General features: G+C 38.9%; 1 protein-coding gene across 4 annotated transcripts; it reads right to left on the reverse strand.

Annotated features, from left to right (window-relative positions):
- Positions 1-55,215: 55,215 nt before the first annotated feature.
- Positions 55,216-108,715, reverse strand: LOC136874704 (zinc finger protein 543). 4 transcript variants are annotated; one of them, XM_067148352.2, is made up of 5 exons: positions 108,471-108,715; positions 106,334-106,421; positions 99,252-99,347; positions 66,445-66,527; positions 55,216-56,802 (listed from the first exon to the last, which is right to left on the reverse strand). In XM_067148352.2, the coding sequence occupies exons 2-5, from the start codon at positions 106,400-106,402 to the stop codon at positions 56,277-56,279; spliced, it is 774 nt and encodes a 257-aa protein (XP_067004453.2). In that variant the 5' UTR covers positions 106,403-106,421; positions 108,471-108,715; the 3' UTR covers positions 55,216-56,276. The 4 variants fall into 4 exon arrangements, 3 of the variants coding, with proteins under 3 accessions (XP_067004453.2, XP_067004454.2, XP_067004455.2); XM_067148353.2 differs by having other exon boundaries at positions 108,484-108,525; XM_067148354.2 differs by lacking the exon at positions 108,471-108,715 and adding an exon at positions 108,323-108,390.
- Positions 108,716-144,179: the final 35,464 nt, after the last annotated feature.

Genomic DNA, 144,179 nt, shown 5'->3' on the forward strand with positions numbered 1-144,179 from the left:
ACCGTGGGTGTTATTCTACCGCCCCCACCCACAGGGGGTGGATACTGGTGAACGGAGTCTTGGAAACACTCCTGACGAACAGAGGCATCCATGTTCACTTTGGGCATATGGAGTAGATCTAGCCGTATATCCAATCGTGGAAATGACCACGGAGGTTCCTCACTAGAAGTCCGCCGAAGGCAACCACCGAAACCCGGGTCTAATTCACGAAACAAGCTGTCAATTCGAATCCCAACCGGTCGTGTGTCATTCGGCTGGTCTTGGTACCTCTCGTGGTATTGGGTACTAAAGATGCATTGATAGCTCCGATGTAGCGGTATTTCACGAATTATGGCAACGTACGTGAAGAGTAACTGCTGCCTACTTATTCGTAAACATAGAACTCCTGCTTCAGCGTGTAGGCTGGGAATGGGGCTAGTACAAATAACTCCCGTTGTCAGCCTAACTCCAATATGGTGAACACTGTCTCAGTGGCTCAGCGTAGATATTGATGCTGAAACATAGCCACACTACCATAGTCCATTCGGGAGAGGACTGTTACTGTGTAGAAACGTAGCAGCACCGCACGGTCAGCCCCACACGGAGTGCTGCTGAGAAACTTCATGCAGGCACCTTCAACTGACGGATGTGGGGCTGCCATGCGAGTCTCTTATCAAAATCGACAACTGAGAATCTGCAGGTGCCTACCACTAGTAAGACACAAGCGAAGCTGTGGTTCAGGATGCTCAAGCCGACGTCGAAAAAAGTGTACAGATGTCTCTCAGCAATCATCAACCTTTCGGAGCTGTAATTTCGAGCTAAATCGTCTACATACAGCGATGACATGACTTCGGGCTCAGCAGCGGCAACTATGCTGTTGATGGTGATTGCAAACAGCGTGACACTCAGTACAGATCCCTGTGGTACTCTCTAAAACGTAACATTGAGAAAATATGTTCCTTACTCGGACTCAAAGAGCCGGAGGGACATGAAATTCTCAAGAAACTTTGGCAAATTCTCCCGAAATCACCACTGGTAGGCTTATAGTGTGGACAGAATCCCGTATAGCCAGGTAGTATCGTAAGCTTTTTCCAGAACAAAAATACTGCAACTAGATGTTACTTCCGGAGAACGGCCTCCTGAATGGCGCTCTCCAGTTTGACCAGATCATCGGTGGCAGAACTATGAGGGCGAAAACCAAACTGGTAGGTAGTCAAGAGACCTCACAAGACGCCGGATAACTTAAGTTAAAAGGACGCAACGGGAGTTCTAAACACCCCGCCCACCATGAAAATCGCGAGGAAGGTGGTTTCTACGCAACGTCATCGACACTGCCGCGATTACAATGAAAGCCATGTCCTAGCAACCGAACGCCGCATTTTGCAGCCCCTCAAAGAGTCGAAAAATTTCGTTTTATATTCTTTCAGGTAAGTAGCTTTTAAAATTACGACACGGTGCAGCATAAGTTACAAGTTTGCTGTTCGCTGGCGTCTCTCCTAGGCTTCCTTACGAAAGGTAGGGTACAAGTGCAGTAAAGTGGCCTACATACAGCCTTCGAAGTGTGTGTGTTCCGATGTAACGTAGTTTTGAAGCTTAGGAACTTGTAAAGCTCTTTCATTTCTACCAAAGATGAGATGGCTTGCAAATAAGACTGGAGAAGTAACAGTTTAGACGACAAGGGCTAGTTCAAAGTGTCGTGACGTTTTAGGTTAGGTAAAGTGAGGTAAGTACTCGATTTTATTGCTTCTGCGTCAGCTGACTGACCTTTTGGCGAGTGATAAATTCAATAGAACGAATGAGAACTCTCTATAGATACTGTTACTGCCCTAGAATTAATATTAGACCATTCTGAGCCCAACATGACAGGTTCGACCCCAGATCACTCCCGTGATATTTCGATGCTCGTTTACGTCATTCTCATGTCTGTAGATACGGCCACGTGAAAAAAACTCCTTCGGGACAACCTTCCAGCATCATCCTTTCAACTAGCTTATGAAGGCCATTTGTAAGGCCTATTGGCCTACAACTACCCAAACGTTCTGAATCGCTACTTGGCTTGGGAACTGTTATCACATTTCCTTCACTCCATTGAGATGTAAACACTCCCTCACTCCATATTGTGTTGAATACTGTTAGAATATCCTTGAGATGTCAGTCACTCAAATATTTAATAATTTGATTGTGTATTTTGTCCGGTCCAGGAGAAAACATCCTCTATATAACAAAGAGGAAATGGAACTGAATCTGACACTTCGAAAAGTGAAGGTATCGGTCAAAGCAATGGATGGGTCACGAAGGGCATAACAATGAAATACTCCCTTGCCCTCGAATACTCTAATACCGTCTGGGTCTGGTACCGGAGGTACACCCGCTCCGTACATTTAAAACGAGCGCCTTTTAAAAGGCCATCTGTGATATGAACTGTGAAACTTCGAGTGAAAGAAGTTTGGACGTTTGTTATCAGATGTCTATACCGTCGACTTATGTGCGCTCTCTGGTACGAGGATGAACAATCTATTCTCAAAGTAATTGTGTGTGTCAAGGTTTCCTAAACTGAATTGTTTGTAGATTGTTCTTGGTGTTCTAAGTTTTCTAGTACTTCTATTCCTTCCCACCCGTTTAAACCTGTGGCCAATCAGGGAATTTTGATATATATTTAATTTACCAATAAGAATTTCGAGTATGTTAAAGTCTTCGCCCCAGAGAATTCTGGAACCTTCTCCTCTGCTATAAAAGCTGCTACCTTTTGAGCCATGTTGCCTTTCAATCGCTCCAGTCCAACAGGTTTAGAGTGTGTTCATAGAGGAGGCAGAAGAGGCTTGCCTCGTCCATCTCCGGAAGGCCCACCAGGGTGAAACATACTCATTTAGCATGTTCATTACATGTAGGTTTATCTGTGATTGCTAAGAGCTTGCACTAGCTCTCGTTTGACTTCACTAAACTGCCTGTTAACTATTTCCCAAACTGTACCGCAGAGGGCAGCGCCCCTGCTTTGTAAACGGATGGTCCTTCCTTCCGCGAGTCTTTTATCTCCTTGACATGACGTCTTTGTTGTTGTTATGACCTGAAGGAAAGAAAGAAAGATGGAGTCGCCTCTATTCGGAGTAGCATTTTTGAATTATCGATGGGTTTTTATCAGGTTTAAACTCTGCCTGTATTCATATTCTGATTTTTAATTGATCAGCTTCAACCTCAGGTAATGTGAGCTGTGTTTTCACTTTTTATTTTATATTTATCTTGTGGCTGTTTCAAGTGCCTTGTAATCGCGACTGACTGATATACGTCTTTGCCCCGCGATATGAATGGGTGTGTGTTTGCGGGCATTATTGTGGTGGTGGTGACGAGGTAACTGGGTCTCTACGAGAATTGTCATTATGTGCACGACATTATACTTCTTTATTGCCACCAAATGTTAGTAGGCTCTGGGTGTCGACACGGAGATAGGTCGTACCCAGTGCCTGTGTTGGTGGGCTTGTACGTGGGCCGTGGGTCCATATCGTCCTGCTTATAACATATTTGTAGTGTGCACGTTTCTACGTCGTGTGTGGGAACTTACTTATGGCCAGGTGAGTCATACTACATGTGTTTGCGATCTGTTTTGAAAAGAGGTTATTGACCCTATTGTTGCCCGATATCGACAATGCCTGAATGTTTGTGTGTATGTGTGAGAGCGAGCGAGGGGCTAAAAGGATATCGTATCGGTCAGTTAATTTATGTTCCTTTTTATTTATTCCTCGTACACTTGTTTTTTTCACTTCGAGTGCGGTGTTTATTATTTTCATCTTGGTCTATTTTATGACCGTTTTGCTCGTTCTTATGGCCGCCATTTTTGTTTCATTTTAATTCGGGTGATGCGCACACCCGCTTTATTTTCTTTGCCTTTTGCGTGCTCTTTGGTACTGAGATGCTGCACTTCTGGCCATCTCGATACCTACATTGCCTTCATGTAACTATTGTTCGCTCTACTCCGAGAGGCTGTGTGATATTTTGTGACGGTCATTGTTGATGCTGTAATAATGATGGAGGCTTGAGTAATGTTTGGTAAATATAATGTGAACTACTTCGCGGAAAGAAATGACCGAAATAAGATGTTTCAATATGTTGTGAATATATCAATCAAGCAGTGAGCACGTCGTAATGTATTGTTTATCCATATGTTTATATGTTGTGCTCGAACAGTTATGATGCTAGCTTCTACTAACCTGAAGGACAAAAGCACGTATGTAATAATGTTTCATTTACTGTGGTGGCTTCTTTTCTTGCATTTACAATTTTATTTTAATAAACCCGCATTTAATTTTATTTGATTTTTATTGCTGGTAGTTAGTTTCTTTTTCCTTGTCATGAATTATTATTATTAATCAACGTTTTCAGTTCGAGGCTGTTATCTGCCTCTCCTGATCGGAGTCCACGTCCTCGAATCTCCCGTCGTGTTATATATGTGTTTTTACGTATTGGGTTCGGTGCAAGGTCAAGGTAACGGCAGAGAATTTTTAATCATGTAATAGTCTCAAAAAGCTAGTTTGAGGGGAAGGTTTCAAAATCATTTCTTGATGTAATTCTGTAAATCTTCAAACCAGGTCTAGGACCTTAGCAAACTTCGGGAATAAAGGGGGTGTACGCTCATTTATTCCCCTTCTACTTGGTATTGAGGTGACTATGATTTTGTAATCTTTAAAATCTATCTCTTAATTTTATAATCTACACCTTTCTCTTCACGTAGTCACATCCGTAGTGTAGGCTTAGCCTCTATAACGTCCGGCCGTAAGCCCACATAGGGTTTTTATGATGTGCTAGTGAATTCCAATGGAGCACAAGTGTTCGCCTCCTAACATTTTGATTTTCGGCCAATAACTTTAACCTCTTCTTTTTCATTAAGGCCATATAGAATGGGTACTTATTACCCCCTGGTACTCTACAACTATTATTCATTTCCTTTTTAAATGTAAATCAGACTGTTGAGAGATCAGACAGTGAATACTGTTTGTTTTGTGCTTTGAAAAGGCTTGAAACTTGTAATTTTTGGAAAATAGTCCCATATTAAGTATGTGAAGCAAATACGCTCCGTGTGAATGTATTAAATTTTGGAGCTCAGTCTTCTGGAGGATTTACTGGAGGGAGCAGTGGTGCGCTTGTAAAATTTGTAACTTGGAATCTTCAAGCTCATTTTTAAATCGTTGTTGTTCTAAACTATTCTAATATTGTTTCTCGAGCTCAGAAGCTAACATTTTCCTATTGTTATTTGTTACGTTTAACAAAGTTTCTAATCTGAAAAGAAACAAAAATCCAGGAAAGGAGTAAAATTTCCAATTTAAATTTTAAATTAAAATTTGATCTCTTCTCTATCCAAGCATTCATGCCCGCACCTTCTTTCACCTCTGTACACCACGGCATCCCCGTAACAAGTGGTAACAAAGCGTGATTGAATGGGTATGGATAAAGCCCCTTTTGATGGTTGTTCATAAAAATTGAAACTGAAATCTAAATTTTTTTGTTTCTTGAATTTTCTAAATTTGGTCAGTTTCTCCTTCACTGTGTCTGGTCCTAGAGAAATCCTTGCACCGTGATATCTGCGAAAGGAGGAATTAATTTACGAAATTTTACTTAGAAAGGTCCAGTCTTGGTAGCACGGTTGCTACAGACGCTGCTAGACTTAGAGAATAGTTAGACTTTCCCATATGTGTTCCAGTGTATGCGGAAAAGGAAATTGATGAGGCTCTGTCCACCATTACCGCCAATGTCACCCATCAAGCCTCTGTTGTAAGTTTCTTTGAAGTAGGCACATCTTTAGGAAATCAACTTAAGCGTGTTCAAGCCAGGTTGTTCCATTTTTACAATAGGGCTAGAGTCCTATTATCTCTGAAATTGGACGACGATCAAGCTAGTATAGCTATTACTCTCATTGAATACATTTCTGAGTTGTCAAATAAGGTCAATCAGTTGTTGTCTGGAACTGCTAGTGCTAAGGGTGACTATCCTCCTGCAGTAAATGTACAAACGGAAGAGTCTTCTGAAAGTAGGGAAACTGCTGACGCCAGAAACCAAACTTTTACTCCATCTGAAGAAGGAAATAGTCATCCACAACCACTTCCACCCTTCATCATCAGTAATGCCACTTTTGAACTCAACCTCGAACGCCATCTCCTACTATTTCACCAGGTTTCAGTAGCTTGCCCCACACCGTATCCATGTTGCTGAAGGGCATCTTAAAATTTTGTGTAAATTTAACAAATGATGTAATCACCTTCCTAAAGTTTCTGGTAGAATTTCAGGATCACGCGTTAGTGTTTTTTCCGTCTCATTATCAAATTCTCCTAATCACTTACCCATACTCTGCTGGCGTCCTCTCTGATAAAATTGTTAACGTAATAGCTGATAGAAGCTCTATAGAAGACTTCCATGCCCATCTCTTAGCCAATTTCATTCCATCAAGAAGTACGTCTTCGTTGATACGAAAGTACTGTTTCCGAGTCCAAAGGCAGGAAGAGAATTTAGCTGACTATTCAAGACATGAAATTTTATACGAGGGTGTTCGCCATTCATTACTCGGAAGGTTAAATGGTACAGACCGTCGTCGAAAGGATTTCTCCATCCCAGAGGTCTTATTAATTTTTCACTTCTCGACCTCAGATATTCTCTGAACTTGAGGCTGTGGCAGTGTCAGCGGAGGGAGTTAGGTATGTGGACACCTTACGTATCGCTAGGGAGCCTCTTTCATCAGCTTATAGTTCTCGGCCACCAACTCGCCGAGCGTTCTATACCCGCAAGTATTACGCGTGTGGGTCATTCGACCACCTCTAAAATAAGTGTCCCTTGGTGAAAACTAGTGGAAATAGGAATTGAGCAGAGCCATCCCAGGGATGTTTTAAATGCGGAGCATTCTCATATCTTGCCAAAAATTGTACGTCACCTAATAACACATCCTCTTGTTCTACTTATGGTGTTGCCTTCACTAACATAGGCGATAGGAAGTGACTAGCGCGCCGGCTGAGTTATAAATTTCAATTTTTCGGGGCCCAGCCCGGGTCAAGTCGTGCATCGAACAATTAGGGAATGAAACACCTTCTAATCTAGCTTTTGAGGGCCCGAGGGATTGTCTTAAAATCGCCTCTATGACCTCAGGATTTGTGCCCTTTCTCAAAACTGAGATAAGCAACCAACCAGTCACAGCTCTATTAGACTCAGGAAGTGTTAGCTCTAGTATTTCTGAGGAGTGGTATGCTAAATTTAAAGGTTGCTGTAAATTCCCGGTTTATGTTTTACCTTCCGTCAAATGTGTTTCGGCAAATTCTTCACCCTTAGAAATTATAGGATTCATTCCTGATTAAGTTCGCATGTCAAAATTTACCTGGAAAACTAAGTTTTATGTTGCCAATACTGGGGGCAGATTTTATGTCACAATCTGGTCTTGTGCTCGATCTTCACAACAAGTCTTGCACATTCAAGTTTGAAAGTAATTTACATATTTCTCTTTTAAAAAGTAATTCTGCTTCATCTTCAGTAATTGCGCCTAACCAGGGTGAGATGTCGTTAGACCTCGGGCATATACCTGAGGACCACTCTGAGAGTATTCGAAAGATATGTCAGTCCTTTGCCGCTTTTATTTCCGGAAACCCTCGGTGTTACTGACCTAATTGAGGTTAGTGATTCGACTCCATTAAGGTTTCCTCCACATAGGCTGTCTCCACCTAAGGTGAAGGGCATAATGAGATTGATCAAATGTTGAAGAATGGCATTATTTGACCTCCAAAGTCGGCGTATTCATCGCCCATTTCCCTTGTATAGAAACCCCAAGGTGGTTTCAGGCCTGTCATTGATTACAGGGCTTTAAACCGTAAGATCGTATTGCAGTCAGTGCGCCTTCCTGATCTTCATTCATGCTTCTCGTGGATTCGTAAGGCTGAGTTCTTCACCATCCTAGAACTTAACCAAGCGAGTAGAGGAGCTGTGACAGGTCAAAATCACTGGCTTCAGCATTTTTATGCTGAGTCAGCACCCGAGGCCTAACCTCATTGTTGCCACCTTTAAGTACGTGGTGGCGCGAAATATAAATCCATGTGCTTTTGACAGCTGTCAATCTGACAGGTTCAAATCACGTGGGGGCACCTTATGCACGCAGTGGCGCGCAATTTAAAGTCCATGTTCTCTTGACAGCTGTCATATTGACACGTGGCGCGCATTTTCAACAAATGAACGTGGCTAACCTCAGTGCTGCCATATTAACAGTTCCTAACCTCACTGCTACCATCTTAACCACGTGGAGGGAGCGGAATTTAAAATCCACATGCTTTTTGGCAACTGACATGATGTCAGGTTCTAACCACGTGCACTTGTTTTGAACGTGGCTAACTTGACTGCTGCCATCTTGATAGGACCTATCCTCACTGCTGCTACATAGTAGCGCGGAATTTAAATTTATCTTGAGGGGCCTTAGCCGCGCCGCGGAATTTTTTGAACGAGGACATAGCCAATGGGCCTAACTAAAGTGGATTAAGTCAAGCTGCCCTTCTAGACATGCCCCTTCCCGTTACCATCTTGGAGGGGGCCTACGAACTATAGTTTAAGGCGATCTGCCCTTTTCGACTTGCCCCTTACCGTTACCATCTTGGAGGGGTCTAACCTCAGAGGTTTAAGGTAAGCAGCCCTTCTCAACATGACCCTTCCCGACATAGTTTTCATGCAAGCTCCCTTCTCGACAAGACCCTTCCCGTTATAGTTTTAATGCAAGCTGGCCTTCTCGGCATGACACTTCCCCGACATTATTTTGGAAAGAGGATTGTATTTTTAAAGCATTCTGCCCTTCTCGACAAGACCCTCCCCGACATAGTTTTAAAGCAAGCTGCCCTTCTCGACATGGTTCCTTCCCGACACCCTTTTAGAGAGAGGATTATATGTTTAAAGCAAGCTGCCCTTCTCGACACGATCCCTTCCCGAGATTATGGTTTGGAGAGAGGATTATAGTTTTAAAGCAAGCTGCCCTTCTCGACATTATAAATTATAATTTGGTTAATAAAGAGCTACAGTAACTTATTGCGATCTCCTAGTCTAGTTTGCAAAAGGATAACGGATAAGAGTATTAGTCAAATATTACCGTTTGCCAGATATACTTACGTTATGATATTAAACTGGAAGTGATAAAAATCATTGTTATCCGCATTGAAGATACTGAATGTAGAATGCTAAAAGGTTTGTTTTATCACCTATTCAATACATAAAAATTTTACAAATTAGGAATTTATTATTGATTCCACTTGAGACACGTTTCGCCCTTCATTGAGGGCATCATCAGTCAAATTATCACCTCAAGGCAAAAAATCAGGCACCTGGTTAGTAGTTGACATGCACAAATTAATAAATATTATTAATACACATTACAAAATTAAGTATGAGAAACAGTTGTACAATAGTGATGGTTGAACATATAGGTTTATAGAATAAGAAGTCAGCACCAATGCGTAAAATTAAAATAGTAGAGTTCGGCAGTGGTGCTCTGGAGAACAGTTGACGCAATCATAGGAAAATATAAAGTTTTAAAAATATTTACATTATAACAATCAAGGGAGAAAAGGTGTAGTGTTCGGCGTCAATGTTTGTAATAAAAAATAATGTCAATGGTTGGTAACTATATAGTAATTACATTGTCTAATTGAACAGTTGAGAATTTTACAATTATATACATATTTACACAAGAGCAGCTTGGTGAGCAAGGATTTAAAAAAAATTCTGGTACCAAGTGCGTCCTGATGTTTTAAGGCTGGAAGAAGAAATTAGCATTGACATTTCAGAAATATGTAGAGAGGTTTATCTTAGTTAAAATCACCGGGGGTAGGGAAAATATTTCATAGCCAAATGAGGTTTTATAGCCATCAAGCTGAAAGTTGTCTGGTTGCAGCACCGAGATCGGTACGGAGACTGGTCAGTGTGGATGGAGATTCATGGGTATTCCGTGCGTTTGAATGGCAACAATGGTGACAGTTATTTGTGGGTAATTGCTAATTAGGAATATGTTGCGGGTTGAAACTTCCGCTTATTCTTTTAGTTGACTTCTGTAGCTTCGAATGTTATGTGAAGACATCGGTGTGAGATGCCGGTGAGACAAATTGATATTATTCCGTGGAATAAAGTATGGCGGACTTCGGGATGAAGTTATTGTTTTTTACTGGTCTGGTGGGATAGAATAGAGTTGCTTGAGTTGTGAACTGCGCTGGAGAGTTTAGAATGTATACGGCAACTGCAGAGTCAGAGCGTTGTAGCTGGGGTGAGGCAACTTCTCATTCTGACTGCGAAGAGGAGCCGTAGTGGCACGCCATATTCGTGCCGATGTGCGCTGGGTTCTGGTGTGTTGTAGAAAGTTTTATTGTATGAAGTGAAAGTTATCTGATGTGTCGCTGAGAGGTAATTGTTGATGACTATTGGTGGACTATGAAGGAGGCCCAGTCGGTAATACGCGAAACATGTCTCAAGTGGAATCAATAATAAATTCCTAATTTGTAAAATTTTTATGTATTGAATAGGTGATAAAACAAACCTTTTAGCATCCTACATTAAACTGGAAAGCATGGTGTAGCGTTGTCCTCGTCGCATAAGTTATTACTTATCCGTTTTTACTCTCTTCGATTGAGGGGGAGCGGTAGGAGAAGGAGGATGCGGTAAGGAGAAGGTAATACTTTCTTACCTTCTTCAATTTTTCCTTTTCGGTTGCAACCAGCACTCACGTAAAAATATAAAATTGAATGTAGGATAAGCAAATGCTGTATGTCTCTATCCGACAAGACAAAACATGTTGACAGGTTTAATCCTATAACAGAAGACAGTTGTTATCTTAAGTAAAGAATAGGATAGGAACTCTGTTCCCTTTCTATTATAAACAAATCTCTAATACACTGACTGACAGAGCAAATGCAACACCAAGAAGGAGTGGTCAGAACTTTATGCCAATTGCAGGGTAGACTGACGTCACTGAGGTATGCTCATGATGTGAAATGCGCCGCTGTGCTGCGCACGTAGCGAACGATAAATTGGACACGGCGTTGGCGAATGGCCCACTTCGTACCGTGATTTCTCAGCCGACAGTCATTGTAGAACGTGTTGTCGTGTGCCACAGGACACGTGTATAGCTAAGAATGCCAGGCCGCCGTCAACGGAGGCATTTCCAGCAGACACACGACTTTACGAGGGGTATGGTGATCGGGCTGAGAAGGGCAGGTTGGTCGCTTCGTCAAATCGCAGCCGATACCCATAGGGATGTGTCCACGGTGCAGCGCCTGTGGCGAAGATGGTTGGCTCAGGGACATGTGGCACGTGCGAGGGGTCCAGGCGCAGCCCGAGTGACGTCAGCACGCGAGGATCGGCGCATCAGCCGCCAAGCGGTGGCAGCCCCGCACGCCACGTCAACCGCCATTCTTCAGCATGTGCAAGACACCCTGACTGTTCCAATATCGACCAGAACAATTTCCCGTCGATTGGTTGAAGGAGGCCTGCACTCCCGGCGTCCGCTCAGAAGACTACCATTGACTCCACAGCATAGACGTGCACGCCTGGCATGGTGCCGGGCTAGAGCGACTTGGATGAGGGAATGGCGGAACGTCGTGTTCTCCGATGAGTCACGCTTCTGTTCTGTCAGTGATAGTCACCGCAGACAAGTGTGGCGTCGGCGTGGAGAAAGGTCAAATCCGGCAGTAACTGTGGAGCGCCCTACCGCTAGACAACGCGGCATCATGGTTTGGGGCGCTATTGCGTATGATTCCACGTCACCTCTAGTGCGTATTCAAGGCACGTTAAATGCCCACCGCTACGTGCAGCATGTGCTGCGGCCGGTGGCACTCCCGTACCTTCAGGGGCTGCCCATTGCTCTGTTTCAGCAGGATAATGCCCGCCCACACACTGCTCGCATCTCCCAACAGGCTCTACGAGGTGTACAGATGCTTCCGTGGCCAGCGTACTCTCCGGATCTCTCACCAATCGAACACGTGTGGGATCTCATTGGACGCCGTTTGCAAACTCTGCCCCAGCCTCGTACGGACGACCAACTGTTGCAAATGGTTGACAGAAAATGGAGAACCATCCCTCAGGACACCATCCGCACTCTTATTGACTCTGTACCTCGACGTGTTTCTGCGTGCATCGCCGCTCGCGGTGGTCCTACATCCTACTGAGTCGATGCCGTGCGCATTGTGTAACCTGCATATCGGTTTGAAATAAACATCAATTATTCGCCCGTGCCGTCTCTGTTTTTTCTCCAACTTTCATCCCTTTCGAACCACTCCTTCTTGGTGTTGCATTTGCTCTGTCAGTCAGTGTAAATGTGGACTGACTTATTTAACAACTACTTGGATATCACTTTGCATGTGGATAACTCCATGGTCAGCATGCCATAGTAGGCTGAAGCTTGCATGCAATATCTTTAAATATGGCTTGCCTGGCTGCACCACGCATAAATAACTCCAAGCAAAATAAGAAACATTCGTATTACTATTATTATTAAATTAATTAATTAATTAATCTCTACCACCACTCCAGAGAAACAATCAATATAATTATCAATGGTTATGTTTAATTGATATTGTACCGGTTACGCGCGGTACATGCCGTATTTTTTAAAGATCAATATGTTTAATCATCGCGCAAAACACTTGATCTGAATACGCTCGGTGGAGAGAGCCCGCCAGAAGCAGCTACAGCTGTACGAGTGACGTGGACTCATTAGCAAGATAGGCTACCCGCCTGTCATTCCACGTGTTGCCCGAGATGGACTGGCGTGTTCTAGAAACCACGTCGCGCCTTCCCGAATGCTGTACTTGAAAATTTTCTAAATTCCTATAATAATGATCGTATCAACTTGGGAGATACGTCATTTTGTAGAGGATCATGTAAACGTCTCTAATTCTAAGTTTCAAGGAAATCCGTCAAGGATTCTCGAGTTGTTCAACTTTATAGAAATCATGACATCTGATGACATAGTAACAGAAATCGTATATAAGACGAGTTTAACCCAACCAAATCAGTGCAGTCATAGCTGGGAATCCAGTCTGGCTCACCACGCTGCATCATTACTATGTTCGTCGTATCAAAGTGCTGACCAATTTATCTGCGAATATGTGACATGTCTTACAGTGGACTTCGATTCTGTGAGTTGAGTGGAACTTATAATTTGTGCGCGTGTTGAAACTCCAACACGTGACAAGTCTTTATAATTGTGGAACTTAGTGTTTTACCATTTTACAATTGTGGAACTTAGTCTCAACAAGTGTTGTGCATTGCAAAGTGACACAGCACGGCATTGTTATTAACTGTGGAATTTTCTTAAAACTCAATCAGCTTATTTTCCTTATTTTCGTAGAAGTGTTCATGAAAGTGATTAAGCTTTTTCACTACCATAAATGCAAGTGATTGTCTATTGCGTAACTTATACTCGTGTGATTAATTCTGAACGATATTCAATTCAAACTGTGTTAATGTACAACTGTGCCTAGTACTTAGTTTCTCAATTTCCGGATAGGAGTGAATGATATTCCATTTTAACCGAACTGCATTTTGAACTGTGCATAATAATTGCTTAAAGTGTTTAATAATTAGTACAGCAGTGTCCGTAGAAGAAACTCTTGAGCAATCACATATTTTTTGTGTCAAGTGCACCCATATTTTAGTGGAAAGCAGCCACGAACTGTGCATAATTTACTAACAGTCTTCAGTCTAGCTTAAGCCAGTGAGGAGGACGGACGTGTCGTGTGGCGTGCGCCTGCTGAGTGGAGTGGATTAGGAGTGAGGAAGCGGTAAGGTCAAGCGGTCGGCAAGGAGATAGATACGATGAATTGGGTAGACGTAGAGGTTATGAGGAAAGTAGTAAGAGAAGTAATACAGGAGGTATGTCCGTTTGAACAATTAAAGAAAATGCTTCAAGAACAAGTCCAGGAGCAAGAAAAGACGAGACAGTGGATCCAGGATTATATGAAAAATACGAAGGCGATGATAGAAGGCAGCGAGAAAGAACTGGTGTCACTAAGAGAGAAAATAAAAAATATGGAAGAAGAGATGGTAAACCTGAAGAAAGAAATTGAAGTCTGCAGACAGGAGCGCAAGAAGAAATCCATATTTATTTATGGGGTGGAGGAAGAAAAGGCAGAATCTAAAGTGGACATTATTTACAAAGTGGTAGATGTTATACAAAAAAAATGAAAATAAATTTCAGTGAGGTACATATAGACAATGTGGAGAGAGTTGGTAAGGTGGGAGGGCACAGGCCCATAAAAGTGTCGCTGCTATCTTCATTGATGGCAGATATAGTGATAAGGAACGCTGGTAATCTACAGTGTGAGAACATTAGAATTAAGAGAGATTTCGGAAGAGAAGAGAGTAGAAATTTTAAAATTCTTAAGAAACATTTTGTGAAAGCAAAAATTCAGGGATTGAAAGCGTATATTAGTGGTCAGATACTTGTGGTGAGCGACAGGAATTGGACCCGAAAGTGGACAATATCGAAACTGAAATTAATGGATGAGAGTTTGAGGCAAGAAGAAACTAGCAGGGCTGAGAGTTCGAGGCAAAAGAGTTTGAGGCAAGAAGAAATAAGCAGGGCTGAGAGATTGAGACATGAAGAAACTACCGGGAATTATGTGAGGCAAGAAGAAAAAAGTAGGGCTGACAGTTCGAGGCAAGAAGAAACTACCAGGGCTGATGTACATACTGTAAATGAAGGAACACTGAGTAGATGGGGTTCCTGGGAAGAGATCATGAAAAGAGCTGAAGAAAAAGGAAATGCAAGGAGGATGGAAGTAGCCAGGAAATTAATGGACGAACTAGTGTGGGAGGTCTGCGCGAGGGAAGAAAAAGAATCACAGGGGAAGACAAGTGGACAGAATCGGAGCGAGAATAATGGTTTGAGGGAGGAAGAAGAAGTAAGAAGTGCCGTGATCAAAGGGAGAAGCTTGAGTTTGAAGGACCTATGGGACAAAAAAGGAAAAATGGAAGGAATAATTACGAGAAGTAAAAAGTCAAGTAACAGTAGTAAGTAACATAGTTTGCCTATGATGGAGGACAAGAGAGGAAGTGTAGTTTATGGTGGTGTCTGTATGTGTGTACTTATTCAAGTGATGGTGCCTGTATGTGTAGTATAATTAGAATTGAAGTGATGGTGTCTTTAGGTAAAAGATGGATGGATTAATTATATGGTATTCATTCAAGTGATGATATGACGACTGGATTTGAAGTGTTAAGAATGGAAGGTGATGATGAGGGATGGATGATAAGAGAGGTAGCGAAGCTTAAATGGTATTGATGTTAAGAAAGGTAGCGTAGTTTAGATGGTATTTATTCAAATGATGGTGCCTGTATATATGGATGAAAGATAAGAGAGGTAACGAGGTGATAAGGTGTTTAAGTGTATTGTAATTGTATGGTATTTATTTAAGGTCTTTAGGTACAAAATGGATGAATTGTGGAGTCGATAGATGGATGATAAGAGAGGTAGCGAAGTTTAGATGAGGGATGGAAATGAGGAGAGGTAAAGAAGTTTAGATGGTATTATTCAAGTGATGGTGTCAGTATGTGTATTTAATTGTTGAAGTAATTGTGGCCTGGAAAATGATGGATGGCTGTGGAGTTCGATAGATGGATGATGTGTAGTATAATTGTTATTGAAGTGATGGTGTTTTTAGGTAAAAGATGGATGGATTAATTGTACGGTATTTATCCAAGTGATGGTATGACGACTGGATTGGATGATAAGAGAGGTAGCGGAGTTTAAATGGTATATATGATAAGAGAGGTAGTGAAGTTTAGATGGTATTTATCCAAGTGATGGTGTCTGTATATATGGACGAAGGATAAGAAAGGTTACGAGGTGATACGGTGTTTTTAAGTGTATTGTAATGGTATGGTATTTATTCAAGTGTTTTTAGGTATAAGATGGATGAATTGTAGAGTTCGATAGATGAATGATAAGAGAGGTAGTGAATGTTTAGATGATGGATGGAACGAAGTTTAGATGGTAATTATGCAAGCGATGGTGTCTGTATGTGTATGGTTTGTGGAGTTCGATAGATGGATGATAAGAAAGGTAGTGAAGTTTAGATGGAGGAGTCTAATTGAAGTGTCAAATATGAAAGGTGATGATGGATGGATGATAAGAGAGACAGCACAGTTTAAATGGTATTGATAAGTGATGCATTAATTAATGGTAGATCGGTAAGCAAAGTTGGTTGTATATGATTATTTAAATTAGATTAAGAATGGCTGTATAAGACGAGCAGGAACAGATAAGTAGTGCAGTGATAAATTTGCAACGTGTGCAGAGTACGTTGTAGCAGAATGTGTGTGCAACGGAAGTATGGAATCAGCAACGCAGAGGGAGTCAAGTAGAGGAAATGTAGGAGGAATGGAATGTGCAAAGGTTCGCGTGTTTACTCAGCAGGGGCACGAAGGTCTGTGACATACATAATACAGCTTAAATTGCATATCCTGGGAAAACAATAGAAATATTGTTCTACTCATTTTTGTTCATTCCGTACATTATTTTCTTTTCTTTTCTGTACAACACATAGAGTGTGATATGTATTTTTTTTACAGTTCATAGAGTGTGAATTTTGGCTTAGGTTGGACATTGTTATTTTTTCTTTAACGGATCAAATAGGTATTCTTACTGTAGATCTGAGAAAATAACAATAAATAAATAAATAAATAAATAAATAAATAAATAAATAAAATACTAACAGTCTTCAGTTCCGTTATTTCTATAAACTTATGTTCATGAACTGTGATTTCTTTTCTAAATTCGATGCTATCCGCATTTCATCTTCAAAGAACATTTAAATTCTACCTACAAGTGACTAGTAGAGTGCGACTGCATATCACGACAATATTAAATTAAACAAGTGTCGAATAAATATGTCGGGAAACTGTGTTATTGTGGACACTCGTGTGAGAACGTCGGAGACCGTCTAGAACTTCAGAAGTACGAACTCGATCCATGTCAGACCGACCTGGGTGTTCCAGCTCCATTTCATCGCAACGAGATGGGTCAGCAGAATGAGTTCCGGTCCAGTTGAGCATGGTGACCGAGGAGTACCCGTTACCTGATAGGCGATGTCGAAGACGACACATCTCTACACTAAGGCGATATGCAACTCAACATGCATGTTTTTAAATAAACTTCATACTTAAACAAAATTTCAAGTTTTCTTGTAGATAGGACCCTTCCTGATGTGCCAAGCCCTAGCTATAATTTACCTGAAACTGCCCTGGGACATAACTCGTGCAATCTTAAAGAAAATGATAAAGTCGGGCTACATCTTACTGATAAAGTTATTGAAATGATTACATTTTATTAAAATTATTTAGTTATTGTTAATAATTGTTACCTCTGTCATCTACAACATGGCTATCTATCCAAAGTACTGTCAGGTTTTGGCCCACAAGATTCAATATCATAACCTGGTCACAGCTGCAATGAAGTCACCAATATTTATGACTATTATAACCCTGGTACCAGCATACCACCTTACCAGTCACTTGGATATGAAATAACAACCATTAATGAGAAGTAACATCATCTCAGAATACACTAAACTGAAATACACAGCTATTATTATGGTTATATATTTACATGTACCGGTACTCAAGTAAAAATAAACTACCGCATTGAAATCAAGTCAATGTAATTGAATAACACAGCCATTAACATACGAAAGCACGTTTTAACAATACTTAGTTCAACATGAAGAGTTATTAACCCTGCGTTGCTACTGTATGAAAATGTAACTCTATTGCTACTCTGGGTCTGACAGACCCAGTTGGCATACTACCCATTTGATATGGGAAAAACAAGAAACTACGATTCAGGATATTAAATTAACATATTTATATAGAGTTAAGAAATATTCTGTTTTGGTTTATGATTACTATATTTTTCATTTACAGAATAAAATTGCTAATTTACGCTACTAAATGTTTCGTATACTTGTTTAAATATTTAGTGGCATACTGCGTATGCAATTTAGTCTCTCACACTCATAAGTTCTATGGACATCAGAAAATATTGTAAATATCACTCAGGAGAATCTAAAGAATGAAAACCTCTCACAATTGTTACTGCAGGCACTCTCTACAAATGAACTTCGCATGTTTCCTGAGACACATGAACTTTTTGCATTTAACGCATGAAAACTGAGACTTACTGTCCGTACACAAGTAGCACCTTCCTTTTTTTGGATGATCATTGCTTACCACTTTCTCCTTTTCACGTTCTTCTTCGCCCGTCAGTGATCTGGCTCGTTTTCTTGTTGTTGAAGCAATGTGTTTGTTGTCACTTCTCTTCTGCAAATGGTTTCTCAGAAGTTCCTTTCCAAGAGACTTCAGAAAGCTTCTTCTGTTTATGTCTTTCTGACTGTTAGATTTATATATTATCAGGCTATTGATGGCGGCAATGTTCAGTATGCAGAAGAATAGAGCAAGTGGCCAACGATTTGTTGTCCTCGCTACGTCATATAAGGCACTCACTTGGTCGACTACGTCCACTCTACCTTTTGTAGCACTGTAGAGGGTAATCATCTCAGGCTTCTTAGTGTCGCCTGTGCTCTCGTCAATTTTGGGATCGTGGTGCATGATATTCGGCACATAGCTGACAATTGTGCAGTCTTTTTGGAATCCAAAAGTACTACTAAAGCATTGCTGCCCTCTAGTGTTGCTGAACTCGGGTGGGATTTCTTTCTTGTTCTTTCTTACAGTTCCCAAAATTGTCAGTTTTTAGTCGGTCAACAATGTGTTTCCTAATTTGTAGCTCGTAAACAAGTTGCCCATTGTAACGTTCCTTGAAGTTCCATGTATAGGACTGGTTAGTCATATTACTAAGTCATCTGCTTCATTGCTGGTAGGAAATGGTCCGTCTGGTTGTTCACCCACGTACACTTCTAAATTGCAGCTATACCCTGTCCTCGCATCCGTTAAATTGTAAACCTTAATGCCATATTTGGTTGGTTTTGAGGGCATGAACATCCGGAAGAAGCATCGGCCTCTGAATGCAACAAGCATTTCGTCCACGGTTACATACTCTCCCAAACAGTAATGGTATTTACAGTTGGAGTTAAATAGCTCAAAAATATGGCGTATTGGGGCTATTTTAACGAGCTTCTTTCTTTCTTCTCTTGTTCCCCTTTCATCGAACCGCAGCGATTGCAGGAGAAAGCGGAATCTCTGTAATGTCATTCTCACCAGAAATATTTCTAAGCCTGTACCATCATTGTCCCAAAATTCTTCCGCATTCACTCGCCCTGCCTTGAAAACCCCACCTAAATATAATAGTCCCAATAAAGCTCTAATTTCATCAATGTCCGTCTCTCGGACGAAAGAATGAGCACACGAACATCTCCGAATAGTGTACTTGATGTAAATGTTGGTACACCTGGTAATTTCAGTCAACATGTCATCCGTAATAAAAAGGTGCAAGATATCATAAGGGGAATTCATTGTCTTAGTAATTCCTTTCATGCCAGGAATATGTGAGATAATATTATATGATCTGGTTCTAACGCAAGGATTGGGCATCTCTTTCTTCCACTTCGTCACTCTGTCTTTTCCAAGAAATAAAGTACCACTACTTTCTGCTGCGTTATCTTCACTCCCACTTTCCTCACTCTCTGCCTCATGTTCACTGCATATCTGAAAATTGGGATCAGCGTCAGAATCTTCATTTGATTCCATAAGGTCGGTACCCGAAGCGTCATTCAGCCCATCCAGCATCTCAAGAATATGTAAACGTTCCGTTTCATACATGTTTCCTGTAATATACATAGAGACTGAGGTTATGGGCCATGATTTGTGTTCATACTCTGGTAAAGAAAAACACAAGCACATACAATATTACTACCCTGGGTCTAGCGAACCCGTGGTTTACTTACCTGCTTGCTACCGTTGGGTCTGTGGAGCCCTAAACAATTAAAACAAAGCTGGAGGGTAACGTCACGACTGGCGCGCACTACCAAACTAGTAACAACAGTAACATAAGAAGCTAGAAGACAGATGAACATTGTCCACTGTTGCCAACATGATCAAAAACAAGACTTAATAACGCCATGGGTCTCTCAGACCCAATAGTAGCAATGGAGGGTTAAGCTCATCTAGCCTCCTGACCATACTAACAGTACTCACTTCATTTGAAAAATACGTATGAAATGCCTATATTGAAATATATTTCCCTTGAATGTTAAATGTTGGAGATTATTTCACATATTTAACTCCAAATGTCGCTCAGCATAGTCTTACGTTAACAGATAAATGTGCTAGCAACCTCCTGTTACATGCTACAAGAAAATTCAACCGTTTAAAGTCATTAAAAAAATTGTAACAACCTAGTTTTGATAATCACCCATGAATAACTAATCTGTAATAATGCACACTGTGGCAGTATAATTCAAAAGCGATTGGTATAACTACTCCCATCTATGACTGTTAGTATATATGTAATTTAAAATGTACTTATCACTTAACAATGCTCCATGAACTGTTAGCAATTGTCTGCAATTTGTTAATTGTGGTAGCCTACATCTAATATTTTGATTGGACCACGTTGAGTAATTTATACGGCTTTTATTTCTTGAATCCACTGGGAGTTGATCAACTGTCGACGTCCACTGACTTGTGGTCCAGTCTCGCTTACTCCGTTGAGTAGTGAGATTGCTTAGTGAGTGCGGGTGAGTGGTCTAGTGTTTATTCTCGAACCTACTACAGAGTTCTTATTTATTCGTAGTGTTCATCGGTTTGTGACAGTATGAATAGTGAAAGTGGTGGAGGCAAGGAGCCTGATCCTTCATCTAATTCAAATGTGGGAAGAGAAGAAATTGTGAACATGGATGGACTTTCGTCTAATAGCCTACTGAATACCTCTGTGTTGAATAATGCAACCCCTAGTAATTCTAATGCTTCACCTTATAATACCACTAAGTTTGAATCCTATACCTTCCCAATTAATCATCCAGGTCCGTATATAGTATTCGTCTCAGCCAAAAGCCCTAATAAAATTGGTAATTTACGTCCAGTGGCACTCGGTAGACTCATGCATGAAAGTAAATTTCCTGTAAAATCTATTCAGCCCAAAGGTAGAAACAGAATACAGCTAACTTTTCAATCTGCCATGCATGCTAATATATATTTGCAAAGAACTTTTCTTGCATCACATAAGCTCCAGTCATTCATACCGCATTGAAAGATATTTCGTATTGGCATCATTAGAGGTGTAGAGAAAGATCTTCTGACATATTGGCCTTCTTCAAAAGAGACATCAAGGTACACTCTGTACAGCGATTAAACCGGAAGACCCTTCAAAATGATAAGGTAGTTTCTGTGTCCACAAGATCAGTTAAAAGCGTTTTTGTGCGAAAAACCTCCCAAAATATGTCTCCATCTACCAAGTAGTATTAGAGGTTACTCCCTTCATTTTGTATTCGATTATTTGTTTTAAATGGCAAAGATACGGCCACACTCTTAGCAAATGCCAATCCTCCATATTTGGATGTCGAAACTGTGTATTGATTCATGCCACATCTGACTGTATGTCTAATGTACAATAATGTTTACATTGCAACCAAAATTATATCACGGGTTCTGCAGCGTGCGAAGTAGGTAAGAGACAGGCAAACATTAAGAAATTAATGTGTATAGAGAATATCTCCTTTTCTGAAGCTGCTTCCCGGTTATATCCACCACAGCTTCCTCCAAATGACACTCTTCAGAATTTTCCTCCTCTGCCTGCACATTCTTCTCCAACTACTGTTGAAGCTCCGTGTAAACGGAAATTTACTCAAGTTATTGTTAAGGATTTGCCTCCTAAACCAACCCCAGGATATGATAAAATTGGACATTTGCACCTTCTTTGGCCCTATCATCTACCACGGCGAGTGCCGATTCAGAGTCAGCCTCTCCATTCTACGTCTAGTCAACTCATACTCCTGCAACCTGCACAACATCCCGTCTTGCCAGTCCCCCCACTACACACAAGGAACAGGTTCTGCATTGCATTCATACGCTCATGATGCAACTCACACACTTACTTAAGGATCAACCCAGTATCATATCTGTGACAGGCCGATTTCGTGAAAGCCTCCAGCTAATTTTCGCTCAAGAGAATGAGAATTTGACAATGGAATGCTAGGAGTATACGAAATAAATATCATGAATGGAAAATCTTACTAAAAGAAACGTCACCGTCCATAGTGGTACTGCAAGAAACTTGGCTTGCAACCGACAACTTTTCTATACCTTCCTTCCATATTGAACGTAAAGATGGCAATGGGTATGACGGAGTACCCTTTCTCGTTCATCAATCGTTATCCTACCAAGGATTTCATCCACAATATCAAATACCACATACATATGTCCTTGGTATCTTATCCCACAATATATATGTAAAAAATATATATTGTCCACCAGATCTCTATATCTTGTACATGCAATGGCATCAATTTCTTCAAAAATTCCCAGCTACCAGCCAGCTATTTATTCTAGGAGACCTGAATATTCACAATACACAATGGGGATCTAGTGATGATACCCCTAGGGGAACTCAATTCCTGAACGTCGTTCACCAATGTAACTTAATCATTTTTAATGATGGATCCCCATCTAGACTCACTCCAACCGGTGCGCCTCTAAGTGCAGTTGATATCTCCCTCTGCAATTATACTATAGCCTCAACAAGCACATGGCGTACTTTAAGTGACACCCACAACACTATTCACTTTCCTATTTTAATCACATATGGTTACGGATCATTCCTTCAACCCCCTATGTCTCATCCAGCAACTAGTTTAACACGCTCCTTACATAATTTTGATGTATCAGTGTTCAAGACATTCATGCTCCATCAATTAGAGTTACACCATGACACAGAAATTAACTTTAATACCATTTAACAAATGATATATTACTATCTGGATTGTCATCACCCAGTTAAAAGAACATCTAACACATCGTCACCACATATCGCTGGTATCCGATGGTGGGATGCTGAGTGCCATACCTTAAGTATTAAGAGGAAGAGACTATTTCAAAAATACCGCAAAACATTAACTCGTACGAATTATGTTCGTCTGAAAAATCATATCGCTGCACTCCGTCGCACATATTACCAAAAAGGACGTCAAGCCTGGAAAACGTTCATCACTTCGTTTATTAAACATCTATCCGTATCACGTTTGTGGAACGCAGTCAGAGTTCTGACGCGCGTCTCCACACAAATCCCTCGTCCTTTCATTTAGCCCAACATATTAGAAAACTTCCTCAACTCATTAACTCCGGATTCGGTGGTTCCACCGTTGATCCCAAAATGCAACTCTTCTGCACATCCATCTACGGTCTTAATACGGCTCATCACACAGAGTGAGCTGAGAGTTACCTTACGACGCTGTACGACATCCACAACGGACCCAGACTACATTAATTACAACATGCTCAAAGCCCTACCACATCCGGCCTTACAAGAAGTTGTTAAACTATACAACTATTTCCTACGAACCTCCACCCTGCCAGACGAATGGAATATCGTTTTCTTAGTACCTGTTCTAAAACCTCGTCCACCGTTGACCAACGCCAACTACATTCGAGGAATCGTATTAGCATCTTGAATACGCAAAATATTCCTAAAAATAATTATTCAAAGTTTTTCTTGGTACTTGGAATATCATGCATTAGTCCCCAACCATCAATATGCGTATGTTAAAGGTCAGAGTTCATACGATGCCATTAATGTGCTTATAACTGATATATTACTTGCGAAAACACGCAAATACCATACTGTTGCCATTTTCTTTGATATTCGTGGGGCGTTTGATTCAGTATCTTTAAATATGTTATGGGCCTCCTTATCCCGAAAAGGAATCCCAACTCCATTCGTCACTTTACTCCGCAATCTACTTACATATCGAAACGTACTAATCAAACACCTATGTTCCACCCTAGTTTCACGTCAGTCTACTGATGGACCACAGGGCGACATTTTTACTGGCATACTTTTAGCACTAATCTCTCATAACTAGAACAACTAGTAGTACAACATGCACGAATCCTCCTCTATGCTGATGATATAGTCATTTACGTATCCAAGAGCGATATAGATAGTGCTCGTAATTCCATTACTCAACTCATGATCGAAATGCGGAATTGGCTGTGCGCCATGGCTTATCCATAACTCCATCCAAGTGCTCCGCACTCATTTTTACTCATAAACGTATCTTCAACTCAGCACCTCTAACATTTGCCTTGTATGAAATTCCGATAAGTACCCAACATAAATATCTTGGTATTATACTAGACAACAAATTAAATTTCTCCCACCATGTGAACTACCTCAGACATACGGCTGCTACATATATGAAACTGCTCAAAGATATTACTCGACGTTCGTGGGGGTGCAGATCCTACCACGACCAAGTTAGTTTACTGCTCTACAATACGTGCTCGCTATATTATTGCGCTTATATTGACCTTGATAACCACTCGGCACTTCAATCACTAAACACTACTCAACATCAAGCTCTTTGTATTTGTTTTGGAGCATTGCCATCTACCCTAACGAATGCTCTGCAAGTTGAAACGGAGGAAACCCCCTCCAAATTCGCAGACAATACCTTGCTTCAAAGTACCTCCTCAAACGCTTTATAAAAGTATCTAATAATCTTGTCCCGAAACTGCAACTACTGACTAGGAGACTCACCTCTCCTAACATGCAAGATGAAAGAACCCCTGCTTTAATCGGTGCATTTAAACATGTCTTCTCACTAAAAACAGCATTCATACGTAGTCAAGTCCTTCCCCACTATACTCTATCGTATGAGGTAACACAATACTCTCCACTAAGTATAATAGCTAAATCTGCTAGTCTTGATATGCTGCCGTATCGGATCTTTACTTTTCCATCAACCTCTAAAAATTTAGTATCTCCTACTCAAATATTGGTCATGATTTTTGTACAGATGGCTCTAAGAATGCCTCTAACTTCTCAGCGGAACTACTGGCAATAAGACAAACACTGTTAGCCTTTACTGCATACTGTTGCCCTCAGGCAACATGTAACTTTTCACCTGTATAAATGGATACAGATTGTGGACAGAGGTAGGTTTACGGCACGCCTTCAACTGTACAGTCAATTAAACACATATACCAGTGTTGCCTTGTTTTTTTTACATAACATAAGACAAAACAGCCCTACAACCAAAGGTACTCCTTCCACCCCGTCAACATCCACGCGTACCAACAACCGTTTTTTTACGTGGGCCCTCCCCATCACATTACCTCAGGCTTCAGTAGTACCTCTGGCTCAACCCCAAAGACATTACCGACCTACGGTCGTGCAAGTTGTATTTGCGCCCTGCAATACGTATCCATGGCCAGTAGGCAGCCATGTTCGGTTTTTGAATGACAAAAGCTTAGCGTGAAATCGTGAAAAATCGTGTATGTATCCCGTTATGGAAGTCCACATCACATACGAGTGTTAAGCTATTAGCCCCAGTTAAGTATTGCTGGTAAATCTAAAACACTGAACGTAAGTTGAACAATGAAGCTTGAAATTTTCTTCACCAAATGAAAACGAAAAATAATTCATGCAGTAAAGGGTTAAAACGCACCTCCTCCAACTGCCAATATCTTCACAGACTCCCTATCTGCATTACAATCACTAACGTCCTCTAAATTCACCCTTAATTGGTATGTCTACAATGTCAAGCAGCTATTATATGACTTACATACATCCGGAGTACATATTATTACGCTTATATGGATTCCGGTACATAAAAACATTCCTTGTAACGAAAAAGCAGATAAATCAGCCAAAGAAGCTTCGATGCTATCCACCCCTCCCTTGATATTTACGGCTCCAGCAACTGATTTAAGTCCTGCGATACAGAGAAATCAAACATCATCCTGGCAACAATTCTGGAATGAATCTGCCCGTATAAAAGGGAAATTCTATCACAGACCACAACCTTCACTTCCTACCTTACACTGGTATCGAAAAACAACATACACAAGGCGACATATAATTAATATCGACTTCGTTTCAACCACGCCCTCACAAGTCTCTATAAATTCCGCTTCAACTTTGCCAACCAGCCCCTATGTGCATGCGGTTCAACTGATGCTGACTCCAATCATATAATTTTACAATGCACGATATACAACTTCTCACGAAATCGGTTGTACACAAGCCTATTAAATTTAAAACTCCCTGTCCCAACGAGTGTATTGTTTTCAGTCCCACCCATCGTGTATTGTGGTTAATAGTGTCGTATAGTGTTTCATACTTGTAATTATTGGAACTGGATGAAAAACTGACAAGCCCATTCAAATTTCAAGAAGGAGGAGAAGAAGAAGATTTGTTGTCCTACTCTGTGAACGGGGAGTCGGCAGCTTTTCGTCTCGAAGATGGCTGTATTTGAAAAGACTCTGTCTAGCCATTATGGCCAAGGTAAATGATTACCGTCCACCCTACTTAAGGGACTGAAGTGGCTTTGGAGTAGTGATGGGCTAGCGAATCGAGTAGAATCGAGTAATGTACTCTTAGAATCGGTATACTCGACTCCAGACTCGAGTCCAATCATACTAGTGTCGCTATCTGTGGACATGTGTTAGGTTTGTCGTATCTGTATCCCTTATACGTTAGAGTCATGCCTATTTCCAGATTTTAAGAAAATTTGGAATTTTACATGCATAATTCATACTTTCAATCATTTCCAGGAAAGATAGAATCAGCAAACTCTACACGAACATTGGCCCACCCAGTACCCATATATGAGCCAAATGCTATGTCACATAATTATCCGAAAAATAATGTAATGTAAGATAACCTTACACAAATTTCACCCTATTCATCGTTTCTAACTCAATCTGACCCATGAATAGATGAGATACGATAAAATATCATAGGGTCATCCATTTATGCCATTGAATACTGCGTCTTATGGTACAATCCTTTGTCGATATGACGTACCGATTAGCAGCAGTTAATCTGTAAATGAAAGTCTGCAATATTTGAATCATGCATATACTTTCGTATGTCGATCTATATATATATATTCACTGATGTCGATTTTGTAGCGATCGAGAAAGTGTGTGTCTGCTATTGTAATCAGTACTCCCCACACCGACTTTGACTGGCAGTAGGAATGGGGTCCTTCTTCAATTCTTGTGTAACTGGCATTAATAAGGCAGGCCTACCATTGTAATGAATAATTCACTTCTCGATTTGACTTGCAGAAGGCAAGGGAGCATGCAGTTTTGTTCAAAACTCCCCTTACCCGATTGTGTTTGGCTGTAGGCAAGCGTTCCCGCAGTTATAAACAGATGTACCCATCTAAAATGTGACTGGCATTAGCCATACTGGCCTGCTATTTTGATGGAAACACACCAACTTGGTGTGACTGGCAGTAAGCTGGCTGGCAGTTGGAAAAGGGGCCTGTCATTATAATGATAACTGCACAACTCAATTTGACTGGTTGTAGGGAAGTTTTCTGCCATTATAATAAAAACTCTTCAATTTGTAATATGTCTGGAAGTAGGAAAGAGGGCTGCTATTGTAACGGAAAGTCGCCAAATCGATTGTGACCGCGAAGTAGGCAATGGCGCCTGCAATTATAATGTAAACTTCCCAACTCGATTGTGAATGGCAGTAGGCAAGTGAGCCTGTCGTTATCATCACAAATCCGTAACAAGCACTTTACATTGGAAACAACGTATGGGGATCGCTATGCTGTTTCTCGGATAACGCTAAGAGACATGCTATTTTAAAACAATCTTATTTACTGCATGTGCAGTATTTACTTCGATATTCATATACAATGCAGAATACCGTAGCGAAGCACGGGTACATTTGCTAGTAGGAAATAAAAAGGTTAGGGAAATAGTAGAAAGTTTCGATGTTGTGGTACTCTTGGAGACGTGGTTTGAAGAAGAGAAAGAGATTTCATGGAGGGTGTTTGGGATTAAACAAAAATATAGAAGAGGAGAAGAATAAGGGACGTGCCCCAGGAGGAATGGTAGTATTAATTAAAGAAGAGATTAGTGAACTAGTAGAATATATTGAGACAAATATGCAGGAAGTTATATGGATGAGGTTAAATATGGGATGGGTAGAGGGAAGGATGAAGAGAATAATCCTAGCGTTCGTATATTGCCATCATAGTAATTCCGTATACATGAATAAGTATCTTTTTGAAGAACTATTGATGGAGATTAGTATAAAGGAGAAGTTTTCAGAAGAAGAGGACATGCTGCTATTTGGAGATTGGAACGCGAGAATAGGGGAACAGAGCCCACTATATAGTAGGGAAGACGGGAGTTGCTTGTTGAGGAGTAGAAGAAGTGAGGATAAAACTATAAACAGTTATGGGGAGAAGCTCTTAGAGTTGTGCGCAGCGGGGAACTTATATATTCTGAACGGGTGGAAGGAGGGTGACAGTACGGGGAAATTGACTTATGTTCCAGAGCAGGGGGATAGTGTGATAGATATAGTTTTAAGCTCGGAGGGAGTGTTAGAGGATGTTTTAAGGATGAAAGTAGGAGACTGGATTGAATCACACCATTTCCCAGTGTGGGTTCTGTTAAAAAGGGGCGAGGAGAAGAATATAAGAAAATAAGTTAAGATGAAGGACGAACTAGGGAGAGGGTATAATATGTACAAATGGACAGAGAAAGTGAAAAGGGATTGGGACAGGGTAGCAAAGGAAGAAGTACACTTACTGAAATGTGGATGAGAAAGTGCGTTATAGGAGAATAATATCGATAAAACCTTGGAATTGCTGCTACATCCAATGAAGATGATAGCTCAGATAGATAATGGTAGAAGAAGAAAAAAGAAAGGGGGAGAAGAATGGTTTAATATAGAGTGTGAAAGTATGCAAAAGAGGGTGCTGGGAGCGTTAGGGGAGTACAGGAAAAAGGGTGGGAGCTTAGAAAGAGAGGTTTTTGTGAATTAAGGAACGATTACGAAAAGAAAATTTGTGAGGTAAAAAAAAGGCGTGGATAGAGGAACAGACGGAAGCCATAAATAAACAATGTAAGTTGAACAATACTGAGAAAGTTTGGGGAAGGATAAATTGAATAATTATGGGTGGTAGGAGTCTTGTGAAACCGAGTATTGATGATGTACAGTGGGTTAGCTACTTTAGAGTATTACTTGGGGGGAAGGGAGAGGAATGGTGGAGTATGACGAGGGACGAAGTCATTTGGAGGAATAGAAGAGTGGAAATTTACGAACTAGACAAGGAAATCACACGGGAAGAAACTTTGGGAGTGATAAGAAGAATTAGAGGCAGGGCGGCGGGGGTTGCAATGGTATCAATAATAAGTTTTGGAAAGAAATTAGCAAAAATGGGACAATGATAGAGGGCATAGTTAAACTATTCAATAAGATTTTTGATGGGGGGTAATACCCTAGGGAGTGGGAGACAGGAATTGTATGTCCAATATACAAGGGAAAGGGTAGCAAAGACAGTATGAACAGTTATAGGGGAATTTCTCTGTTGGATTCCTTAAGTAAAATTTATACAGAGGTATTAGCTAACAGATTAAGTGCATGGGCGGAAAGAAACGAAGTTTTATCAGACTTCCAAGGGGAATTTAGAAAAAAGAAAAGAACAGTGGACAATATAATGATTGTGAAGACGGTTTTGGAGAAGTATATGAGCTCGTCAAGAGGTAAGGTGTATGTAGGCGGCAATCGACTTTGAAAAGGCGTTCTATAAGGTCAATAGAGGGACTCTATTGGAGAAATTGGGTAGGTTGGGGGTGTCGGAAAAGATGCTAAGGGCAGTGGAGGCGATATATAAAGTGGTTAGGTTTTGTGTAAAATTGGGTGACGATAGGTTGAGCAGACCACTAGAGTCCAGGGTGGGTTTAAAGCAAGGGTGTAAATTATCACCAATATTGTTTATTTTATTTATTAACGATATCATGTATGGACATGGGGGCGACAGTTGGGCCGTACCGGTGATTAATAGGATGGGGATACCGGGTTTGACTTTTGCAGATGATGTGATATTGATGACTCTAACTTCAACAGGGATGCAGAGGAGCTTAAATACAGTGTCGGTTTTCGCAAAGAAATGGGCCTTGAAAATTAACGGGAATAAATCGAAAGTGCTAGTAGCCCAGGTACACAAAGGAAGGAAGGAGGAGGAGAAATGGGTCGTGTAGGGAGAAAGGATGGAAGAAGTAAGATGGAATATTTAGGAAACATTATTAACAGAAAAGGGACTTGGGAAGATCAGATAAGGCGTGCGAGAAATAAAGAGATGGCCGCCCTTGTCTCAGCCAAAAACTTGCTGGCTAAATTTCCGGGTATCAGTTATAAAATTTTGAGGTTGGTCCTAAGATCGGTGGTTTTTGGTAGGGTAATGTATGGGGGTGAAATTTGGGGGGTGGATGAGAAAATAGTAAAATGAAGACGAATTATTAGTAATTTCGGTAAGTCGGCGATGCGGTTCCCGCAGTGCACAGCCAATGCAGGGGTAGAATTACTATGTGGGGATGACTTGGAATATGAGTGTGTGAAACGAATAGTGAAATATTGGATGATTTTGAAAAGACAAGATGGCGGGAGGGTGCTACAAGCAGCGTACGAACAACAACTGAAGATTATGTATAAGGGTTGCTGGCTAGTCAAAATTAAAATATATTTGGAGATGATAGGATTAGGGCACATGTGCGGGGAGGTCTGGACGCAGACAGAAGCCAGAGGGCTGAGGGTACTTTCGAGGAGGGTTAGAGACATTCATAGGCAGAAATTATTGGGGGGAAGTAGACTATGAAGTTCGCTGAATGTTTTTATTACAGTAGAGGAAGTATTAGGGATAAATATTAGATACGTTGACAGGTTAAATAGGGGTGGGTTGGTGTGGTGGCTGATGGCACTGCATAAGAACTAGGGTTGGTTGAAAGGAAGGGACAAGGCAGTTTGTATACTATGTGGGGCAGTAAATGATGATTTTCACTTATTAGGTGTCTGTGAAGAAACAAGTAATATAAGAAATAGATTATTGAGTGCCAAACATCGTAAACTATTGGGAAAAGGGGATGAACAGTCTATTTAAGGTGGATCATCAAGCAGTGGGAAGGCAGAGGTGAGTTGAACAGGTATCTATGTGCGGTAAAAACGTCATATGAGAGCAAGATGAAAGAGGGAGAGTAATAGAGTGGATACGGGGGTAGGTGTTTGGAATGAAGATGTGTATTTGTGGGAAGCTTGTTTAATAATTAGACGATATGAACTGGATGGAGATTGTATGATAAATTTGATGGTGAGTGGAGTACTGGTGTTGGGTACATAGTTGAGTTAGTGGAGTTGGGTAAATGATGTGTTATTTTGCAACGGTAGTGGACTTATTGTTTGTGATATGGCAGGATTGAATGTAATTGCTGACTATCGTTGTTTTGGAATTGTACAGGAGTAGGCCAGGGAACAATGAATGTGACACAAGTTGCTGACTGCATAAGGACACGTGATGAGTGCGCTGAAACGAGGAGTCGGTGACTCCTGCAGCAAAAAGGATCTTGTATCGGATATATCTAGTAGGTTATGAGTATTTAGTTCAGGTAACCAATTAGTATATAGAGCTCCAGTTTAGTGTTATTAGTAGATTTTTATTATTATTATTATTATTATTATTATTATTATTATTATTATTATTATTATTATTATTATTATTATTATTATTATTATTATTTTAGATTTGGACAGGTGCAGTTTTCTCACGATGTATGTACAGTAAGGGATAGTAAGGGGTAGTTGGTCAGAGAGAGCAGGACATTCCCGGAAGAGGAGGGGTAGGACGGTCCTACCCCTTGGAAATAAAAGAGATTTACCGTATATGCGGAACGAGGAGGAGAGAGGCAGGGTACAGTAGGAGAGCGGTTACAGCCTCATAGGGTCGACCGCTAATGGAATGGTGAGAAAGCTGCACTGTCATCTGGTAGGGATGGTTGGGGGCGTCTTACGGGCCCAACGGATAGGGCCGGTCGTGTCATCATGGGAGGGCGGTCTTTTCCTCACCAGGGATGATGACATGGCCGGACAGATGTAGTTTATTTATTTAACTTATATTTTATCCAGCGGGGTCGATGGGCGTAGCATGTAGGGACTGAGGATGACTGCTGTGGTGATCCTCCCTAGGAGTGTCACGTTACCGGAGTATCTGATGGACCTCATGGCATGCTCTATGAGTCTCGTGTTGTTGTTTTTCTTTGTTCGTTTTTCCTGTTTTTAAGTTGTTTTTTTATTTTTATTGTGAACATGTATTTGGAGCTGAACGCCTGTTATGTTCAAGATTAAATAAAATACAATACAATACTACCGAGTCCGAGCCTGGACTCGAAAGTGTCGAGTACCGCGATTTCAGGCATCACTCACGCACATCACCACTTTGGAGCCTTTTACTTATCAGAACCTAACATGATAAGTCATTTGGTTGTTTTAATTTACTCTCAAAGTGGCTGATTAGTGCTGTGTAATATCAATTCTTTCTGTAAACTAACAGTGTGTGGTAATACTATTTTACAATATGTGCCGAAAAGGATTATTACGGACCTCTTCTTCGGTAAGTTTGTAAACTTCATACTTTGGACAAGGTAGCTCGTCCACCATGACTGTGCTTGCACAAGGAGTTTCGACGAATTTAAACATGTCTGACTGAAAAATTTTGTATACAGCGCAAAGGCTATGCGTTAATATTTCCGGTGGTATTGTGTGAAAGTGCCTCAAATTTGGTATTCACTGGTCGCTAGTTGCTTTACGTCGCACCGACGCAGATAGGTCTTATGGCGACGATGGGACAGGGAAGGGCTAGGAGTGGGAAGGAAGCGGCCGTGGCCTTAATTAAGGTACAGCCCGAGCATTTGCCTGGTGTGAAAATGGGAAACAACGGAAAACCATTTTCAGGGCTGCCGACAGTGGGGTTCGAACCTACTATCTCCCGAATACTGGATACTTGGCCGCAATTCACTGGTCGAAATAATATTTTAAGCAGTTTAAAATTGTTCCTCCACTAAATTTCAAGGTGATATCCGGTGTGCACTTTGACAGCCTTAAAACCAAAATAACCAGGTGTCTCCGTAACTGTTCCTTCAGTATTATATTTAAAGACTATTCTAGGCTCTGCTAAGGCCGAGTAGCATATTATTATTATTGTTAATATTTAAATTTATCGTTCTCAGATGTGTTCTCCTTAACTTAATTTTCTTGGTTTATTATTAATAGGTTTCCTTCGTAGATAACTCATTTATTTTCTATATAATATTGAAGGTGTTATTATCCTTTTGCAGCCTTATTTGATTTAACGTTACGGATTTATTCTGTTTCGTGCAGCCTTAATTCTTGCTATTGTTGTTGTTGCTCCAACTTACAAGATATGTCAAGATAATGCGTATTGATAAGATATGATATAATTTCATAAGCATTGGGTCACCGTTACGAGTTGATTATCTTTCGGGAAGCGTTGTGGATCACACGCTTGTGTGGTGTAGAGGTCAAGACCTGATTGATGATGACTGTGGTTTATATTAAGTAACATTGGCGATGTGATTTAAGGAATGTGATCACTACGATGTTCCTTCGGTTTAATGTGTGATGTGGTTTTTGTGACATTAATAATTTTTGTTGTGAATATGTCGCGTTTTGTCATGTCGCCGACTTGTAGATTTTCTAGTTTGCTACTTCACCTTTTACTGCTTGTGGTATTTTGAATTGTTTGGGATGTGTCCTTCTGGTTTATCTTCTTAATTTTCTTTTCTTGTGTGACATTTAAATGTTGTTATTTTCAATGTTCTTCAACATTATAGTCCAAAAAATTTGTCTACTAAAAGGGGTACGCCGTTCTTTGAAGAAAGGTTAATTGAGAACTCACAACTCAGTATAGGCCTATGACAGTTGATTTAAATGTTTTCGTCTTACAAAGAAGGAACTGCATTTCGCATGAAAAATACTTCAAATAAATCGTTTGTGGTCTAATATTGTTCCAGTGAATGAATTGATTTATTCTTATTCTTTATTTTATTTATTCAGTTAAATTTTGTTGTTTCTAAAATTTCATGAATTTTGTAATGGCGCTACTCTCTGTTTTTAAAATATACTGATTTATTAAACTTTTATGTGGTTAAAATTATTTAGTGTTTCATGGTATTTCACATGAATTGTTCCATCCGATTCTGTTGAAGTTCTGTTTTGACCTGTATTTCTTCCCAGATTCCATCGCTTCCCAGTACTGTCTGTGTTTTTTTCCAGGCCTATCCTAAGTAGTTGGTGTGATTTCGTGCTGGGATGGTCTGTTGTCCCTTTAGTGGTAGTGCTGGCAATCGAAACCGAGTTTCGCGGTCTTGTGCAGTCAGTTGTTTTGTCGCCTTTGTGTTTGATTTTTGGTACGTCACAAAACATAAGTTCTGAGATAAAATATCACTCCTAACCTCTAGATATTACACTGGGAATGCTTGCTTGGACAGTAATGATGAATACCAACCTGGTTACAGGGACACAATATTCATCAGAACACTCACTTGTAATAACCTCCGGTATTGCCTCATGGAAATCCTAATAACTCTGACCTAACGTGGTCAGGCTATAGCACAATTCTAAAACTCACAAGGTCATATCATTGTCATTACCATCAATTAGCTACATTATCTCTTCAAGGACATCACTGTCAATACTCCAAGCAAGCTAGAGAAAATATATCGTCATAGCATAACACTTTCTAGCACAAATAAGAAACATTGACCTACAGTGGCCACAAAAAGTATTCGTACACCAATGGAATGTGATGGAACGTCATTACGGCATACGAGCTGAAGTCAGATTTATAAACGGCATAACGACAGACATCAGATATACACGCTGAACATACAGATCGTTTAAAAATGTAACATGATCGGCACGATACTGTATACAGACTGCAGATCATACCGCCAAGAAAGTATTCGTACAGAGCGGATGCACTGCCTTTGTGATTCGTTAAATCAATTGTCGCACAGGTTTTCGCCGCTGTGTCTGCAGAATGGGTTGTTATCTCTTCAGTCATCACTATTCTATCGTTGCCGTAAGATTATTCAGTATGGAGCAAAAGAAAACGGAACTTTCATTGAGTCAACTAGAGAATATGGTGTTAATTGTATAAACAAGGTAAAAGTTATCGTCAGATTGGAAAACAGCTGGACATTAGCTTTACTACGGTGAGTTCAATAGTTAATAAATACAAACACAGCGGACAAACAGAAAAAAAAAACCAGATCTGGTCGTCCAAAAGTGCTGACAGTACGGGAGCGACGCAATATTGTGCATTCGGCACGAAAGGAACCGTTTCGAATTGCTGCATCCATCGTGGAGGCCTCGCTTCAAGGTCCAACAAAATGGTGAGTGTGCAAACCATAAGGAATGTATTGCACAGTGCGAACCTGCATAGTAGATGCCCACGAAAGAAAGTAGTATAATGGGAGAGTTCTGCGGCCTCCTCCCGCGGGAAAATTGAATTCTGGCAGGCAATTTGAATTTTTATCGGGAAATTTGAATTTTGGCGGGAGATTTGAATTTGTAAACAAAGCCACGTGCTTTATGACAGCTGTCATCGACAACAACGCATCGTTAACCTCACTGCTGCCATCTTGACGGGCCTAAACCTCAGTAGCGCCAACTTAACCTAACTAGCGCGAGGTAAACAAAGCCACGTGTATTTTGACAGCCACGTGCTTTTTGACAGACAACAACGCATCGCTAACCTCAGTACTGCCATCTTGACGGGCCTAAACCTCAGTGGTACCAACTTAACCTAACTAGCGTGAGGTAAACAAAGCCACGTGTTTTTTGACAGCCACGTGCTTTTTGACAGACAACAACGCATCGCTAACCTCAGTACTGCCATCTTGACGGGCCTAAACCTCAGTAGTACCAACTTAACCTAACTAGCGCGTGGTAAACAAAGCCACGTGCTCTTTGACAGCCACGTGCTTTTGACAGCTGTCATCCGCCATCTTTAAACTACAGAGCACTGTGCTGCCCTCTGTATCGTAGTAGATGTAAAATTCGTCACCTGTCATCGGCAGTGCTGCCATCTTAGCGGGCCTAAACCTTAGTGCTACCAACCTAACCTCACTAGTGTGAGATAAACAAATCCACGTGCTTTTTGACAGCTGTCACCAGCAATCTTTTAATCTATAGAGCACAGTGCTGCCCTCTTTAGCTACTTACCTTTGAAATGTGGTGGCGGATAATTTGAAAAATGCTTTTTGACAGCAGCCATCTTTGAGCACAGTGCTGCCCTCTTTGTGGTGGCGGGAAATTCCACCTGCTCTTGTTTGGAAACAAACTCACGTGCTTTTTTCTGACAGCTGTCATCCGCCATCTTGCATCACAAACCTCAGTACTGCACTCTTTAGCTAGATGCCTTTGAAATGTGGTGGTGGCAATTTGAAAAATTCTATGTGCTCTTGTTTGGAAACAAAGCCACGTGCTTTTTTGACAGCTGACATCTGCCATCTTTAATCAATAGAGCACTGTGCTGCTATCATGCGGGCAATTTTGTCAGCTGTCATCCGCCATCTTTAATCCACAGAGCACCGTGCTGCCCTCTTTACGACATGTAGTAGTGGGCAATTTGAAAAGTTCTGTTAGCTATCATCCGCCATCTTTAACCAAGAGAGCACCGTGCTGCCATATTTAGCTAGATACCTTTGAAATGTGGTGGCGGCAATTTGAAAAATTCTATGTGCTCTTGTTTAGTAAACAAAGCCACGTGCTTTTTTGACAGCTGTCATCCACCATCTTTAATCAATAGAGCACAGCGCTGCTATCATGCGGACAATTTCGTCAGCTGTCATCCGCCATCTTTAATCTACAGTGCACCGTGCTGCCCTCTTTATGACATGTAGTAGCGGGCAATTTGAAAAGTTCTGTTAGCTGTCATCCGCCATCTTTAATCAAGAGAGCACCGTGCTGCCATCTTTAGCTAGATACCTTTGAAATGTGGTGGCGGCAAATTGAAAAATTCCACGTGCTCTTGTTTAGTAAACAAACTCACGCGCTTTTTTGTCAGCTGTCATCCGCCATCTTACATCGCAAACCTCAGTGCTACACTCTTTAGGTACATACCTTTGAAATATGGTGGCGGATAATTTAAAAAGAAAAATTCTACAGCAGCCATCTCTCGGCGCTAATTGCACAAGATGGTGGCTATACATGACTCTTTAAAGGTGCTTATGCAAGATGGCCGCTATACATAGGTTCTTATGAGACTCCCTTGGGATGCTTGCGCAAGATGGCGGTTATACATGGCTCCTTATGAGATGCCCTAGGGGTGCTTGCGCAAGATAGCGGTTGCTGTTATGAGGCGGCTTAAGGGTCCTTGCACAAGATGGCTAGAGACTCCCTAAGGATGCTTGCGCAAGATGGCGGACGCAAGATGGTGGCTATACACGACTCCTTATGAGACGCCTTAAGGGTGCTTGCGCAAGATGGCTGCTGCTCTTATGAAGAAAGCTAGCTTAGAGGCTAACGCGTCGTGCTAGTTCGATTCATTAAATTTGGGGCTTAAATGCAAAATGTTAAATATCTCGAAAGCGGTGCATCGTAGAGCAAAACGGACAAAAAAAATTCTGCTCAGTACCTCGGTTCGCAGTACGAGGAACAAGAAAAACATAGTCTAATGATGAGATCGACGGTTCGATCCCTACTTAGGCCCTTTGGCATTCGCTCCGTTTTAGCTTGTATTGAAGCAAGTCTTCGTAACATGATCAGGTTTAGCTATGGTAGAGAGTATAACGTGCCGTGCAGGTTCGATTCATTAAATTTAGGGCTTAAATGCAAAATGTTAAATATCTCGAAAACGGTGCATCGTAGAGCAAAACCTGATACCTAGGTTTGCAGTATCAGGAACATGATAGCATAAGAAAAACATAGTCTAATGATGAGATCGACGGTTCGATCCCTACTTAGGCCCTTTGGCATTTGCAGCTATCTAATTCTACAAGATGGCGGCTATACATAGCTTCTTATGTGACAGCTTAAGAGCGCTTGCACAAGGTGGCTGCTGCTCTTATGAGACGCCCTAGGGGTGCTTGCGCAAGGTAGCAGCGACAAGACGGTGACTATACACAGCTCCATATGATACGGCCTAGAGGTGCTCACACAAGATGGTAGCTGCTCTGATGAAGAAAGCTAGCTTAGCATCGTGCAGGTATCTTTACAGCACTAAACCTCATACCTCTGAAATGTGGTGGCGGGTAATTTGAAAAATTCTACGTGCTTTTTCTTAACAGCAGCTATCTTTAAACAATAGCGGCTATACAAAAGCTGTTAAGGCCTCCTCTTATGTCAAGGCATAGCTCTATCGAACAAGTTTAAACCTGCATCGGGATAGCTAGAGTAAGCACGTGCTGCAGTGATGACGTCATTATGCATGTTTAGATTTGCAAATCACTAAAGAAACATAACAAGACTAGAATCGAACACTGCACTCTATGCCGTTAACTTTATCATGTGATCGGAACATTGATTGAAGTGTTTAGAACGGTAAATAAGTAGAACCGAACACTGTACTCGATACAACATGTGTTTAGAACATGTCAGGGGATACCTTTGTTCTAAGAAGATTAGGTTACTGCACATTCCTTGTAGGGCTAATAGGCTAAAGGGCTAATGGGCAAAAGGGCTAAAGGGCTAATGGGCTAAAGTGCTAGGGTGCCTCTCCTCTCTTTATCCGGGCTTGAGACCGGCTCTACAACTAGAGGCGGAGTTAACACCCTAAGGAAGGAAGAATGTTGGGAAATAATCTATACGAATATAGCTACTCGATCGACTATATACTACAGATGGATGACTTAGGTGAGGGTAAGCGCTTACTTAATAATACCTCCACGACGTAATTCATGCTCTATTTCAAAAATATCTTCTTTGTACTGTGTGTAACCAGCATCATGATAGGCTCTTAGCAGTTGTAAACGTTTTACGAGTACGTTGAGGTCTTTACAGTACCTTATATCTACATAGGGTAACAGAGGCTTGTTGTGAACTTGGAGTCTATATGCAGACAGTTGATGTGTAGGGACTTGTTTTGATGTAATACGTGCTTCAGCAGTAGCGTTTCTAGGTACAAACTTAACTTGTTTCGATAGCGATGAAGCGTTGAAATTTCCTTCTTCTTTACCTTGCATCTCTTCTTGAGATGTTTGCACTGCGACAGAACGTGTAGTAGGCTTAGGAAATGAAGTAAAATCATCAAGCTGTAATAGCAATTAATTTTCTTCTTCTTCTTCTACTTTCCCATTACTACTGTTTTGATCAACATCATTATCCTTATTATCACAATCATGATCTTGCCTCTCTTTATCTTGAAGTTTGTGCTTAGTAACAGAACTCGCAGCAGGTCTAGACAACAAGGGAAAATTAAAAATCTCTCGCAGAGGTGTACTTTTTAAACATAAATCAGTGTTCCCTTGAATATGGTTGAGCTCTTTGTATTTTGTTCCCGATGAAGCTACATTACACGCGGCTTCATGACGTTGAGCGTTGTATGCGTTCTTGAACTCTCTTCTACAATGTTTGCATTGAAAAATTGTCCTACATGATATCTCATGACGTCTCCTGTGATAGCTTCGGGAAAATGCTTTTCCACACTCTTCGCTAATATACCTAGAAGTGGGTTTTTCCATGACGGACTTTTATCTTCTACTAACAGATTCTTCTTTAAATCTACTTGACATTTTGTTACTCTCTACTTCGATGATGCGAACAGCTTAGCGATTAACAGTAAACTAACACAAAAGCGTATAACCAAGGTAGCAACAGTAAGGTTTAAGCCCATCAAGATGGCAAGAGTGAGGTTAGCGACGTTCTGCTGTTGGATTTTAAATTCCGCGCTATAACATGCATAAGGTGGCAGCCTTGAGGTTTACCGCCGTAAAGATGGCAGCAGTGAGGTTAGCGACGCTCTATTGTCCATCAAAGTGAGGTTAGGTTTCGTCAAGAAGACAGCTGTCAAAAAAGCACGTGGCTATGTTTACCAAACAAGAGCACGTGGTCGTGACGTCACGGTCACGTAATCAATCCTTAGCTCTACGTCGTTAAGAGCAACATTAGGATTAGCTATTTTTAAAAATCTTATGAACAGAGCAGCGGTATGAATTGCCATGTTTTAAAGCATGTAGACAACACCTATCGATTTTACATGCATCAAATATCGCACTAATCTTCTTCCGCTAGATCGTGCTGCTATCTTAGCATAACCTATACGTATGAACTTAAAGTATAAAGAATAGCCATGTTTCAAAGCGTGTACACATTACCTATCGATTTTGCATGCATCGACTCTCGTACTAAACTTCTTCCGCTAGATTGTGCTGCTATCTTAGCATAACCTATACGCATGACCTTAAAGTACAAAGAATAGCTATGTTTCAAAGCGTATACACATCACCTACCGATTTTGCATGCATCGACTATCATACTAAATTTCTTCCACTAGATTGTGCTGCTATCTTAGCATAATTTATACACATGAACTTAAGGTACAGAGAATAGCCATGTTTCAAAGCGTGCACACATTACCTATTGATTTTACATGAATCGACTATCATAATAAAGTTCTTCCGCTAGATTGTGCTGCTATCTTAGCATAACCTATACGCATGAACTTAAAGTACGAAGAATAGTCATGTTTCACAGCGTGTACACATCACCTATCGATTTTGCATACATCAACTATCACACTAAACTTCTTCTACTAGATTGTGATGCTGTCTTAGCATAACCTATACGCATGAACTTACAGTACAAAGAATAGCCACGTTTCACAGCGTGTACACATTACCTATCGATTTGCATTCATCAGCTATCGTACTAAACTTCTTCCGCTAGATTATACTGCTATCTTAGCATAACCTATACGCACGAACTTAAAGTACAAAGAATAGCCATGTTTCAAAGCGTGTACACATTACCTATCGATTTTGCATGCATCGACTCTCGTACTAAACTTCTTCCTCTAGATTGTGCTGCTATCTTAGCATAACCTATGTGCATGAACTTAAAGTACAAAGAATAACCATGTTTCAAAGCGTGTACACATCACCCTGAACTTCTTCCGCTAGATTGTACTCCTATCTTAGCATAGCCTATACGCACGAACTTAAAGCACAAAAAATAACGATGTTTAACAGCGTGTACACATCACCTATTGATTTTGCATGCATCGACTATTTTTTACCGCCAGAGTGTACAACGATCGCATATGTGTATTGCTAACGTATGTGTATAAAGTTAAAGCACAAAGAATAGCCAAGTTCAAAGCGTGTACACATCACCTATCGATTTTGCATGCATCGACTATCGTACTAAACTTCTACCGCTAGAGTGTACAACGTTCGCAATTGTGTGCTGCTACCTATGTGCGTGAACTTAAAGCACAAAGAATAGCGTGTACACAACACCTGTCAATTTTGCACGCATTAACTCTTGTACTAATCTTCTTCTACTAGAGCGTGCGATCATTGCTTGTGCATGCCGCAATCCTAACATAACCTATGTGCACGAACATAAAGCACAAAGAATAGCCAGGTTCAAAGCGTGTACACATCACCTATCGATTTTGCGTGCATCGTCTTTCTTACTAAACTTTTTCCACTAGAGCCTACAACAACCTTATAAGTATGCTGCTAACTTAGTATAACTTATACGCATGAACTTAAAGCATAAAGAATAGCGATGTATAAAAATCTTGTGAACATAGCGGCAGCAGTAAGAATAGCAATGTTTTAAAAGCGTGTACGCATTGCCTGTCGATTGTACATGCAACAACTAGAGTACAAAACTTCTCCCGCTAGGGTTTGCTGCTATCTTAGCATAACCTATGTGCACGGATTTAAAGCACGAAGAATAGTTAAGTTTCAAAGTGTGTACACAACACCTATCGATTTTGCATGCATCAACTATTATACTAAACACATCCCGCTAGAATGTACAACGTTCACATGTGTTTGCGCTGCTACTTTAGCATGACCTAAGCGAACGAACTTAAAGCACAAAGAATAGCGATGTTTGAAAATCTTGCGAACATAGTAGCACGAACGAACATAAAGCACAAAGAATAGCGATGTTCGAAAATCTTGCGAACATAGTAGCAGTAAGAAGAGTAAGGTTTACAAGCGTGTACATATCACCTTTTGATAATGCATACATCAACTATCGTACTAAACAACCTCTACGCGAGCGTGTGAACATCGCTTGTACTTGTGCTGCTATCTTAATATAACCTATGTGCAGGAACTTAAAGCATAAAGAATTGCTATGTGTAAAAATCTTGTGAACATAGCAGAGTGTTAACTACGTAGGTGTAGACATTTAACTTTGCATGCTGAAGCAGCATACTACGTGACTGTGAAGTCGCGACCACGTGCTCTTGTTTGGTAAACATAGCCACGTGCTTTTTTGACAGCTCTCTTCTTGACGAACCCTAACCTCAATTTGAAGGACAATAGAGCGTCGCTAACCTCACTGCTGCCATCTTTACGGCGGTAAACCTCAAGGCTGCCACCTTATGCATGTTATAGCGCGGAATTTAAAATCCAACAACAGAACGTCGCTAACCTCACTCTTGCCATCTTGATGGGCTTAAACCTTACTGTTGCTACCTCGGTTATACGCTTTTGTGTTAGTTTACTGTTAATCGCTAAGTTGTTCGCATCATCGAAGTAGAGAGTAACAAATGTCAAGTAGATTTAAAGAAGAATCTGTTAGTAGAAGATAAAAGTCCGTCATGGAAAAACCCACTTCTAGGTATATTAGCGAAGAGTGTGGAAAAGCATTTTCCCGAAGCTATCACAGGAGACGTCATGAGATATCATGTAGGACAATTTTTCAATGCAAACATTGTAGAAGAGAGTTCAAGAACGCATACAACGCTCAACGTCATGAAGCCGCGTGTAATGTAGCTTCATCGGGAACAAAATACAAAGAGCTCAACCATATTCAAGGGAACACTGATTTATGTTTAAAAAGTACACCTCTGCGAGAGATTTTTAATTCTCCCTTGTTGTCTAGACCTGCTGCGAGTTCTGTTACTAAGCACAAACTTCAAGATAAAGAGAGGCAAGATCATGATTGTGATAATAAGGATAATGATGTTGATCAAAACAGTAGTAATGGGAAAGTAGAAGAAGAAGAAGAAAATTAATTGCTATTACAGCTTGATGATTTTACTTCATTTCCTAAGCCTACTACACGTTCTGTCGCAGTGCAAACATCTCAAGAAGAGATGCAAGGTAAAGAAGAAGGAAATTTCAACGCTTCATCGCTATCGAAACAAGTTAATTTGTACCTAGAAACGCTACTGCTGAAGCACGTATTACATCAAAACAAGTCCCTACACATCAACTGTCTGCATATAGACTCCAAGTTCACAACAAGCCTCTGTTACCCTATGTAGATATAAGGTACTGTAAAGACCCCAACGTACTCGTAAAACGTTTACAACTGCTAAGAGCCTATCATGATGCTGGTTACACACAGTACAAAGAAGATATTTTTGAAATAGAGCATGAATTACGTCGTGGAGGTATTATTAAGTAAGCGCTTACCCTCACCTAAGTCATCCATCTGTAGTATATAGTCGATCGAGTAGCTATATTCGTATAGATTATTTCCCAACATTCTTCCTTCCTTAGGGTGTTAACTCCGCCTCTAGTTGTAGAGCCGGTCTCAAGCCCGGATAAAGAGAGGAGAGGCACCCTAGCCCTTTAGCCCATTAGCCCTTTAGCCCTTTAGCCTATTAGCCCTACAAGGAATGTGCAGTAACCTAATCTTCTTAGAACAAAGGTATCCCCTGACATGTTCTAAACACATGTTGTATCGAGTACAGTGTTCGGTTCTACTTATTTACCGTTCTAAACACTTCAATCAATGTTCCGATCACATGATAAAGTTAACGGCATAGAGTGCAGTGTTCGATTCTAGTCTTGTTATGTTTCTTTAGTGATTTGCAAATCTAAATATGCATAATGACGTCATCACTGCAGCACGTGCTTACTCTAGCTATCCCGATGCAGGTTTAAACTTGTTCGATAGAGCTATGCCTTGACATAAGAGGAGGCCTTAACAGCTTATGTATAGCCGCTATTGTTTAATGATAGCTGCTGTTAAGAAAAAGCACGTAGAATTTTTCAAATTACCCGCCACCACATTTAAAAGGTATGAGTTTTAGTGCTGTAAAGATACCTGCACGATGCAAAGCTAGCTTTCTTCATCAGAGCAGCTACCATCTTGTGTGAGCACCTCTAGGCCGTATCATATGGAGCTGTGTATAGTCACCGTCTTGTCGCTGCTACCTTGCGCAAGCACCCCTAGGGCGTCTCATAAGAGCAGCAGCCACCTTGTGCAAGCGCTCTTAAGCTGTCACATAAGAAGCTATGTATAGCCGCCATCTTGTAGAATAAGATAGCTGCAAATGCCAAAGGGCCTAAGTAGGGATCGAACCGTCGATCTCATCATTAGACTATGTTTTTCTTATGCTATCATGTTCCTGATACTGCAAACCTAGGTATCAGGTTTTGCTCTACGATGCACCGTTTTCGAGATATTTAACATTTTGCATTTAAGCCCTGAATTTAATGAATCGAACCTGCACGGCAATTTATACTCTCTACCATAGCTAAACCTGATCATGTTACGAAGACTTGCTTCAATACAAGCTAAAACAGAGCGAATGCCAAAGGGCCTAAGTAGGGATCGAACCGTCGATCTCATCATTAGACTATGTTTTTCTTGTTCCTCGTACTGCGAACCGAGGTACTGAGCAGAATTTTTTTGTCCGTTTTGCTCTACGATGCACCGCTTTCGAGATATTTAACATTTTGCATTTAAGCCCCAAACTAATGAATCGAACTAGCACGACGCGTTAGCCTCTAAGCTAGCTTTCTTCATAAGAGCAGCAGCCATCTTACGCAAGCACCCTTAAGGCGTCTCATAAGGAGTCGTGTATAGCCACCATCTTGCGTCCGCCATCTTGCGCAAGCATCCTTAGGGAGTCTCTAGCCATCTTGTGCAAGGACCCTTAAGCCGCCTCATAACAGCAACCGCTATCTTGCGCAAGCATCCCTAGGGAATCTCATAAGGAGCCATGTATAACCGCCATCTTGCGCAAGCATCCCAAGGGAGTCTCATAAGAACCTATGTATAGCGGCCATCTTGCATAAGTACCTTTAAAGAGTCATGTATAGCCACCATCTTGTGCAATTAGCGCCGAGAGATGGCTGCTGTAGAATTTTTCTTTTTAAATTATCCGCCACCATATTTCAAAGGTATGTACCTAAAGAGTGTAGCACTGAAGTTTGCGATGTAAGATGGCGGATGACAGCTGACAAAAAAGCGCGTGAGTTTGTTTACTAAACAAGAGCACGTGGAATTTTTCAATTTGCCGCCACCACATTTCAAAGGTATCTAGCTAAAGATGGCAGCACGGTGCTCTCTTGATTAAAGATGGCGGATGACAGCTAACAGAACTTTTCAAATTGCCCACTACTACATGTCATAAAGAGGGCAGCACGGTGCACTGTAGATTAAAGATGGCGGATGACAGCTGACGAAATTGTCCGCATGATAGCAGCACAGTGCTCTATTGATTAAAGATGGTGGATGACAGCTGTCAAAAAAGCACGTGGCTTTGTTTATAAACAAGAGCACATAGAAATTTTCAAATTGCCGCCACCACATTTCAAAGGTATCTAGCTAAATATGGCAGCACGGTGCTCTCTTGATTAAAGATGGCGGATGATAGCTAACAGAACTTTTCAAATTGCCCGCTACTACATGTCATAAAGAGGGCAGCACGGTGCTCTGTGGATTAAAGATGGCGGATGACAGCTGACGAAATTGCCCGCATGATAGCAGCACAGTGCTCTATTGATTAAAGATGGCAGATGTCAGCTGTCAAAAAAGCACGTGGCTTTGTTTCCAAACAAGAGCACATAGAATTTTTCAAATTGCCACCACCACATTTCAAAGGCATCTAGCTAAAGAGTGCAGTACTGAGGTTTGTGATGCAAGATGGCGGATGACAGCTGTCAGAAAAAAGCACGTGAGTTTGTTTCCAAACAAGAGCAGGTGGAATTTCCCGCCACCACAAAGAGGGCAGCACTGTGTTCAAAGATGGCTGCTGTCAAAAAGCATTTTTCAAATTATCCGCCACCACATTTGAAAGGTAAGTAGCTAAAGAGGGCAGCACTGTGCTCTATGGATTAAAGATTGCTGGTGACAGCTATCAAAAAGCACGTGGATTTGTTTATCTCACACTAGTGAGGTTAAGTTGGTAGCACTAACTTTTAGGCCCGCCAAGAGGGCAGCACTGCCGATGACAGGTGACGAATTTTACATCTACTACGATAAAGAGGGCAGCACAGTGCTCTGTAGTTTAAGGATGGCGGATGACAGCTGTCAAAAAAGCACGTGGCTGTCAAAGAGCACGTGGCTTTGTTTACCACGCGCTAGTTAGGTTAAGTTGGTACTACTGAGGTTTAGGCCCGTCAAGATGGCAGTACTGAGGTTAGCGATGCGTTGTTGTCTGTCAAAAAGCACGTGGCTGTCAAAAAACACGTGGCTTTGTTTACCTCACGCTAGTTAGGTTAAGTTGGTACCACTGAGGTTTAGGCCCGTCAAGATGGCAGTACTGAGGTTAGCGATGCGTTGTTGTCTGTCAAAAAGCACGTGGCTGTCAAAAACACGTGGCTTTGTTTACCTCGCGCTAGTTAGGTTAAGTTGGCGCTACTGAGGTTTAGGCCCGTCAAGATGGCAACAGTGAGGTTAGCGATGCGTTGTTGTCGATGACAGCTGTCAAAAAGAACGTGGCTTTGTTTACAAATTCAAATCTCCCGCCAAAATTCAAATATCCCGATAAAAATTCAAATTTCCCGCCAGAATTCAATTTTCCCGCGGGAGGAGGCCGCAGAACTCTCCCATTATACTACTAAAGAAGTCACTTATAAGTGAAAGAAAAAGGCAGAAGCTCCTACAGTTCGCAAAGGAGTATTGTGAAATTAAATGGACATTTGGAACACCTTTTTTTATTTTCCAGTGAAGCGAAATTTACACAGTTTGGAACTGGTAGGAGCAGCAAGGTTTTGGCGGAAGGCAAACACCCAACTTGAACATCGACACGTAGGTAAAACACGGAGGAACGTGTGTGATGGTTTGGGGCTGCATGATTGCAAATGGAGTGGGGAACCTGGCATTTATTGATGGTATTATGGATGCCAGGAAGTACATAGATGTGTTGCGCCATAATTTTTAGCAGCAGTGCACACAAGCCTCATCTGGAAGGAGTCTTCCACTTCCAACAGTGCAATGATCCTAAGCATTGTGCCATGATAACCCGTGAATGGTTGTTGTACAGTGCCCCAAGAAGACTTCTCACTCCACCGCAGAGTCCAGATCTCAATCCCATAGAGAACCTGTGTGATCATCTAGGCAAAGAAGTGCAAGTGCGCCATCCTACTAGTAACGAACATCTTAAAGAAATGTTCTCGGAAACAAAGTCCAACATACCTGAAGAGTACATCAAACGTTTAGTTAGCTCAATACCAAGACGTCTGAAACAAGTCATCAAAGCTAAAGTCATGGATACAAAATATTAAGACCGTGTTTGAACAAAAACTTCGGCAAGTTTCGAATCATCTATTAGTGTACGAATACTTTTTTGTCAAAAGGCGGGTTTATTTGTTTATTATGTTGAGCGCTGTAAATCTCATAGCAATTGTACTGCAAGGTGTTTTCTTTTCTTTATACATATGTCTCACGGGGTGTGTTTATATTAGTTCATGGTGCTTAATATACAAGATATACGTTAACATGTTGGTGTACGAATACTTTCTTTGGCCACTGTACATCATGACATGTATAACGTCATATAAAATACAATGTCGCGTGTGTGTTACTGAGCACCAGCTTTATTCATAAGTATTGAGGACACCTATACTGCATTACGACTATCGTAGAGCAGTTATTCATTTCAAGAACATTATAAGGCTACTTTACCAGGTGATATGATTATTACTTTCAATAACAACACTTCAAAACTTAGCATTCCAATTCTCCGTTTAATTAACATGTTTAAGACTTGCACAACCTCCCAGACAACAGTCTCAGCTCTCTCACAGTGGACTCAAACATTTGCCTGAAGATGGCAACACATTGCTAGCTTTTGTTTACAAATTTAAAAGTAAGGTTATTAACCTGTTGACGAGTGCAGCGAAGGACAGTCAATAGAGTGCGAACGGCAGTTGCCGTTTGGTCCCACATGAGGGAGCACGGCATTTGTTGTTTTAGGCTTGTACTAAGAAGTTAATATCTTACTGATGTAATATGACATGCGGCATGCTTTTTGGACCTTTTTCAGTTATTCACATAGTGTCACTGAACAAATCCAAGTTCAGTATAGTGGTGGTCTTTGACGGAAATGAGTATACTCCCTACAGTGTAAGAGTTCGGCGCGCATTAGCCCACAGGTTATAATTGGCGCCGATCTGGATAGTTGTTTGTTCTCTTCGTAGCTATAAATATGTTTGGTTTTCGTAAATATAACTGTGAATATTTCTTGTTTTGTAAATTACAAGTGATGATATGGAGTTTCTGGTCCCAAGGCATGATACCATGATGAATCAAATAGAGATATTCTTGATGGTGATATATTTAAAAAGTCTTGAAATGGTAGTGTTTTCTCGATCCAAAATGTCTCTTCATGTGTCTCAAACGCTCAAAGTTGTTTTATGGTAATTTTTAAGAAAAAAATTCTTACGCCCCAGAGGTTGTTTAGCTGTAAGATACGTACTTGGATGCGGCTGGCATTATTGCATGGCATATGCCATGTGTACTCGTCAAAAGGTAACGCTCCTGGGTGAAATTTTAGTTTAATGTTTATCATTTATAGATTTCTAAAGTACAACTTAACTTTCTCCTGAGTACTGTAGAATAATTTAAAATTGATTTTACACGTTAAATATATTATTTACATAATTAGGTCTGATTCATGTCCACAATAACAAAACTACATCCTACATCCCAATATGTGGATTTTCTACTAAACACACGAGAAAAAATATCTTTCACAAAGATAGGTTAAAATACCAGGTTACTTAAATGTGGGATGAGTCACCTCATGACGGAACATCTCACCAACTTACGGTTCATCTAGCTCATTTATCTAACGAGATATGATGGTACCATATTCAGGTGGTATAGACATGTCTTATTTTCCTTACATACCAGATCTATCCTGGATTGTGGACAACTTATTTCTATATCACACAATTTACACACAAATTTGTAACACGATTTTATTCACACGATGCCATAAATGACAAACTGTCCACTGTCCGTTCACTTTCCAGTTCTACGAACCCCTCACTGTCCAGTTCTACGAGCCCCCTCCAGACTGGGATACTGATAAGAAGTAACTGTAGACATCCAGTTACCCTCATAGAAAACTCCTAATGCGGATACTAATTATTACCCCTGGGCATTACATTAAACTGTTCATAACTCAATATATCTCCCTTGATCTCTCAGCACAGTCTTCTCTGCATTAATTTTACCTAATGCAAAAATTATGTTTAGACAATGTAATACGAACTTTCTTTGTGAACGTGCATGCTAACAAATTCTATGATACATCTTTTCATGCAAATATTTACCAATAATTTACTGGAAAATATAGTCCTAGATAGTTTTGCTTCCACGGTCTGGACAACTTAGAAAATGACTAACTTCCCAGGCTGTCTGTTAAGACAGTCCATCTATGCTGGGTGCACAGTCACTTATTTTGATACCAATCTCTGCATAAATTCATAGTTTATCAGCATACTAAATCAAACCCCATGGCACTACAGCCCTTGAAGGGCCTTGCCTACCAAGCGACCGCTGCTCAGCCCGAAGGCCTGCAGATTACGAGGTGTCCTGAGGTCAGCACGACGAATACTCTCGGCCGTTATCCTTGGCTTTCTAGACCGCGGCCGTCATCTCACCATCAGATAGCTCCTCAATTCTAATCACGTAAGCTGAGTGGACCCCGAACCAGCCCTCACGTCCAGGCAAAAATCCCTGACCTGGCCAGGAATAGAACCTGGGGCCTCCGGTAAGAGGCAGGCACAGTACCTCTACACCAGAGGGCCGGCTTATCAGCACACCAGTAGCCTCACATATGATGGTCTAAAAAATTCTTTGCCTTACCCTGAGAAAAATGTTCAATAGTTATTATCCAAAACATTTATCACAAGTTCATCAGCATATGTTATCTCCATCATGCAAACCGACAGAGGTTCCACTGTTGAAAATTGTGAGCTCCTCGAGGTAAATTTCCCAACTCATATAATTTCTTAATGCATTGGACAAAACACAGTTGGCGGTTCATTTCCTACTACTTGGGTGTTTGAGGGAAATTTCAGGATACTGTCCTTCAAAATAAAACATGTAAATATACACCACCTTACATTAGCAAATAACCTTCAATATATTTGAGAAAATTGCATATTGATGTTACACTGGTTTAACCCTTTTACCCTTTTCGACAATTTTACACAATGTTTTTTGCACATTCACTTAAAACTAGCTTTGGTCGCCACCCCACCCACATCTACTAATGTCTGCTTGAAGGCGGGACTTTTGGTAAAGTCACTTATTTAATAAAGGGATATATTTTCTAGTTGTCCATAAAATACGCCACAATTTTACATGATTTTTAATATCAATAGCATATAAAGAAATTCAACTGATCAGTTATTGCGCCTAAATGTGACGAGATGACTCGGCACGTGCACACTCACTGGTTGGGCTGAATATTGCTTCATAATAGATTATAAAATTGGAGTGGCTATTGCGGTATGAGTTGGAACGACTCTTCAGAGAAGAAATATCACCTTTAGTCAGGGGGCACAATACCTTTCTATTTAAAATGTCATTTAGCTTGTGTGCTAACTCATGAATAATTGGAAATAATTTTAAGCCATAACAATGTGTGTGCAGATCAGAACTTAGGTGCTATTTCCTCACTGTTATATAGTATGTGAATACGGCTATGTGCAAGCGAGGATCTATTTGTTGTAACAATTTCGACAATTAGCCGATCTTCAGTCACTATTAGCTCTCAGCATGCGTAGGATTTGTGCAACGCATTGAGTTTCCTAGTACAATGGAAGTTTGGTGGGAGTATCGTGGGTTGTACTTTTAACCCTTATATGTGGGTCAACAGGAGGAGTAAGGTAACCCATCATCACAGGTGATTCTTGGATACCACTCAGAAATGTGTTACCACATAATGTATTCAAACATTTTAAGTCTGCCCATGTTTATATTAACTGAGGCTTTCTACGTGAGTTTCCTCAAAATAACAGAAATGACCGTTTCTGATACAACTCAGCACTACATTATTTAATCACCTTTCAGAAGGATTTGATATGTTAACCCATTATTTCAGGCCAAATATTATGTATTACTGCAATAAATTTTTTAAGTTGGCTTCGACAATACACTACCTAAATCATATAAATATATTGTATGCATTGTAATAACACTGGATGGTGAAAAATTCACATCTATAGTTTACTAAGTTCTGCTGATATCTTAATGCCCATTCATTTGCCTTTATTTATTTCCTGCTGGCATTTCAATTTATCATTCTATTTTACCTCTTATTCACAGTTTTACATTGGCCATCGACACCAACTGAAGTTAACAATTCCACCTGAATAACTGTAATATTCACATTCTCTTATTTATCTACAACATGAATGTTGTTCTCTCTTACCATAAGTATGGTTCAAGACCTCCTCATTAATTTGATTTACATAATTTATAATAATAGTAACTGTACCGGGCGGTACACCTCCACGCCGCTAATTTAAAATTTGCGCCAGTTGAAACTCCTCTGCTGGAGGAAGTCTGAACTTTATCTACGGTATTAATTTTCAAGTTTCTCAGAAGATGTCACTACTTGGAAATTTTGGAGTTTTTGAACTGTGTCACTTTTGATGTATTTTTGTTTTACCTGTAGTAAGAAGTGTGAACTTTCTCTTCTAGAGGACACTACTGAAAAACTACAATGGTGCACCCTAGTGCGATGTGAAAGAACTGTTTTTTGGAGAAATTTTTATTTCAAAAGTTTGTTTCTTGTTAAATTTCTTTCTGTTATGGTTTAAGTTGGCTGTATACCCCTCTCTTTCCCCTTGTTTTGTATTTAGCCAATCCCGAATTTCTTTAATTAATTTCTGACCAATCTGATGTATCTTCCCACAACTTGAATATGCTGCTTATCCCTAACCAATAAAGTTTTGGTGGGAGGGTGTTCTCATTCCAAAAACGCCTCGAACTTTCCGCGAGAGTATATAAACTGCTGATTTTTGGGTCTCTGCGCCACTTCTGTTCCATCTTTTAGTGTGTAAAGTACATAGCAGGGGGCGGGAAGCGCCTCTTTCTTCGGCAGCAGTCAACAAGGTAATGGCCGATTAATAACTTCTTTCGTTGCTAGCTCAGCAGTTTAACTCTCGGGGCGGGTCCGAAGTTTTTCCATAATGTAACCTTCCTTAAAATGTAAAGACACTTAGTATCTATTCTATCTTTTAAACTGCATATCGGGATAGAGAGTGCTTAACCCTCTCGAGCTCCCACTCATAGTATTTTGAGGTGAACTTATTTTTTTTCAACCTATTCTTCTTTAACGTAATGTAAATTGTTCCTTTCTAAAGTCACCTCTTTAGTATGGGATTAGCCCTTGCTTTAATGGCCTAGTGCCAAGTAGGTTTTAAACAAATGTATTAGGAGTGCAGGTCGCCTCCTCTCAATTGGTTATTTTTGAGGTCATGTAATTAACCTTTTTCTCACTTAATAGGCCTCAGTAGGTTGGGTATTTTGCCCCTGTGTCTATGTCCTTAGAGGACAACTTGAAGGTGGAGTTTGGTGTGGCCTTTGATAGGCTTAAATTTGAGAGCGGGTGGCTCTTTCCTTGAAAATTGATGGTTGTATGCCTCATGGAGGCTTTATGGTGTAATTTTGGAGCAAGTGCTCCTGGGCATGAATGGGGTTTTCTGCCCCTCTGTGAAAAACTTATTTTGGAGTAAAGTTGGGCTAATTGCCCTAGAAGTGTGAATTCGGGGCTCGAAGCCCAAATCCTGTAAATTCTGTAATCGCACCTTTGTTGCCTTGCTACTCTGTACCTGCCATGCTTGTTATTTCTTAATTTTGAAAAGAAAATATAACCTTGTTAAATTTTAAATTCACTTTAATTTCGTAGCCTGAGACCTGTTCACCCCCCGCACCTTCTTTCATCTCTACCTACCACAAAAACACGGTAACAGTAACAATGATAATGGCACGTGGCTTCAGAAAAGGTCTGATGCAATTCTTTCGAATTGACAATATATGGGCAACCTGCGAGGGTGTATGTGAGAATGCAATCCTATCTGCAATGAATTCTAATGCTGAAGGTGGCACACACACATACTGTACATACACACATATCTAGTCCAAACCATCGGAAATAACCAATTAAGTTTGAAATCTTAGACTGTGGAGGAATCCCACTGAACCAAAGGCATGCTTGCTAACTGTTGCTTCACAGAGCTGGATACCTAATTTATTATGTTAATTTAACTTAATTTATTTAACTATGCGATATTCTGCTATGTAATTTGAAGTGTTTTTCCCTAAATTGTTCTCTCGATTTGATGTACAATTTCAAATATCATTTATTATTATAATAATATGCCCTATTAATAATGCAACCTACGTGTCCTTGGTGTTGACTTTCGGGTTAACACTTAACTCTGTTCTGTTTGTACTGATTCTTACTTCTTGCTACATGCATCTGTTTTAAGGTATGTCTTTCGTGATATTTACTATTTTGCCATGAATTTGTCTATTGGGGATACATTGACAGTTTTCAAGGTGCTGGATGAGAGATAAAATGATCTTGATGTCCTGACTTTGTCCTCTACCTAATACAACTACTGAACTTGTTGAATTATTTGAAGTTTTTTGCCACTTGTGTAACATCGCACTAGCATGCCAAAGATCTTCAGTGACAGAGGGATGAGACAAGGATTAGCAAGGCAGAGGCCATAGCTTTATTTAAGGTACAGGTACAGCTTTAGCCTGGTGTGCAAATCATAAACCAATGAAAATAATTTTCAGAGCTACCAAAATGCAAGCTCACAATGGTACAACCATAACTGCTTGCCAAATCACTTGGTCAAGGTTATTTGGTACAGTGAACTTCAGATTGGTTTTATTTATTTCAGTCAGCTATTTATTTCTGATTTTATATAGGAAATTTGGTGGATTTTAAGTGGTCTGATTGGTATTCTCCTCTACAATAATTCCTGTTTTGTAAATATGTCCAACCATTGTCCTGTTCCTCTATGGTGTTGGGTATGTAGTAGCGAGTATTTAGGCTAGGATGTCCTTCCAGACATGAAGTTCATCACAGGTGTTAGTGAGATGAAAATATGATTTTATGAAATGGTAGTAATAATAATAATTTCGTGTGGCTATTTCTAGCCGACTGCAGCCCTTGTAAGGCAGACCCTCCGATGAGGGTGGGTGGCATCTGCCAGATCTAGGTAACTGCATGTTATTGTGGTGGAGGGCAGGCTTATGTGTGGTGTGATTTGCAGGGTTGTTGGGGACAGCACAAACACCCAGCCCCCGAGCCATCGGAATTAACCAATGGAGGTTAAAATCCCCGAACCGACCCCCTCTGAACTGAAGGCCAGTACGCTGATGTATGGTAATAGAAAGGGAGAGCATGAAACCCAGAACCGGCACATGGCCTACTCCTGTCGAAGAGCATCAAGGGGTCCGCTAGACGTTTAGAAACCATCTGATGGACGAATGACCATCAACGGCATCATAGGACCTGTCTCCGTATGAATTCTGCAGAGAGATTTGGAAAGGAATACAGACCATTAGCACACAACCTTATCACTAGAAACGGCATACAACCAGCTCTATTACCCCACCGGCTAATATTCAGATGGTAAAAATATTTTCAACCAATGGGATTGCAAACGGCTAACCTAGGTTTCAGAACATATAGACTTCATGCCTTATCATTCATGGCCACCAGGCAGGCTTTCAATCACCACTGATCTGCATTTGGGGCAATCCCCCTAATGACATATTCCCTATCAGCTGTTTAGCTGATGAAATAATTTCAAGGAATTTGGAATTTTATGTAGTAGTGCTGCCAAACTAATTGTTCTATTAATTGATAGTTAAATTCTCTGGAAATATTAATTTATTTTATCCAGATATTTTACCTTGAAATACGGAGTAGTGTTTTCTATGTAAAGACACAAACGAATTAAACTACTATGTACGTTTTATTTACGTAATGTCATTTTGCAATACAATAAGAAGGAAGAAAACTATAACATGTTAACCTGTCATGGCTGGGTCTGGAATGGAAAGAATGAATGAATCCCAACCTTGCGGTGAGAACTGCACGACGAAGCCTGTCGCACTACTCTCCGGCAATAATTAATGACTGACAGATGAAATAAAATAAAATTGGAGAGTGTAGCTGCAATGAAAAATGACAGGGAAAACTAGAGTACCCGGAGAAAGACTGTCCCGCCTCTGGTTTTCCAGCACAAATCCCACATGGAGCGACCGAGATGTGAACCATGGAACCCAAAGGTGAGAGGCCGATGAGTTGCTGCCTGAGCCACGGAGGCTACAGCTTCCAATGCAATAAACCACATTTAATTTGTTAATTAATTTAGTTTTTCCTGAGATGCAGATGTTCACACAGATGTGTGTATGTTTGTTTAATAATTAATGTAGAGTTTGAGAGCAAAAGATTGCTTTTTCACGTTTCCCTAGCAGCATCCTTAAAATAATGGAGAATTATTACTTGCTATCACGGTAAGTGATTGTGCTTTTGATCGGTATGATTTTGTTGTTTCTTGAATTGTTTTTCTAATACCTGATGATGCGACCTTGAATTAAGAATTAACTGCAACTCGCTTTATGATTTATTACAAATGTCGTCCCAGTGAGTGGTAGATGAATGTGGCTATATATATATGCTATAAGTTACAATTCTATGGTTCATTACATATTGTTTTAACTGTACTCCCGATGTATGATAATGAAGTTTGCCTTGGAACTCAATCTTCGTTCCATTGCAATTTTCAAAGTGATACGACATTCGTTACATATGAACTAGCTTGAGAATTTGTAAATTACTACGCAGGATAATAGTAACACGTCATTCCTATTTGTATAATTGTTCTTTTTTTCCTGGTGTCTACTAGCATGGGTCTTTGGGTATAACATCGCTGACAAATACATTACTGCATAATCTACATTCGCACTTTCTCTCTCTAGTGTGACTTATTATGTGTTGCCGGAGACCACGCGGTCGAGCGAACGCCTTATCGCATTTCACACATTTATGCGGCTTTACTCCAATATGACGAATCCTGTGTGCTCGGAGAATACTCCTAGCATTGAACGACTTATTGCATTCATTACATTTGTAAGGTCTTTCACCCGTATGAATTACAATGTGGTTGCGGAGACTAGTTCTATCATAAAACATCTTATTGCATTTATCACATGAGAAGGGTCTTGTGCCAGTGTGGCCAAGAGTATGACGTTGAAGAGTACTTTTAGCAGTAAAAGTCTTATTGCATTCACTGCACTTATAGCGCCTTTCACCAGTATGCAGTAGTAGGTGACGTCGGAGAGCGTCACGACGAGTAAAGGTACTATTGCAGTCATCACACCGGTACGGCTTTTCTCCATTGTGCCTGGTTGATACAACATTCTTCACACTGAAATACACAAAAATAAAACCCATTTGAATGCCACAGAACACATTTCTAGACGGAATACATTTATCATATGTTTCAATGTATTTCAATTTCATGCTTAAGCACTCCCATCAAGGCTTGTTATTTGCAGTTCAGAAGTAACAAACATAGGCAATTACTCAGCTTTGTAGGTGAACTCGATATGTGATGATATCACCTTTGTAAAAATGTGATATAAATATCACGTTGCAACCTATTATCGCTAATCAGTTGGCGTAAGGTGAGCAGATTAAACAGTGAATGAAAATTTAGTATTAAATGTGTATCTCATTCATTAGCATGATATTCACTTCTGGATTATAGTATGTATGTATGTATGTAATTCCAAACCTTTGTGTACACAACATTAATAGAATGAGCCTTAATTAACTTAAAGAATACTTTGTTGACCACCACATATCCGTCTGAAATAATAAATTGGCTGTTTACAAGTTCAAAATTTTCCAGCAACATTTGAGAATTTCCATAGAGACAAATAGTACATACGGAGATGCAGTTAATTACCAGATACAAAATCATATATTTCAAAATTGATTTTTCCACAGTATGGGTGAAATGATTAAAAATTTTAAGCATGTTCCCAAATAAATTCATAGAATCTCTCAGTACCAATATCATAAGTCTTCATGAAAAGCATAAATCGATTACAAAGAGTTCAGTGATGACCCCTCAGGTAGCTGTCATTGTGCCAAATACTGTTTTTGATTCAGAGGTGAGTGTTATTCAGACAAATCGGCAGTTGCTCGTATATGTTACTTTGAGCAGCGTCAGCACGCTCAGGCTGGCCTCTAATTGTCTACAACTTGAATGTATATCAGTGATACGACTGTTGTTAGAACATGAAAGCCCTTTGACATCTCCGTAGACGACGAATCCGGTCTCCTTGAACACATTGCCAATGACTGCCGTTTCATACGCATGTTTTTAGACTCACTTACATGCAAATGAATGAACGCTGAGTAGACTCGCAATACCTTACTGATGTTATAAGTAACAAATATGAAATCTATTTAAATAAGGTTGTAGGTTGTCCGCTATCAGTAATTTCGTTTGTTCTGGCAATTTTTCAGTTATTTATGCGTTTTAGGTCAACTCAAGACCATATCAATGGTTTTTATTCTTCGTGTCTATTCCACGATCACGGCAAAACGGCTGGATAGATCTCAGTTAAACTTCATATTTAGGGTACACTCATCCCGAGGAAGGTTTCGGCATGCGTGTGACTCAAAAATTATCTGAAGAGACGGGGGGTTTATAGGAAAACCAGAACAGTTTTTTTCCACTTCTTCTTACACTAATGATTTTCTTTAAAATGCTCGGATGATATGTGAAAAATCTCTTCATTATAAACAATTTTATGTATATAATTTCAGTTACTCTTCCAATGACGGAGAAAAACGCTAATTTTTGCGAGTCTCATGCTCTGCATTGAGTGCCCGATAGACCGTCAGGAACCTACGGGTTACCACGGCAACGTTCCTGACTGACTGCTTGCCAGCAGGAAAGTAACATATTGCCATTTTCATCATCATTACTTAAAATACCTGGTTGTTCCCTGGGTAGAAAACAAGAGAGAAGTTAATCCACCATTTTTCGAGATATGGTGGAATACCGTTGAAGGTTACAACTGTCCCCGGATAGCACTAAGCGGCGTTGTTAATATTTGAACAGTACTGCGGAGTGTAGCCCTCTATTTCATACCATACGGTGTTTTCTGGTATTTGCTATCATTTTTACTGTATTTGTATTCTACTTCTGTTTTCCGCTTAATTTCTTGCCTCTGCCTTGCCTCTTTAGACTTAAGTCATCCTCTTATCTGTTTATCTAAGAATCCATGCGCCTAAAGTTCTCCTCTGTTACCGCATTCTCATATCCGTAACTCATAGCATGACAATTTATTGAGGGGTATTTTGTTGTCCAATACATCCACTTGGTATTTACATATTTGTCCTATTTGACTGTCCTCAGTTATAATCCCATTTCCTATTAATTTCAACTTTCTTAACTGTAATACTTTTTCTTTATTAGTTATTTACCGGGCGAGTTGGCCGTACGGTTAGGGGCGCGCAGCTGTGAGCTCGCATCCGGGAGATCGTGGGTTCGAACCCCACTGTCGGCAGCCCTGAAGATGGATTTCCGTGGTTTCACATTTTCTCACCAGGCAAATGCTGGGGCTGTACCTTAATTAAGGCCACGGCCATTTCCTTCCCATTCCTAGGCCTTTCTTGTCCCGTCGTCGCCACAAAACATATCTGTGTCGCTGCGACGGAAAGCAACTAGCAAAAAAATATCTATATAAATAAAGTTGTAGGGGGTCAGCTGTCTGTAATTTCGTGTATTTTGACACTCTTTCAGATATTTATCCGTTTCAGGTCAACACAAGACCGTATCGGTGGTTTTTATTTTTCGTGTCTGTTTGTTCCACCATCACGGCGGAACGGTTGGATAGATCTCAGCCAAACTTCATCTTTAGAGTATACTCATCCCAGGGAAGGCTTCGATATGCATATGACTTATATGTCTGAATAGACGAGGGGTTTATAGGAAAACCACAACAGTTTTCTTCCATTTTCTCTTACACTGTCGATTTTCTGTAAAAATCCGTGGGCTATGTGTGAAACGCCCCTTCATTATTAATAAATTTTGTTATGTTCATAATTTCGATTACTCTTCAAATGACGGAGAAACATACTATTTTCTGCGGGTCTCATGTTCTGCACTGAGTATCCGATAGAGCGACAACGAACCTACAGGTTACCATGGCAACATCTCTGACTGCTTGCCAGCAGGGAAGAGACATATTCCATTTTCGTCATCATTCCTGCAAACTCGTGGTTGTTCCTTGGGTAGAAAGCAAGAGACACGTTAACCTACCATTCTGCGGGATATTGGCGGAATACCGTTGGAGGTTAGAATTTCAAATAGCACCAAGGGGCGTTGTTAATATTTAAACTGCACTGCGGAGTGTAGCCGATTGTTTCACACCATAAGGTGTTTCCTGGTATTTGCTACAATTTTTACTGTGTTTCTATTCTACTTCTGTTTTCCTCTCTAGGCTTAGGTCATCCTGTTTTCTGTTTATCTAAGAACCCATGCGACTAAATTTCTCCTCTGTTGCCGCCTTCTTATAACCGTAACTCATGCCATCACAATTTATTGAGGGGTATTTTATTTTCCATTAAATCCACTTGGTATTTCCGCATTTGTCCTATCCAACTGTCCTCAGTTACAATCCCATTTCCTATTAATTTCTAATTTTTTAACTGTATGACTTTCTTCATTAATGTATCCGTATGACTGCAATTGGTAATCCTAAAACCTGGACACTGTTCTTTGAGGAAAAAATCCAAGCTGTTCAAGTGTATAACTTTTGGCCCCGGAAAATATCGAAATATGGATGCATTTTAATGACGGTGCAGACCTTTGATTCGGGGCAGTTTTTTCTAAACGGTAAGTCGTATTACAAAACTGATAGCACAATTGCAGTTCAATTTGGAGAGATATACAGCTGAAGTCCTACGATTTATTGCCTTGTTTAGATTGTAAATACGTTAGATAGCGCTGCATTTCTTGATTATAGTCAATCATCTTAAACTCGGTTGTGACTGGCATTAGGAAATGGCGCCTGTCTTTATAATGAAAACTCCATGTCTACTGTGAGTGGCGGTTGCGAAGTGAGCCTCCCGTTATAGTATAAACTCCCCAACTCGACTGAGATGGCAGTTAGGAATGTGGCCTGCCATTATTATCAAAACTTCCCCAATGCCTACCATACATCGGAAACAATGCATGGCGACCTCCCTGTTTGGTTTCTTTTGCTAGGTGATTTACGTCGCAGATAGGTCTTATGGCGACGATGGGATAGGAAAGGCCTAGGAATTGGAAGGAAGCGGCCGTGGCCTTAATTAAGGTACAGCCCCAGCATTTGCCTGGTGTGAAAATGGGAAACCACGGAAAACCATTTTCAGGGCTGCCGATAGTGGGATTCGAACCTACTATCTCCCGGATGCAAGCTCACAGCCGCGCGCCTCTACACGCACGGCCAACTCGCCCGGTGTTTGGTTTTCGGATAGCGCTAAGAGGTATGCAATTTAATATAATCTTACTGTCTTTACAGTAATTCACGGAGAAATCCGTATACAATGTAAAATATCGTAGCGAAGCACGGGTAAATTTGCTGGTAAGGAAATATAATTGGTGTGGCAAACAGGCAGGAATAGAGGTGGGAAAGAACTTAAATTAAGAGACAAACGCTAAGTTAAGCGCAAACTCCACGGACAATGGTCTCTGTCACGTAGCTGTCAGATTGCACTCACGAGATATTGATGAATGAGCGAGTAGTATTTTTGTTTTTATATCTAAGATTGTCTGAGATCACTACATGGTGCAGGATATCAGCTAGTGTTTTCAGGACAAGCCGTGATAACAAAGACTGTGAGAGATCTATAGCAGACGAAGTTGACCATCGGAGAGCAGTGAAGACATGATACACAGACAACTCTAATACCACCGAAATGCAGGGAGCTGTTTTCTTAACAAGGTGAGGAGGAATTTACACAGTACAACTGAGGGAATATAACGCTATCGATTCATACGTGATTCTGAGGATCAGTGCTGTTCATCATGCTTCAGGATCCTGAAAACATCGGTTCAAGCACAACAGAGGATGTCAGATTTTGTAAAGCAGAATATAGTAAATGTCTAACCCAAAAAGCAAATTGAGAACATCAGAATTTGGTTAATTATTGACAGTGAATCACTTCTTGAAAAAAGTGGGGAGAATTCAGGCAGGCTTCTGATTTTTTCTTCCAGCTAACAAATCTTTAGAACAAAATCTTTACTTAAAAAGACAAAGACAATTATCTTCAATGCAATCATATTCTATCACTCTGAAGGAGGACCAGCCATAAAAGTAAATACAGAAACACGGATATTACAGGAAGGAAAATAATTTGGAAGCTAATTGGAATGAAAGAAAATTGGCTTCGATGGAAAAGACCAATGGACGAGTTGAACCGAGACATGAATGGAGAGCAAATCACCTGTCTAACTGTATGCAGATTTACTCAATGCACTGGTCATGTTGCAAGAAAGGTCAACAGCAAGGGCACTGTGAACAAGACCCTTAGATAACCTAGAACTAAATGGTGACTAGAATTAGAACAAAAGTAACAGTAATAAACATTTGATTGTTCCAAAACACATAAAACATTTCCTCAATCTCCATAATTGTACTGGTGGATCTTCTTTTGAATACTGCAAATTGATGAATCTAAAATTTAACCTTAGTGCTATTGACAAATTAGAAGGTCAGGTTGCACTTCATTAAATTTTGCTACAGGAACTGATTCTAAATACAATCAAGTCCAACCACACAAGTGAATAGGAAAAAAACTTCGCCTCCACTGATATCCTAACAGTGAATAATTTGATAAATTTCTTAGGAAGAATATATCACGCATTAGAGCTGACAGAATCCAACACACTTGTTGTTAAACAGAAATGAGAGCCAAAATCCAACCTAAAGGCACTTCACATTACCAACAACAGCACCTCTTTGAATTGTAGATTTTGTAAATTTGATAATCATAGCATTTCTGATTGTAGACAGTTCAAACAAGCTAACACTGAACATTGTCACAAGTTTGTGAGGGAAAATAACACAATTGCCCCCAGTGTAATGGACCCCACAACTTATTGGTTCACAAGGAACAAAAGAATCCCAACAATAATATAAATACTACAAGTTCTGTTATTGTTTTATGCTCACTATGAAGGTAGTTTCAGGAGCAAAGCTTGCGTAGGGGTGAAAGCTAGTTCAGGAGAGACTGAACAAGTTAAAGCTTAGTTGGATTCTGCATGTCACTTACTCTTTGCGACTTCTGAGATTGTCAAGAAGCTTGGCATCCACACATGGGCTTATTGTCTACATACTGTTGGTAAAGGCAAAGGCAATGTGTTACCTGTAAGTTCCACTTGTAACCCTGTTTTGTTCTCTAATGTCTCAGATTATACACTGAAGTTGAACTGAGCAGTTAGGAATGCAATCACAAGTCCACTTCCAGGACCGGAAAATGAATGTTCCATTTGGATTATTCCTCATGATATTATTCTGAATGATAGGACTACTACTGATGAAGAGATCATGGATTACAGTCTTACTACTGTTACACAGAGTACAAGTTGTGCCCCTATTCATACTATGAGATGTCTAGTTCAACATGCTGAAGAACACAAAAATCCCACCCCATTGCATCAGAGATCATTCAGTCTGGTTTTCATAATGACAACCCACTGACAGGTACTAGCACAACGGAAGAAGCTAAGGAGCTTCAATCAGAGATTTCTTCCATGCTTGATAGTGCACATTTTCATCTTAGCAAGTGGATGTCTTAATTGTCTAGAAGCTCTTCTCAATGACCCTGCACAGGATACAGAAATTCTGTTAACTTGTAGCCTCACTAGGAATGAAGGTATTGTGTGGCATCCTAAGTGTGATGAGTTTCAGTTTCAAATAAATTTGAAGAAAGCACCTAAAGAAGTCACTACGAGTAGCATTCTCACTATAATTGTTTAAATATTTGATCCCCTTTGATTGTTAGGATGTATAGCGGTCAAGTGCAAAACTTATCCAGCAGTCTCTCTGGCAACTGAAAATGAATTGGGATGATCTGTTAGAAAGTTCATCTGAAATTATTCAAATTGTGAAAGCTATTTACAGCAAGCTCCCCCTGCTTATTGAACTCAGAGTGCAAAGAAATGTAATGCCCTTTCCAAAAATTAAGGCTGTTGAAAACCATGGCTTTTCTGAAGCTACAGGAGCTGCCTCTTATGCTTATATATATGATAGGATGCTATCTGATTATGATGAGATATCAGTGATCCGGTTGACTTCCAAATCGTGAGCTACTCCATTGAAACTGCAAACTATTGCCCACTTAGAGCTTTGTGCTATTACTTTCTCGCCTTAGGAGTAAAGTCACAGAATCTATGAAATTGCATGTTTCTTTCTCCACACAATGCTGGACTGACTAGCACGATAGTTTTATGTTGGTTACATTGGAAAATATTTGTTGCTAATCGAATTGCAGAAATTCAGTCTCTTACTTCTGTCTTAGATTGGAAACATGTACTTACCCACAGCAATCCGGCTGTATCCACAAATGTCGAGGTATTTTACCCTCAGGCTGTATTGTTTTCTTTGCGTAACAGATTCTGCATGGGAAAACAGTTATTTGTAGTATGATCCATTCATGTTACAAGTGTTTCAGAAGGAAACCCCGACTGGTTGTGAAGATATTACTCATGTGATCACTGTGAAAGCAAAAGCTGTGTCCATTGCCGAAATAAAATTTTAAAATTTGTATATTTTGTATATGAATTGTTTTTCATTCATTTGTATGATAATGACTTTGTGCAAGATATCTGACATTGGTTTTGAGTGTTGTGATCCCTCAAAGGAGGAAATATGTTGTGGCTTTTGTGTTGGCATCTCTGCCTGCTGCATTTTCTATCTTTGTCATGGCATGGTTGGCTATGTGCTGCTGCATCTTTGATACTGAACATAGTGACCAGCAGCAGTAGACGTACACCTAAACTTGTTTGTTATGTGTAAGTATGTGATGTTTATTCATTTATTCATATGGAGTAAATATTTTAAATCACCTACTGAGTGATGTATTGCATCTGCTCGTGTAAAGCAGTCTGGTCCTCCATCTGGCATATATCGACTTGTATTTGTGCACCTATGTAAATGAACTTTGTTATGTGCATTCGGTGTGTTGATTCGTCACTTGCAATATTCCTCATCCTGCAGATTTTCTACCCACGCTCCTCTACAGAGAGATTTCACTTTCTCTATCCTAGGCCTAGAGAAACTTCATTGTATATCAAATATTGGTTGGTGTCATCAAAAAATCTCTGGAAAACTGGCATATTCCAAACATATTTCCTGAATTAAAAGCTGTTTATGATATTGTCTATTATGAAGTTGGTACCCCTACCCTCGCATGTGTAGCAGTCAACAGCCTTATGCTTGAAGAATTTATTCATAACTGCTAATAGCATATCAGCACAGAAGACCTATAAATGATTTCCATTCCTATTAGCTTCCATATCTTTTCCACATTTATCCTTCACATTTTTGTATCTTTACATTCTGTTTTCAACTCTTGCATTCAAATGAAATGGTGTATGGCTTTTAGTGCCAGGAGTGTCCAAGGAGATGTTCGCCTCGCTAGATGCAGGTCTTTTGATTTGACAGCCGTGGGCGACCTGCGCATCGTAATGAGGATGAAATGATAATGAAGATGACACAAAAACCCAGCCCCCATGCCAGAGAAATTAATCAATTAAGGTTAGAATTCCCAACCCTGCCAAGAATCGAACCCGGGACCTCTGTGACCAAAGCCCAGCCCGCTAAACATTTAGCCATGGAGCCGGACGCACTTGCATTGAAATCACCCTTTAACACTAATCTATCCTCGCTGCTGACCATGACTACGATGTTAGACATGCCTCATGAAACTTATCAACTTCATCCTCATCTGCACACTCAAACAAAGCTGATTCATCCTAAGGCTAAAACCACCCACATCTATTGCTCATATATGTGCTTAAGCAAAACTAGGTTGCCTGCAACAGTATTCCTGATGAACAGTCCTAAACTACAGTTTGCCATTTCCTTTAAAATACCCATTAAGAATACTGTATAATCTCCTATCTCTTCCTCGTTCCTTTCCCTTTGCTGAATATCATAAATTCCTGAGACATACAGATACATCCTCTTTGCTGATTCAGCCATTTCTACTTTCCTTCTTCCATAAGTGTCATTAATGTTGATAGCTTCCTTCGAATTCCATTTTGGTCACAAAGTTGCTTCCAAAGATACCCTCGCTTATAAAAGGAAAGGAAGTGGAACTCAGTTACTGGCATAGGTCAGAGCCATGACTCACAAAATGTCCAAGATGCTGTTTGTTTTTCCTATTCCATTGCAACCAGTATTCTGACACTCAAGACCACTTACTAGGCCACTCAACAATTGCCATGGTTCACGAACTATGAGGTATGGTTCACGAACTATGAGGTAACTATGCCATGAAAGAAGACATGATCAAATATAATATAATGAAGCTTTAAATCATACATTTTTGTTGTTAATTACAATAATTTAAATACCTATATAATTTATAATACATTATGAAATCAAGCAATATTGAGTTTGTAGGTTCGGTTGACAATCTGTGTTTCACTGGTGTATAAAAGGATTAATAAATCTTAAAAAATTGAGAAAGCTTTGGGGAAGATAGATGCACATGACATTTCAGATAATAAAACATGATGACAAATGTTGAAGTATCACGGATGGAATGAAGACATTTTTTTAACAGTTAATCAGAGGTGTTATAATGAACCTAATTCAGAAATATGGTATTTCGGTTTATCACGGATATTTTATGCAGACATGTATCAATAAAAGTATATCCAGAAAGAGATTGAACATGTTCTCAAAGTTTCTCAACATTTCACTTACTTCAGTTGACTAGGTTTTTAAGATATTAAGAGTTTATTTTTCATATTATGTAGGGTTAGTGGTGTACTTACTTTTTTACCTCTTTAATGTTTGGGACTGGCAGTTCAACTTTATCTTGTTCTACCAATGTTTCCTCCTTAATGTCTACAGAAGGCTGTAAGTAAGACATAAGGAGAGTAAAGAGTTGAAATTCAAAAATGTATAAGTAAGAAACAGATGAAAAAATACATTTCATATTGGCACAATAAAATTATCAACAGTTTATCTTCCAAAGTAAAAATTATAAATGGAGAGAAAAAACAAGTGTTAAATTAAGTCATAATTATATATATATATATATATATATATATATATATAGAAAGAAACATCAAAATGAAGAAAAAAGAACAGGGTAAAATTAGATGAAGTAGCAACAGAAAAGAAGAAACTTGAAAGGATGAGAAAATCTCCACATCCTTACAAAATACCATCCTTCTCATTCCATTGGTTGCTCTTTCAGCACTGACTAGCCATTCTATTTAACCTATCCTATTATGTGCTCCTCCTATTATTCCAGTCTCTCTATTCATGACTTGACTTGTCACTTTTCAATCCTTTCCACTGCAAAGAGGTTTCTAATAATCAAGAAACACATAATGGTTTTCATCCTTTTTTTTTTGCTAGTGGTTCTACGTTGCACATACACTGATAGGTCTTATGGCGATGATGCGATAGGAAAGGCCTGGGAGTTGGAAGGAAGCAGCCATGGCCTTAATTAAGGTACAGACCCAGCATTTGCCCAGTTTAAAAATGGGAAACCATGGAAAACCATCTTCAGGGCTGCCAACAATGGGATTCGAACCCACTATCTCCCAGATGCAAGCTCACAGCCGCATGTCCCTAACCGCATGGCCAACTCATCCGGTGGTTGCCAACTTGACCAGGCTCTCCAGGTTGATGACTTGCTTGCCATCATTCCCAGACAGTTTTCCCAATCAATTTTCTAAAGACAACTTTTTCTATTATCGACTTTTTGTTCCACCGATATTTCCTCCTTAATGTCTGCAGAAGATTTCCTATCCCAAAACAGACTGTCTTATTACCAGTTAATCCCAAAGTATTTACATATTATCAAACCTATAATGCTACCATCAGTAGGAAGGAAACAAAGGTACAATATGGGGACAGGGAGCTGAACAAAACACTGGTGTGGGGAGCAAACAGAGAGGAAGTAACAGGGCATCTCAACATAATGAATGAGATTGTTATATAATAATTTCGTGTGGCTATTTCTAGCCAGGTGCAGCCCTTGTAAGGCAGACACTCCAATGAGGGTGGGCGGCATCTGCCATGTGTAGGTAAATAAGTGTTATTGTGGTGGAGGAGTGTTATGTGTGGTGTGTGAGTTGCAGGGATGTTGGGAACAGCACAAACACCTAGCTCCCGAGCCAGTGGAATTAACCACTGAAGGTTAAAATCCCCAACCTGGCCGCGAATTGAACCTGGGACCCTCTAAACCGAAGGCCAGAACGCTGACCATTCAGCCAATGAGTCAGACAATGAGATTGTTGAAATTTATGGAATGAAAATTGGCAAGAGAAAGATTAAGATACTGGTGTTGACTAATGGAGAAGGGAAGGGAAAGGAATTAGCAAAATCTTGAAATTGTGAAGAGCTTCAAGTAATTGGGAGCTGAACTGAAGCAGGATTCAGGGCGGGATATCATGATCAGCAAAAGGATTCAACAGAGTGTAGCTGTTCAATTTTTCCAGTGCACTTATTATTATTACTATTATTATTACTGACATTCTAACCATGAGTGGTAATCCTCGCCTAAGTTAAAAATGCCATTGACTATTGTACAGCGATTGGCTGCCATTAACAATTATAGTTGACCATTATCCTGCTATTTGACTGATATATGTGTACATATTCCCATTTCATTACTATTGGCCACCACTCACTGACTTTCTACTATTTCTGCCACTTTCTCTGGCGGACTACTATGTGAACCTTGGGACATGGCTGCCGCCTGTTTGCCGTGATGAACGCAGTTCTACGTTTCTGCCTTCTAGCCCTTATGGTTAGAAAGAATGATCTACGACCTCCAAAATGGACAACTTCAATGTGCTCTACATTGAATTCATTTAATTTCTTCGTTCCTTATATGGTGGATTGTGTTAACGAGTTTGTTTTTAAATGTGATATCTGGTGTGACTAAGTCAGTCAATCTACTTCATACTGAAATAATGCTATAAGACCATTTATATGATGTCTGAGTTGTATGTCGATTACTGATTTTGAATTATATTACGCAGGTTGGCAAATGATCTACTGCCTTGCAAGAAACCTTCTCTTATAAGCATCTATGCACTCTCGAAGACCAACTTAAAGTCAAGATGTCACCATTTGTCGACAAATAATTTTTGATAGATGTCTCCACCTTAATTTCAATTAAATTAAGCAGTGAAGATTTTACCTACAAAATATTATTTTAGAACTGGTAATAATAACTTTGTGAATATATGGATACTTATGTTTTTTAAGTAACAACAATAATAATAACATGCTCGTGCTGTTAAGATTTTCTGTTGGAAATTATTAAAGTTGGAGGGAATTCTAAACTTGTGGTGTAATATGCCTAAGGCATCCCCGGCTCCTATGGAAGTAGAAATATAATTATTATACAATCTTGGTGTACGCAAACATTTCATGGCATGCCAAGTATTGTATGGAACTCCCAAGCCTTCAGCAATAGTTTATTAGTTGCTGAGGCCACACCTATTGTAGTAATACTTATTATAAAAATGCAAAAATTATTCCTTAGTAGATTCTAAATATTTTCATTTCAATAGGGCACTTAAGTTACTAATTATTTATTTTTGGGTGTGCATTCTTAATATTTATTTTTGTCATATTAATTTTCATGAACTAGCTTTCCCTTTGGACATTGTTATTATTACATCATGTCTTGAGACTGTGTATGTCATAGTTTTGCCTTTGATGGTCTGATAAGATAACATTATATAATCATAATCTATGTAATAGTCTATGAGGCATCATTCGAGTTTGGTGCTTGTGACTCAGAACTTCTTATTGTTATGTTACTGTGGTAAAAATTCAATTACTGGTTTGGTGAGGATCCACTTGTGTTTTAAAGGAACATTGGTCACATTAATGTTTAATTTAATTATTTAATATTTATCTTTCATGTGAATTTTGCAACTTTAATTTTTTTATTTGTGATTATGTCAAATCTTGGGCGATACGTAGTTATTGTATTTTAAGCTTCCTCAGTTCCCTTCTGCAATCTGAGATCACTTCATTTCTACTCCTTTGGGAAATTTCTCATTTCTTTTTGCATGGTAGCAATTCTTATTTTCCTGACTTCTATTTATACTCATATATACGTATATATGTATTTTAATTAATACACTTCAGTGTTCTACTTGGAAACTCTAAAGGTCAGGTTGGAAATGGATGTCCGTGGAACAAAATGAGATCTCAAGGATAACTTTCAACATTGTTATTAATGTGAAAACAGAAGAGTTACGTATAACTGGACTGCAGTACTGTAAATAATTACACAAGAAAAGGGTAGACGAGATGTTAGTTATACACAAATGGGTCAAATATATTTTACAGAGTTACTTATTCAGAAATTTATTTGTTTTAAAGATTTTCCTCCATGTACAAAAGATTTCCTCATATTTAAGTTTTTAATTATCATTAATTTATTCTTTTGCCACAGCTTCATGGGGCAAACAACACACTGTAATGCGCCTATCATCTCAATACAACTGGAAACCATACAACATACCGCCTATGTTCCATGGTCCACTGCTGATGATCGCGGGCCCATGCACGTCATTGAACTCTGTGTCGAGATGCCAGCAAAAGCACACGAGTTGGTCGTCAGATGGTGAAGCGTATGCGGTGCAGTTGCCTCCTTACATTCCTGGTAGAACTGAGTTCCTCACTCCCAACATTCAACTGGTCGGTGATCTGACTCACAGATCACACAGTATGGTTTTTTGGATGCAACATGATGTCCATTCATGTATCACCTGTGCTCTTATCATGCAGTGGTTCATGTGGGTGGTAACATTCTCTCTGCGATATTGAAGATCCACCCTCGACACTGTTGACCTTAGAAACCAGAATTTGCGTTAAATCTACACAATGCAATGACAAATGCGCCATGTGCCGACGATCATCCCATGTTCAAAGTCGGTTAATTATTACAAGATATTAAAATAATTTTATATTGATCGTTTTCACTTTACAAAGGAAATTTAATATGTCCTCTTATTCAATACATACACATCTCCATCTTCAGATGGAGTAATATTAGTAATACACGTTTCAACTTGTTTGAACCATCTTCAGTGAAAAAAGGTTAACATTTTTACATAATTGATGCTAAAAATGATAAAACACAATGAAGAAAAGAATGAAGAATGAGACGTAATTGAATTAAAATAAGTGATTATGGCAAGGTTGAGGACCTCTTAATCTAAAATGTGCAGTGTGTTACAATTAAATTATGAGTTAAAACATGTAAGACTAATATTACTCCATCTAAAGATGGATATGTGTACCATAAAGGGTAACTTTGGCCACTGACGAATAGCAACACTTATTTTCTCCTGCCTCGTATACTGAAAAAGGGGAACCACTTGCAACAACTAAAATGCACATACAATAGAATTTTCTATCAAAACTCGGTAGCCAAAAGAACATTGGCGGGCTCATTGTCGAGTCAATCAATTTTTTTTGCAGCCCTGACTATTGTCTTGTCTGGTAACAGGAGAAAACAAATTGTTCACTAGCCCCAGCATTTGATTTTCCATTCCATTGGTTTATGGGGTCAAAATGTAAGTATGCCTGGTAACTGATCAAAAGAGTTGATGCATTTTATTCAAATAGGATTTTCAGGGAATAGTTCTTTTTTTTTTGGGTAAAAGTTGTCCGCTTCTAGGGTAACTTTGGCCATGCCAAGGACATACAGGAAAACACTACACGGCTGTGGGTATTGTAATTACAATCCTGTTTACATCAAGAATGCTTGAAGGCATAACAATAAACGGGGAAGTTTATCCTGACAGGGAGGGGAAATACAGTTCCCATTTTCAATGATAAAGAGACGGATATCAGTTGACATGGACGATACACATCAACGAACTTGATTGATGGCCCAGACATTTTCTAATTTAGAAGACAGTGTACTATGAGGACAGTCTATAAGATTGCTTCTTTTCTGCCCTCTTTTTCTCTCCATACATTTGGGCTTTATGATTTTTGTACCTTTTATTTATTATCTTTTGTACTATAACAAATATTTATGCAATGCAACATGTAATTTGTAATATCATACAATGCTTGTATGCTCAGGCTAAATAAAATAGTCTCTTCTTTGGGGAAAATGTGAATTTGTTAACTATACATCTGTTTCACCACAAATCATTTTAATTTGTTTGTGATTGTTGATACTGAGCATTCTGCAGGTTTTAAAAGAACATTCATGGTGGCCAAAGTAACACTACATCAAAGAAAACATGGGGTAACTCCAGCCACTCTTTCGATAATTCATTACTGAATAACAATTAAAATTATGTTCATATTTAAAAATAAAGAACAAACATGGCGGAATTTATATGAAATTTTTCAGAAAATTAGACGGAATATTTCACATTTTATTTTTTTAAATATGCAAGAAATTGGCTGATGTTACCCTGTTTTACTGTATGTATTGAATAGAGGACATATGAAATTTCCTTTGTAAAGTGAAAGTCGGTTAACTAGCGATGTGTTGCTTTCTTCATGAAACTGCTGTCTGTGACAGAGTGTTCAGCTACGCCACAGCTAGTCCCAACGCTCAGGGGCCATTCACGTCACATTTTCTAATGGGATACCCCTTCCCGTGACTTTTGGCCAATCAGTGTGTATTTTCTGGATAAAAGGAGTGTGTCATACAGTTCAAAAAATATGAAATGAAAAGAAGAAAGTAGGATTTATGATTATTTGACATTGAAAAAGAAATTGACAGCCTGTTTACAGTCTTTTGACCGGGTCAGGAAAGGAATGAATGAAGAGCCTTTCTAGCAGCGAGGATGGGAACTGTGCTGGCTGAAGAAGCCTGTTGCACTCCTCTGGGGCATTCATTAATGAAAGATTAATGAAATGAAATGATTTTGGAGAGTGCTGCTGGAATGAAAGATGATAGGGAAAACTGGAGTACCCAGAGAAAAACCTGTCCTGCCTCCACTTTGTCCAGCACAAATCTCACATGGAGTTACCAGGATTTGAATCATGGAACCCAGCGGTGAGAGGCTGGTGTGCTGCCGCCTGAGCCCTGGAGGCTCTAAATTTGAGAATAGTAAGGTATAATATTAAGCATCCAGACATAAAAATTTTCTAAAAACATTCACCTCACAAGGAAGCGTAACAAACTGTCATCGCTGAGTTTTGAACGAAGCGTACCAAACTGTCATCGCTGAGTTTTGAACGAGACCAGCTTATTTATGTTTCAGAACATCAGAAACGACATTTGGTGCAATTTGATACGTTATGGACCACTGGAAGTAGGACGGGGAGGAGAGTATGGGGTGCAAAGAAAAATTTTGACATGGAACAGGTCTGCTAGTTACGTATTAGAGGTTAATTTGACTTCTTGTATGCAAAGGCTGTTACAAAATGAAACCAGCTATGGTCGTTAAGTTGCTAGTGGATTTCTGAGGAAATGCCCACCACGGTAGATGGCATAGTTTTCAAACAGATTAGAAAACATATACTTCATGATGACGTTCTTGTTGAAGAGCATAGAACTCTTATGGAAGATGAAGAAGTCACCGATGAAGATGATACTAAAAGCGAGTTTGGGGATGTTCCAGCGATACAGCTAGAAAATGAGATGACTTCAGAAAGCAGTCCAGCATTATGTGGCAGTGACGGGAGCAGAGATTCCTTGTATTAACCATCACCACCAAAAAAGAATAGAACAACATTTTCTGAAGGTTACTTGTTTGATGCTTCAAAATCTCGACAAAGCAGCCAAGAGGAAATGATCCTCCACAATAGTGTGCTCCTGAATAGCTCTAAACATGTACTCTAGAGTCAAATTCACTACCATAATGGCACAAAAGAGGCAAATAAAAACAAGACAGTCTTGCAAATCTTCGAAAAGAAGCAGAAACAATAAATACTACAAGTAAGAATAAATAATGAGGTATGTGATCAGTTCACTGTAATACAGAAACAATATGTAATTATACAGTACCGAACACTACGAACCTGGGCGAAGTCTTTTAAACTACAAATTTATCCAAACAACACCCTAACATTCAAAGCTTCCAAATCATGGCTATAGCGGTTCAAGAGGAAAACAACCTCGTTTCTCGCAAGATCATGCATAAAGTTGGCAGCAGGTTTGTTGATAATACTGCTGATACAGAATAGAAAGCTGATGAGTTTGGTATGGATATAAGGCATTTCATTGAAGAGTATATTTTTACACCAGAGCAGATAATTTAATGTGGGACAGTCAAGATTTTGTAGAGAGTTACATTCTGGGAGAACTTTTGCCATTAAGGCAGCAAAGACGATTTATGATGCAGTTGGTTCAGTTGCAGCAACCACACATTCATACTTGTTAATGCCTGTTATTGTAATGGATGGCACCCTTCTCCCATGAATGTATGCTCTTGTCTCACAACCCAGTGGGAAATTTTCAGTAGCATGACACTTCAATCACTTAATGTGAAAGCATATGCTAGCAAATCACCCAAAGTGAAATAACAGTATTTGAAAGTGTTTTTGGAACAAGTTTTGTGGCCAAATTTGCACAGCAGGGATCAAATTCCTCTTTTAGTTGATTCTTGGACAAAAAATAAAGCCAATTCTCTATACAATCAGAGAGTTCCAGATGATGATGTTCACAAGAAGCTTATTTATGCTAAATGTACTGGATTGATACAACCAGCAGACGTTTTCTTTTTCTGTCCATTAAAAAGTATGGTAGCTATGATAGTGTTATCGATCACAGTTAAAGTGTAGCAAAAAGAATGATTTCTTCACATTCAATCATTCGTGCACTTCCAATTATCGGCAAATAGATTCAAACAATTGACCTGATTTGCTTCATTCAAATGTGGTTACAAAGATCAACATCCAGGATCATTTCAGGCACCTTAAAATCTGTTTTGAGAGTGGTTTGGAAGAAGAATGTTTCAAAGAAGACTGTGTTCAGCTAGCCTTTGTTCAATGTGCTCACTGTAAAAGAAGTTTACTCTAGACCACAGATTACTTATCGGCCTTCATGTCTTCTGCACTTGAACTACCATGGATATGTAATGTATTTTACTTCCAAAATTTAAACGTTACTGAATGCATTTGCTCTCCCATCTACAACATTCAGCGATTTTTGTACTAATCTGCACGAGGATTCCTGTCCTTATGTGTACTCATAGTCTATAGGCTCCGTGCATACAGCATTGTGCTGCTGCGGGTGGAGATTATGAGAACTACTTAGGGTCACCTTCATCAACAGCTGACGATAAGAAGCTGGAATGTATGTCATGTTTACATACATATATTCAATCATTTTACAGTGGCCCTCTATCGCTGACTTCTATGTTCTTGTCTAAAGCCATTATTAGAATCTAAGACCACATTCCCTATGTGTTGATCCGGTCATGTTTGTGATATAGATATTCTTGATTAATTAATTTCATAATGTTCCATATTGATATCTATAATATGTCATAGAAAGAAAGAGATCCACCTAATCAATACTAATTTATTAAAATTTTCTTAATAACAGGACCGGTTTTGACTCTCCACAAGTCATCCTCAGCTGTCATATACATACACATTAGAATACATGTTTTAATTGTTGCACCTTGCCAATGAACATTTCATATTTGCCTGACATTAGGTAATATGTTTCAGAGTAAATAATTCTGTTTCTTATGTCTAAGTTTAGAAAACCAATAATATATTAAAAATATACCTCTTTTTGAATACACTAAAAGGATCACAACACATGATAAAATTTGCTATGTACATCTGACCTTGAATATATCATTAATGTTCAAGTTTTACCAGTAAAATAAGTTCCTAGAATGACTTTGTCATATTGCGTTATCCTTAGTCGTAAGGTCTATAAAATGTGCTTAAATGTAACTGCGTATGCTCTTATAATAAACTTTATATTAGGCTTATACCTTGTCAAATTAAGTAATATGAGTCTGAGCTTGAATTTACATTGGCAATGTGAAATGTATGCGTTTATAATAACAGTAAGTCAGGTAATTAAAACCTGTGTTGAATGACTTCTTCAATTGTATACTGTGTAAAATACATTACATGCAACATAAGACAATAGTACACTTCAATATGCAAATGTTAAACAAAGAGTATAAGACATTCATGCAAGTTTTTGTGGAGTTCATATGAAGTACTGTTTTTGTTACGCATACATGCCAAGTTCAAATGGGGCAATTTTTGGTCACTACATCATATTTACTTAAATATCCAACCACTATATAGCTTATATATATATATATATTTTTTTTTGTTCTAGATAAAATGTACAGATTTGAAGATGAATGTGCTGCTGAAGTTTGAAACCGTTAATACAGGAACACTAGCATGTGAAAGCTGTTTTTGTAGGTGGCTCTTTTCCGGTCTATGGCACTTGCTAACTATCTGTAAAAAGTAAATAAATTAATTAGAAGTGTCTTGGGATGTTAAAGTGTCGAACTTGTGTGTGTGTGTGTGTGTGTGTGTGTATATATATAAAAGTTACTTACTGTTGTCGGGTGATTGGGAAGTGTACAGCTTGACTGCTTGGCGTGTACTATAGCGTGAACTTCTGGTATTAGTGTCTTTTGTCGTGAGGGGAAAGGAGGGGTGGGCGAGGGGAGTTACTACATGCGTAGGGGTGGAATTAGGCGTGTCCATCACCTGTGCTGTGGGTTGCGTGTGGCGTTATTTATCGACTGTTCTAAGATAATAGTTTTTTACAAATGGGATAATTTTGTTAAATAAAATATTGTTTTTTTCGGTTATTTCGTTAATGTTATAATTAGTGTTGGCATATTGATCTATTGTTATGTATAGTTCTTCAGTAATATTGAGTAAGGGTCCCTTAGGTTTTGTACTTAATATTTTCATATCATTATCTATATTAGTAAAATTATGTTTATGTGTTGTCCTATCGCCATAAAATGATTATGCTTTACAGCATTGACGTGTTCATTGTATCTGATAGTAAAGTTTCTACCAGTACGTCCTATGTAACTTGTTAAGCAATTATTGCAGCTGATTCGGTAAACTCCAGAACGAAGGTATTTGTTGTTTTTGCTAATTGCTTTTGTATTATGTATGATGATATTACTATTATGTAAGATTTCAAGATTATGTTTTTTGAAAATGTTGGTTAATGAGTATATGTGCGTATTATTAAATGTAAAGGTTGCATAGTCTTTTTTAGGTTTGTCTATTTTTGATAGTTTAGTTTTGGGTCGTGATTTAAACTTATGAATGATTGAATTGACTACATCTTTCTTGTATCAATTCTTTCTTGCTATTTCTTGTATCAGATGTATCTCGTCATTAACATCTGTTTTTGAAGGTGGTATGTTAAAGGCTCTGTAAACCATACTGTAATATGCTGCTTTTGTATGGGAGTTGGGGTGAATGGAATCTGTTCCTATTGTATTTATTGTATGGGTGGGCTTGCGATAAATTTTGAAGGTCAAATGATTATCATGTCTAGTAATAGTCAGATTGAGATAGTTAAGTTTGCAGTTGTTTTCTGATTCTTTTGTAAATTGTATATGTGGGTCTATGGTATTTATTCTGTCTAACAAAGTGTTGTCATTAGTTAGTCTATTATTGATGATGGCAAAAACGTAATCAACAAATCTGCACCAAAAGAATATCCCATCTATTGTACTAATTGAGTTGTATTCGAGGTGGTCTATATATATATTTCAGCAATTATACCGGAGGCGGGGGATCCCATTGGTAAGCCTAGCTGTTGATACATTGTGTCATGGAACCTGAAAAAGTTACAATACAACTAATGACAACACTTTGTTAGACAGAATAAATACCATAGACCCACATATACAATTTACAAAAGAATCAGAAGACAACTGCAAACTGAACTATCTCAATCTGACTATTACTAGACATGATAATCATTTGACCTTCAAAATTTATCGCAAGCCCAACCATACAATAAATACAATAGGAACAGATTCCATTCACCCCAACTCCCATACAAAAGCAGCATATTACAGTATGGTTTACAGAGCCTTTAACATACCACTTTCAAAAACAGATATTAATGAAGAGATACATCTGATACAAGAAATAGCAAGAAAAAATTGATACAAGAAAGATGTAGTCAATTCAATCATTCGTAAGTTCAAATCACGACCCAAAACTAAACTATCAAAAATAGACAAACCTAAGAAAGACTACGCAACCTTTACATTTAATAATACGCACATATACTCATTAGCCAACATTTTCAAAAAACATAATCAGTGTACTTACATAATAGTAATATCATCATACATAATACAAAAGCAATTAGCAAAAGCAACAAATACCTTCGTTCTGGAGTTTATCGAATCAGCTACAATAATTGCTTAACAAGTTACATAGGATGTACTGGTAGAAACTTTACTATCAGATACAATGAACACATCAATGCTATAAAGCATAATCATTTTTCGACGATAGGACAACATATGGTCGAGTATAAACATAATTTTACTAATGTAGATAATGATATGAAAATATTAAGTACAAAGCCTAAGGGACCCTTACTCAATATTACTGAAGAACTATACATAACAATAGGTCAATATGCCAACTCTAATTAGAACATTAACAAAATAACCAAAAAAAACCAATATTTTATTTAACAAAATTATCCCATTTGTAAAAAACTATTATCTTAGAACAGTCAATAAACAACGCCACGCGCAACCCACAGCACAGGTGATGTACACGCCTAACTCCAACCCTACGCATGTAGCAACTCCCCTCGCCCACCCCTCCTTTCCTCTCACGACAACAGACACTGATACCAGAAGTTCACACTATTGTACACGCCAAGCAGCCAAGCTGTACACTTCCCAATCACCCAACGACAGTAAGTAACTTTTATATATACACACACACACAAGTTCGACACTTTAACATCCCAAGATGCTTTTAATTTATTTATTTACTCTTTACAGATAGTTAGCAAGTGTCATAGACTGGAAAAGAGCCACCTACAAAAACAGCTTTCACACGCCAGTATTCCTGTATTAACGGTTTCAAACTTCAGCAGCACATTCATCTTCAAATTTGTACATTTTAACTAGAACAAAAAATAAATAAAAATTGTATAAGCTATATAGTGGTTGGTCTTTAAGTAAATATCATATAGTAACCAAAAAGTGCCCCATTTGAACTTGGCATGTACGCGTAACAAAAACAGTACTTCATATGAACTCCACAAAAACTTGCATGAATGTCTTAAACTCTTTGTTTAACATTTGCATATTGAAGTGTACTATTGTCTTATGTTGCATGTAATGTATTTTACGCAGTATACAATTGGAGAAGTCATTCAACACAGGTTTTAATTACCTGACTTACTGTTATTATAAACGCATACATTTCACTTTGTCAACGTAAATTCAAGCTCAGATTCATTTTACTTAATTTGACAAGGTATAAGCCTAATATAAAGTTTATTATAAGAGCATACGCAGCTACATTTAAGCACATTTTATAGACCTTATGACTAAGGATAACGCAATATGACAAAGTCATTCTAGGAACTTATTTTACTGGTAAAACTTGAACGTTAATGATATATTCAAGGTCAGATGTACATAGCAAATTTTATCATGTGTTGTGATCCTTTTAGTGTGTTCAAAAAGAGGTATCTTTTTAATATATTATTGGTTTCCTAAACTTAGACATAAAAAACAGAATCATTTACTCTGAAACATATTACCTAATGTCAGTCAAATATGAAATGTTCATTGGCAAGGTGCAACAATTAAAACATGTATTCTAATGTGTATGTATATGACAGCTGAGGATGACTTGTGAAGAGTCGAAACCGGTCCTGTTATTAAGAAAATTTTAATAAATTAGTATTGATCAGGTGGATCTCTTTCTTTCTATGACATACATGATATAGATATCCGCCGTGATATTTGCACACTGACGTGAATTTTTTTGCTATTAGCTTTACGTCATGCCGACACAGATGGGTCTTATGGCGATGATGGGAGAGGAAAGCCCTAGGAGTGGGAAGGAAGCGGCTGTGGCTTAATTAAGGTACAGCCCCAGCATTTGCCTGGTGTGAAAACGGGAAACCATGGAAAATCATCTTCAGGGCTGCCAACAGTGGGGTCTAAACCCACTATCTCCCACTGGCCGCACTTAATCGACTGCAGCTATCGAGCTCGGTATTAACATGAAGACTAGAACCTTGTGTCCCTGTACATTTTCTAACCCAAGTTTCTTGTTTGTTTTTGACAAGGTATATGATACTTACGTACGTTTTTCAGCTAATTCCTTATCTCCCCCTCCTTTACAATTAATATATCATCCTTCATAGTTTTGCCATTACTTGATAAAACGACTAGTGTCTGGGTATAACATGAAATGGAACCCAATAAATAAATTTAGAAGGAAAATAAGTAGAAGAAGAAGAATCATTTTACAATGCTGTCTTCAGATGGTTATTTTTTTAATGTCACAACATTTGGGCAGAACTATATGCTTGTTGTTGGCTGCATTATTAGATACTATGGTACGAAGGTTTTCTTCACTACCTCATGAAATGCATTTGAAAAGATGGTGGACCACAGCAGTAAATCGCAAGAAGTAATTTGGGATTTATACATTTTAATTAATACAAAATAACACTTTACAATATTTTACAAATAAGTTAACAATTAGAAACAAATTATTATAGCAATGTTATATCTGCAAAACAAGCTGCAGAAGGCCATCTTTTTTAGAGCACACACATCATAATAGATACACATTGTATTGCCATGGTCTTATTTATAGCCAGTAGAATAATAATAATAATAATAATAATAATAATAATAATAATAATAATAATAATCAAAATTAATTTTGTGGGGCTATTTCTACCAGGATGCAGCCCTTGTAAGGCAAACCCTCCGATGAGGGTGGGTGGCTTCTGCCATGCAAAGATACCTGCATGTTTTTGTTTGTGGAGGTTAGTGTTGTGTGTGGTGTGTGAGTTGCAGGGATGTTGAGGACAGCACAAACACCCAGTCCCTGAGCCATGTGAATTAACCAATTAAGATTAAAATCTCTGACCCACCCGGGAATCGAACCCAGGACCCACTGGACCGAAGGCCAACATGCTAACCATTTAGCCATGGAGCCGGGCAATAATAATGATGATGATGTGATGTTAATAATAATAATAATAATAATAATAATAATAATAATAATAATAATAATAATAATAATATATCATACTATAAACCAAAGTGTGAAATTTATAGTACTGGTATTCCGTTACAAACTAACAAAATGGATTTGGAAAGACAGTATACAAATATAAATACACCAACAGGACTCCATAATGCAATATCAATAACTTACAGAAATACCGTATTTTACATCCATAAATTCAAGTCCTTGTCCCAAGGTGGTGCATTTCTTTTCAAGCATACCGCTAATTGAAATGAGCTGCATGCGCCGTTTCAACCCCATACCAACCCTCATGCCAATCTCAAGTTTCTGGCAATGTCAAGATTCAAGCCTGGGTCCCTGCGAAAGGCAGCTAGTGGTGCCAACCGTTATATTACGGACTTGATCATATTGTAAACACACACAACATAAATAACTTTAATTGATTCTGAAATTTTCTTCTATGCATAATTTTTGTTAGTGTGCATGCGGTTTCAATATCAGAACTTTCAATAGGTCCAACATCAAGCCTGAACCTTTTTATCAGAAAAAGTTCCTCTACTCTCTTCCCTTTGTAGTATTCTTTCCCTACATTTGAGATGCGAGGTCGAGACCATTCACACGGTCGATCAGTACGCGAGGTGACATTTTCTGAGAACTCTGCATAAACAACAGCTGAAATATGCTTAAATTTCATTGAAACAATTATTCGCCTTCATGAAATAATAACGATTGTTACCAAGGCCTTCCTTAGAAAACATGCTAATGTTTAAAATTTAATTAAAATTTAATCACCTCCCCAGCAGCATTAACCTATGCTTACATAATATCGTGTTAGAAATAAACCAAGGATATTTTTCTGAACACAGCATTGTGGAATGTGTATATGAACACTAATGACATTATCACCACTCCTAATACATAAATTACTAGGTTGCCTTTATTGCAAAATGGTAGGATATCTAGGGAACAAATGTTTCTTTCTGATCACATTTGCAGTTACTGCTCTGTTGCTATTCCTTGCAAACTGTTTTTCTTGTAAATGTAATACATGACTACTTTCTACAAGTTTGGAATAATGTTACCAATTGTTGCTGCATAAAATACTCTGAAATCACAAAGTTATTATTTAGTCAGCCAAGGCAGCACGCGGTGAGATGACAGCAGTTATGTGCACGGTGAAATGCATGAACTTACAATGTTCACAACTCGCAGCGCAGCGCTGCATTTCTTCCATCAGCACACGGAGCCTATATTTGGCAGCTCCTAGCTCCTATGTTTCTTGTCCCATAGCAGCTGAAATTTTCATGGTAAGCACATTCTGATATTATCTATTCCACACACTATATAGATTCACAATGTACGCGACAACAGTTGGGTACCCTTCCTTGTCAGTTCATATCCTACACCTCAGATATTTAGGACAAAGGTTGGACGTACACTGCGGTAGAAACTGGGGTAGAATATATGTTACTGGCATTAACGTAAAACATTTCGTACACAAGAACTGTACATCATAAAACATGTAGGTTGATTTTATGTCAATTATTCTTGTTCCTACTGGGAGAAATATACAGGAAAATGCAATAATGGGAAAATATGGTTGTGAATACTGTCAAAGGGCAAAAACTAAGGAACCAGGGAAAATGCATTTCTAGGGAAAAAAAAAAAAGGAATTGGGAAAAATGTCAAGAACCAACTTACATATCTAAATTCAGAATATATGAACAGATAATGTATTGACTTTATATACACAGTTCAGATTGATGACATCTTTTTGGTTTATGAAAAACAAAAAATACAGTGAAACTTCCTGAGAAGAAGTGAATCATAAATATTCTAGTATTGGTGAAAATTTCAAAGTAAACAACTGTCATAGAATAGTGAATAGTTGAACTTATGAATCGGAAATTTACCAAGGAAACTTAAAGAAACAGAAGTTAAAAAAAAATAGGGTTATTTGAAATTTTTTTGCATTTTTTTCACCACTAAAAACAATTGCTTGAATTACTTTTATTACGAACTTTACTGCTGGGGGATCTACAGTATATGAAACATCTTAATATATAACTTCACACAATATACTAGAAAGTACTTCTTTATTAAAAGACCAAAGTAAATCAAACCAGATAACTTCTGATGTACATGTTTATATATATAAGTCCAGAATATTACAATATATAGGATTCCTTTGAGAATATAAACAGTAAAAGAAAACTCCAATGAACAGATTTAAAAATTCCAACCACTAGCATGACTTCCTCCTCCCTATGCTCTTTCGGTTTTTCTTATTATCTGTGATCTGTAAGATCTAGGAACCCTGTACTTCTCTGCAGCTTCTCTCTACATGAGACATTCATTCAGTGTCACTTTAACGCCTTAGCTAACATACCTCTTTAGTAATTCCGATGTAACATTCTCCAAATTTATGCCTATATCACGCGGCATTAACCGAAGTATCCCTATTTAGTGCCCTACATGGAAATACTGCCAAAAAGATAATACTCGCAAAGGTTTCGTGCTCAAATGAATGGACCTTGACAATAACAGAATGTCAGTTTATATGAAGAATAAAAAAAAACCCTATTGATTTCACTTAACACTTGCTGACATAATGAAGTCCATGGCACATTCAGTACCACGAGATAAAATAATTTAACTTTCCCATTCAGGAAGTGTGCAAAAGTGCTGACAATAAAGAAAACAGCATTCCCGCAATAATACTATGAAACGTGACAGTCAAATGCTCGGATAACAAAAGGTGTAAACTAAATCAACACAGATCTACCAGTGTTAAGCAAATGAAGTGCAAATTTGTCTGAAGATGAACCCTCCTCCAAATTAATATCAATAAAATGTAAGAAAACTCCTCGGCGGACCAATGAAATGAAATGCGTATGGGTTTCAGTGCTGGGAGTGTCTGAGGACAGGTTCGGCTCCCCAGATGCAGGACGTTTGATTGACACCCGTAGACAACCTGGGTGTTGTGATGAGGATGAAAAGATGATGAAGACGACATATACACCAAGCCCCCGTGCCAGCGAAATTAACCAATTATGGTTAATATTCCCGACCCTTCCAGAATCAAACCTGAGACCCCTTCGACCAAAGGCCAGCATGCTAACCATTTAACCATGGATTCGGATGGTGGACCAGTGAGAAGAACATATAAAGTATAACAAGGGCCTAGATTTTGATAAGCTAGTAAACACTAAAAATGATCTAAAATTCCTCAGAAATTGACCTAAATGGTATGAGAAAATGCACAAATAATTAAGGACAATATATATTTACACAAAATAATTAACATGTGCATTATCCATATCACCTTTAACTCAAGATCGAATGAATAAAAGTATTAAGTGTCTTCAAATAATAATAATAATAATAATAATATCTGAGAGTAAAATTATCTGGCAGAAAATGAGATATATTATATTATATTATATTATATTATATTATATTATATTATATTATATTATATTATATATATTTTTATCTTTTTAAAGTTTCCAGGTCACAGTTTCAAATATGCGCAAGAAAACGTGTAACATAGTGGTACATTAATAATCCCTGTAGTAACTACTATTTTGAATGCAATCATACGAACGTGCATACAATGTGTACTATAGGGGCCATAAATAATTTTGTAAGATGGAGTTCCACACCAGTTGCACATGGTCAGTCACATCAGTTGGTTAATATGGTATTGGATGATGTAGGATTTGTTGTTCCATAATATCATATACATTCTGAATGGGCAATAGGTCTGGTGACCTTACAGGCAGGGGTAACTGGTACACTCTGTAGAGTATATTGGGTGACACACCCCCTTGAATACTGCAGCACAACCAGTTCAATCACCAGTCGACACCGAAGGTACCTTAGTTTCAAGCAGTCACTTTTAACCTACAGCCATCACTGGCACAAGACAGAAACAACTCGCATCTGGGAACACAACAGATCTCCACTCTGCCCTCAAAAGAGCTCTAGCCTGACACCACCGCCAAAGTATAAATAAGAAATGTGTTTTTCCACCATTCAATACACAATTTATTTTAATAGATTAAACTAGTACCGGTTTCGGCTCTTTAACGGCCATCATCAGCTAGTACAAGATTTGTTTTAGCCATTAGTCAATTCACAAGTTGTTACTGTATTAGGCATCCGGATGTCTAATGGGGGATGGAAATGTATACAATAGCATATAATTAAAATATCAGTAGTCAGGGTAAAAAGTTACAAATTAGAACATAAGTATGTAAAACATATTAAAACACACAGGCCACAATATATAATATTTAAAAAGTTTCAACACATTAAAATGGTACGTATAGGTAGACACTTGTTAAAATTTTTTGTCTACCTATAGGTACCATTTTAATGTGTTGAAACTTTTTAAATGTTATATATTGTGGCCTGTGTGTTTTAATATGTTTTACATACTTATGTTCTAATTTGTAACTTTTTACCCTGACTACTGATATTTTAATTATATGCTATTGTATACATTTCCATCCCCCATTAGACATCCGGATGCCTAATACAATAACAACTTGTGAATTGTCTAATGGCTAAAACAAATCTTGTACTAGCTGATGATGGCCGTTAAAGAGCCGAAACCGGTACTAGTTTAATCTATTAAAATAAATTGTGTATTGAATGGTGGAAAAACACATTTCTTATCTATACTTTGAATCTGTCAATACGGAAAATGAAATTTATAAATAATAACCACCGCCGAAGTCGCAGATGACAGTGATTCTGAGTTACTGCCATGAATGCTGCAGGACATCTGGATCAGAGCTGTCCCTCACGTAATAAATTTGTTATTGTTCGCTGTGCCATTGTGGTGCCAACTGAAACTTTAATGGCAGCTGCAGACGCAGTACAATCCACCACAGGTATGCAGCGAATACGGAGTTCTTCCATTATTATTATGACCTGTGTGCGACAAGATCCCAGTCTTATGCAGACAGGACCTTCCTGTAACCATTGTTGCCAACAACGATGCACTGAGGATACATCAATGCCAAGTTTTTGCAATATCACGGAAAGAATATCCAACTTATTGTAACCGTATTACATAGCTCCCTTCAAACTCAGTAAGCTGCTGACAATGCATCCTACGTCTCCTTCAAGGCATGTCTGAAACACACCTAACGCATAATGTATACTGGATGATGAATAACACTCACTTGCTTTCCAAGTTCACAGTGGTGCTACTAACACATCCCTTCATTGACTATCATGCAAATGTGAATAGGCATCATATTTCAGATGTGCAGGCATGTCACCTGAATTTTCTTTATCTAGGGAAACAACTGAGCGTCTATATACCATCAACAATATTCTGGATACCACTTTTCATCACAACATGCACATTGTTGAATGATAAATATTTTATCTGCTGCATCTTTTGCCTTGCATATTTCTCAGGAAGGTATCTGAGCATCTGCAGAAAAATTAATTACCATGCTGAATTTCAAAATAATTTCTCATGTTAATTAATCAATCAATGTAAAGGCTTAAAAATGACTAAATGATAACGCAGAACAAAAGAAAACAGACTTTAAAACAAAAATTAACAAATTACCAAAAATTACAAAATAAAAAGGCAAAACAAAAAAGAAAAAAAAAAAAATATGTGTTCCTGTAATGAGGGCACCACAATCGAAGTCAGTGATGTGCATGATGCACCATAAACGATTAGTCAGAATCAAATTCCAGGACCTACTTAGAACATTCCAACAAATATTGGAAGACGGGGCACAGGTTTTACATTTCTCAATTTGTATGTTACAATAATAATATCAATAATAATAATAATCTCATGAGGTTTTCCTGTTCCTTTAGCATCCCAGGTGGCGGATCGAGGGTCTTGCCGGACTTGTCAGGAGGGTCTGAGAAAAATAAAATACCTCTCATGGACCAAGAACAGGGACAGCCAGAAATCATGAGGCAAACTCTAAGGCTCAAAACCTTAGTTGTACAAATTAGGTTGATGAAAGTCAAAATCCCCATTTCCTTCAACTTATTACAATTTATTAAAATTCGTATCCACCTTATTCAATACCAAAAATGTTGTTAAGATGAAATTACAACATGCATGTTTATTTTATCAGGACTAGTTTCGACGCTTTATATTGCGTCATCATCAGCTGATATACACTGGAAACATTGGCAAACATATATAAGTTTATCTACGTCACACACATTATAAAAACCTTGATAAAAATTTTAAAACCATATTATAATTATACTATTTCCGAGTCCATATTGTCCAAAACTTGCAATTATTAAACTTTAGATTGCTAAAATCTGATGCAATTTGGTTTAAATAATCATTAAAACTAAAAAAAACTAATAATAAAATCATGATCTTCTTAAAAACATTCACTTTGTTTGACGTTTTTAAAAAAATTTTTTTTTGAACCATATTAAAACCATTCAATAAAGTCCTCAGGCTATTGCCATGTAGTGAACATAATGTCGCAGAATAAGGTTAAACAATCTTCTCAAATGACACTGGCACTGTTTGACACTTCAAAATCTTTTAAAACCATATTAAAATTATGCTATGAAATCTTCAAAATGTTGAAATGTGGTGATCGTGAAAAGAGGCGGACTCAGAAGCCGGTGCTTTATGAAGTTACCAATTATTTCATTCTCAGTTCAATGCGGACCTGAAATAATATGAATATATTAACCTTCACTTTAACTGAAAAAGTGTGAAACTTTACGTTTTATAACATGTGACTCACCTCGTGAGATCGCTGTCCTTGCAAAGCACCGTGTAGCTAAGCGAACCTTGTTGTGTTAGCAATCCAGTGTCCAAGGTTGGTTTTGGGTCAAAGAGGGGAACTGGGGGAAGGAGGGAGAAGCAACTGAGGGGTGGCAACCTGTTGGAACTCCAGAGGGCGTGATCGTGGAAGGCAGTATGTAAAGCTACTGCGCATAATATAAAAAACCGTCTTATTGTCCGGTATATGTGTATTTTTAAAAAACTCTATAAGAAAATCAAAAAAGAATATTTGGTTTTTTGGAAATTTCATTTAAATTAAAATTTGGATTAAAATACTGATCTAAATGTATATAACCAAATATTCTTTTTGATTTTCTTATTGAGTTTTTTAAAAATATACATATACCGGACAATAAGACGGTTTTTCATATTATGCGCAGTAGCTTTACATACTGCCTTCCACGATCACGCCCTCCGGAGCTCCAACAGGTTGCCGCCCCTCAGTTGCTCCTCCCTCCTTCCCCCTTTTTTTTTTTTTTTTTTTTTTTGCTAGGGGCTTTACGTCGCACCGACACAGATAGGTCTTATGGCGACGATGGAATAGGAAGGGCTTAGGAGTTGGAAGGAAGCGGCCGTGGCCTTAATTAAGGTACAGCCCCAACATTTGCCTGGTGTGAAAATGGAAAAGCACGGAAAACCATTTTCAGGGCTGCCGATAGTGGGATTCGAACCTACTATCTCCCGGATGCAACTCACAGCAGCGCGCCTCTACGCGCACAGCCAACTCGCCCGGTCCTCCTTCCCCTAGTTCCCCTCTTTGACCCAAAACCAACCTTGGACACTGGATTGCTAACACAACAAGGTTCACTTAGCTACACGGTGCTTTGCAAGGACAGCGATCTCACGAGGTGAGTCACATGTTATAAAACGTAAAGTTTCACACTTTTTCAGTTAAAGTGAAGGTTAATATATTCATATTATTTCAGGTCCGCATTGAACTGAGAATGAAATAATTGGTAACTTCATAAAGCACCGGCTTCTGAGTCCGCCTCTCTTCACGATCGCCACATTTCAACATTTTAAAGATTTCATAGAATAATTTTAATATGGTTTTAAAAGATTTTGAAGTGTCAAACAGTGCCAATGTCATTTGAGAAGATTGTTTAACCTTATTCTGCGACATTATGTTCACTACATGGCAATAGCCTGAGGACTTTATTGAATGGTTTTAATATGGTTCTACAAAAACATTTTTAAAAAAACGTCAAACAAGGTGAATGTTTTTAAGCAGATCATGATTTTATTATTAGTTTTTTTTTTTAATTTTAATGATTATTTAAACCAAATTGCATCAGATTTTAGCAATCCGAAGTTTAATAATTGCAAGTTTTGGACAATATGGACTCGGAAATAGTATAATTATAATATGGTTTTTAAATCTTTATCAAGGTTATATATGCCAATGTTTCTAGTGTATATCAGCTGATGATGATGCAATATAAAGTGTCGAAACTAGTCTTGATAAAATAAATATACATGTTGTAATTTCATCTTAACAACATTTCTGGTATTGAATAAGGTGGATACGAATTTTAATAAATTGTAATCTTGGTTCAATATGGACAAATAATGAAATTTATATACTTAACTTCAACTTATTAGCATGATTGATGTGTCAGTTCAAGACACTACTACCCCAGGCCCTAGTATTCATACTAGTCTTTTGCGGTCATCGGATTCTGGGGACCGAGGACATCATTCGGGAATGGATCAGAGCTTCCCAAATCTCTTTGCCCAAAGCACCAACATTTCATTGGTGCCTTAAACATCAATACTCTTCTTAAGACTGGAAAGCTAAAACAACTAACAAACATACTAGATAAATTCAATGTCCAAATTCTAGCACTCCAAGAAACCAGGTATGCTGATGAAAATAATTTTGATTCAGACAGTTACAGAATTTACAAAGGTAAAGCAGCAATCTCCTTCCCTAAGAAGCCATATCAGTTTGGTACCGCGTTTGCAGTGAGGAGAAATCTTACAAACTCGGTACTGAACTCCACGTCTCCTTCTGAAAGAATTTCATTACTCTCAATTAAGTCAGGAAACAAAACCTATACACTAGTCAACGCACATGCACCTACGAACTACTACAATCAAAAGATCCACTTCTGGGGACAACTTGAGGAAGCTATAGCCAAAATTCCAAAGCATCATGTCAAAATCATTTTTGGGGGATTTTAACGCTCAAAGAAGGAAAAGAAGTTCTGAACCATCGTGGGATTCTATCCAGCTGACCAGAGAACCATTAGAAGTGGAGAAAGATTAATTGGCTTCTGCGAGAGTTTTGATTAAAAATTTGTTTTTGCAATTTGTTTTATGTCGCACTGACACAGAGAGGTCTTATGGTGACGATGGGATAGGAAAGGCCTAGGAGTAGGAAGGAAGTGGCCATGGCCTTAAATAGGTACAACCCCCCAGCATTTGCCTGGTGTGAAAATGGGAAACCACGGAAAACCATCTTCAGGGCCGCCAACAATGGGGCTCAAACTCACTATCTTCTGGATGCAAGTTCACAGCTGCGTGCCGCTAACCGCACAGCTGACTTAAAATTAATGTCAACTCATTTCCTGGCACTATCACAAAAAGAAAATGACTTTGAATTCCCCTACTTTCATTTAGGGGAATTCCAGTTAGATCATGTGACAATTTCTAAGAAAAATCAGATGGAAATTATGAATGTTAAAGTCAAGAAAGGAGTTATTGAATCTGATCACCACTTATCTCTAGCTAAAGTCAAATTTCAACCTAAGAGACCCAAACTCAGAACAAACAGAAAACTGCAAATTGACCGGGAACATCTTAAAGAAAACCCATCCAACAGGTTAGAATTCAAAGAAGCATTTGTAGAAGCTTCCAGAAGTTAGGCATCCCTCCCAGGAAACACAAACACAGATGGTGGAATGGAACCTGTGACAAGGACATAAAAGTTAGAACGAGAGCCTGGAGAGATTGGAATTCCCAAAAAACTGGAAAAACATGCAAGGAATTCATTAAGATCCAGAAACAAACCAAAAAAATCATCAGATGTGAGAAACGCAAATACAATCACAGAAGACTGGCAGAAATTGAACTGGAATTCACAAAAATAACACAACTTCTACAGAACTTCCAGAGAAGAAGTATCAAATTACCAGGCACCTAGACTTTGTTTCAAATGTCCAAATGGAACTCTAGAATCAAATAACCCAGAAAATTGCAAAAAGGTAACAACAATTTTCAAAAACTTTTAAACTGTGAATCTCCTGGAGAACAACTCACCTTTCAAAAACCCACAACAAATCCAGATTCAGAATCACCTCCATTAGAAGAAATCAAACAAATTAATCAGTGAACTGAAAAATAACAAAGCTCCAGGTGAGGACGGTATAAATGCCGAATGTGGAAAATTGGTGAAGAAAGTCTTGCCTCGAAACTTCATGATATTCTCAGCAATATCTGGATCATGGAAAAGATTCCTGAGGAGTGGAAATGTGTACTAATTCACCCACTGCACAAAAAAGGTGATAAAACTTATATCAACAACTATAGAGGTATCTCCGTGGTATCAGTTACCTACAAAATTTCCTCCAAAGTACTACTGGGAAGACTTGAAAGACAAACAGATCACCTCACTGGAGAATACTAGGCAGGTTTCAGAGAGGGCAGATTATGCACAGAACAAATACTCAATCTCAAAACTATCTTATAAATGCGTAAGACTAAACAAACAGTAATCACCTTTGTACACTTTAGAAAAGCATATGACTCCATAGACCGACAGACACTTTTCAAGGTACTCGAAGAATTTAAAATAGACATAAAAACAAGAGAATTGATCAGAAAAACATTAACTGATACTACTTCTAAAGTTAAATTCTTACGAGGAATATCTGAATATTTTTATGTCAACACAGGGGGGGGGGGTCTACAAGGAGATGGACTGTCACCTCCCTTGTACATTCTTGTTCTAGAAAAAGTAATCAGAACCAGAACCAGTGGAAAAGAAGTTGCAGGAATAACTCTTTGTAGACAACTGAAAAACAGAATTCACGTGCAGTGTCTAGTTTTGCAGATGACGTGGCAATTCTTTCTAATAATTGGCAAGAAGCAATCCACTCACTCAAAAATCTACATGAAATTGCAGCCAAAACAGGACTTCAAAAATCATATGAAAAAACACAGTACATGGAAGGAGTCTCTGAGTTTCGAGATAGGCAAACTATGATGACTAATTTTGGACAAATTTCCCAAGTAAATAAATTCAAATACCTTTCTTCCCAAGTAAATAAATTCAAATACCTTGGAGAAACCATTGAACGTTCTGGATTAAATCATGAAGCAAATAAGGAGAGAATTGCTAAATTACAGAATGCATATAAAATCACTTGAAACACATATAACAAAAACCTTATCTTGGAAAACAAAACAAAGACATTATAATACAGTAATGAAACCTGAAGCACATTGGAAACCTTAATCACTAGCAGTAGACCTCTCATAAAAAAAATAGAAAAGCAAGAAAGAAAAATTTTACGGAAATTTTTTGGCCCAGTCTGCATAGAGGGAGTATGGATGAAAAGGAAACCTCATGAAATTCATTGCCAGTCTGGAAAAAACCTCAGACACTATCAGGAAAAGGAGGTTGAAATTCTATGCTCACATTCTCAGAATGAACAACGATAGACTGACCAAAGGAATTCTTAACCTTGCCCTCACATTGAAAGTCAAGAACAACTGGCTAAATGAAATAGAATGAGATCTTCAGGTAGTCAACAATTAACCAGGAAATTGCAAAGAATGGATCTGCTTTAAAAACAATACTTAATAACCATTGTTTCGTAGAGCCAAAAGCCAAAACTAATAAAACCTGGACAGAAGAACGTAAGTAGGATTTCAGTGAGAGGATGAAGAGATTCTGGGAAGAGGAGGAGGCAAGTCATCAGCTAAATAAAATCAAGCATGCTCCTCAGTTGGACATAACAATAAGAAAAAAGATTAATAACAATAATTAATATGTGAATCGACAGAATCTGATGATGTTCTTTCAAGAACGAAACAAGAATGGAATACGTCTAACGCACTTCCCTCAAATATTTTCTATAACCTCTTTCCACTTTTGTTTGTACTAGAGTATGTAATAATTTAACAATTTAATACCTTCTGTAATTGGAGCTTAATCTCTGAAGAAGGTATAAATCAATCAATAAATAAGTAAATAAATAAATAAATAAATAAATAAATAAATAAATAAATAAATAAATAAATAAATAAATAAATAAATAAATAAATGACTGAATGAATAAAAAATAAGTAAATAATGAAATAAATAAATGAATAAACAAAAAATAAATAAATAAATCATTGTCTTTCTATTTTAATTAAGTTGTTTCTTGAATAATGGATAATATTATTGGCTTTACGTCCAAGTAACAATTTTTAAGGTTTTCAGAGGTGCTAGAGTGCCAGAATTTAGTCCCTCAGAAGTTCATTTATATTCCAGTAAATCTACTGACATGAGACTGATGAATTTGAGCTCCTTTCAAATACCACCGGACAGAACCGGGATCGAACCTGCCAAGCTGGGGTCAGAAGTCCAGTGCTTCATTATCAGGTAAAATCTGTTATTATGTTTTATTTTTCTAAATTGGATGAATTCATAAATAAGTTTTAACAGACTGATGAACTAACAGCCACAAATTAACTGAGTTGAAAGTTAAAGGACATGGCTCTCACAATAACAAACTATACCATCTGCCACATGACATCTAGTGCAAGATCTTGGAACCTCTTGAAGGAAATACTAACAAAAAGGTAAGAAAACAGTCAACATTATAAAATAATTATATTTTACTTAGGAATTTCAAATCGTGTGCGTTCAATCAATCACCACCGATCTGTATTTAGGGCGTCCCGCACCCAGGTGGCAGATTCCTTACATGTTCTTTACCAAGTTTTTTCTTATATAATTGCAAAGAATTTGGAAATTTATTGAACATCTCCCTTGGTAAATTATTCCAATCCCTAATTCTTCTTCTTATAAATAAATATTTGTCCCCATTTCTCCTCTTGAATTCCAACTTTATCTTCATATTATGATCTACCCTACACCACTCAATCTTATTTGTCTACTAATATCATTCTACACCATCTCTCTACTGACAGCTCAGAACATACCACTTACTACAAGTAACAAATTTCATCTTGGTCTGTGGTGGAAATATTATACATATCAAATTTCAACTTGCACGTTTTGGGAAGCTACACCTTTCCACCAATACCACTACCGCTAGTCTTGGAAAGGCCTAACTTCCCAAAACGTACAAGTTTGAATTTCTCATACATACCACTTAATTGAGCAACTTGTCTCCTTTCTCCCAAGTCTTCACAGCCAAAACTTTGCAACATTTTTCCAATCTTACTCTTTTGACAGAAATCACCCAGAAGAAATCGAGCTGCTCTTCTTTGGATCTTTTCCACTTCTCGAATCAAGTAATCCTGGTGAGTGTCCCGTACACTGGGAGGTCCTACCATCTTGCCCTCTCCTTTACATCCTTACTGCAACCCCTAAATACCCACATAACCATTATTTATTAATTAACAATACTGTTTATGTGATTACCCAAATGAAGATCTATCCTTATATCGACATCCAGGTATTTACGGTAATCACGGTAAGGAAATTTCTGGCCAATGACATAGATGGTACGCCCCTTTAAACAACCAGGAACAACAAGGAACTTTCACCCCACCAACACAGTAATTAAACCTGTGATGACTTTTCCTATTAGTGAAATTCACAACCTGGCTTTTAACCCTGTTTATCATCATACTATTGAACGCTGTCGATCTCACAATGTTGTCAAAGTCCTCTTGCGGTTTCACAAAATCTTGCAACTTATTTATTACCGTACTCTACACAGTAAAACATCATCTGCAAAATGCCTTAACTTTGATTCCAGTTCATTATTCATATCATTTATATGTACAGTATAAGAAAACATAAAAGTCCAATAATACTGCCTTGAGTAATTCCCCTCTTAATGGTTAGAGGATCACCTAGTCTTATTCTCTTAGTTCTATTATTGGTATCTAGAAATATAGCCACTCTTTTGTCTAGTGCAATTACACTCATTTTTGCCAGTGGTCTCCCATGATCTACCCTATCGAATGCTTTGGATAGGTCAATCGCGACACAGTACATTTGACCTCCTGAATCTACGATATCTGCAATACCTTACTGGAATCCTACAAGTTGAGCTTCAGTGATAGAACTTTTCCTAAACCCGAACTGCCTTATATCAAATCAGCTATTAAATTTGTAGGCATGTCCAATATAATCAGTAATAAGAATATTAAGTACTTCAGGTACTGTACTATATATCACCAGAAATCTTATCCTTTCCAGCTGCTTGTCCAGTTTTCATATTTTGTATCTTATTGTAAATATCCTTGTTATCATAGGTAAATTTAAATACACTGACTGACAGAGCAAATGCAACACCAAGAAGGAGTGGTTCGAAAGGGATGAAAGTTGGGGAAAAAACAGAGACGGCACGGACGAATAATTGATGTGTATTTCAAACCGATATGCAGGTTACACAATGCGCACGGCATCGACTCAGTAGGATGTAGGACCACCGCGAGCGGCGATGCACGCAGAAACACGTCGAGGTGCAGAGTCAATAAGAGTGCGGATGGTATCCTGAGGGATGTTTCTCCATTCTCTGTCAACCATTTGCCACAGTTGGTCGTCCGTACGAGGCTGGGGCAGAGTTTGCAAACGGCGTCCAATGAGATCCCACACGTGTTCGATTTGTAAGAGATCCGGAGAGTACGCTGGCCACGGAAGCATCTGTACACCTCGTAGAGCCTGTTGGGAGATGCAAGCAGTGTGTGGGCGGGCATTATCCTGCTGAAACAGAGCATTGGGCAGCCCCTGAAGGTACGGGAGTGCCACCGGCCGCAGCACATGCTGCACGTAGCAGTGGGCATTTAACGTGCCTTGAATACGCACTAGAGGTGACGTGGAATCATACGCAATAGCGCCCCAAACCATGATGCCGCATTGTCTAGCGGTAGGGCGCTCCACAGTTACTGCCGGATTTGACCTTTCTCCACGCCGACGCCACACTCGTCTGCGGTGACTATCACTGACAGAACAGAAGCGTGACTCATCGGAGAACACGACGTTCCGCCATTCCCTCATCCAAGTCGCTCTAGCCCGGCACCATGCCAGGCGTGCACGTCTATGCTGTGGAGTCAATGGTAGTCTTCTGAGCGGACGCCGGGAGTGCAGGCCTCCTTCAACCAATCGACGGGAAATTGTTCTGGTCGATATTGGAACAGCCAGGGTGTCTTGCACATGCTGAAGAATGGCGGTTCACGTGGCGTGCGGGGCTGCCACCGCTTGGCGGCGGATGTGCCGATCCTCGCGTGCTGACATCACTCGGGCTGCGCCTGGACCCCTCGCATGTGCCACATGTCCCTGAGCCAACCATCTTCGCCACAGGCGCTGCACCGTGGACACATCCCTATGGGTATCGGCTGCGATTTGACGAAGCGACCAACCTGCCCTTCTCAGCCCGATCACCATACCCCTCGTAAAGTCGTCTGTCTGCTGGAAATGCCTCTGTTGATGGCGGCCTGGCATTCTTAGCTATACACGTGTCCTGTGGCACACGACAACACGTTCTACAATGACTGTCGGCTGAGAAATCACGGTACGAAGTGAGCCATTCACCAACGCCGTGTCCCATTTATCGTTCGCTACGTGCGCAGCACAGCGGCGCATTTCACATCATGAGCCTACCTCAGTGACGTCAGTCTACCCTGCAATTGGCATAAAGTTCTGACCACTCCTTCTTGGTGTTGCATTTGCTCTGTCAGTCAGTGTACTTCATTAGCATTAGTCATCTCTTCTATCTTGACATTTTCCTTGTAACCACCAATCTTTACATGCCGTTGAATAAATATTTCTGAATTATCTAGATACTTGCACACACACTCCCCTTGTACGTTAATGATTCCTGGAATGTCCTTCTTGGAGCCTGCTTCTGCCTACGTATCTATACACACCCTTCCATTTTTACTAAAATTTGTAAGACTGCCAATGAAATGAAATGTCATATGGCTTTTAGTGCCGGGATATCCCAGGACGGGTGCGGCTCGCCAGGTGCAGGTCTTTCTACTTGACACCGGTAGGTGACCTGCACGTCGTGATGAGGATGAAATGATGATGAAGACAACACATACACCCAGCCCCTGTGCCAAAGGAATTAACCAATTAAGGTTAAAATCCCCGACCCCGCCAGGAATCGAACCCAGGACCCTCTGAACCGAAGGCCAGTATGCTGACCGTTCAGTCAACGAGTCACTGCCAATTATGCTTGCCATCATGTTATCCTTAGTGGATTTCTTCACTACATTCAATTTTCTAGTAAGTTCCTTCAGTTTTGCCTTACTTTTATAACAATTTCTAACACTATTTCTTTCCATCCTACACCACTTTCTTATTCTCTTTACTCCCTCTGTTATAATATAGCAGGTCTTTACCATTCCTTAACACCTTCAAAGGTAAATACCTGTTTTCGCATTCCTCAACAATTTGGTTAGAGTTTGTTTACAATTTTATTTACTGTTTTCCACTGATCATAATTACTTTTTAAAAATTCCTTCATGCCCCTCTTAACAGCCATATGGTACTTCCTAGTAGTCCTACATTTATCGCCTTCCTTTATATTGCATTTATTTTTAATAACAAAAACAGCTTCATGATCACTGATACCTTCTATTACTTCGGTTTATCTACAGAGCTCATCCAGTTTTACCAGCTCCACATCCAGAATATTCATCCCTCTAGCCGGTTTCATGACTTTCTGATTCAGCTGTCCTTTCCAGATTAACCTTTTAAGTGCCGAGTTACCACTTGACTGTTTAGTACCTCAGTGCTGAGTTTTTTCATTCGTATGTAAATTTTTTGTAGAAGCCTCAATTTTTTACTTATCAGCGGGGTGATTAGCTTAAAATGTTTATAAATGATGGTTGTTTATAAATTTTAATGCAAATGGGAAATCCTATACTTATGTTCAATATTATTTTGAGAGAAAACAAAATTACACTTATGTGCCCATGTGTGCATTATATTTATACAAAGTAAAGGGCCTAAAATAATATTATATCCTAAAATATCTAGGCAACTAATACATGTAACTTCTTAGAAGTATATGATATTTTAAAATACTTTCCAAACCAGGAATGTCGTATTAGTTAAACGTTTTCTACTGGTTGTTCGTGATGCCGATTTGTTCAACTATCTGCACCAACACCACTGGCACAAAAGTTTCTAAAAATCAATAATTTTCGGGTTGTCATCAAACATTACTTGGCCCTCAGAGCCTGTCACAGTTACCTGAAACTCTGGTGAAGAAAAGTAATCCGTCCGCCATGAAATCAGTGATAAATGAGCTTTTGTACTCACCGCATTTTTCTTCTTTCCTTTAGAAGGAGGCTCTGTTTCTCTCTCATATACAATATTTTCGGCAATCTCTCTATCACATTCACTTTCAAAATCGCTTAACAATTCCTTAAAATGATCATTTCCATCATCACTTTCTGCTGTGGTTAATAACTGAAAGATTCTGTGATCCGAAATAACATCGCTTCAAGAGCAACTAAATTGTTGTTCCGCCATGTCTGTTTACATCACAAATGAACTCCACAGACATCTACAAAAAGCTCTGTAAGTTACTTCCCGAAGCTATAATCACTGATCTGTTAGTTCTACATAATGCCCAACAGATGACACAACATGTCAGAGATCAAATTCGCACTCGAAAGTGAACCGGGAAACTCAAAAAATTAAAATTCTTGCGCACCGTCTATAGACAGGCGTAGCACTTGTGAACCGGCCGTTTCAGCCCGTCTATAGGCGGGCGTAGCACTCATCGGGTTAACCTGTTTGCCATTTCTTGGTTGTATTTCCTGTCATTCACATTAACTTCCCAACTGACATTTGGTAAATTGAGATAACCTGCTACAATCATATTTTTAATGTATTGTTTATTATATAGTATGTAAAATAATTCTGAATCAGCATCCTTGTCACCATTTCTAGGTGTACACATTTCTAAAATATCAAGTTACCTATTATCCTTAGAGATGAGCCGTATGCATGGAATTTCATGTTTGTCATCTTTAAATATTTGCAGCTTACAAATTCTTCTTTCACTGAAATAAATACTCAACCTCCTACCAATCCTACCCTCTCTCTAGGATAAAACTCCAGTTTTGTGAGAAAATATCAGTATCCATTATATCATTTATCAGCAATGATTCAACTCCTATTATAATGTCTGGTAAGTATATATCTATTAAATTACTTAAATTCTATTCCTTTCTTTACAATACTTCTACAGTTTAACATGAACACTTTTATGTTATCCCTAATTCATGTCCAAATCCCTGTACCCTTATCACCGCTCCCTAGTCAATCCCTTTTCTCTGAACGTACCTCCCTATAACTGTTCTAGCAAGCATTCTAATTTTCAAATACCTTACATGTTGAAATTATGGGGTTCAGCCATTCTCTCACTATTTCTATTATCAGACAGTGGCATATCAAATTATGTACATTACCTCAAATGCGTTTTCCTCTGCTGGCCCTGGGTCTATTAACTCTGAGTTGGTTTCTTGCTTCAAAAGTACCATTTCCGATACAAGTTCAAAATTTTCCTGTGGAAAAGAATATATATTAGGCAAACTCTTCACATAAATCTGTCTACCTAGTCATCGACGAATAAGCATCGTAACTCATTACCTGCCAGAAGATGAGTTAATTTCAATATTAATGGCAGTTGATCATAACAGAAAGTCAGTTTCCATATAGCACTCAAAAAATTTATTTAATTTCATATCTACTGTCAATGTGAAAGATCATAATACATTCCGTACCACGTTATACAACAATCAATCTCTCCCACTTATGAAGAACATGAAAGTGCTGACAATCAAGAAAATAGACTTCATGCACTTATACTAAAATCCGTGTATTTTACATGTTGAAATTATGTAAAATTTTCTCTGAACGTACCTCCCTATAACTGTTCTAGCAAGCATTCTAATTTTCAAATACCTTACATGTTGAAATTATGGGGTTCAGCCATTTTCTCACTATTTCTATTATCAGACAGTGGCATATCAAATTATGTACATTACCTCAAATGCGTTTTCCTCTGCTGGCATTGCATTAACAAAATACGTGCCTAGATCAACACAAATCTATCCCAGGGTAAGAAAATTCAAATAAATTTGTCCGAAGATGAACCCTCGTCAAAGTTCCAAGAATTCTGCTTTACATTGCACCAACACACATATATCTTACGGTGAAGATGGGACAAGAAAGGCCTAGAAATGGGAAGGAAGCAGCCGTGGCCTTAAATATGGTACAGTCAGAGCATTTTCTTGGTGTGAAAATGGACAACCACGGAAAATCATATTCAGGGCTGGTGACAGAGGGGTCCGAACCCACTATTTCCTGGACGCAAGTTCACAGCTGCACGGCCCTAATCACATGGCCAACTTGCCTGGTCATCCAAGTTAAACCAATTTTATGGTATAATGATTATTTTGAAGTTAATATGCAAAAAATTGTAAGAAAACAATATATTGCATGATATAGTGTTCCTAGGTGGACCAGTAAGGAGAGAAGGACCACAAGAAGAATACACATATGTTATTACCAGGGCCAGGATTTTGCTGACAAAAACCTAAAAATCCTAAAAAATGACAAATTATTGATAAAATTATAAAAGTTAAGAAATATTATTTACCATGTGCACTGTCCACACTACCTTTAACTCGCAGTACAGTGAATGCTATTAATAAGTGTCATCAAATAATAATAATATTTACAGAAACGCCTGAGAGAATAATACACTAGTAAAAAATGAAATTTCAATGCCAAGAAGACATTAATTTAGGGGAAAGTATTTTTTTCAAAGCAAAATTCTTATTTCATTAAATTTTCCAGTTCCAAGGTTTAAGCAGGCATGAGGGGACATGTGACATGATGATAATTTAATAACCGCTACAGTCACCACAAATTGAGTGCAAGCATGCATTTTGTCATGCAGTTGCCGTATGTCATTTTGTAGAGTGGAGTTCATCACCTGTTGCACTTCATCAATCAAATCTGCAACAGTTAAAGCTGGTATTGTGTGATACTGGATTTGTCACCTTACAATGTCCCGTTCATGCTGAATGGGAAAAAGATACGGTGAACCCACAGTTCAAGGCAACTGGTCGATACCCTGTAGAGCACGCTGGTTAAAAGCAGCAGTATGAGGACGAGCGTTATCCTGTTAGAAGAAAAAGCCCTTGATTTCTGCGAATGAATGGTAGCACAACTAGTTTAACTGCCAGTCTGATGTACAAATACACTGTCAAAGTTCTTGAAATAACAAAGAGAGTGCTCCAGCTACAGCTTGGCTTCAAGTGCACACCTGGCCTCTTACTTACCAGTCTTCGGCCTTCATTTGCACCAAGACAGAAATGGCTCTCATATGAGAACACAACAGATCTTCACTCCGGCCTCCAATGAGCTCTAGCTTGACACCAATGAAGTCACAAAGACAGTGATTTGCAGTTAGTGGTATGAACGTTACATGATGTCTGGCTCAGAGCAGTCCCTTCAAATAATCAATTTGTGAAAGTTCGCTGTGTCATTCCGGTGCCAACTAAAGCTCTAATGACTGCTGCAGATGCAGTATGATCACTACACTCACGCGGTGAATATGACGGTCTTCCATCTCTGCAGTGGCCCGTAGTGCAGCCAGACATCATCTTCTTGAGCTAGTGCCTTCCCTTGACCAATTTTGTCAATGCTTTGTGGAAACATCTGTGCCAAGTTTTTCTGCAAAATCGCAGAAAGGTCATCCACCTTTTCATCACCATATTATATAACCTTGTTCAAACTTAGAAAACTGCCAATACCGCCTTCTCAATCACCTAAATGGCATATTTGACTCACACCTACATCACAAACATCAACACCATATTAGGCCTAAAACTCACGAAGTGTACAGCAAGTATTAAAAAAACACTTACAATGCACACTGACAGTGATGCTACTTGCATCATACTTCATTGACTACCACACAAGTCTGAACATGCCTACTGAATTTCTTTTATCTAGCATAACTCCTTCTTGGTGTTAGGATTCCATTTTCTGCCAGCTTGTATCAGTCAGTTTTTTAAATGCAGTTATTACAAGCAAAACAACTGAGCAACTATAAATGAACTATTAGGATACTATGCTATCCACTGATAATCTGGATACCACTTATTTGTCGTGACCTGTATATTGTTGAATATTAAATATTTTAGATGCTGCCCCTTCCATTTCACACATTTCCCAGAAAGGTATCTGAGTATCTGCAGAAAAATGAATCCTCAGCAAATTTTGAAATAATAAATGCATGAAAATGACTAGTGATAATGTTGAACAAAGAAAAATTAGTTAAAAACTAAATAAATAAAATGAATTACTGAAAATGACAAAAAGTGAAATTGAAAAATACCTTAATGTAAAAAGTGGTAAGAAGTGGTAAAAAGGTTTTCTGCAATCAGGGGCCACGATCATCATTTGTATATAAATTAGCAATATGTATGATGCACCAGTTAAAAGATGACATGTCATCAAAATCTGGGCCCAACAATAATGGACAGAGTGGGCACAGGCTTTAACATAAACAGTTCAACGCTTCTCAAAAATATTAATCAATTCATATGTTATAATAATAATAATAATAATAATAATAATAATAATAATAATAATAATAATAATAATAATAATAATGTGTAGGATTCGATGGAATCTGATTATGTTCTTTCAAGAATGAAATATATATGAGCCAGTAATTCCATTCTTTCAAAGGGTCACGTGGACAGAATCACCATAAAAGGTCTATACTTTGGAGACAAAGGAACGATTCCCAACGTATTTGTTAAATGGAGAGAAATATATAAGCTAGAAAACAACTTCAAGATCAGATAGTAAAATCCATTTTAAATTTTCAGTAGCAATCATCCTACACCATTTGCATGGATGTCATAGAATTCAAATTTTGCTAAGAAGCTGACTCAAATCTGTTCTTAAAAAGCAACCATTTTGTGAATTCGCCGTTGAATTCTGGTAATTTAATTTCTGGTAATTTCTGTATTATTGTGTTATGATTTTGTGGAACTTCCTGTTGATGAATGGCATTGTTTACTGCCGTGTTCATTTGAGCTAGCAAATCATTTTGAACATCCTCTGCTTTATCTATTATCGTTTGCAGTTGTGTAACTAAGCTGAAATAAATAGATTCAAATAGCTCTCGCTTTCCCTCACATTCCTCTTGAAACTGTAGTGCAGCTATTTCATTAGTGATCTCTGTTTCCTCTATTTTAATTTGTACTTCTTCAAAAGAATTCCATAGGTCTTCACATTTTTTAATTCTGACCTTCGCCTCTGACATGTCAGCTGTAATCAACTTTATTATTCTTGTTAACATGCCTTTTACTTGACCACGTGATTGTATCAATTTCGTTAGTTGCAACATATTGAAATTAAGGTTAGCCTGTGATGTGATAATTCGAATGGATTGCGTGAAGGTTAAGTATAAGTTCAAGGGAATCGTGTTGCTGAATTGAGGTTACATGACAAAGGAAATTGGTTCTTTTATATTTATGACAACAGCAGAATCAATGGACTTCAGTTATTATTATTATGTTGATCAGTGCATGTTTATGTTACGAAAATGTGCGCTAAGAGAAAGAGGCTAGAATCTAAGAGTACCGTATGTATACAAGGATGGATGTCAATGAGACTCGCGCTCTCGTGGAGATTCTTGCATTGAGCGGCGAGGAGAATGTAAAACTTGAAATCTTGTCTTTACTTCTTTGTAAGTACGTAACATCAAATCGTACTTGCGTGATTACTGACTTATGCTGCACTCCGTTGATGTTGTTGGCCTCAGCGGTCTGATTTTCGTTATGAATGAGAATGCAATATCCGTGAATGATTCCTCGAATTCGAGATGTGTTGTATTTTTAATCTGGTGTTTAACTTCAATTGCGACGCATTGTTTTCACTTCTGCATTTCACATTTCATGATCTTGCTTGTATTGAACATCTCAGGTTATTGAGAGCCGTGCTGTTGGACGCCAATGTTTGTTTTTGATTTTGAAGTAAAGGAACTTGGTGCCTTCAATACTTTATTGCATTTGATATGTCTTAATGATACGATATCACAACTTGATGACGGATATGACTGTTGCTTGCGTAACCATTTTCAACAATACATAATTGTCCGACCAATTGGAAATAGGCTTGGAAAGTGCCAACTTCAGTTTATGAAATAAATTTATAAAATTAGAAGTCTCTTCATAACACGCTTTAGGGCCCTATTGACATCTTCATTGCTCTAGTCTTGTGTGTGCATGGCATAATAAGGAGGCAGAGGCACCTGCCTACATCAGAAGGCCCAACTATTCAAGGTAATGCCAGAAATTTCTTAACATGTGATAGCTCCAGGCAGATAACTCGAGGTGAAGTTTGCAAACTTCTTTTATCAATGTAAAGTTCTAGAATCACTGTCTAATGTAAATTTTCAGCAATTCTGAGGACTCTGTTGAAATTCCCGCAGGAAAACATGTAATTTAAGGGAATAAAGATTGTTCACCCTCTACTGGTTCCCATTCAACTTGGCATGGTGCGACTAAAATTTTCTAAATATTTAAATTCTTCACTCTCCTTTGGCACTTTAATATTTATCATTTCGTCACCCCTCGGTGGTATAGGCTTAGCCTCTGCAACTTCGGGCCATGAGCCAATTATGGATTTTTAGTGATTTCCTAAAAGGAGTGCACGTGTTTCGCCTCCAATAATTTTGTTTATGGCTGATCGTCTTAAACCAGAAAAAACACATCTCAACTTTCACCAAGAGTAACCAAGGAACAAAAAGACATCAGCAATGTGATGCAGACCAAAATCAAGGGAGAAAAATGGGACAGAAAAGGGAGAGCTTAGTAAAAGCATAAAGCCAATAAAACAAATATAGCTGCTCCCTTATGGGAAGTACTTGACATCATCTACAAACATTAAGCCTAAACTATCACTCTTATCAAATTGTAAGCCCAACAGAACCAAAATTAATGAAAATACTAATCAACAATGCCATTAACAATGCAAAGTACAAACGAGACTCCCACTGAGACCATACCAGATTTAGCTTAAATAAGGCGGGAGGCAAAATAATGTGACAAATCGCAGAAACGGGGAGACAGTCTCCTCTTAATTCAACTTAGATTTGGTAAACACAGTTATCCACATAAAAATCTGCATGCTCCACACCCATAACACAATGAATACTTCAGCACCTTCTCCTCATAAACACAACAACCCTATGGTACCATAAGAAAACATAAACATTACATGTGATGAATATCAACTGTGGTTCCATATTCCCGTAAATATATTTAAAAATTCTTAACAAGAATTTCCATATGTTGTCCACCTGATCAATACAATAAAATAATATCACCTAAATTAACTGACCTGTCAAAACACTACATCTAGACGACATGTTTCGACTTATGTTAAGGTCATGCTCAGCTTGATGTACAAGAAGTAAGACATACATCTAAAGAAGCAGTATACAAAAAAAATAAGAGTAATAAGAAATCATTTTACAGTAGACAACAAAAACTCAATTTTGTGAGGTAGGAGTTTTAAAAAAAAATTTCATTTTCCAGTCTTGCTGTATTTTAATGCTGGTTTGACTAGAAATAGGTCCAAAGTCAAATAAAATATGGTTGGCTGATATCAGATAGACTACTTGCAAAGGAAATGTCAGATTATCAGTCATCAATATCGGAAGAAAGGGTGAAATTAAATTCCACTGAGCAGGTATCCTCTCTCTAATCCATACCCATAGGTAAGCTGCTCTGGTCAGATCTCTATCAAAATTGGTCCAAAAGCAGAGTGATACAAAGACAAGTTCTTTCTTGCAGAATACTGATGGTTGCTGCATTATCTATGTTACATCAACATTCAATTTCACATCATATATTACCATCTTGGAAAAATTAAATTAAAATGATCCACTCCTTTCAATTCATATCCCTAAAGGACTCTGAATTGCTTCTTCTTTTTTATCTCAGACATCCTTCATTCTTGGAAATGCCAATTTCCATTCCATACGCACCACACCTCCCTTCCAGCTACAAGATATTATATTGGAGACCTTCAGCACCATCTGCCATTATGGCATAGGCAAGAATCCTTACTATATTTCCACTCACATCAATAACTGCCTCCCATTTAACATTTTCAGTAAATGAGCCGCATATACCTTTAGTCTAAACCCAGTAACTTCTGTGGGCCAAGAACTCATTTCATCATCCGTTCTCACTGTAGCAATTCGCCTTTGATTGCCTGCAATAATCTACCATAACAACCAACATACTTTCCTTTGTACTCTATAATAAACACTTCAGATCTACAAAAGTTAACCATGACATTCAATTCCTCTCATGGAATTTCACAATTAGTATATGTGTACTAAACATCTGGCCCAACAGCACCTCCGTAGTCAGAAAAACTGCACTGGCTTCTATCTAATTGACTCTCTATCACATTCTCAGTTATTAGATAGTATTTTTGATAGTCAACTTACAGCATTTGAGGGTTCTTCTGCATCTGAAGACCATGGTGGCTCACATTTGACAAACACTGGTTCCTCCATAATTTTTAGATCAAATACTCTGCAAAATACAAGCAATAAAGCTCTTGAAATAACTTCAATACACACAAAATTTGGGAATAATTTTAGATCACTGTCTTGGATATCACCACCAGATATATGTCCATATTGTGCATGAAGTGGGACAAAATGATGGAAGAGGAATGGTGGAAGGAGAAAGGAAAGTGCAGAAGTGCCATTATACAGCAGGAACTGGATAAGAGGAAAGTAGGAGGAGGATGATGATGATGATGATATGTCCTTAGTTTATGTCACTGAGGGTGATTTAGTTTTAAGAGAGAAATAACCCTACTGCAAATAAACTTCTTCTGTTAACTCTACTAAGGGAGAAAATGGAAGTGTTCATTAAAACTGTGCTAACTAGTTCACAAAACAGAGATCAAATTTCAACATGTCACAGTCACATGTCACAGCATGCTTCAGAACGTTGCCAACTTAGGAACTATTCTCCCAATGGCTAGTGACAAGAAAATGACAAAAAGACCCTGCAGGAACTCTGAAAAGCGGTGGCAAAAGGGGCTCTGGTTAAGACGCAGCAGGTAATTATGCTTGTTAGGTACCGAAATGGATTTAAAAACAAATGCAATATAAATTTTAATCTTACAGCAGCTGTAAAGTATTGTTTGAAGTAATTCCACATCCTGTACAATAGTTGATTATGTTTGTAGGTACAGACGATATTATGAGTAGAATTTTGTAAATAATAAATGTATTAAGGATGAGCTGTCTGTTAAATAGAAAAAAATGTTAGAGTAAATTATATAATACGGTACTGTATTTTAGAAAAATGTCTTCTTCCCTTGTTAATTTAAAATTTAGTGCTTGATAATAATGTATTTTAGTGTACCATTTGACACCATTTGCAAATAAAGTGATACTGATTGATTGATTGATTGATTGATTGAATATGAGACATGTCTGGCTAGCAACAAGACCATTAGTTGCCAGGTTAGTATCCCCAGACTTCTACTATCCCCTGTGATAGTACGGGCTAGTGGCAAGTTAAGTCATGGTAAGTGCCATGACATGTGGCACACGCCACAACACCTCACTTTCAAACTCTTAATTTTCATTATTCTTGGTCTGGGTATTAGGGGCAGCCATTTTTCTTGATACTGCCTGTTATTCCAGATGAAATTTCCAACACAGGATGCACAAGAATTCGAGGTACAGCTATCCTGGTAAACACCCAGGAGCTAATAATGCCATCTCTCCTAACTAAACAACACTTTAATCTGTCAGAAATAATTAATAATTAGCATCACAAAGTGAGGTAATTTTTTTACCTTAATTGCTGTCAACTTGTATTGCTGCTTGAAAAACAATTAGCCTGCATTAACAAAAATAATACAGCGACAGACATCATTCCTCACATAGGCCTAAAAGTCATACACTGATATTCTGCCTTACTACAGAAAAAAAAAAAACAATAAACATAACTTTTCAGTTTCCTTCTCTTTACACCAATTGATGTATTTTAGTGTGATAACGGTGTTTTATACTGAACACTTAAGAAAATAATCCAACATAATTGCAATATGATTTACCGCATACTGTCCGCACGGCAAGAAAAAAAAATTCAGAGGTTGTAAAATGCAACAGTTGGCAGCATTGTCGTCCCTCTCGGCGCTCCCTCACAGCGCTGCTAGTGCGACAGTGAACTGGCGTGCGCCACCTAGCGGTCGCTCATGTTACTAAACCGTGAGTGCTCTTCTCTATAGCTTCGCCCAGATGTTACATATTTAGGAATCTTAATGTATATAAAAACGCAGAAATTCCTAAATATGTGACATCAGACCCTTGAAGTAAAATATATTTCACTTATATTGAATTTATTTTAAGTGCTCAGTAGAAAACACCGTTATATGCAGATGCACGGGTCAAACTAGAAATGCAACTGACCTTCAGTATAAGACACGATAATTATCTGCACTTGTCGCGGTTTTGCGCGGGCACTGTTTGGAATCTGTAGGAACCATCAAACCCCACGATTTTTGCATATATCGTCGTCTTCCACTGGCACAGCGATTTATTAGAAACTAAAACGAACCCTTAAATCTTACGGTTAGGAACTTTACGTTCTTGCCCGACATGTACTGTACCAGTCTACCACGAGAGCGAAACAGCATGACGACCAGTTCGAGACGGAAACTTTTCCTTCGCACAGAACCAGCGGCAAGCACTATTCCAGGTTTGGAAATAAATTGTAGGCCCTACAAACAAAACTATCTGTAACTAGAGTGTATAACAGCACCACGTGCCTGAAACTGGGCTTCTAATAGGGCTCCTTATAGCTACAACATATATTAACGCACCTCCTGTCAGGATAAAACAAAATTTCAGCACGATACACTATAAGGACTCCTCTCAATATCCTGAAATGGTAAAAAAAGAGAGGGATGCCACTCAAAATTTTTCTCAGTACAAGACTACTGTTTGGACATTATGTAATGCTGATATTAAACACAGAGAGGTGAAGTATATAACACTAACATCTGGTCTCCGTGATCCGAGTTGTTGTTCTTCTTGTTGTTCTAATTCTTGGACATCGTACGAGAGCACTACGTCCAGGTACTGGTTTGCGGGTTAGTGATGTTCTACTGGAGGTGCTACTTTATTATTTTCAAGACAATGACAAAACTGCAGTGTGCATACATCATTTTGAGAATAAGTCTGAGGTTAGGACAGACTTTTCTCTAATTCCAAACGGTGAACCTATTCGCGTTCCTCAAAAAAATATTAATTTAGATAGAATATAAATGATATTGTGATATTCCGTCGGTGTCTATATGTTTAAATTATCGAGTGAATTATAATTCAGTTCTTATGAGTTTCGACTTGACATTTCAATCAATCAGTCAATACTGATCTGCATTTAGGGCAGTTGCCCAGGTGGCAGATTCCCTATCTGTCGTTTTCCTAGCCTTTTCCTAAATGGTTTCAAAGAAATTGGAAATTTATTGAACTTCTCCCTTGGTAAGTTATTCCAATCCCTAACTCCCCTTCATATGAATATTTGTCCCAGTTTTTCCTCTTGAATTCCAAATTTATCTTTATATGGCGATCTTTCCTACTTTTATAAACGCCACTCAAACTTATCGTCTACTAATGTCATTTCACGCCATCTCTCCGCTGACAGCTCGGAACATACAACTTATTACATGTTATAAATCTCATTTTTGCTCCATATTGAAAATTTACAGTTCAACAACAATAAAGGTGTTTTCATTTAATCCACCTATTCAATACTCTTATGATTTCAAAGAAATTGGAAATTTATTGAACGTCTCCCTTGGTAAGTTATTCCAATCCCTAACTCCCCTTCCTATAAATGAATATTTGTCCCAGTTTGTCCTCTTGAATTCCAATTTTATCTTTCCTACTTTTATAAACATCACTCAAACTTATTGAAAGTATTGAATAGGTGGATTAAATTAAAACACCTTTATTGTTGTTGAGACATACAACTTAGTCGAGCAGCTCTTCTTCTTTCTCCCAGTTCTTCCCAACCCAAACTTTACAACATTTTTGTAACACTACTCTTTTGTCGGAAATCACCCAGAACAAATCGAGCTGCTTTTCTTTGGATTTTTTCGAGTTCTTGAATCAGGTAATCCTGGTGAAGGTCCCATTCACTGGAACCATACTCTAGTTGCGGTCTTACGAGAGAATTATATGCCCTCTCCTTTATATCCTTACTACAACCCCTAAACACCCTAATAACCCTGTGCAGAGATCTGTACCCTTTATTTACAATCGCATTCATGTGATTACCCCAATGAAGATCTTTCCTTATATTAACACCTAGATACTTACAATGATCCCCAAAAGGAACTTTCACCCCATCAATGCAGTAATTAAAACTGAGAGGACTTTTCCTATTTGTGAAACTCACAACCTGACTTTTAACCCCGTTTATCAATATACCATTGCCTGCTGTCCATCTCACAATATTTTTGAGGTCACGCTGCAGTTGCTCACAATCTTGTAACTTATTTATCACTCTATAGAGAATAACATCATCCGCAAACAGCCTTACCTCCGATTCCACTCCTTTACTCATATCATTTATATACATAAGAAAACATAAAGGTCCGAAAATACTGTGTTGTGGAATTCCCCTCTTAATTATTACAGGGTCAGATAAAGTTTCACCTACTCTAATTCTCTGAGATCTATTTTCTAGAAATATAGCAACCAATTCAGTTACTCTTTTGTCTAGTCCAATTGCACTTATTTTTGCCAGTAGTCTGCCATGTTCAACCCTATCAAATGCTTTAGACAGGTCAATAACGATACAGTCCATTTGACCTCCAGAATCGAAGATATCTGCTATATCTTGCTGGAATCCTACAAGTTGAGCTTCAGTGGATTAATCTTTCCTAAAACCGAACTGCCTTCTATCGAACCAGTTATTAATTTCACAAACATGTCTAATATAATCAGAAAGAATGCCTTCCCAAAGCTTACACACAATGCACGTCAAACCTATTGGCCTGTAATTTTTAGCTTTATGTCTATCACCCTTTCCTTTATACAAAGGGCTTACTATAGCAACTCTCCATTCATCTGGTATAGCTCCTCCGAGCAAACAATAATCAAATAAGTACTTCAGATATGGTACTATATCCCAACCCATTGTCTTTAGTATATCCCCAGAAATCTGATCAATGCCAGCCGCTTTACTAGTTTTCAACTTTTGTATCTTATTGTAAATGTATGGCCTTTGTCTCCTCCTCTATCTCGACATTATCCTTGTAACCAACAATCTTTACATACTGCTGACTGAATACTTCTGCCTTTTGAAGATCCTCACATACACACTCCCCTTGTTCATTATTTATTCCTGGAATGTCCTTCTGGGAACCTGTTTCTGCCTTAAAATACCTTTACATACCCTTCCATTTTTCACTAAAATTTGTATGACTGCCAATTATGCTTGCCATCATGTTATCCTTAGCTGCCTTCTTTGCTAGATTCAATTTTCTAGTCAGTTCCTTCAATTTCTCCTTACTTCCACAGCCATTTCTAACTCTATTTCTTTCCAGTCTGTACCTCCTTCTTAGTCTCTTTACTTCTCTATTATAATAAGGTGGGTCTTTACCATTCCTTACCACCCTTAAAGGTACAAACCTGTTTTCGCATTCCTCAACAATTTCTTTAAACCCATCCCAGAGTCTGTTTATATTATTACCATTTTCCACTGATCATAGTTACTTTTTAGAAACTGCCTCATGCCTGCTTTATCAGCCATATGGTACTGCTTAATAGTCCTACTTTTAAGACCTTCCTTTCTATCACATTTATTTTTAACTACCACAAAAACAGCTTCATGATCACTAATACCCTCTATTACTTCAGTTTCCCTATAGAGCTCATCTGGTTTTATCAGCACCACATCCAGGATACTTTTCCCTCTGGTTGATTCCATCACTTTCTGAATCAGCTGTCCTTCCCATATTAACTTATTTGCCATTTGTTGGTCATGCTTCCTGTCATTCACATTTCCTTCCCAATTGACATCTGCCAAATTCAGATCTCCCGCTACAATCACATTCATTTCCCACATAGCCGACTATCCAATCAAATAATTCCAAATCCACGTCAGTGCTACCCTTTACTGGTCTGTACACTCCAAATATATCAAGTTGCCTATTATCTGTAGAAATGAGCCTTACAGCTAGAATTTCATGTGTCTCATCTTTTTCGTAGCTTACAAATTCTTCTTTCACCAGAATGAATACTCCCCCACCCACCATTCCTATCCCATCTCTACGATACACATTCCAGTGCTGTGAGAAAATTTCTGCATCCATTATATCATTTCTCAGCCATGACTCAACTCCTATTACAATATCTGGTAAATATATATCTATTAAATTACTTAATTCTATTCCTTTCTTTACAATACTTCTACAGTTCAACACTAACAATTTGATGTCATCCCTACTTGACTTCCAGTTCCCTGTTTCCTTATCACCGCTCCCTAGACCACCCTATAACCCTTCCATACAAATTTTCTAACTTATATGTACCACTGGGGTTTAAGTGAAGGTCATCTGAGCGCAGATCCCTATCTCCTACCCACCCATTAGGATCTAGAAATTTCCTCCCAGTTTCCCACATACCCACTCCATAGTCTCATTTAAATCCCCAATCAACTTCCAGTCAGTCATTATCCCTCCTACACAGTATACCACTAATAACAATCTCCACTTTCTTAAACTTCACCCATGCTGCATTTGCGAGATCCCACACATCTCCAACTATGTTGGTACTTATATCATCTAGCCTTACGTTGTTGGTACCAACGTGAAACACTACCACCTTCTCCTTCCCCTCCTCCCTCTTCTGTTGAATGTTGCCTGTCGCGAGTGTAGTACAAAACATTCAACAGAAGAGTATCTGAAATAATTTGAATCTCCAATGCCAATCATCTCGAACTTCCGCATGGTTTTGTTACTGTTTTATATGTATATATGTTTTTTGTTTAAATGATTGTTATCTCATGTTTATACAACTTTGACTCACCCTTCATGACCATTTTGAAACTGACATGGTACTTCACGTTTTTCTTGTCTCTCATTTAATCACACTGATTTAACACCTTGTACAATATAAATATCTGCATGCTTACACCTATGCCTATTTCCCACATTTTGGCTGAAGATGACGCCGAACAGCGCCGAAACTAGTTCCAAGGTTAAATAAATATGTGTTGCAAATAAACTATAACATTTATTTGTATTGAAAAGATGGACCCTTTTAAGTTTCCTATCTTACGTTCTCAGTTCAATACGGACAAAAATGAAATTCTTAGATTTAAATATTTCTTTGTATGTCAGCTGGGGATGATCCCATAGGGATCGAAACTGCTACTGACTGAATTTACAACTTTAGAGTAAATAAATTAATGTATTGATAAGGTGGAGACTTCTCAATTATCTTTATGTTGTAGTGGCAAGATGGCAGTGAGCGCGGGCCATAAGTGAATTCAGTGTGATCGTGAATGCCAGTTTAAAGTAATCGTTGCGACTGAAGTATTTCGGGTCTGCTTTTGTGGCTGCGTTTAATAGCATTCAGTAGTGACAAAGAAGTATAGGAGTCGGTCAGATTTTTTTTTTCCTGGAAGTTTAATATATACTAAGTATAGGTTATCTCCTATTTACACGTGGTCACGTATAGGTTATATGTTTGTTTATCTTTGTGTTCATGTGTAATTGTTAATATTATTAGTGTCGTTTTAGAATGCCATGTACATATTTTAGATTAACATGGATCGATCGTGTTGTGTACCTCTGTGTAAGTCTAATTATGGCAATTTTTTGGGAATTTCTGCCTTCACATTTCCGAAGAATAAAGTCTTACGAGAGAAGTGGATTCATTGTATTCATCGTGAAAAGTTCACTGTAAATAGTATGACTGTTGTCTGCATCAAACATTGTGAACCTAAGTTTATTGTGTGCGAAGATGTTTTTTCGGTTGAGAATGGTGAACCGATTCGCATCCCTAGGAAGAATCCTAAATTAGCACCTGATGCCTATCCAACCATATTTGACAACCAGCCTTCGTATAATACCATAAGTTTGCCTCGAGAAAGAAAGGACCCTGAAGTACATAAACAGCAATTGGTACAGAGAGACGAAGAAGCGTTTCAACGTTGGTGTGAAGAGGACAAGATAAATAATTTTCAGGTTTTCACAACAGAAGTGAAGAAGAGAAATGTGAGCCCATTCAGTGTGATTGTAAAAGAATAGTGTTCTATTCTTAAAACTTCAAGACCAAGATATTCCATCAATAGTGGTGAGTTTTAAAGTGATGAGTGATCTAGAACTGAAAGCGTATTTTAAAAACATTCCTTTACCTGCAGAAAAATTAAGGTTTATATTAGGATGTGAAGGGCAAGATGGCCTGAAGTGTGACAGATGGAGCAAATTTGAAACTCTGGTAAGTCATCTTGGTAATTATGAAGAAAGTGGTATTGAACTGAGTGATAGAGTATTTATTTTGGTGAACTTTCTGAAAAAAGCCCTTGTTTTAGATTGTGAAAAATAAAATTGAAACACAATAAAATTAAGTTTGCAGTAGAACAGTTGGAATTTAGTTTACTGAAGCAAGTGAGATATACTTCTGATTTGCTAATATGGTCAGTAACGTTTTACTATTCTTTTCCTGGGGCTTATCGCATGTTGAGGAATACACATGTGATGACTTTACCACATCCTGTCTATTTAGGACACTTTTTGACAAAAATAGATCCAAATAGCATTGGTATTGGACCTTCTCAAAAAGCGTTTTTGAAGGAGAAGGCTAAACGCCTCCAACACAATAATAAAATTGTGACATTGATGTTGGATGAAGTCTTTGTCAGTTCTAAACTGACATATAAAGCTGGAAAGATTTTAGGAGTGGCAGAAAATAGCTCTGAGCTGGATCCAGCTACCACCATTCAGGTTTTTATGTCATCTTCAATACTTTCTGACCACAAAGATGTTATTGGTCTCTTCCCAGTAACAAAACTAAATGCAGAAACACTTTGCAAACTCACAATGGAGGTTCTAAAACTTATGAATGAATTAGAGTGTGAAGTTGTGTGTATGATTTCTGACAATCTTAGTTCAAACAGAAGAATGTTTGAATTGTTGTATGGTGGTTCTCTAAAACCTTGTATTCCAAACCCATTTAATTCATTGAGTGTCATTTATCTTCTTTTTGGTATTGTTCACGTACTCAAGTGTTTCAGAAATACCTGGCTCAATAGGTCTAATCAAACATTCACTATTCCTGATGGTACTGCTACCTGTCAGTATTCTGCAGTTGAAGCTAGGCTTTCAGACTTGAAAGATGCATTCCACTCAGAAAGAAACATGCTTTTGATATTGGCACTGAATTTATCAAGAAAAGCGCTTTTTTCTACTTCAGTGGAATGACAGAATGTTTCCTTGCCAGTAAATACTTTTGATGTAAAGAATGTTGCAGCTCTAAAAGTGTTTAAGAGTGAAGGTGTTGATATTTCTATTGACACAATTCAGTTCTTGAAGTTGATTGGTAGGTGGTGGGCAATATCCAATGTTCAGCATCCAATGAATGGAAAATTTACCAAAAATGATGACTCCAATCCCATTACTGGTCCTGATGATCCTAAACTTACTTTGCTAGAAAGTTTGAAAATTTACACTGATGTTTGGCACATGTCGCATGCTGCAGGGAAACTGAGTAATGAAACTTGCCTTGCTTTGACCCATACTTTGACAGCAATAGTTCAGTTGTGTAGGTACACTTTTAGTAATTTTAACTGCTCATATGTACTTACAGCAAAGTTACAGACTGATAGTTTGGAAGGAAGATTTGGAGCCTATAGAAGGTTAAGTGGGTGTGCTTATAATGTTTCAGTTGAACAGATTCTTGAGTCGGAGAGAAAATTGAAAATGCTGAGCGTACTAAAAATGCAATCTTGTAAACTTGGTGAATTCACACTCGATTATTTTTCAACTGAACTACACACTGTCCAGAAGAAACAAGTTCAGAATTTAGACAAGATAGAGCAAGCATTAGGTGACATAGAGTGTGTAACAATCCCACCCCACTCACAGAGGATTCTCATTTGTATTGCTAGCTATACTAGTATGAAGGTTATTGAGAAGCTTAAGAAGTATAATAACTGTGCTGATTGTGTTGAGATGCTACAGTCTGAAGAAAAAATGGTGATACACTGTGATGTTGACCAAATGCTCTCATACTTTAGGCAGATAAACAGAGGTGGCTTGAAGTGCCCATCACCGATCATGGTTTCTATGTGTTGTAAAATATTCATGCTGTTTCAGGTCCTCATAAGTAGTGCTTATCAAGCAGAATTTTCAAAATTAGGAAACCAAAGGGATGCAATATTTGCTTTAGGAGTTGAAGCTTTGAAAGCAGTATTGATAATGTGAGTGATGTATGCAAGTGTGGTGTTTGTTTGACCAGAATTATGAAGAAGTGTGCGAAAATTCTGGCCAATATATTTATTAACAATTACACAATGGTCTTATATGAAAAGGAAATCTCCCAAGAAATTGCCAAGAAACTTTAAAAGCAGGGTGTCAAGAGAAAGACTGATGAAACAACTCTCAGGCAGAAACAGCATATTAGGAAAGAATTGAAACTCAGCAGCAAGTAACTTTAAGGTAATAAATTAATTAATTTTGAGTCATTAAATAATGTTTATTTTTTTGTAGAAACTTTCTTTAAAATTGTTTGTTGGATATGCATAGTGCTAGTTTTGTTCAACTGCAATATTTTGGTTAAGGGTGTATAATGAGCTAATGGGTATGTTGTGTTAGTGTTATTAAGTTAGGAAGTAAGGAAAAAACTGATTTTTTTCTGTGCTTGGTGTTATGTTGCTTAGGCCTAATTTGTATGTTGGATGTGTGCACTACTAGTTTTGTTCGACTGTAATGTTTTGGTGAAAGGTCAATAACGAGCTAATGGGTATGTTGTGTTAGTGTTCATAAGTTAGGAGTAAATCTGACTTTTTTTTCTGTGCTTGGTGTTATGTTGCTTAGGCCTAATTTGTATGTTGGAAGTGTGCACTACTAGTTTTGTTCAACTGCAATATTTAGTGAAGGGTCAATAACGAGCTAATGGGTATGTTATGTTAGTGTTCATAAGTTAGGAGGAAAACTTATTTTTTTCTGTGCTCGGTGTTATGTTGCTTAGTCTGTAATTCGTTTGTTGGATGTGTGCACTACTAGTTTTGTTCGACAGCAATATTTTGATGGAGGGTGACTAATGACCTAATAGGTATGTTGTGCTAGTGTTAAGAGAAGGAAAACTGATTTTTTGTGTGTGTTATGTTACTTAGCCCACTCTGTAATTTTCTTGAGTACCGTATGTGTTTACATGTAAATGAAATCGTACTGTTTGTTGTAAAAACAAATCTTTCAAAGTTCGCTTTATGTGACATACTCTCATAGATAAAGCTCAATATAAATTACCACTGCTTTTTTATGTTTCAAATATTGCGTGTTTGATAACCATGGATAAACATTTTCGTACTACAAATTTCTTACGACTATTATTAGGTTATTCGTCGCCATGTCAGCTTTGGCCTGGTACGGCAGCCATGTTTTCTTCTTGCATTGTGGTCTGAGTATTGTAGTTGTCTTGGTCGAGCAGCTCCTCTTCTTTCTCCCAATTCTTCCCAGCCCAAACTTTGCAACATTTTTGTAACGCTAGTCCTTTGTTGGAAAGCACCCAGAAAAAAATCGAGCTGCCTTCCTTTGGATTTTTTCCAGTTCTTGAATCAAGTAATCCCGGTGAGGGAAACTATAAAGTGAATTAATAAACAGCCAATCATAGGCAGCCGATCGCACCGGTAGAGCGCGTAGATTCGAATTGCGGTAGCCAGTGTCGTCGATGTGTTGTTTACTGTAACCACGTGCTATCAGCTGCGTGTTGTATTATGCTCAGTTCTTTTCGCGATCTCTTCCCGTTCACTCGATCATTCTTAACAAGGCACAAACAATGGCGGCTAGAAATAATGAGTTGATTGAGTGGTTGAAGGAGCAGAATCAGTCACTACTGATCTGCATTTAGGGCAGTCGCCCTGGTGGCAGATTTCCTATCTGTTGTTTTTCTAAACTTTTCTTAAATTATTTCAAAGAAATTGGAATAATATTTCGGTTCGCGATGCATAAGGAAGGGGAGGATCTCATGCATTTTGTGAAACAAAACAAGCCATAGTATCCAGTTTACGTGGTATTTTTATCTTATAGCCTTATCCTAAAGATCTTATGCGTTACAGTATTGTTAATCTCATGTGAGTTATGCATGTTGCTGCAAAGAATAATTAATTCTGGACTTATATTCGAGTGTTAAATGTCGTGAATCAGCTGTTTGTACTCGTAAGTATTTGGCACTAATGTCTAACTTCCGATTAAAAGTCAAGTGGAAACTCATGGAAACGGAACTATACAGTAGATGCGAGTGTATTTTACAATAATCTCTGCTTGCCCGTGGAAATGTTTGGCTGGATCTTGGAGAGTAAAAAACTGATAAGTGTGACAGATGGAGCAATCTGTATGCTGTTGAACAGAAGAAACAGTGATTTGGAGGGCTTAGCTGGGTTTTAACGCAAGGTTTTACACTGCCAACACCTTCCGATTCATCAGCCTGATAGAAGAAATAAATATTATTAGTGGAAAGTACGAAGAGGATGGACCGATTTTGTTAGGGGACTTAAATGCAAGAATTGGATGCTCTTGTCCAGAGTATGGTAAAGAGGAAAGGAGACTAAAGATGGGAGATAGGAAAAGTGAAATAAAATTGAGAAATATTTACGGCGAGAAGTTGTTAGAAGTATGTGGGGCGTGTGATTTGTAAGTTATATTCTAAATGGGTGGTGGCAGGGCGACAGGGAAGGGAAAATGACATTACATACGAAGGAGGTAGTGTTATTGATCTGATTATGAGTTCGGATGATATGTTGGACGGAATTAACAGGATGTAAGTGGTTGACTGGCTGGAATCCCACCACTCCCCAGTATATATAATCGTAAATAGGGATGGGGGTATAGAAGAGAAGGGTTCAGGAAGAGAGTGGAGTGTGAGAGGTCGCAGAGTTCCTAAGTATATCTGGCCAAAGGAGGGGAGAGCTATGTTAAGCAAATACCTGGAGGAGGAAGAATTTCAGATCATCAGGGTGGGGATTGAGATAGCAGTTAAAGGTAATAATATAGATAGAGCGGTAGAGCTTTTGGAATATCCGGGGAGGATAATAGCGGAGGAGAAATCATACACGAATAAGAATAGAGAGGTGAGAGAGGGTTGGTTCGATAAGGAACGTAAGGCAATGAGGAAGGCAGTGTTGAGAGCGTTGGCTGAGTTCAGGAAACATGGTGAGAGGGGTTTAAGGGAAACATTTTGCAGGATGAGGAAGGAATTCAAGAAAATGATAGGAGAGAAGAAGGTTTGGCAGGAGGCTCTAACGGAAGCTCTAAATAGGGAGTGCAGGAACAAGGAAGGTGATAAGGTATGGACGAGAGCTAAACAAATTAATAGGGGGACGAGTAGTGTGACGAAACCGAAAATCGGATGTGGAACATGGGTAGAGTATATCCAGGAACTATTTGGAGAACAAGAAGGGTGGATAAGGGTCCACGGAGGTGATAAAGTAGATAGGGGGCTTGAGAGGTACTGCCAGGAGCTGGAAAAGAGAATAACAGGTGAAGATGTGATGGGAGTGATAAAGAAATTGAAGACCAGGGCTGCGGGTAGGGAAAGTGGGATAACGAATGTGTATTAGAAGGAAGTAGCAGAAAATAAGCAGATGATAGAGCGTCTGGCAACACTCTTCAACAAGATATTTGAAAAGGCGAAAATCCCTAAAGAATGGCAGAAGGGGGAACACTCTTCAACAAGATATTTGAAGGGTAGAAATTCCATAAAGAATGGCAGAAGGGGATTATATATCCTACTTATTACTATTTATTAAAATAAAGGGGACAGGATTAATCCCAGCAATTATAGAGGTATAACCCTGCTGGACTCCCTGAGCAAGGTGTACACGGGTATTCTAGCAAATAGATTGAGGAAGTGGGCAGAGGATTACTCAATTCTATCGTGCTTTCAAAATGGATTTAGGAAGGGGAGGATGACGGCTGATATTTTAATGATCGTGAGAACCATAATTGATAAATATGTGAGAAAAGCAGGCGCCAAAGTATTTATCGCCACAATTGACTTCCAGAAGGCGTTCGATACAGTGAGTAGGGAGGCCCTGTTTGAAAGATTGGGGAGGTTTGGGGTGGGAGAGAAGATGAGAAGAGCGATCAGAAGTATATACGAGAAAGTTTATTGTAGCATCAAGGTGGAAGATGGGGTGGTGAGTGGAGTGATTGAGTCGAAAGTTGGGTTGAAACAGGGATGTAAATTACCGCCAATCTTTTCCTATTGTTTATAAACGACCTACTAGGTGGCCATGTAGAGAGAAAATGGGCTTACCCGGTGCTAGTCAATTCCTTCCCCACTATACTGCATCGTATGAGGTAATACAATACTCTCCACCAACTACAATAGATAAATCTGCTAGTCTTAATATGCTCCCGTATCGTATCTCTACTTTTCCATCAACCTCTAAAAATTGAGTATCTCCTACTCCAATATTGGTCACAATTTTCATACAAATGGCTCTAAGAATGCCTGAGGATTAGGTGCTGTGTTCTGTTATGAACAAACTCAGCACATTGAGTTATATCATCTAAACTCATATTTTTCCATTTTCTAACGGAACTACCAATAAGACAAAACTGTTGTATATTAAAAACGCATATCTTCCAACTGCCAATATCTTCACAGACTCCCTATCTGCGTTACAATCACCGACGTCCTCTAAATTCACTCTTAATTGGTATGTCTACAGTGTCAAGCAGCTATTATATAACTTACACCCGAAGTACATTTTACGCTTATATGGATTCCGGCACATAAAACATTCCTGGTAACGAAAAATCATATAAATCATCCAAAGGAGCTTCGATGCCATCCACCCCTCCCCTAGCATTTACGGCTGCAGCAACTGATTTAATTCCTGTGGTACAGAGAAATGAAACATAATCCTGGAAACAAGTCTGGAATGAATTGCCTATATTAAAGGAAATTCTATTACTTTCTACCTCATACTGGTATCAAAAAACAACATACACAAGGCGACAAATAATTAATGTAATTCGACTTTGTTTCAAACATGCCCTCACACCTCTCTATAAATTCCGCTTCAACATTGTCAATGTGGTTCAACTGATGCTGACTCCAATCATCTAATTTTACAATGCCCGATATACAACCCCTCTCGAAATCGGTTGTACACAAGCCTAATAAATTTAAAACTCCCTCTCCCAACGAGTGTAGAGTGTACTCTTTTCAATCCCATACCAGAGATACTCCACATATTAAACAGTTTTGTGGATGAAGCTAAAATTGCGCTAAAACTAATTCTCATCTGATAATTTTCTCACATATATTCTTGTTCTTGAACACTTTTCGCTTTTCCGTCTGATTCTCCGCAAATGCTGGCTTTGTTTGGGTTCCTTTTTTCCGTAGCTCCTGCAGCTACTTCGCCTCTATTTACATTGCTACTGCCTTTTTTCATTTCTACTATTAGTGTTTTGATATTTCTTCTGTCAACCAGTCCAAACATCACATGTTACGGGTTGAGGTTATGACGTCGACCTTAATAACAGGCTCTTCAGGTATTTATCACATATTCCTTGATCACTCCTTCAATGTAATCCCTACCAACGGTGTACTCCAATCTCCAAAATGAACTCCTATAATGTCATTGATACATGTCTTATCTTTCTCCCCAATTGTTGATCCGGTCGTGTTCGTCTGGTAATAAGACGCCAAGATGGATCACTTCGGCGTGAAGATTAGAACCTTGTGTCCTTGTGCTTTTTCCTATGTTGATTTATCCTTATGACTATTTGTTGCTTCTCACTACTATTCGAGTTTGTTGGGTTATAGTAAATTTTGCATAGGAACATCATTCTTACATACTAATGAGGGATCATTTATACATCCTTCATCCAGATATTAACATGTTTTGTCAAATATGGAAATTTTCGTCGTGTGATTATATACACCATCGTGTATTGTTGTTAATAGTGTGGTATAATTTTTAATACTTATAAGTATAGGAACTGGATGAAAAATTGACAAGCCCATTTAAATTTCAAGAAGAAGAAGACTTGTGGTCCTACTCTGTGAACCTTAGAGCATTAATACTATAGAGTGCGCTTAACGCCACCTCGTCCATGTTGCGGCTTGAAGCCAACATCTCGATCAGCTGACTGAGGGGTAGTTCGATGCAGAGTCTGAGAGGATATAAGGAGATCTTCAGCAGTGACATTAGAAAAGGCGGCGAAATCGGAATATGAGATGCACCCTGCTTAGCTGTTGCGGTTAAGCGTAAATTACAATAAAAACTGTGGACATAAATGTGTAATTACGACGGAAATCCTTAAAACCAAAAGAGACGTACGATACGATACACCCTCATTATGATCGTATTTTTTGCAAGTATTACATCCCCGTGAGTAACACTAATTGTTTAATGTTAATTATTTATTATAATGTAAGAGACAAGTATTTTTCCGATTACCGCACCATTTTGGGATTAATAGCTGAAAGGTAACCTCTGAAAGTTTTCCGTAAGGAAGTGTAGCCTAATTTTAAATATTAATGCGACTGACATCTACAATAAACACTTCATAACCTCCATAAACAACTTTAGAATACTGTATTTACCCTCCTTGGTGTAGTTTTGATTGAAATAGGCCTGTTTCAAACCAATGCCCAAGCACAAGGTGCAAAGAGTGACAGATAGCCTACAGGACTATTATGGAAAGAAAATAACACAAGTGTCATACTTAGCTGAACCATACACCACCAACAGATAGCAACAAAAATTAACTCTCCAGGGTAAACGATAAACAGGTACCATAACAAGAAATATTCACTTATCATAAGTTATAAAAATTCACAATACAGTAAGGTCAACTGCATATCAATTGGCACTGGTTGTAATACCTATTTATGCCTATGAAGCAGGGATCTCTTATAATATGCTGCTTCAACAACAACAACAACAACAACATAATAATAATAATAATAATAATAAAGGGATACATAAAATGCTACACAGGTAAAATTTCACTCCACTGCCACCTACTAAATTAAGCTTGATTTAAAGTCCAACATAAACTAATGCACATGCCACATTTGAAGTAGGCCTAAAAATAGGAGGTAACATCTGAAGAAAAGAAAACATCCTGCAGCATTCAGTAATGTTGTTCCCAAAGTACAGAAACAAGACATGCCAATATAAAAGTAATTTAAGAATGAATTTCTATAAACATCGACCTGACTTACAGACAGAATGATTAGAGGTAATCACAATCTAACCTAGTCAGCGATCGGTGACTGACGTGCTGAGTTGAGGTGCCGGTAGAGCCGGTGTGGAGTGTGACCGGTGAGTGGAAAAGTAAGACGGGACGGAAGAGGAAGATGATAGGCGTGGATCAATATCGTGCAACTATTGGAAGATGGCAGGGGAGATGGAAGAAGGAAACAGCCATAAATAAAGGAGGTAAAGTGGAAACAAGAATGATGGGAGAGATGATACTGGTGGTTGTCCGTTTGAACAGATTAAAACTATGATGAAGGAACAAATGGAGGAATATGAACATATGAGGCGTTGGATACAGGGAAAAACAGACGAGACAATGAACAAAGTGGAAATCAGCGAGAGAGAAATTATGTCACTCAAGGCAAAAATAAAGGAGATGGAGGAAGAGGTGGTGAAGCTGAAAGCAGAAATTGAAGACAGTAGCCGAGGACGCAGAAGAAATGCTTATTTATATATGGAGTGCCGGAAGACAAAGTGCTGACAACCTACAAAGTTGTGGAAGTCATCCAGAAAATGATGAGAATTAACTTTGGTGAAGTTGATATTGATGATGTGGAAAGGATAGGTAAAAAACGGGGTGACAGGCCGATAAAACTCAAGCTGTTCTCCACCCTGATGGCGGAAGTAGTGATAAGAGGCGCAGACAATATACGTAACACAACAATTTGGATTAAAAGAGACATGGGAAGAGAAGGGGTAAAGAATATAAACACTCTGAAGAAACATTTAGTCAAGGCTAAAATGCAAGGGTTAAGAGCCCACACTAAGGGTCAACAATTAGTAGTAACCAATGGACTATGGACCAGAGTGTAGACAGCGAAGAAATTACGGGAAATGGAAGAAAATGGGAAGGACGAAGTGGTAGTGAGGAAGAGAGTGGAGGAAAGGCAAGTCAGAGACAGTAAAGTGGGCGAAGAAGGACATGGAGACAAAGAAACAATCAAAGAAAATAAGGCACTGGATCTAAGCTCGCAGCAAGAAGAAATTAACTTGACAGAGGAAGACGTGAATGCTATTTACAAATCGATCGAAGAAGGAGCCAGGGAGGTAGCAACTGAGATGAGGAGGGAGGTAAGGAAGGATACCAGGGAGACCAGGGCATTAATTAAGGAGCTGAGGACAGAGACCTGTGTGAAAGGAAGATACAGGGAGCGATTGTGGGGGCGAAAACACAAGATGTGACAAGAGCACACAAAGTGAAAATACGGCTGGGAGGCAGGAAGAAGAAACAAGAGGTGCCCTGGCGAAAGGGAGAAGTTTGAGCCTAAGAGAGATGTGGGGTAAGAAGTATAAATTGGACGAAGGCATAGTGACAAGAAGCAAAAAAAGGCAATCTGCAGTAGAAAGAAAATTGATGTACACATGAGTATAGCGGAGTGTATGTGTTATTCGTATCTATGACAAGAGTGATTAAATAGTCAAATTAATAGGCGGTAAAGTGTGTAGTGAACGAGGAAGAGAGAGATTGTAAATTGGATAGGTGTTAAGGATAAAGCTAATATGTGGAGATGGATGGTATATGAGCCGAGGGTTCAAGTTAACTGTGAGTGAATATGGTTTCATTTAATGTGGTGAATTGTCTGGATTCTAAAGATAATAAATAAAGTCGGATAAGAGAGTTTAAATAGTGGTCAACCGTAACGAAACGTAAGGTGAAAAATTGCACACCGGCATCACAATGGAGGTAATACGAAGCCAGGTTTGCAACTTAAGTAGAAAAACAGAGAGGTCAGTGTTTAAGAAAGAATGCGCTGAGTACGAACCCGGCCGGAAGTGATATACTGAAACATGCTCGTTTAGCATGTTTATAACATGTAGGTTTATCTGTGATTGCATTAGCTCTCGTTTGACGTCACTAAACTGACTATTAACTATTTCCCAAACTGTGCCGCAGAGGGCAGCGCCCCTGCTTTGTAAACGGATGGTCCTTCCTTCCGCGAGTCTTTGACTTTTATCTCCTTGACTTGATGTCTTTGTTGTTGTTATGACCTGCGTTATACTAGGGCCAACAGATCATTCTGCCTCATTGCCATTTGATTATTATTATTTACATTAATATTGCCTTTTTCCATTGTTTTGTTGTTATGTTTATTTTACAAGAATTATTATATGTGTATGTCAGATTAAGCTGCCTAGGTCGGGCATTATTATTTTTCTCCTTTAATAGATCAGTAAAGTTTCAATGCTGTAGGTCTGGAGGAAAATAAAGACATCTATCTATCTATCTATCTATCTATCTATCTATCTATCTATCTATCTATCTATTGATTAGAGGTAATATGCCTAAAAGTAGAACACTAATACAAATCAGTGAAACTAGCATACCACACCAGCTTCCTTTGACATAAGCAACTTGAGTCTATATAAATATTCCAGTCACAGGAAGCATTGAAATCCTCATATAGGCCTACACACTCTAACACTTTATATAGCAAATGCAATAATTATATTAAAAAGCAGCCTGCCTTACATTACTGGTTCTTGAATAGAGCAGTCTTTGTGTGAAAGCTTCGAACCCTCACACTGTGAAGTTTTTCTGTTTCAAGCCGTGCTTTATGGTGGAACGTCACTTTAAAATATTCCATCAAAACTGCCCCCTTCAGCTGATGAATATGGTTGTCAAGGGGTGGAGAATCAAATGTATGCTCCTGAAGTTCATCAAACACTTCTCTCTTAGCATGGTTCAGTACTGCCATTACAAGTACATTTAAAGGGTCCTTCATCCTTGTCATTTTATGCTGGAATTGTCGCATCATCTTTTCACCTTCCCTGCAGAGGTAAATCTCATCTAATGATGGGATAGAAAGGCCACCTCTGTTTTTTATCTTCAGGAGTGCCGAATGTGAAACAGCTGTTTGGAGAACCGCCTTACAAACATTACATATAACTGCTTTGTGTCATCATTTCACAACAAAACCTGCTATATATTCCGCTAGATCCTCAACATACAGTGTCAAGTTGGCTGGGTGTAGAATGTAGTCATGATCATGACTAACAAAAAGTTCATCAGTACTGTTGGCAGGCAGATGAATAGGATCACCAGTTATTTGAGTGAGGTCTCTACAATTCATAATTACAGTAGGGTCAACTGCAGAGCAATTGGCACTGGTTGTAGTACCTATCTGTATATGGAGCAAGAGTCTTTTATATGCAGCTTCAAACTGCCTAGCAATAGGGTTGTTTTTATGACCACCATGACTCCTAATGGCACTAAAAATACTGCCAGGTGATCCCGACTAAGTTTGTAGGTGAGCAGAAAATGCATCTTCAGCTGTGGCATGTTCTAAATTGAGTCACACACTCCTAAGACAGACTTTAGACACACAATCAAACCTGTGAAACCAGTTTTCCTAGAGCACTTCACTAGACAAACACCACCATCCATCTCCTGCAGTGATTGTATATATTCAATAGCCTCCTGAATGTAGGCCCTCATACTGTGGGTATTCTCTGCTTTCAATGGTTTCTGCCATCCCTTTGAACAAAGATTACGGCTGTTCAGGATATCAAATATATTGTTCATTTACAGTCTCCACATACCCTTGAAACTGAGGAAGATTTATGTCTCTGTCACAATATGTCATTGCAGTTGCAACACTTTCACTGAATGTTTGTGTGGCGAGCTTTACTTTCATGGGTTCCTTCTCCCAGTGAATGTGCCTTTTGGTAAGTTTTGTTCTTAGATGTAGGCCCTCGATACTCTGAAGTTTCCCGAACTCTTCTAAGTACCTCCAATCTATGACATTATCACCCCTGGCAAAAGTTCTCTTAGCTCCTAAAGTATTCCTCACTAATTTTATAGCATGGCAAGCATCTAGAAGAATAAACACTTTAGAATCATTTGAGGGATTTTCAAACCAGTTCACCATATTATTTTCATCAAAAGAAGCTCCCAGACAACGGGCCATGGATAAATTAGAAGCAGCATCATCAAAAGTAAGCGACACTACAATTACAGTTAGGTCATTTAAAAATTTAAGGCACTCAATCACTAGGTTTGCTCTCTCGGATCCACTTAAACCATTAATCAAAAAATAACCCACTGGAATTTTCCAGTGTCCGTTTAGTGAGACCACCATAAACACTAAAGCCTCATTGGCTACTGGTAAATCCCGATTCTCAATTTCAGTACCACAATTCACATAACCAAGAAATTGTTTTCCATCAAATTCAATGTGCTTCTAGATGCACATTTCATCCATCATCAGTGCACACATTAAGAGCTTTCCATTGATAGCCATCTCCTTCACTTTCGAAATGAGAGCAGTTGCGGCCTCTGAACTGAATCCTGGCTTACCATCCACCGACTGTTACCACCTCTGCAGTGTACTTGGATGGGGCAAACCATGAGGAAATACCTCTCTCAAGTAGCTGTATGCACGACTTGAATAGAAATTCAATGTAAGTGCAAAGCACCGTAGTTCAGGAGGATACTCTGCTCTTGTATCACCATCTTTTGTTCGCATCAGAAGTTGGGCAGCAGCAGGAGAAAGACATTTCTGGAACAATGGATGTTAAAAGGTGCATTATGCTTTTTCACAAGTTAACTTATGGTATCACATTATTTTTGAAATATTTGTTCAACAGAGATTGTGATACAATAAAAATAATTTACAGACTTCTAAATGCTTCAAATTTTATGTATGTCTTCTCACCGCTCACCACCCTCTAGGACCCCGGCACCACCTAGGGGTGATGAGGTGAATAACCTTACCCACCAGGGTGAGAGAAGAAGAGAGAGGAAGAGAGAGAGAGAGAGAGAGAGAGAGACCCTGGTGAGAAGGTTGTTAGCGTGTCCGCCCCAGAATGGGAGTTATAGCGAACACGAGGGAGAAGATGGGCACAAGAAGAGGAATAACAAGTACAGTCACAATATTAAAAAAACAAGAAACCATGGAAAAACTTACCGGAAACAGCGGAGGAAGACGACTTAAAGGCCGTGGAAATAAACGCACAAGAAAAACGGTGGCAGTGCTCCACCGAACGTGGCGAATGAAAACCGACACTTCAATAAGGTTGAAGAAATTTAATGGAAGGGCAAAAGGTAGGTAACAAACCAAGTCATTAAGATGATAAAGCCTAAGTTTATTTTAAAACGTAATGCCAAAATGTAAATAAAATCAACGTAAGGTTGAAAAATGGAAAAGGAAATTAACAATAAGTAAAATAAATTAGAATATACCCAGGTGGGGTTTAAAAGAAAATTAATTCATTACTAAATAACAATTAATGAAAAAAAATAAATACTCTTTAACAGATAATAAATAGAGAACTTAATGAAAACAACAAGAAAGAAAGGGTGACCTCCGTACCTAATTAAATGTGATCAGAAAACAACGGAAAACCAATAGACTTTCTTACATAAATGTTACCTTTAAATTAAATGTGATCGATCACGGATAGTTAAATAAATTTTAAAAAGTATTAAGTTAACAATTATTCCATAAAATGGATCTTCAACGCGGTCGCTTCTCATAATTACCAAATTTGAAATCGTTCAGTTTCCACCAAGGACAGTTTCCAAGACAAACAGAATTTTACGTTAAAATACCTCCTCACGCGGGGCAAGGAAATGGTAACACAACATAAAAGGAGGAGAAAATAAATTAAATAATTTAAACAGTAAACGATACACTCAACCCCGAAATATATAATTCAAAATCCACAGCGGCTCAACACGCCAGACAACTCTTAACCCGACAACAATACACACACGAACCGTTGCCAAGGTAACCACAAAACAAAAGCAACGCCTCCTAGAACACGGAGGAAACCAGGCTAGAGAAAAATAATTCACCCAAAAACCCCAGAAGGGGGGGGGAAGAAAACATACCAAACAAATTAGAAAACAAAACACAGGAAAGCAAACAGAAATCCAAAGAAAGGTAAAGCTCGGTACCTTGGAGACTGTACCTTGGTTTACAAAAAGGTTACAATTTAAGTGCCAAAAGTAGATCAGTAAAATTTTAAATTAATAATTCCAATTTAGTTCATGGTGAACCTTCCACATTACTGTGATTAGTTGCCGAAACTGTTTTTCAGATTTCCGATACCACACACACGAATTGATATTAATTTAACGACGAAGTCCAAATATTTATTATTATTATTATTATTATTATTACTTTTCCAGAAATCTCCGAAAGTATCAAAATTCTCTTCTGGTCGACGTTTAGAATGATTTCAAACACTGGTACATACCTTTGGTGATGAAGAAATGAGAGGAATTTTAACCTGACGTTGTTGACGAAGAAAATACAGTCACACCGCTGGCATCCAGACCTCGTTGTGAAGTATCCAGACGAAAAAATAAATCCAAAAAAAACTCAGAAGAAAAGGTAGGAGGTTTTCAACTAGTTCGTACGGGGAAAATCCCCGTTAACGAAGATTACGGGGGTTTTCTTGAAATCCACTTCTCCATGGCGTAGGTCTCAAAAACACAAGCGCACATCATGGCTGACTGAAGCGAACTGTCTCGCGTCGGCAAGCGAGCAAGGAGCCAGACAGCCTGTAAGTAGGCCGGCGCATGCGCAGTAATGCGCAACCAACACCAGGCCAAACGATGGCCGCTGCGTACAGTAAGTTAAAACAAGGTATCCTGGCGTAAGCCGTTTGACACAAATTATTCTAGGCCGCAGGGCCAGTTCAAAATGGTTATAATGGGGAGGCTCACATTATTTAATATTGTCTCAGCCCTCCCGCCCCGAATCGACGACAAAACCTCATGCACATGCCATCAATGATGAGGTGGTCACACATACACTAAATTTGGGCGGAGTAGTCCAACAGAAAACGACCACCAAGATTAACTAATTTTAGTTAGTAGTTCACATGACCAGGTTAATAGTCCAAGACACAGTTCCATATCACATAGTTTTTAGAAATAATTGGCGGGTGCGATCAACATCAGTGTCCAGAAACGTTAACCGACCACTCGGAAAATCACCAGAGTAATGTTTGTCATCAAATAGAGAGCACAACGACCAGAGTTCACCAAAGTTTCAGGTTCACCTAATACACATGTTTTCAATGCATCACACAATGATACAGTTTATGACACATGACGCAGTTCACCTTGAGGTTTGGCAACTCCCACACTAATCACGAATATACTGACCAAAATTAAACAAAACCACATGATTATAAGTCCACGCATCCAGGTTATTTTCTCAAGCACGGTGGTAAATTAATTTTAATGCATGAATACCTTTACAAGTCTCCTATGATATTAAGGAAATGCATGATCTTGTGTTGCAAAGGGAGACAACAGGGGAATAAAACGCGCTGGAAGACCAGGATGGGGGCAAAACCACAAGAAGAGGGAGGAACAAAAAAAACAAACCAGGAAATTAAAGTAGGTGAGTATTCAGTTACAGGATCCATAGATCCGCCAATTAACTTTACATAGGCTAGTTACCAACAAACTAGCTGAAGCCCAGAGCTCTCCACTTGGTCCAATATAGTACCAAAGGAAACGAAGGGTCCATACAACGACAATTAAGAAATCAAAGGGAAACTACATAAAATACACCATGTTACACTGCCACGAAGGACACTTAGCCATGACACGTAGAGAAACAATGAACAAGAACACATAGAAACATAGGGTACAATCCAACACATAATACCAACTAGGACAAAGACAGATATCCCTAAGGATCAAGAACATAACGGAAGGGAAATCAGTAATATTACTCAAGCACAAATCACCCACAAGAAAAATATATAAGTAAAGGTACAGGACCACTCCAAAGAATAGACGTCCTTGGAACATATGGTTTAGAATACCAGACGTTAAACTAAGATGACACATGAATGACCTATCAAATTACACTTTTAGATATTGGAGTGACACACACACAACCACAGAGTGGCGAACTCGTCAATCAGTCCAAGGGTCAAGAACGAGGGGTTGAGCAAAATACAAACCACACTGGGATCGGCAACTTATCCAGGATCACCAACAAAACACAGGTAAGGACTCAAGCATAGAAAACTAATTTTTGAACAGACCAACGGAAAACCATCTGAGAGAAGGGACGCAGAAACCACTCGAGTTACCGAGAGGTAAGACAGGCAAGAGTAGCATCGATGGGCAATCGGGAGACTCCTATAGGTTACCAGATGGAAAAATCGCGATCAGTCAGTCATCCACAACGGCCACATCAAGATACAACTACCCAAAATAAATGCACCGGGCAACGTGGTACAGAATAGTAACCACGAACCTAATTCTGCGTGAGGAAGAACAAGTCGAAAATCCCAGAGCCAAGAGATAACTAAGAATGGCCCGCCCTAAGGTGTGCTTCTTCGGAGTAGTGGATACCAAACCAACAACCAAATCTACCGTGACACAGAGGTAAATTAAAGGACAAATCGCATCCCAACCAAGGTGTCTTGACAGCCAAACAACGTAATCCAACACGATTACCTAAATAATGACAAGCTAGCAGCACGGGTTATTAATAGAGAGGTAAAGGATAACTATCCTCAACGCGTGCTCACAGACCACAACCTAACAGCACAATACAAAGCAGAAATTACAACAGCAAACCAGGTACAGATTAAGGACTAGGTCCATCCCACAGAAGCACAAAAGGAGAAATATCCTCAGGAAGGAAGTCCGACAGTACCACCGAAAACTCCACACGCCAACCGGTAGATAAGGAAAATTACACAACGTTACTAACGGTCCACATTTCAAAAGGATCCAAACAACTCACAACAACATTACCAAGTTACAACACAGGAGATACAACCATAATGCTGGCAGGAGTGCACCAACCGAACGCCCACAGGAAAAATCGGAGACAGATTTTCTACATAACCCCAAAACCAAAAGGTTAGGAAGATAAATTCAGCCCAAAAACCCATTACAGGAAAAATAATATAGAGGGTTCACGCATAGAAAACCACCTTTAGAACAGCCGCGAAGAGTGCCCAAAAGTAGGAGTGTCAGATCTCTCAATCATGGATGAATACAAACATCAGTATCCGGAACAGAAACACCTTTAAGACACGGAGTCCATGCAGAAGGCAAGCAGGGAACTTTTCCGACACCAATAGTTCGAAACACACCACAATCAGAAATCGTACAATACTAAAATGGCACAAATAGCAACCCAGTCATGACTAAGCACCACACATCTTCAGACACACGCACACTATGAAAGGATGACAAAATGGTAAACACTCAGGCACCAGACACACTCCCTTACATTCCATCCCAGGCACACCATAGCTCAGCAATGATCAAGTCACAAGATGATCGAAGGGTTCAGCGGAAGGAATCCGATGCGGAGCCACAGAAGAATCAAAACTTTGAAATTACATAAGCCTAGAGAAAACAGAGGGACAACAAAGCACAATTTAAGTTAGATGTCATCAGATTTCCCCAAAGGAACTTCGTTAGCGCACCACATAAGCATAAGGTTAGATAACGAGTATATCAATTCCAAGGTATTAATACCACCATCACAAGACAATAAAGGAAAGACAATCTCTAACTACAAGGATCCACACCTAGAAACAGTAACATACAAGAAGTACTAAATTAGAGTCACCAACACGAGGCACAGAAAGGACCAGATTGACTCGCTCGCCATCCCACAGTATGCGTGCTAAATTCACTAACGATACAGGTCAGCTACCAAAGGTGCATCCATCCAGCGGAAGATGCGGTACAATTTGCCAGATCAACCAGGTTTAATTTGAGAAACATGAACGCGCCTAATACGTTTTGCTACAGGGTCACTTACCAAAATTGAAACGGGAGACAAGAACTCCAATACCGTGCACGGGCCTTGGTACCTGGGGGCAAGTTTTGCCGAAAACTTATTCACAGCTTTACTCATTGGGTAGCACTTAACATACACGAGATCACCAACATTGAATTTTGACGGTTTCCTACCTTTATTGTACTGCCTTTTGACCTTTTCGTATGACACAGCTAGATTCCTTTTTGCTTCGTTCCAGATCTTTTGAACATCATTAGGCCTAGATAGGTCTGGGAGAAGATCCTCAATACATAGCAGGTTAGACATAGGGGAGTACGGAGTATAGCCAAACATTAAAGACATAGGCGTCTTACCATGGGACTCATGAGTAGCGGAATTGAAAGCATGTGCCAACCAATGCAGACAGGAGTCCCATTTGGACTGGTTGTCATGATGATACGCTATCAACGCAGATTTTAAGTTCCGATTCAACCTCTCTGCATAAGAAGGATTTGGATAGTATGGAATAGTGGTGACATGTGAAATGCCCAACTCAAACAGATACCTTTTGAAGGAGTTACTGGTGAAAGAACTAGCGTTGTCAGATACTAAGAACTTAGGTGGGCCAAATGATGCAAAGATGGAATTTAGACAGGAGATAGAGGTACGTGAATTAGTGGACCTGGTGGGAAAGATCCAACAGAACCGGGAGAAGGCATCTATACAGAAAAAATGTGGGTGTTTCCCAAGGAAGATCGGGGGAGGGGTCCTACGAAATCTATGAACAGTCGTTCCATGGGGCGCGAAGCTTGTGATGAAGACAATAATCCCACCCGGTTATTCAAATTAGGTTTGCTGATGGCGCAAGATTTACAAGATTTGACCATGTTCCTGATATCACTATCCATTTTCTTCCAAACAAAGAATTGCCTGATTTTCAAACGAGTTTTGAAATTTCCTAGATGACCGCCAAGGGGTGAACAGTGGTAATACTTGAAAATGACAGGTACCAGAACCTTAGGAACGACAATTTTGGAATTATGGTCCTTGCGACCCTTACAACAGAGAACACCCTTAGATAAGGAGTAAGGTTTCACTTCGATCCCGCTACTGATTGTATCAATGATCCTTTTCAGATCCGGATCAGTTTTTTGATGATCTCAATTTCTTGATACAGCAATGGGGAGTCGGTGAGGATGGCACTAACTCCAACGGTATTGACAGCAAGCTCATCGACACATGGGTTGGCTTCCGCACAAGGATGACCTTCAAACATCCTGCTCAAGCCATCGGCGATGACGTTCTCAGACCCACGAATATGGCGAACATTGAAATTAAAGGATGAGATCCGTAATGCCCATCTAGTTATCCTACCTGTCCTTTTGGGTCGGTTCAACACCCAAGAAAGAGCCTGATTGTCGGTTTCCAGATCAAAGTTGACGTGTTCAATGAATGATCGAAATTTTTCCAGAGCAAACAGCACAGCTAGACACTCTAGTTCATAAATGGAGTACTTAGACTCCAGATCATTGAGGACCCTAGATACGTAGGCCACGGGCCTACGCCCATCTTCATGTTCTTGTAACAGAACGCCAGCAATAGCACGCCCAGAGGCATCAGTTTGGACAATGAAACGTTTCTCGAAATCGGGAATAGCTAACAAAGGTGCATTAATCAGTGCGACCTTCAATGAATTAAAAGCTTCCTCCTGGGCTTTACCCCAAGTAAATTTTACATTCTTTTTCCTAAGGTCGTTCAACGGGGCAGCCACTTCAGCAAAGTTAGGGATGAATTTTCTAAAGAAATTGACCATACCAATGAATCGAGCAACGCCCTTGACATCTTTGGGAGGTGGAAAATCCCTAATGGCTTGAGTTCTGGAATGATCTATGGAAACGCCTTCAGAAGAAACTACATGTCCCAAGAAAGACATGCTGGGTCTGGCGAAAGCTACCTTTGATAACTTCACTGTAAGGCCGGCTTTCCTTAACCGTAGCAATACTTCCCTAACGTGCACCATATGTTCCTCGAAGGTCTTTGAATAAATTAATAAATCGTCCAGGTAATTAAAGACATAGCTGAACTTAATGTCAGAGAGAATGGAATTTAACAACCTTGACAACACAGCTGCTCCACAGCTTAGCCCGAACGGAAGTCTGAGGAACTCATACAAGTTCCAGTCGGTGATGAAGGCAGTGAGGGGAATTGATCTCTTCGATAAAGGCACTTGGTAATAAGCCTGGTTCAAATCCAGGACAGTGAAAAATTTCGCACCTGAGAACCATCCAAAACAAGTATGAAGGTCGGGTAGGGGAATAGATTGGAGTACAATCTTACTATTTAGAGACCTATAGTCAATCACAGCACGATAACCACCAGAAGGTTTGGGTACCAAGAACACAGGGGACGCATACGGGGAAGTCGAAGGTCTGATCACTCCGTCTCTTTCCATTTGCTCAATGATTTTCTTTAATTCCAACATACGGGGTGGGGAAAGGCGATAAGGAGGGGATCGAACAGGCTGCAGGTCCGACAACTCAATGTCATACTCGAGTACGTTGGTCAAGCCTAACTTGCTAGTGAACACATCGGGAAATTCCCTGCAAAGATCACGAACTTGCTGTGCTTCGGCATCTCCTAAATGATTCAGGTCAAGCCGATCGATGTCACTAGACTCATCTGACTCAGGGTAACCCACACACAAAACTTTAGGCATTTTCAAGGGAACGTTAATCAATTCAAATTTCAGGTCAGGAGAAAATTTAAAAAAGAAATTTCGACACTGAGGATCCAAAACGACACCAGCCCAAGATAGAAAATTGGTACCCAGAATAATGTTACATGATAAATTGGATGTCACCAAGCACTTGATCTTCCAGGTGAAATTCCCAATCCTCAACTTGACCTTCACAGTCCCCAAAATATTTAAGAACTGACAATTAGCCGAAACGCATCTTAAGTTAGTGGGTTTTATTTCCGGAAGTTTACACGAGGATTTCTTTTGACAATACCAGGCATAATTCATCAAGCATACTACGCTTCCAGTATCAAGAAGGGCATCTACGGGTTCATTGCTGACCTCGACAAATGTGCACGTGCCAGAGGAGGGGGCATGAGCAGAAATACTATTGCACCTAGGGGGACACACCGGTTTCTTACGAGATTCAGGGTTTACAAACTTAGAATTGGCAGACTTTGCCCTTTCCCTTTCTAGTCATTGAGTACCATTTCTGTCTACCAAGGGGCAATTTCTTTTAACATGCTGTCTAGAGCCACAGGAATAGCAAGCGCCTGGACCACGTCTAACGTCAGGGCAGGAATTTCTTAAATGATTTCGGGACCCACAGTTGTAACATTTACGGGCATTCACTACCTTAGGTGTTGACGGAAGGGCGGGACAATTGGTAGTAGTAGGGGGAGGGAAATTCACAGGTCTGGAGGCATCCCCATGTTTGACATCTTCAGCAAAGGAACAGGCCTCTTCCAATTCTTGAAAGGTAGTAGGGCAACGGGTTAAGGAAAGATAGGAGCGGTACGCAGGAGATATTCCTTTTAAAATTCTAGAGACCATTTCACATTCTGGCACAGAAATTCTAAAAACCTTGCAAAAGAATCGCAGATCTAGCACATAAGTTAGCAAGTTCTCATGCAGGAACTGAGTCCGGAAACAGTGTTGGGGCACAAGACTTTGGAGAGCAAGAGAGGGTTAAATTTGGAAAGGACAAGTTCATGAAAGGTACTAATCGATAAATTCTTAGAGATAGCTTCAGAAATTTCTCTCTTTAGAATCCCTTCACAATGAGGGAAGAGGGCGCGGAAAATCCCCAAATCATCGACTGAGTACACATTACCAGTCTCGGTTAACTCCACCAGAAACCGAAGGAATCGAATACACTCATCGATAGAATTTACAGAAAAGGACTTCACTCCCCGAAAAACTTCCTTTAAACAGTTAGGCGATGACGCCGAATTTAGCTTAGAGACTAAGGTTTCCAGTAAAGGAGCAGTCACACAGCACTGACCTTGGGCATGGGTCGAGGACGCAATTTGGTGGGAAGGGACACTCGGGGTGGGTACAGTAGGGTTAAGTCCAGTAGAAATAGAACAATTCTCCATATCTCTGTTAATCAACAGCAAATCTAGATCAGAGGTGATGCCAGAAACCACCGTTAACAATCTAGCACATTCTGACACAAAAACAGAATCAGGCTTAATAGATAATAAATCCTGAATTCGACCCGAGTAGTGGTCAGCTCTGGCCCTCAGCCGGTTTACTTGGGCTTTGGACGGAGGCAATTCAATAAACTCTTCGCGAATAATATTAATTTCGTTAAGATTGTCACAGATCAGGTTAAGGTACTCACCCACTCGACTCCTGTCAATAGAAAATACATTAATGGGGACCTGGGAGTTGGCTGATAGCAAGGCAGCGCACTCAGCAACAGTACGGGCAGGTTCAAGGCCACGAATGGATAACTCGTACTCCAATTCGGCACGACGCAGGAAGGAGGGGTTCGTAACGGCACGCGCCATGGTAGCAAACATGGAACAAAATAATCAAAAAAATTACACAAGATCCTTGCACTCCCTTTTACAATAGTTATTGACAATAACACTTTTAGTTTTTCAATTTTTGGTTTCCATCCACCAACATTCGCCACAGCACTGCACCAAGCAAGGGTAGGAGGGGAGGAAAGTTAGGTTGCGCAAGGCAGAAACAACAGAGATTAGGCAGCAGAGCAACAACAGTGGAACAACAAACAACCACCGCTCTGCTACCACTCTCACCGCTCACCACCCTCTAGGACCCCGGCACCACCTAGGGGTGATGAGGTGAATAACCTTACCCACCAGGGTGAGAGAAGAAGAGAGAGGAAGAGAGAGAGAGAGAGAGAGAGAGAGAGAGAGAGAAAGAGAGAGACCCTGGTGAGAAGGTTGTTAGCGTGTCCGCCCCAGAATGGGAGTTATAGCGAACACGAGGGAGAAGATGGGCACAAGAAGAGGAATAACAAGTACAGTCACAATATTAAAAAAACAAGAAACCATGGAAAAACTTACCGGAAACAGCGGAGGAAGACGACTTAAAGGCCGTGGAAATAAACGCACAAGGAAAACGGTGGCAGTGCTCCACCGAACGTGGCGAATGAAAACCGACACTTCAATAAGGTTGAAGAAATTTAATGGAAGGGCAAAAGGTAGGTAACAAACCAAGTCATTAAGATGATAAAGCCTAAGTTTATTTTAAAACGTAATGCCAAAATGTAAATAAAATCAACGTAAGGTTGAAAAATGGAAAAGGAAATTAACAATAAGTAAAATAAATTAGAATATACCCAGGTGGGGTTTAAAAGAAAATTAATTCATTACTAAATAACAATTAATGAAAAAAAATAAATACTCTTTAACAGATAATAAATAGAGAACTTAATGAAAACAACAAGAAAGAAAGGGTGACCTCCGTACCTAATTAAATGTGATCAGAAAACAACGGAAAACCAATAGACTTTCTTACATAAATGTTACCTTTAAATTAAATGTGATCGATCACGGATAGTTAAATAAATTTTAAAAAGTATTAAGTTAACAATTATTCCATAAAATGGATCTTCAACGCGGTCGCTTCTCATAATTACCAAATTTGAAATCGTTCAGTTTCCACCAAGGACAGTTTCCAAGACAAACAGAATTTTACGTTAAAATACCTCCTCACGCGGGGCAAGGAAATGGTAACACAACATAAAAGGAGGAGAAAATAAATTAAATAATTTAAACAGTAAACGATACACTCAACCCCGAAATATATAATTCAAAATCCACAGCGGCTCAACACGCCAGACAACTCTTAACCCGACAACAATACACACACGAACCGTTGCCAAGGTAACCACAAAACAAAAGCAACGCCTCCTAGAACACGGAGGAAACCAGGCTAGAGAAAAATAATTCACCCAAAAACCCCAGAAGGGGGGGGGAAGAAAACATACCAAACAAATTAGAAAACAAAACACAGGAAAGCAAACAGAAATCCAAAGAAAGGTAAAGCTCGGTACCTTGGAGACTGTACCTTGGTTTACAAAAAGGTTACAATTTAAGTGCCAAAAGTAGATCAGTAAAATTTTAAATTAATAATTCCAATTTAGTTCATGGTGAACCTTCCACATTACTGTGATTAGTTGCCGAAACTGTTTTTCAGATTTCCGATACCACACACACGAATTGATATTAATTTAACGACGAAGTCCAAATATTTATTATTATTATTATTATTATTATTACTTTTCCAGAAATCTCCGAAAGTATCAAAATTCTCTTCTGGTCGACGTTTAGAATGATTTCAAACACTGGTACATACCTTTGGTGATGAAGAAATGAGAGGAATTTTAACCTGACGTTGTTGACGAAGAAAATACAGTCACACCGCTGGCATCCAGACCTCGTTGTGAAGTATCCAGACGAAAAAATAAATCCAAAAAAAACTCAGAAGAAAAGGTAGGAGGTTTTCAACTAGTTCGTACGGGGAAAATCCCCGTTAACGAAGATTACGGGGGTTTTCTTGAAATCCACTTCTCCATGGCGTAGGTCTCAAAAACACAAGCACACATCATGGCTGACTGAAGCGAACTGTCTCGCGTCGGCAAGCGAGCAAGGAGCCAGACAGCCTGGAAGTAGGCCGGCGCATGCGCAGTAATGCGCAACCAACACCAGGCCAAACGATGGCCGCTGCGTACAGTAAGTTAAAACAAGGTATCCTGGCGTAAGCCGTTTGACACAAATTATTCTAGGCCGCAGGGCCAGTTCAAAATGGTTATAATGGGGAGGCTCACATTATTTAATATTGTCTCAGTCTGTTTGTCTGTCTGTTAGGTCATCAACCCAGAGACTGGTTGGATCCACAAATATCACCACCAAAGGCTAGCGGATATAGGGAAACCGAAAAAAATATTTAAGCTGTTGTTTTCTTACCTCAAGCGTGCAAGCAGCAAAAGTAAGCGACACTACAATTACAGTTAGGTCATTTCTGCAACTGATTAATAGCTCGCCGATACTTCTGCCTTTCCAATTTTAGCTTCTTATGGGACTTATGAATAACTTCCCTGGCAACCTGCATGAAAGTCTGGGCTTTCCTTGGTGACTTTACCATTTCCTCAGTGTAACCACCAACATAAATTTTCTGAACACCTTTGCTTTAGGAAGAGACTCATTCCCCTCTTCCTGAGGAGCACTGAAAAAATATGAAAATTATAAGGGTCAACAACAAAAATGTCTTACCTATGTGTAATATAGGAGTAACCTAATATGCTGCAATAGATGTTGCAATTGAACAGTATGTTAAATGTCTTAAACACAAATATTTCGCATAAGGATGACAGGCAACATTCCTGCATAAATATTTGAAAATAATATTTAAAAAATAAGAAAATCTGCCCACACACAACTTGTTGATGCAACAGGATCTACTTGAAGTTGTCTCTTCACAGGAGGTTTTCTCATCTTCTCAGCTGGTAAAAGGTGGGTTGGAAAATTAAAAATTGTTGGTACTGCATTTGGCTTCAGTTTAACTCCCACACCAAATGCTTCATTATCAAAACATTCCTGTGAAAAAAGCTTAGAGCATTATCTTGAATGCTTTCCAGACAAGAAATTCTCTCTTCTTAATGCAACTACCCATTTGTTTTCTTGTCTCATCAGCAGGAAAACTGAAAGCAATAAAAGCACAGTATTCAAAATTGCTGTAACCGGGAACTTGAACTTTAACCAATAAAATAAATTACATGTAATTGTACGTATTCCACAGACACCTGACAACAGCTGTATGAAACCCCTTACATCATCATCATATTTAGATAAATATTTACTTACCCGCGAAAGGAAATGCCAGATCCTTTCTTGAAGGTCTCCTTGCATCCATACGCTGCGCAATAGTGCACCATCGCTTCAAAGTCACTTTTAAGTACTCTGATCACTATTCTCGCTTATAACACAATGTTCATAACTCTCGCACTACCGTACCCACCAGTCAGCTGATTGAGATATTTGCTTCAAGAATGTGACGTCATCAGCCATCTCTTGGATGATATGATCGAAGCTGTGAACAGGGAGTCGGCAACTAGTCATCTCGAAGATGGCTGTGTTTGAAAAGACACCCTGTCTACCCATTATGGCCAAGGTAAATGATTACCGTCCACCCTGACTGTGCTTGCACAGGAAGTTTCCACGAATTTAAACATGTCTGAGTGAAAATTTTTATATACAGCGCAAAGGCTATGCGTTAATATTTCCTGTGGTATTGTGTGAAAATGCCTCAAATGTAGTATTCATCGGTCGACATAATATTCGAAGCAGGTGATATCCGGTATGCACTTTGACGGCCTTAAAACCAAAATAACCAGTGGTCTCCGTAATTAAGTGTTGCCATGAAGAAAGATTTAGTTTGCAATATTATATTCTTGTAACACACGAAACATCCTTGTAATGAACGGACTGACGAGATATTTCTTTTAGTGGACCTGTCCCTTTCGATCCACCTCCGCTGTGAATTTACAATGCCCAGGACATTGCATTAGGGCACAATTGTTATATTGCATTTAGTTTTCATTAGAGCCAATGTCTGTGTTCATCTCAGCTACTCAGGATTCAAATGGCTTTCTTCCTCTGTGGTGCATCGGAGTTCGAGAAGGAAATTAGATTTATAAATGAAACAGATGAGTAATCTAATGTCAACTCCAATGGACGCATTTAAGTAACAGTGCGCAACTGCCAATATGAAAACAAAAGATAATGCTTATCCACCTGGAGACCTAAAAACTGAAGATATCAATTAAATTATGTACTACTCTAGAATGCATTGTTCCAGTATATCCATCTGCTACCTTAATAAATGAATTATAAAATCCTCTATGCTACTTTAACTTAATCTGACATCCACACCTCTTCAAGACTCCCGTTTTCCTCAAATTATGAACTGACAGTTACTTGATGTTTCGTTTGACATATTGCCTGCTTTATTACTCAATTACCATGAAGATTATAAATCAACAAGTCACACTACCTGTTAGTGAAATCGTGCCGCATCTCTTACCTAGTTCTAGTACAACTACAAAAAGACGTCATGGAACTTTGTTTCCTTTTACTATTCGATGTATTATATCTGGCCCATCGGGATGTCGAAAGACAAACCTTTTGCTCACACTCATTACCTCATTAAATCGCATATGCTTCGAGAATATTTACGTTACGTTTACGTTTTCGCCAAGTCAATCTACGAGTATCAACCGCTATATACTATTCTTCAAATTTTAATACACGCTCTGGTTAAACATGGAATAAAATAATTTGAATTTAATTCATATGAGCAAGAACCATCACCGGATGATGTGCTTCCCAGTTCCCTTATGATCTTTGACGATAGCGCAACGGAACAGCAAAATGTTATTCGTGCATATTTAAGTACGGGAAAACATAAATATGTTGAATGCATCTATTTATATCAAACTTATTCTTGTGTGCCTAAGCAGTTGATTCGCAAGAACGCAGATATTATTGTGCTTTTTCGGCAAGATGAGCACAACATGCGGCATGTGTATGATGATCAGATTAACACTGATATGACATTCAATGACTTTAAACGTATGTGTGCTTCATGTTGGTCATCACATCGTTACGGGTTTTTAGTTATTGATAAGGAAAGCGATGTTCAGTATGGACGATATCGCATGGGTTTTGATCATTTTATATGCATTAACACAGAGTTACAGTCACCAATTGATCAAAAACCACCATCATGTTATCATCCAGCAAAGAGATTACAAAACATATCATCCATGCTCGAAACATTATTCGACGAAAATTTTAAGAGCTTAAACATATTCAAACAGACACTGATTTATTTTTGAAATCGCAACTAGGTACACCCAGATAAAGAGAAGCATGAACAAGAAAAGCATAAAGAAGCAGAGAAGCATAAACAACAAAAGCATAGAGAAGAAGAGAAGCAGGATGAGAAAGAGGAGAAGCAGGATATGTATGAAGAAGAGGATAAGGAAGATGAGGAGGAAGAAGTACTTAATGATACTTCACCATCTAAGCGTGTTAAGTTTTTAACTACAGATGGTATTGCTGAAACACCGACTACATCGATGAAAGATCTACCATCTTTGTCTGAGGTTATAATCACGCCAGAGTATCGTAATCAGTTTAGGACTTTTATTCGAAATACTTATGTGTCTCTCTTTGCTACTTATATAGAAAAAGTATTAACAGGACAAACTGACACAATCGACGGTATTCGCTATGAAGACGAATGCTTTTGGATAGGAAATGCAAATGTTAACATTAATAGTAACAGACGTATCGCAAAAGGTGTTACATATAAACCTACTAAAGGATTCTTAGTACTTCTTTTCACACGAATACCTGACAAGGATATAATATTATAAGATGATCTTAAAACATATAAAGCAATTATTTTTGCTACTGGCAAAATACGACGTAATTACAAGAGGATAGAGGCTGTAAATGCAAATAAGATTCACAAGTATCGAGAGTTAATTTTTAAGTTGTTCCGTTACATCAACCAACTGCACGTGGTATTAATGTTACCTTCAAGCCTTTGTTACCGTATGCAGACGTAAGATACTGGAATGACCCTAACTTGTTGAACGACTGCATCTTTTAAGAGCATCGCAAGATGCTAGTCACACAGGTCACGAATCAGAAATTTTTGGAATAGAGAGAGAATTACGACATGCGTGTATTATTGGGTAATGGCTCGTGAAGATAAGACCTCACCAGTACGTCACACCTTCTGTCGCAGATGCGTTATTACACGCGGAAAATATGATCTCTGGCAAGCAGACTTAGTAGAAATGGTTCCATATGGCTCTAGCAGTAAAGGGTATAAGTTTCTACTTAATGTCACCGATGTGTATTCTAAATTTGCTTTTGCACAACCTGCGCGTTCTAAGACAGCAGTTCAAGTCAAAGACGCATTCAAACATATTGTTCAACAATCGAAACGTTGCCCAAGGCATCTTCAAACCTATTAAGGTAAAGAGTTTTACAACAAAGACGTTTCTTCTTACCTCAAGTTACTTGG

The sequence above is a fragment of the Anabrus simplex genome, chromosome 5, assembly GCF_040414725.1.
Source record: "Anabrus simplex isolate iqAnaSimp1 chromosome 5, ASM4041472v1, whole genome shotgun sequence".
Taxonomy (NCBI): domain Eukaryota; kingdom Metazoa; phylum Arthropoda; class Insecta; order Orthoptera; family Tettigoniidae; genus Anabrus; species Anabrus simplex.

Excerpts from the sequence above, each read along its gene's own strand:
- LOC136874704 (XM_067148352.2), bottom strand. The coding sequence starts at position 106,402 with ATGGAGGAACCAGTGTTTGTCAAATGTGAGCCACCATGGTCTTCAGAT. Across the intron at positions 66,528-99,251 it reads CAGAGGAAAACGCATTTGAG|CCTTCTGTAGACATTAAGGA; the intron begins GTAATGTACATA and ends TCTTACTTACAG. Across the intron at positions 56,803-66,444 it reads AACATTAAAGAGGTAAAAAA|TGTGAAGAATGTTGTATCAA; the intron begins GTAAGTACACCA and ends TGTGTATTTCAG.